This window comes from Nicotiana tabacum, chromosome 4 (assembly GCF_000715075.1).
Source record: "Nicotiana tabacum cultivar K326 chromosome 4, ASM71507v2, whole genome shotgun sequence".
Lineage (NCBI taxonomy): Eukaryota > Viridiplantae > Streptophyta > Magnoliopsida > Solanales > Solanaceae > Nicotiana > Nicotiana tabacum.
The window spans coordinates 80,883,059-80,999,944 of NC_134083.1; the positions used below are offsets into that span (position 1 = coordinate 80,883,059).

Genomic DNA, 116,886 nt, shown 5'->3' on the forward strand with positions numbered 1-116,886 from the left:
GAGGCCGAGAAGTTTGCTTAAGGAGATGGGTTTATCTAAGTAGGAGTGGCAGATCAGAGTATGGATTTTGTGGTAGGATAGCCACATGCTTTGAGGAAGTTTAGAGTGATTTGGGGATCATGATGGTCAACGACTAAGTCTATAAATTAAATTGGGACGGTAGCTACTGTACAGAGGAAGATTGAATATGACATAGAGGAGTTTTCTTGAAAGGATTAGGGTATGAAATGCTTGATTATCGTTTTTGGGTGTAACCTCACTTTGAGTTTGGAACGTACCCAGTGCAGTGTCGTTGGGAGATGTCGGTATGGAATTCTACAGATGGATTATCTCCTGTGAGCAGGTTAGCGGTTGCGTGATTTTGATGAAATTTCTACGAAGACTTATACTTACTACCTGGCAGAAGGTGGAATATGCGATTGTGGCAGATAATTCAAAATGTTTATGAAACGTTTAACAAGAAACTATGAGAAATTTGGCGGGTGGATGGTGCGAGATCATGGTAATTGAGAAGGAGGAATCTTTGTGGGTTCTATATTTATGTGATGGTAGCTTAAAGCTAAGTGGGGGAGCCTACCGTCTACGATTGGATCGCGTGGTTGTCTGCTTGTGCGGTTCCTGGTTATCGGTGCATTGATGGATTAATTATGACTAAAAAAAACATCGGGGTAATTCGAGCAAAGCACTTGATGAATGTGTGTTATATTTTGCCTTATCGATTCACGTACAAGTTTTGGGAAGACTCAAAGTTTATGCTTCTTGTGGAGTGTTCATGTGCTAACAAAGCGATGGAGTTTGATTATATCTGGGATCAGGTCGGAGTGGGTGACTCTCAATAGTGGTTCTAATGGGTTCAAGGATGTAAGTGTGGTGTCCAAGGATTTTGGGTTCGTTGTATGGCTGAAAAACGAGATTTTGCAGCAGAGTGTGAAGAATACTTGGGGAATTTTCTATGTCATCATCGGGTCTGCGGGGTAGTATTGGAGAAATGGGAGGAATAGCTTCGGATTCGCGGAAGTTCTTGCATAATAGGTGTACTGGCTGGAGATGCTATTATGCGTAGAGGTGGGTATGAGATGGTTTATGGGTATTAAGACGATGTGGTCTTGTGATTTGGGTCACTCAGGATTAGTGCTGATTGAGTTTCGTTATGTTTTTTAATGGAGCTAATATTATTTCTAAGGCAAGTCAATAGTAAATTGGAGGAAGTTGGGTTGGTTAGTAATGTTTTGAATCAGTATAATTGTGGCAATGATCAGTTCCTTCGGCGTGTTAAGTTATAAAGGTGGTTTGTGGTTGTACGTGCGGGCTTAACAACCACCATAATTTGATTGATTTAGGAGGTCTTTAAATCAAATGGCCATGTTATGTTTAAATGGATCCTGGAAGAGTTATGGCGGTTTAGACCACAACTCGAGGTTTGTATTTTCTACGGTTATGGGAGTTCAGTTGCGTGTAGAAATAGTTCTTCTGAAATGAGTTAAGTGAAAGGTTTCTAGCCAATGGAATGTTTATTCTACTAGTAGTTCAGGGGTTATGATGAATTCTTGTACTCTCACGTAGTGGCTTGATAGGTGCAATAAGCGGCATGGGAATTGGAAGTTGAGGATCAAGGTTGCGATTCGGTGTTGACAAGAATGTCATGAGCTCAGATGAGTAGGGAGGATTTCAGATGTTCAGAGTATACCGGTGCCATACTAGTGTCGCCTGATAATGGTATCATGTGTAAGAGACATTGTGTATTGATTTGTGGATTCTTGATTTGCTTTACAGAATTTGTATGATTGGTGGGGAAGGTCATGGGATCATACCCCACGGGAAAATTGTATAAGTGTGGCATGTTGGTCACTTGATTGTTAAGGATTGAAACCAAGTATGGAGATTCTGGTACTATCTCTAATGCGAGAGTTTATGCCTGAATTGCGCTCTATTCATTTAGTTGTGGACTGTGGGAGTTTGGTCCGTATTGGACGGCTTCTCGTGTGTGTCATCAATAGGGCCATTGTGGATCCTTGAAAGGTTGTTGGCCCAATATGGGATGATTAGAAGTAGCTTGGGGTCCGTTGGCGGGTCTAATGTGAATGTGTACTCTACATCAGTTCGGATATGTTCATTCGCCATAACATTGCTTATAGAGGAGTCTTGGTGTGTTGGATGTTATTCCCGTCGTCAGCTATTCCATGTAATACTCTATTGTGCCATGCGGGTTATGATACGGCTTGATTATTCGCATATGTGTTGTGATCACGCGTAGCTTGTGGTGTTATATGAGAAAGATGACTCTCGAAATGCTGGTCAGTTATTGCACCTTAGGCGTGCTTGGGTTTTGTAGTGTATGGCGCTATCCGTCTCCCCAGGGATTGTATTATGCACGTGGCTTATGGTCGATATTCGGGAATTTTGTAAGTATAAGCATTACGGATTGATGGGTGTTTCCTTATTGATTGTTAGGTGTGGATCGGGTGGCACGACACCACGTATATGTTGTTTAGATCGGGTGGCACACCACCACAGGTATGTTGTATGGATCGGGTTGCACGCCGCAACAGTGTTATAGTTGAATCGGGTTGCACGCCGCAACAGTGAGATGTTAAGCACGGTTCCTTATACTTATTTTGAGTACCTTGTTTCCCATATCTGAGATAGATCCATAACATCGATTTGGTCGTTTTATTCGTTACGTGGGTTGGATTGTTGTTAGCCAGAGTTTCTTCATCCCTATGGGTCACATTCGACTTCGGTCATTATTTTTATAAATGAACCCGGAATTGGGATTTGGACTTAGGAGCATGTTCGTAATTTTATTTGGAAGTCCGTAGTTAAATTGGGCTTGAAATGGCTAAAACAAGAATTTAAGTTTTGAAAGTTTGATCAGGGAGTTGACTTTTTGATATCGGGGTAGGAATCCAGTTCCGAAACTTTTCATAGCTCTATTATGTCATTTAAGACTTGCACGCAAAATTTGATATCATTCCGAGAAGTATAAGTATGATTCGGCGCGTTCGGGGGAAGTTAGAAGCTTGAAAATCATATTTTGATCCAATTCGGTTTTGGGGTGCGATTCTTTGTTTTGTTGTTGAATTTCATGTTTTGATAGTTCTAGCAAATCCGTGTTATATTTTCAGACTTGCTGGTGCATTTGGACGGGGTCCCTGGGGGCTCGGGTGAGTTTTGGACCACCCGGAGCTAAGTTGGAAAACCCAGAAATTTCCAGTTCTGGTTTCCTTCTTCGCGAACGCGGAAGGACCCTCGTGTTCGCGAAGAAGGAAAATGGGAGCTAGGCTATTGCCCTTCGCATTCGCGTAGGGGGTGACTCGTTCGCGAATCTCGGGAGTTTTGGCCCACGCGTTCGCGATGGTAGGCACGCATTCGCAAAAGAGGAATGGGACCGATATGGATTTTTCCCTACGCGTTCGCGAGGGAGATCACGCGTACGCGAAGGGCAGACCACTAAACCTTCGCGTTCTCGAGACCCCTATCGCGTTTGCGAAGGGTAATTTTGAGGCTGAGGAAAATGGCCTTCGCGAACGCGAAGCCTTGACCGCGTTCACGAAGAAGATATCATCAGTGCCGGGCAGAATGTCTTAAAAACGGGGTTTCACCATTTTTAACCCCATTTCTTCCATTCTTGGGAAATTTTAGAGCTTTTTGAGAGAGGATTTCAACTAGCAACTTGGAGGTAAGTTAATTCTACACACCTTGAGTTAAATAGATTATGGGTAGATTATAACCGGTAAATCTTAGAAACCAAAGGTTAGAAGAAAAGCCTAGTATTTTATAAAAATGTGTTTTTAACCACGAAAATTGTTATGGAATTGGATAGAAATTATATATTTGAGTTCTTGAGATTATGAGTAACGTTCTCTTCCGAAAATTTTCGAAATCTGGACAATTGGTCCTGGGGTGAATTTTAGGAATTTTACCATTATGGATAGGGTAATTTATTTAATAGATGAATTTCGAATTATTGAATATATATTAATTATTTTATGTAACGTTTAGATAGTTTCGTATTTTCGGCACCGAATTGAGGTTTTTACGCGATATTTTGACCGGAAAGCGGACTTTGAGATAAGGTATGTTTCTTGTCTAATCTTGTGAGGAAAAAATTATCCCATAGTTGATTAAACTAATAATTGTAGCTACTTGTGGGGGCTACGTACGCACGAGGTGATGAGAGTCCGTACGTAGCTACGATCTATGCTAAAGTTCGGGTAGTTTAGGACTCAAAGCATGAATTATGTGTGTAAATTGTATCCTTTATTTAAATAAATTATTTGAAATATATTGTGAATTGTTAGGTAAAGATAGTAAAAGATGAAAATCTTATATACTTAATTTTCTACATAAGTTAATTAATTGTTAAAAGAATTTGTTCATCCTCTCGAATTAATCTATAATAAATATACTCTCCTTCCGGAGGTACATAAGAAAATGTCATCCTTTCTTGTGGAGCGGGCCGAATGCCTCGGCAGTATAGATGCATCTATGGACCGCACTGTACGTCCCTCGGCAGTGTACACGACACTCTGTATCAGGTCGTACGACCTCGGTAGAAATCGTGCCTAATAATAATAATAATTACACATTGCCTTGATATTTTAATTGCAGTTTGTGAATTTAATTAATAGATTAGAAATTATTGCATTTGAAGGAATTTAATTATTTTTGCTGGTTAAATAAAATTATTGTTAACTCTGTGAATCATGTTGATTTAAATACTTCTAATTTTTATTTTATTTATTATTATTATTGACCCTTAGTGAATGTCAAAGTCGACCATCTCGTCTCTACCTCTTCGAGATTAGGCTTGATACTTACTGGGTACACGGTATTTACGTACTCATGCTACACTTGCTGCACTTTTTGTGCAGGACCTGATACAGGTACTATAGTTGGACCTATAGGCACGCACCCTCGATATCTAGAGTCTTAGTGGTGAGCTGCTCTTCTGAGCTATTCTGCAGCAACCAGTGCCTCTTCCTATATTTTTATTCTGTCTATTTTATTCCAGACAGTATTTATAATTTTTGTATAATCTACTAGAGGCTCATATACTTGCGACACCAGGTCTTGGCACACACGCTAGTAATTTTGTTTTTTGGACTTGATTATTTTTAATTTGCTAGAATCTTTTCATATAGTTCTAAATTCCTGCAATTAAAAAGAGTTCATCTACTCGGTTAATTTTAAAAGAATTGAATATGGGTTTAAATTACTAATTGGCTTGCCTAGCTGTAGTGTTGGGCGCCATTACAACCTATAGGTGAAATTGGATCGTGACAACATGGTATCAGAGCACTAGGTTCACTTAAATCTCACAAGTCATGAGCAGACCTAATAGAGTCTTGCGAATCGGTACGGAGATGTCTGTACTTATCTTCGAGAGGCTATAGGGTGTGAGGAAACTACCTTTCTTCATATTCCATCGTGCAATTGTTGTAGTACTAAATATCTCTCTCTTATTCTCTCACATATGGTAAGAGCGCGCTCTAATGAGGTACTACACCGGGGAAGAGCTACTCCCCTAGTTGCTAGAGGTAGAGGCCGAGAGAGGGCTCCAGCCTGTGGTAGGGGGCGAGGACATTTCAGGACTGTTCCAGTTATGCCGCCAGTGGGTCTAGCAGAGAATCCCATTATTGAGGAACAGGGTGAGGTTCCTGTGGCAGAGCCAACTCCGGTGGATTTCATATCTGCACCGGGATTTCAGGATGTCATAGGTCGTATGTTGCGGTTCATGGACACTATGACTCAGGCCGGTTTATTTCCTGCAGACCCAACCATATCTCAGGCGGGAGGTGGAGCACAGACTCCTACCGCAGAGGCTCATAGGCAGGCAGCTGCTGTATATTAGACCCAGGGTGCACTACCCGTGGGTGGAGCCCAGCCAGTGGCAGCAACTACACCTGAGCCCATGCCAGCTGGAGCCGCTGATTCGCAAAAACTATTGGACAGATGGACTAGACTACATCCTCCTGTCTTTAGGGGTGAGCGACATGAGGATCCCTAGGACTTCATTGATCGGTGCAGGGATAGACTGTACAACATGAGGATATTGGAGTCTTATGGGGTTGACTTTGCTACTTTTCAGCTAGAGGGCAGGGCCCATAGATGGTGGAAGTCTTATGTTCTTGGGAGACCAGTAGATTCTCCTCTCATGACTTGGGACAGGTTCACCAGTATCTTCCTCGATAGGTATATTCCACCCTCTCAGAGGGAAGAGTTGCGGTTCAGTTTGAGCAGCTCCAGCAGGATCATATGTCAGTGACCGATTATGAGGCGAGGTTCTCTGAGTTATCTCACCATGCACTTATGATACTCCCTACTGAGGCGGAGAGAGTGCGAAGGTTTGTTGCGGGTTTACATACTGGCATTCAGGACACTATGGCTCGAGAGGTTGAGATGGGTACTTCTTATGAGCTAATCGTGGAGATAGCCTGGTGGATTGAGGGTGTGCGTCAGCGTAACCGAGAACAGATTACTAGAGATAAGCGGTTTAGGTATTCAGGAGAGTTCATAGGTGCTCTATCTGGGGACAGATGTCAGTTCGTGAGAGGGTAGTCTAGCATGCCCCCATATCCAGCATCACCGCCTCCTCGGGGTCCTCCAGTGCGACCTTATTTCAATGTTATACTAGAGAGTTCTTATCTCCTACCAACTATTCAGGGTTCTTCCAGTGGGTATTCAGGTCACCAGGGAAAGATTCTTAGTCAACGACCCATTGTATCGAAGAGTTGTTACGAGTGCGGGGATCCCACTTACATACGGAGATTCTGACCAGGCTTCAGGGTAGACCAGTGTAGCAGGGTCAGTAGCCTATGATTACTACACCAGTTGCTCCACCAGTCGTCCAACCACCAAGAGGTGGAGGATAGGTGGGTAGGGGTCATCCTAGAGGTGGAGGTCAGCCAGGTGGCGCTCCAGCTCGGTTCTATGCTTTTCCGGCCATACCAGATACATAGGCCTTAGATGTTGTGATTACATGTATTATTTCTGTTTGCGGCAAAGATGCCTCCGTATTATTTGATCCAGGATCTATATATCCTTATGTGTCATCTCTATTTGCTCAATTTTTGGGTGTTTCTTGTGAGTACTTGAGTACTCCTATTTTTGTGTCCACTCCTGTGGACGATTCTGTTGTTATGAATTGGATCTACTAGTTCTGTATTATTATATTATGTGGTTATGAAACTAGAGCAGATATCCTATTGCTTGAGATGACTGATTTTGAAACTATCCTGGGCATGGACTGGTTATCTCCATATCATGCCATCCTAGATTATCATGCTAAGACTGTTACCTTGGCTATTCCAGCATTGCCTAGGCTGGAGTGGAAGAGTTCGTCTGTTAGTTCATTTAATCGGGTTATTTCTTTTATGAAGGCTCAACACATGGTTGACAAGGGTTGTTTAGATTATCTAGCCTATGTTCGGGATACTACTTCAGAGACTCCAGCTATTGATTCAGTTCCTATAGTTCGGGAGTTCTCCGATGTATTTCCTTCAAATCTTACAAGTATGCCACCTGATCGTGATATTGATTTTTGTATTGACTTGGCTCCATATACCCAGCCTATATTTATCCCACCGTATCGCATGGCTCCTAAAGAATTGAAAGAACAGATTGAGGAGTTACTAGCCAAGGGGTTCGTCAGACCGAGTGTATCGCCTTGGGACGCACAGGTGTTATTTGTAAAGAAGAAGGATGTAACGATGTGAATGTGTATTGATTATCGCCAATTGAATAAAGTCACTATTAAGAACAAGTACCTGTTATCGCGTATTGATGATCTATTTGACCACTTACAGGGTGCTAGGATATTCTCTAAGATCGACTTGAGGTCGGGGCATCATCAGTTAAAGATTCGGGATTCGGATGTTTCGAAGACTGCTTTTCGGACCAGATATGGTCATTATGAATTTCTAGTAATGTCCTTCGGTTTAACTAATGCCCCATCAGTGTTTATGGATTTGATAAACAGAGTATTTAGGCCATATATTGATTCGTTTGTCATTGTCTTCATTGATGACATCTTCATCTACTCGTGCAGTAAGGAGGAGCACGAGCAGCATATGAGAGTGGTACTTCAGACGCTGAGGGAACAAAAGCAATATGCTAAGTTCTCTAAATATGAGTTCTGGCTAGAGTCTGTAGCATTTTTGGGGCATATTGTATCAGGCGGGGGAATTAAGGTTGATCCCAAAAAGATTGAGGCAGTTCAGAATTGGCATCGTCCCACTTCGGCGACTGAGATCAGGAGTGCTCTGGGTTTAGCAGGTTATTATCGTCGGTTCGTGGAAGGTTTTTCATCTATTGAAACACCTTTAACCAAATTAACCTAGAAAGGTGCTATGTTCTGATGGTCTGATGATTGTGAAGCGAGCTTTCAGAAGCTCAAGACAGCATTGACTACAGCACCAGTGTTAGTGTTGCCTTCCGGTTCGGGAATGTATACAGTGTATTGTTATGCTTCACGTGTTGGCTTGGGTTGTGTATTGATGCAGGAAGGGCGAGTTATTGCACATGCTTCACGTTAGCTGAAGCCCCACGAGAAGAATTATCCAGTCCATGATTTGGAGCTAGCTGCTATTGTTCACACTCTTAAAATTTGGAGACATTATCTTTATGGGGTGTCTTGTGAGGTTTACAATGACCATCGTAGTTTGCAGCATTTGTTCAAGTAGAGTGACCTAAATTTGAGGCTGCATAGATGGCTGGAGTTACTGAAAGATTATGATATTACTATCCTATATCATCCGGGCAAAGCAAATGTGGTTGTAGACGCTTTGAGTAGAAAGGCGGAGAGTATGGGTAGTTTGGCTTTCATTTCAGCAGATGAGAGGCCATTAGCTTTGGATATTCAGTCCTTGGCCAATACACTTGTGCGGTTGGATATTTCAAAGCCCAGCCAAGTTCTTGCATGTGTTGTAGCTTAGTCTTCAATATTTGAGCATATCAAGGCTCGCTAGTATGATGATCCACACTTAATGGTTCTTCGAGAAACGGTACTACGGGGTGGTGCCAAGGAAGTTACTGTTGAAGCGGATGGTGTTCTGCGACTCCATGATCGTCTATGTGTTCCGAATGTGGATGGACTGAGGAAACAGATCCTAGAGAAAGCACACAGTTCTCGGTATTCTATTCAACCAGGTGCTATGAAGATGTATCATGACCTGAGGCAGCATTATTGGTGGCGATGAATGAAAAAGGACATAGCTGAGTATGTAGCTAGGCGTCTAAATTTCCAGCAAGTTAAATATGAACACCAGAGGCCAGGTGTCCCACTTCAGCAGATGACTATACCAAAGTAGAAATGGGAACGTATCACTATGGACTTTGTAGTTGGGTTGTCGTGGACCTTGCGGAAATTTGATGCAGTTTGGGTCATTGTCGACAGGTTGACCAATTCAGCACACTTTATTCATGTTGTGACTACATATACTTCAGAGAGGTTGGCCCAGATTTATATTCAGGAGATAGTTCGATTGCACGGTGTGTCAATTTCTATCATATCAGATAGAGGCCCTCAGTGTACTTAACATTTCTCGAAAGCAGTACATAGTGAATTGGGGACCCGTGTAGAGCTCAGCACAGCCTTTCGTCCGCAGGCCGACGGACAGTCAGAGCGGACAATTCAGATTTTGGAAGATATGCTCAGGGCATGTGTGATTGACTTTGGAGGTCAGTGGGATCGTTTCTTGCCTTTGGCCGAGCTTGCTTATAATAACAGTTACCAATCCAGTATCGAGATGGCTCCATTTGAGGCTTTATATGGTCGGCGATGTCGTTCGCCCGTCGGATGGTTTGAGACCGGTGAGGCTAAGTTATATGGTACTGATTTGGTGAAGGATACCTTGGAAAAGGTAAAGTTGATTCAGGAGCGACTTCGTACAGCACAGTCTAGACAGAAGAGCTACGCAGATCAGAAAGTGCGTGATTTATCATTTATGATGGGTGAAACAGTTCTCTTGAAAGTTTCGCCGATGAAGGAAATCATGAGATTTGGGAAAAAGGGGGAATTGAGCCCAAGGTTTATAGGCCCATTTGAGTTGTTTAGACGAATTGGGGAGGTTGCTTATGAGCTTGCATTGCCTCCTAGTCTATCGGGAGTTCATCTAGTTTTCCATGTATCTATGCTCTGGAAGTATCATGCCGACCTGTCACATGTGTTAGACTTCGGCACAATTCAGATAGATAATAGCTTGACTAATGAAGAAGAACCAATTTCCATTGTTGATAAACAGGTTTGCCAGTTAAGGTCTAAGAGGGTTACAGCAGTAAAAGTCCAGTGGAGGGGCCAACCAGTCGAGGAAGCGACTTGGGAGGCCGGGGTAGATATCCACACTTATTCAGCACTACAGGTATAATTCTAAACCCGTTCGAGGACAAACGTTTGCTTAAGAGGTGGAGAATGTAATGACCCAACCGGTCATTTTGACTTTTAGAACCCCGTTCCCCTAAATAAAAACTCCATGTATGTGCTTTTATTAATTAATGACTTGCAGGGATGGTGGCTCGGGATTTGGAAGTGTTCGAGTTGAAATCGGAACACTTGGTTCCTTAAGTTGGCCTTAAAATGCTAAGTTAGACTTCGGTCAACATTTTTAGAAAATGACTCCGGAATAGGGATTTGACGGCTCCAATAGCTCCGTATGGTGATTTTGGACTTAGGAGCGTGTTCGGAATTTTATTTGGAAGTCCGTAGTTAAATTAGGCTTGAAATGGCTAAAACAAGAATTTAAGTTTTGAAAGTTTGACCAGAGAGTTGACTTTTTGATATCGGGGTCGGAATTCAGTTCCGAAACTTTTCATAGCTCTGTTATGTCATTTAAGACTTGCACGCAAAATTTGGCGTCATTCCAAGTAGTATAAGTATGATTCGGCGTGTTCGGGGGAAGTTAGAAACTTGAAGTTCATATTTTGAACCAATTCGATTTTGGGGTGCGATTCTTAGTTTTGTTGTTGAATTTTGTGTTTTGATAGTTCTAGCAAGTCCGGGTTATATTTTCATACTTGTTGGTGCAATTGAACGGGGTCCCGGGGGTCTCGGGTGAGTTTTGGACCACCCGGAGCTAAGTTGGAAAAACCAGAAATTTCCAGTTCTGGTTTCCTTCTTCGCGAATGCGGAAGGACCCTCGCGCTCGCGAAGAAGGAAAATGGGAGCTAGGCTATTGTCCTTCGTGTTCGCGTGGAGGGTGACTCGTTCGCGAAGCTCGGTAGTTTTGGCCTACGCGTTTGCGAGGGAGATCACGCGTACACGAAAGGTAGGCCAGTAAGCCTTCGCGTTCGCGAGACCCCTGTCGCGTTTGCGAAGGGTAATTTTGAGGCTAAAGAAAATGTCCTTCGCGAACGCGAAGCCTTGACCGCATTCGCGAAGAAGATATCATCAGTGCTAGGCAGAATGTCTTAAAAACGGGGTTTCACCATTTTTAACCCCATTTCTTCCATTCTTGGGCGATTTTAGAGCTCTTTGAGAGGGGATTTCAACTAGAAACTTGGAGGTAAGTTAATTCTACACACCTTGAGTTAAATACATAGATTATGGATAGATTATAACCAGTAAATCTTAGAAATCAAAGGTTACAAGAAAAACCTAGATTTTTATAAAAATGAGTTTTTAACCACGAAAATGGTTATGGAATTGGATAGAAATTATATATTTTAGTTCTTGAGATTATGGGTAACGTTTTTCTCCGAAAATTTTCGAAATCCGGGCACGTGGGGCTGGGGTGAATTTTAGGAATTTTATCATTTTGGATAGGGTAATTTATTTAATAGATGAATTTCGAATTTTTGAACATATATTAATTATTTTATGTAATGTTTAGATAGTTTCGGATTTTTCGGCACCGAATTGAGGTTTTTACGTGACATTTTGACCGGAAAGCGGACTTTGAGACAAGGTATGTTTCTTGTCTAATCATGTGAGAAAAAAATTGTCCCATAGGTGATTAAACTAATAATTGTAGCTACTTGTGGGGGCTACGTACGCACGAGGTGACGAGAGTCCGTACGTAGCTACGATCTATGCTAAAGTCCGGGTAGTTTAGGACTCAAAGCATAAATTATGTGTGTAAATTATATTCTTTATTTAATTAAATTATTTGAAATATATTGTGAATTATTAGGTAAAGATAGTAAAAGATGAAAATCTTATATACTTAATTTTCTGCTTAAATTAAATTTTTTTAAAAAAGAATTTGTTCATCCTCTCGAATTAATCTATAATAAATATACTCTCCTTCCGGAGGTACATAAGAAAATGTCCTCCTTTCTTGTGGAGCGGGCCGAATGCCTCGGCAGTATAGATGCATCTATGGATCGCGCCGCACGTCCCTCGGCAGTGTACACGACACTCTGGATCGGTTCGTATGACCTCGGCAGAAATCGTGCCTAATAATAATAATAATTACACGATACCTTGATATTTTAATTGCAGCTTGTAAATTTAATTAATAGATTAGAAATTATTGCATTTGAAGAAATTTAATTATTTCTGCTGGTTAAATAAAATTATTGTTAACTCTGTGAATCATGTTGATTTAAATACTTCTAATTTTTATTTTATTTATTATTATTATTGACCCTTAGTGAGTGTCAAAGTCGACCATCTCGTCTCTACCTCTTCGAGATTAGGCTTGATACTTACTGGGTATACGGTGTTTACGTACTCATGCTACACTTGCTGCACTTTTTGTGCAGACCTGATACAGGTACTATAGTTGGACCTATCGGCACGCACCCTCGATATCCAGAGTCTTAGTGGTGAGCTGCTCTTCTGAGCCATTCTGCAGCAACCAGTGCCTCTTCCTAAATTTTTATTCTGTCTATTTTATTCCAGACAGTATTTATAATTTTTGTATAATCTACTAGATGCTCATATACTTGCGACACCAGGTTTTGGCACACACACTAGTAATTTTGTTTTTTGGACTTGATTATTTTTAATTTGCTAGAATCTTTTCATATAGTTTTAAATTCCTGCAATTAAAAAGAGTTCATCTACTCGGTTAATTTTAAAAGAATTGAATATGGGTTTAAATTACTAGTTGGCTTGCCTAGGTGTAGTGTTGGGCGCCATCACGACCTATAGGTAAAATTGGGTCGTGACAGATACACTTGAAAGGCAGAACTATTTTCAAAAGTCATGATTTAGCTGAACATTTATTCTTTAAGTTACTTCTTTTATTACTTGCTTTATGTTGTTATGAATTGTTGTTGATTATTGGAATAAGACTCTGACCTTGGTACAAGCTCGTCACTACTTTCAACCTAAGGTTATGTTTGTTACTTATTGAGTACATGGGGTCGGATGTACTTATACTACACTTCTGCACCTTGCGTGCAGATGTTGGCTGTTGATGTTGCTGTGTTCGTTGGGAGCTGGATCTGAAGATGTACCTGCATTCCAGTTGTAGCTGCCTCTTGTCCATGGTAGCCTTAGATTTATAAAACTTGTTTATGTACTTTTCAAACAAATGATATATTTATTTCATACCAACTTTGTACACTCTATTCTTAGAAGCTCATGATTTGTACTACCAGTTCTTGGGGAAGTGTATTAGTTTCATATATTTTCTTTTAATTAATTGCCTTATTTATTTTATTGGAATTGGATAGTTGATAATTGGCTTATCTAGCGGGATGGGTTAGGTGCCATCACGACTAGTTGGATTTTGGGTCGTGACGGCTTTGTTCTCCAGGTTGTACTACACAAATAAAAGAATACCACAATAAAGTAGACAGTTATTGATATAAAAACTCATATCATAATAAACTTAGAGTTTATTGATAATTGCACATATTATGGTATAAACCCGAAGTTTTTTAATATTGATAATTTATCCAGTTGGCATAATTGGTTTAGGCATGATAATTTAAGTATGATGTGCAAAAATAAAAGAGAATTCACATGGGTAAATATTAAAAAACTAGAAAAAATTTTACGAATTCTCTTATGTTGCTTGTTCTCATTAATTAATAGACCAACTAAAATTGGGATGAAATCCCATGAATACTTAAAATATCAAAGGTGAATATGGGCCCATTCACCTGCCATGCATCTATAAGATGGTTATATGTGCGATTATTATTAACGTGCAACATGGTGTTTGCGAGGTAACTTGCTCAATAATTTAATTTCGAGCATAATTTTCATATTTTCAATTCAAGACAGTTCATCTTGATAAGTTGGTTTACATCACAATTGGCTTAGAAAATAATTTATTGAGTACCTCCACTTAATAGCTAAACTATTGTTTATGAGAACAAAGTTATCTATATTAGTTTGATATATGTTATATACGAAAGTATATTACGTTCTCCCCTCACAAGTGATTCAGGGTCAGGAACCAAATTATTTTATTTTATTATTATTGATGTGCGGTATATAATTTGATTAACACCATAACTCACAAAGGTGAGTTTCCAAAGTTGAGGAAGCAAATTAGTTTTTCTAACATGAGGGGGAGACATGATAAACAATTGAAAAAACGTTACGTGGAATGAATTATCATTTCTACATGTAGATCCTCGAATACGATAATATGAACTTGAAGTTCATAAAAAGATAATTCACCTGCAATATATTGCAAAGCATGCTGGACGCATTTGCGGACCCAAAGAAAGTAACTATATTCTCACTCCAAATGCTCATACTAGAATAAGTCCTGGAAGGACAAAGTCTATGGTACGTTTAAAGCGTATAGACAAATCGGTTTCAAATAAAATTCTTGATAAAGAAGATGAGTAAATGATCAAAATGATCATAATAACGAGGCAAGTGATCTAGAAGATCACATGACATAACACTTCATAAAATCTCAAAAGAGGTTAAGGTACCTGAAAATATGAATGAAGAGATTTTTATATTATGTCTTTATGAAAAAATATTGCAACCGATATAAAATATTCGTCGACCACATTTATCATAGCGCTAAGTATAGATGAGGATCTTAAGTCTATCGAATACAGACACAATAATATTGGCCAAATTGAAGAGACACGGTTCTAATAAAATTGGTTTCATATGAAAGACATGTTGTTCAAACACTTGAAAGTATAAAGTCAATGGTGTGTGCAATTACTTTTATCTATCTTATATGTCTAACATGGCATGAAAACTTGATATGCGTCTAAAGTCGATTTGTGTGGCTTATATGACTTAATAAGCTTACATGAAAATCTCTGAAGAATTTATAAAGCATATACAATTCTTGGTTCTGAAGTACCATATCCTAAGTGTAATTTGTGCACATATATATCTTGCTATAACTATAAGCATGATAATGTGATAGCGAGAATTTTTACCTTTATAGAGATATTGAAAATACCATTCCACGACATTATATGAAGACATTACATATCTATCAAGAATGATGATTTCAAGATGCAACAAATTCATTCAAGTTAATATGATTGATTTGTTTATCAAATCTCTACCAACGATCTTTTGAAGATGATGCACAAGATTGGAATACGAAGGCTTAAAGATGGAATTGATGCTCTCATCAAGGGGAGTTAATACGCGTTGTATTTTTTTTTCCTTACAAGGTTTTGTCCCACTGGTTTTTCCTTGCAAAGTTTTTAACAAGGCTACCAAAAGGTATATTTCTAAACATGTGTACTCTTTTTCCTTCACTAGAATTTATTTCCACTGGATTTTATTTTAGTTAAGGTTTTAATGAGGCACATTATCTGTTGAATAAACATTCAAGGGGGAGTGTTATAAATTGAATTGTATTTAAGGTGAATGTATATATTTTAGAGTGATTTTAGGGTTTGTTACTTGGTGGATAAGTCATTTTTCCCTATAAATAGAGGGTTCTATTCCATTGTAATCCATCTCAAATCAATAAGAATTATCTCTTTACTTTTCTCTGCAATATTCTTCTTCTTTTATTATTTTATAACGCTTTTCTATATCTTGAGAAATCCTAGGGTATGTTCTCGGATATGAATATGGACATTAATTAAATAAATAATTTTTAAAATAAACCTTTGAAGAAATATTATTATATATTTAGGCAGGGCTTTAAGAGCTCTGTGGCAAGTGTTTTATACTCATTCTTATGACCCCTCATGATATTTTAGTGGAAGGAAGAGACTACTATTCCTCAAAATGTCCTTAGATATCCTAATTAAACAATCACATGTTCCAGGAATTTTCACAAAAAGAAAAAAGCATAAGCAAAAGTTCTATATCTTTTTATCTTATTAAAAAAACTGTAACTCGATTTGATCTGATTAGTTGAATACATATATTGATTATAAACTATTAGCTTAAAGAAATGTCTAAGATTAACAAGTACGGAACTTTGAGATATTGAATTTAGAGAATATTATGTGGTGATTAAGGAAAATGTTGAAACAGTTCATTTCAGATGAGACAAAGATATCTCGAATTGATAAGCCGAGGCTCGAGACCATTTCTTTAAATTATTTTTGATTTATCAATTTTAATTTTTTGTAAGTATTACGAGGACTTTCTGAATATAAGCAATGATTCTCTATACATTATAGTTTTATACTAGCTAATATTTTTATGTCCAATAAAGAGGAATGGTTGATCATCTCGAATTTGGATCGCCTATAACTTCAACAAACCATGGTTGCTCAAAGATGAGGCTAGTAATGCATTTGATTTATCCACCCAAAATTTTAAGGCCCCAAAAAGGAAGAATACATATTTTTACTTAGACAATATTGAAGTTTAAAGAAAAAAGTACAAAATTTACGTAAAAAAGAAAGAAACAACGAATGTCTCCTTTTTAACATTAGAAATATTTTATAGCTTTAAATTATACTACTCAAATATTTATAACTTAAATAAAGGTTTTTACAATAAGATCCAAGATAATATACTGCAAACATAGCTAACATCTTATTAACTTGAATTAACCCTTACTAATATAAATAATATTATTAAGTGAAGTTAAAAGTCTTATATCTTGTAAGAACACCACATCATAAATCTATATCTATATTATATTAAAAAGCATGAATGCCCTTAACGAAATGTCGTTCACCTTTTTTACCCTTTAAAAATATATTTTGCATTGGATAAAATTATAATTTTAATTAATTTCCTAATACTTAAAAATTTAGAATCAACTCAAATTTTATTTATTAGATCTTTCCTTATTAAACTAGGTAATTTATTAGCATTTTACCTTATATAAATTGTGCTAATTGAAAATAAATTCATATAAGTAATATTTAGATGCTTAACGTGATGATCATATTTTATTACATCATCACCAAAGAGAAAACATAAAAATACATTCATGGAAAGTACATGAAGCACGTAAAGTTGTTGAGAGCAAAGCAATTAAATATGCATTTTAAAATTCTTACTGTAGTTATACAAAATAATTAATTCATATACAATTAAGCCTAAAAAATAATTAATTCATGTACAATTAATCTTCGAATGAATTTGGGAATAACTTTTCAAAAATATCCTTAGAAAAACTCTTAAATCTTTAAGGGCTATATGTTCTTGCTGAAACTAAAAAGGAAATATGGTTCGGTTTGGGTCGGTTTTTTCTAAAAAGAAACCAAACCAAGTAAGTCGATTTTTCAAATATTGGAACCAAATCAAACCAATTAAGTCGGTTTTTTATCGATTCGGTTTTTGTCGGTTTTGTCAGTTTTATGGGTTTTTTGGTTATTCATCGATTTTTTTCTTAAATATCATACATACACTACCAAACGCATATTCCGGCGACTGCATTTTCAATGTAACGCTATCAAACCAATTGCTCTTTGAGAAATCTATCATTTACCAAGATATATTGATGATAATTTACTCAAATAGTGATGATTAATTTAAGTACTCAATTAAAAATTAATTTTTTTTAACATGAAATAAATTCTTGTACTTAGTAAAAGAAAACTACCAATCAAACTAGAAGGCAAAGAATTAGATTATTATAATAGCAAGAAACTAGACTAAAAATACAAATGACTAATATACACACACACACACACACACACACACACACACACACACACACACACACACACACACACACACACACACACACACACACACACATACCATAAAATTTTAGAAACTTTATATAAAAATATACATATATATATATAGGTGTAATAATAAATTTAAATAGCTACTTTTATAGTCGGTTTGGTTCGGTTCTTTTTAATTAAAACCAAAACCAAACCAAATTTGATCGGTTTTTAAAATTTAAAACCAAAACCAAACCAAACCTAAAAATATCGATTTTTTTGGTCGGTTTGGTTTGGTTTTCGGTTTGGTTCGGTTTTTCGGATTTTTATGAACACCCCTAGCTGCAGCCAGTGGCCCCGAACAGGCCAAAACTCGAGTAATTTGAGAGAAAATAAGAACAACAACAACCTAGTATAATCCTCACTAGTGGGGTTTGGGGAGGATAATGTGTACGCAAATCTTACTCCTATCCTGAAGTAGAGAAGTTGTTTCTTATAGACCCAAGTGGATGGTGCTCACCACTAAGCAACTCACTTTTGTCGAATTTGAGAGAAAAATAATTGTTTATTAAGTTAGTTATATAGGATCAATAATCATCAATCTTAGGAGCTTACATTTCTATTTTATAATTTAAACATAATTTTGAATAATATTTATGTAACTTTTTAATCAATATTACTCATTAAGATGAGGAATACGCGCAAAGCGCGTACACTAAAACTAGTAAATACGAAAAAATAGAAAAAAAATATTAAAATTTTTCATATATTTGTATAAGCATATAAAATTTGGATTCTTATTAAAATTTGATTTTAGACCACTAAATTTGTTAAGCGGCCTGGTCTTGACTAAAGTTGCCATTAACAAAGCAATCCGTAGAAATAGAATAAAACTCTTTCTTGATCAGAATTTTGAAAAAGAAAAGGCTTAGATATCTAACCTTCAAGTCGATATTTGTTCGATGCACAACTTTTAAAAAACAAGTATTTTTAATTTGAACCCACCTACATTACCAAAGATCCAGTGTGAGTAGGTATCAACTATCAAAGGAATTTTTGTCTTCATTCCCGGGCCGTCCAAATTCCTCTACAACTCGAACCAACGCTATTATTTCTTTTTTTGATAATGGCTTCCTTTCCTTATGTTGATGCACATGAACCTCAGGACTTCGACTAAAGCTTGATCAACTGGTTGATCAGGATTTGTGGCCTCCTTTTCCCACACTGATTCATAGAAAAATTTGTAACTTCAATTAATGCTATTGATCAGCTGGGTGATCAAGATTTGTAGCCTTCAAACTTGCCTACAATTAAATATTAATGCAACAAACTGTAATATAATAAATTAACTCAAGAAATTTAAATAGAAAACTCACAGAGAGACGCAGGGGAGGTCCCTCTCACTCACATCACAAAATATACTTTCTCTCCCTTTCTCTCATTGGCGTATATAAAAAAAAAATGTACAAGCACAACCCTATAGTAGCAGTTGCAAAATGCCATATGAAAACCGAAAAAATAGTTAGGACATATAATTTTGAAGGACCAACAAGTGGTGTAGCTATTGCTCATCACCAAAAGATCCGTCCAAAACTAGTTCCACGCTCGCTCTATCCACAAATCCATCTTCGAATTTAAACCTACAAATAGAAAGTAAATAGTTAATTGCGATAGCAAGAGGAAAAACACTAGAGAAAACTAAAAAATATTATCATTGCAATGCTACAGACTCTCCATCAACAGGGTGTCATAGAAAGGTAAAATAGTGGCTATCAAAAGTACCTAGACTGTGAGCAACTACATTATATAGGCAAATAAAGATGTTGAACTTCATCTACCTCACCCGAAGAATAAGCGCCAAGACTACAATGTAATGGATACTCGAATCTATCATAAATTATTTCATCATATAAAAGAAATGATGTTTTTCGTCCGCATGAGGGGATCAAGATGTCAGTTGGCTATACATTGACTGTAATACCCTTTAGAGTTCGAATCTTTTCAACTGAACCTAAAGCACGAGAGGAAGCAAGCTATAGAGACAAGAGACTCATTCAAATCATGACACCCCAAAACATGAAGGGAAAAAGACTAATGTTAAATGATAGGAGTATTTAACTTTCACTATAAAAAATTAAAAGTAAAACTAGCATTTCTACAAATATCATAAAAATCTTCTTCTCTTGGTGATGGCGCTGAAGATGATTCCTTGTCTATTCGTTTTTTTTATGAGACTTAAGTCCCCCAAAGCAGCTCATGTACTTCACGCATCTCCTCTCTAAGCTTCTCCGATTCAAATTCTTCTATATCATGCCTGATGCAACCTTTTTCATCCAAAAGAAATTGAGAATTCTCGTGTCATCCAAAAGTTATTTTAGTTTTAATATTAGTCAATGACGGATTCAGAATTTAAATTTAATGGGTATTTGACTGTTTTTAATTTTGGTAAACACAAAATATAAAACTTAAAACGAGATAATTTTAATTAATATTATCAGTACAAAAGAAACAAAAGGTTATTTGGACAATGAAAGCATACTTCATCAATCGTCACACCCAAAATTTCTTATGTGTTTGTTTTTTAAAATTTTGATATCTTTTAGTAAAATTTCTGACTCAGTTACCGATCACATCCACTTTGTTGAATAATCTTTTTAATTTTCGGAAACTTATTATAATATTGATGTAATTTTTTAAATTTTGATATTCATTAGTCACAACTCGTGTACACTGAGACTCTAGTCCTAAAAAATGTACCACCAAAATTATACTACATGAAATTTTCGTATACATCTACAAACCCAAGTTCTGCATGAAAACAAAAAAAAACGGGGGGGGGGGATACAGAAAGTTGCATGAAAGTCAACTGCGAGCCTTCCTCTCCTCCTTCCTACCAACTCCCACTTCTCCTATTTTGTTTATAAATTGACGCAAAATAAATTTACAACCATAGGAGTATATAGAGAGATCACCATTTTCAGTATTTATTTTATATAAATAAAAATTTCATGGTTTGTTGCTTTTCTAATTGGAAAAAATAATGATGCTTGTTAACTGTTCCAATTGCCACACACCTTTAGAATTGCCACCGGGAGCAAAGTCCATACGTTGCGCAATCTGCCGAGCCGTCACTCTAATCGCCGATCCTCGCGCTGCCCCGCCACCGCCACCACCACCACCAGCTTCCGCCTATAACAACCACTACTATCCTCGATCCCCTGCCCCATCTCCTTATAATTATTACCACTCAACTACTAGTCAAACTCCCTCGCCGTCGTCACATGGCGGCCGCAAAAGAGCTGTGATTGTCGGAATTTCGTATAAGAATACCCGGAATGAACTGAAAGGCTGCATCAATGATGCTAAATGTATGAGGCACTTGCTGACTAATCGCTTCAAATTTCCTCAAGACTCCATTCTCATGCTTACTGGTAAAATTCTACTTTCTTCTATTCCAAATTGATCTATTTGACTGCATTTTACCTTTCTTGTTGAACTATATAGTATATTACTTCTTCCTCATTACCGTCGGGTAATTTTGAAACTATTTTTAAATGCGGTAGGTCCCTATGTTTTAATCACCTCATGAGCTCTAGCTATAAGGAGGATACGAAAAATCTCAGCTTGTTAATTGAATTTCGAAAACAGGGGTTAATAACCAATTTTTTTAAAGTCCAGAAGGGAAACAAACTAGTAGCAATTGGAAGAAAATCAATGAATGAATAGTTTACCTTTCTTAACTACTTATTTTGTACCAAATTCTTGTTGGTTTTGTAGCATCTGTAGTGTCTCATTGGATAATTATAGAAACTCAAAGTATTGGGTCCGAACAAGCATACTAGGTTCTCGATTAGTTATTTTGTAGAACTACAATGTTTTATAAATCTCATAACCAACTGATACTGTTGATCGCTAGAAAGGTAAGAGCAAGTGCTCAGAACTATAGGAGAAGTGTTTTTTTAACACTTCATTTACAGGAAAGATAGACCACTTTTTGTGTAACCTTTTCACTTAGTTCTTCTCATGTGAACATTTTGTAAAAGCAGTGCTTCATTGTCATTTTTGCCTTTAGTTTGGTTCTTTGATAATCTCTTACTACATTTGTAGACGAATATTGCCACTGCTATTACTAACCAAAATCTTGGGTTGTCAGTTCCCACTATTCAGCAGAAACTAGTGTAGTAATAATTTGAGATTATGTTATTTTAAAAGGCCAGTAATGTCTATATCTTATTTCTCTTGATCGTTCTGGGTTTTTTTTTTTTTTTTTTTTTTTTTTGGTAATAAAAGATTTCATTCAAACACAAACATGCTAAGAACTATTACAACGAGAGGTCAGTCTAGGTAACATAGTGCCTAGTCTGTCTCTTTCTAGTACATGGGATACAAAGGCGGGAGGGGAAGCATAAGTAAGCAAACACCCAAAAACGTCCAGATTACATTCATTTTTAGCTAATAGATCCGCAACTCCATTAGCTTCTCTAAAAACATGCTTTAATGGTGGATAGATCATTCACCGTCCTCAATAGGCACCTGCAATCATCGATCAAGTTTTGATAGAGACAATTGTTAGAGATAAGAAGGTTGGTTAGTTCCAAGCAATCAGTCTCAATTACTATTGGAAGAAGATTCTTTTCTAGTGCAATTTTGACCCCATGAAGGAGGGCCAATATTTCCATGTATAAGGCACTTTACAGTTTTTTAATGTTTATCCTATTTATTCCTCGGTCCCAATTTATGTACTAGTAACTATCTTTCTTTTCTGGGAAGTTGCAAAATACTCTTCAATAGTTTCAAGAATTCAAACTTGTTTAACAAATCGTATTAAACAATAATGTGGTGTTTTCTCTATCAACTAAACTTTAGCTACAATTTAGCAATAGATAAGTCAGATAACTTCTAAAACTGTGTTTAGTCAATTGTATTACATAAGAGGAGACAGAGGGAATATCATGAGGAGACAGAGGGAACAACATTTAATAAAAAGATATATACTTAAGATGCCCGTTATTTTCTTCTTCACACACAATCACACATCTTTCTCCCAAAGAGTGTGCTGATGTAATCCCTGGAAGTGAGATGTCAATGCTGGAACAAGCGGCTGATCTCTCATATCCTTAACTACTATGCATAACTCAATAATCAATGTTAAAATAACCTTATTTAACATTTGCTACTTAGCGTCGTGACTTAACCATCTGATAGCAGTTCACAGGCTTCCCTAGAACAGTAAAAAAAAAGAAACTACAATTGACCCAAATCAGAATGTATTGTTTGAGGATTTAATTCCATGTTGAATCTTGAGGTCAGGTCCAGACTAATCAATGGAACATATAGGTTAGAAGTTCTCTGGTATATCAAGAACGGCCTTGACATAGAAGTCACGTGTCTAGCCATCTTTTAAAATCATGACTTGGTGCATTCTTGTAGTATTCTGTTCTGTGTTTCTCATGTTTGGTGTCTTGGTAATAATCGAATTCATAAAGGCTATGTCATTTTCCCTATACATTTTGGTTCCATGTTAATTTTTAGGAAAGATGTGATGGGGAATGAGGATCTAGGTATCTGTTTGAATTATACAATTGCACATTCCCGTAATTATATAATATATTAGTCCGGATAAACTCATTATAACTAGTCCTAACTACGAACCATTTTCCTGTGGAAGTATACTTTCAGAAGAAGAGAGGGATCCATACAGAATTCCAACTAAACATAATATAAGAATGGCAATGCACTGGCTTGTGCAAGGATGTCAAGCAGGGGATTCTCTGGTGTTTCATTATTCAGGTCATGGTTCACAACAAAGGAACTACACTGGAGATGAAGTTGATGGGTTTGACGAAACACTTTGCCCTTTGGATTTTGAAACTCAGGGAATGATTGTTGATGATGAAATTAATGCAACACTTGTTAGGCCTGTACCACGTGGAGCTAAGCTTCATGCTATTATAGATGCTTGTCACAGTGGTACCATGCTAGATCTACCGTTTCTTTGTAGGATGGACAGGTCTGTAACAATGCGTACTTTTTCTGCTTAATGCCAAATTGTGTAATAGGCTAGGTGTGAGGATGAGAATAGAATAGATATTATTTTGCTCAATGCGCAAATGTCTAATAGTCCGTAGGTTCTAAAACTAGAATATAATAGATGGCTCTCAGTCTAAAACCTATTCAGAAATATTTAGTATACCTGTTATCTCATATTTGATTCCCTTTGAATGTAGAACTGGACGATATGTATGGGAAGATCATCGTCCTCGATCAGGAGCATGGAAAGGAACAAGTGGCGGAGAAGTTATATCCTTCAGTGGTTGTGATGATGATCAAAGCTCAGCTGATACGGATGTAAAATTCCTTTATCCTCTTAAGTTCTGAATTCTGGATATGGATGTTAATCGATTCAATGTAATGGGAGACAATTGAATGACCTTTTGATTGATGACAGAGTTTGTCCAAGGTCACTACAACTGGTGCAATGACCTTTTCCTTCATCCAAGCAATTGAGCACGGACAAGGAACTACATATGGGGGCATTCTAAATGCAATGAGATCTTCCATTCGCAGTTCTGATAATGGTATAGGGGGTGGCATTGTCACATCTCTTCTAACAATGCTGATTACTGGAGGAAGTGTTGGTATTGGAATGAGACAGGTATTTTTTGCTAAAATAATATGTTTGTGTGCTTGATTTAAATGTTTAAATCATAGTTCTAGCAGAAAATTTTAAGAAGATTTTTAGGACTGGATATGAAATTGGTTCATTTTTAACCAATTGCTAATGGTACATAGAATTGCATGATTGATAGCTTTTACCCATTTTTTTCTTCTCAAGAAACGTGTTTTTTTTTTCAAATGATAGGTACTCTTTTCTTTCTTCTTATCAGTATCAGCCCAATCATAAACATTGAAACATAAATATCTAGTTATATGGAACTGATATTTGAATGTCAAACTTGTCGTTGTCCTCTTTGGTTGCAGGAGCCACAGTTGACAGCCAATGAACTATTTGATGTTTACACCAAGCCATTTTCATTATAGCATCTTATCAAGCAACACTACCAACCCAGGTCTCAACTTTTCATATTGTTTTGGGTGTAGAGTTCCTGTACAGTTAGTCAGTTACTAAGAAGGTACTTGCAAAGTATTAAGATTTCGAAGTTCTACAATTTCATACAAGCTATTCATGTAAAATTGTTATTGTTGTAGTAGGAATTTTATCTGTATTGGAGTATTAAGATTATGAAGTTCTTCAATTTCATACAAGTTATTCATGTAAAGCTGTGATTGTTGTATTAGGAATTTCATCTGTATTGGAATATTAAGATTCTAAAGCTCTTCAATTTCATAGTACTAGTTATTCATGTAAAACCGTGACTGTTGTAGTAGGCAGTTCATCTATATTGCTGGAGTATAAATCCATATCTCTGTGCTTTCCCAATTTCACATTCTTCTTCTCTAGGCTTACCCCCGGGGAAATCAATAGACCATCTAATAAAAGCTTAAGTGTAACTTGAGATAATTTAAGTTTAATGAGCACAAAGACGCCCAAAGAAAAAATAGAACAGATAATCAAACATTCATTCCAAAAGAAAGTTTAAGGACTCCCCTAGATCAACTGCCTTCTTTTCATCATGGGAGAGCTGAGACCATATTTTACTCAGTCTATTGCTTGTTTCTCCAACTGAACAAAGCTTGACTTTACTCCAAGTTGCCATCACAAAGAATGAGTATGAATTGCAGGACTTAACTGGAAAATTACACCGTTCAAGAACTCTAATTCCCACAAATCCCCTTTTCCTCCTTTTTCTGTTCCTCGAAACCAAAGTAAACCTCCTTGTGATAGAGAACTGTAAACTTGAATGGCTTCTCCACTCAAGAAACCGCTTAACTGGAGAGGAGTAACAGAGTTACATGGTGTTGAATCCATAAATTTGGACATTTTTACAAGGGGGTGTGTCTACAATTGAATCAGAATGGTTCAATCCAAGATATGCGCCATTTCGCGGTAGTTATTACTACAAGAAAATAACTGATGCGTCTTTCCAAACAGAGCAACTCCTCAGCCCTCGGTAGCTGTTTTTAAATCGACCTCCTGTAATTCTTTTTTCTTTTTTTTTTAAAATCCTTTTATATCGGCAGAGTCCATTACTCAAATGGTCACTCAATTATCCCAAATTATCTAACAAAGTCATTTTCCTTTTGTTTGTAACAACAAAGTCACTTAACTATGCATATAACACTTAGAAGGTCACTCAACTTAATTTTTCAAATTTTTTATTGTCAAATACATTTTTTACCCTCTAAAAAAAAGAAAAGTGACTTGTAATCATGAATTTTAAATTTCTTAAATTTGGCAACAATGAAAAATATACTTACGAGGTTGACCATTGAATTCACTCAACTCTCGTGGGTGATCCTGTACATAGAAAATGAAGAAAATATTTGTTCTTAATCAACCAAAATAAACATTTATCTGACGTCGAGATCAAAATATTTCTGCTTAGATCAGTCAAAATACTACACCAAGCTACCACCACAAAATTAAATAATATGTAGTTCGTCAAAAATAAAAATAAAATAGATAAAATTTGAAAAGAGAAGAAATAAAAGAAGTAAAGAACTAAAATTATGACTCTCGATAAGCGAAAGTACACTCATAAGCTGGAATGAAAAAAGTAATATACTCTCTTTTTTATAAGTGTTTACTCTTAAAAATGAATAAAAATTAAATTTGTACGCGATTTAAAAGACACGTGATTTAATTCAATACGAATAATCTAAGAACAACAAGTAATTAAATTAAAGAGAGAATAAACGATCAAACCAATCGCAATGCAACAATCAAGCCTGGTCTCAAGTTGAATACTAAAATTTTGCCTCGATCGAACCCTCGATATGGGCTCGGTTGCATTTAAAGAAAAAAAATAGCTAAAGAACACTTTGAATGATAGTTAGAAGACAAAAATGAATTTTTATTGCTTTGATAAGCGTGTCAACCATGTGTTAAAATGAGAAATTCTCCCCTTTATATAGTAGGAGAATTTCAATCCTCGTACAAGTCTAAATAAGGTAACAAGCTTCTTTTTCGAGTAAATGTCGATCCGCAGTTGATATCAGACGGAATTTGCATCGTAATATCCGGTCGAGGGCGAATATTACGGCTGCCCAACTTGTCATGCACAACCGCTTCTCTTTTTACCGTGGTCTCGAGACTTTAATCTGTCCGGGTTCGTTATTTTGCCATGTCCGATCCCGGATGCATCGTTCATTCCTTTCGAGTTCCGATACGAGGGATTTTTCGGCATTGCTCGTAGTTGCGTCGGATTGTGCTTCCCTCTCGTTTCCTTATTGGCAAATCAGGAAAAACGTTGCCCCCGATTTTACTGTATACAGATAGTGGCCTCGCTTTTCGGAAGGCAGATTTATCGAAGTGACGAGAAGCGATTAATTGACCCTGGTTCTTTTTTCCGTACGCTATAACCGGATCGCCGGGTCAGTGAAACGTCCCATCAGTCGAGTCATTCTAACATCGGTCGCCGATTGACCGTCCTCGAATGCGAAACATCACACATTAATTACCTCTTCTCTATAAAAGCTTCGGTTATTTTTTCACTTTTTTACTTTCCGATTCCAGAACTCCTTAATTTACCCCCGAACTTTTCACTTGTTCTTAACTCCTTCAAATCTTTATATATTGTTCTTCCCATCTTCAAAGCTTCATACTTCATCCTTAAATCTTCAAGTTTGACCTTCAAACCTTCATCCTCATCTTCAAATCTTCATATTTCCTAGAAGTCGATAGTGAAGACTTCGAAATATGTGCCCCAACAGACCGTCTCTTTAACTTCTAACCTAGCCATAGATGCTAAGGTGGTCGTTCCTGAAGTGGCCCCGAAACCTCCCCTGAAGAACTTCATCCCTAGAGGATGTTCTATAGAAAATAACTTCAAGGTCGAGAAAGCCTCCAGTCAACAAGATCGAGGTGAGGAGGTATGGAGGTATATATGCTCCATCACCGAGGACACGCTCCCTACGATTCGGGAGGACTGGAAATGGGAGGGCAAAGAAGTGGTCTTCCATGGTCCTGGTGAGGACATCACCACACATGTAGAGGGGTATCTAAGTGTTTACACATATATACCTCTTCACACTTGCCCCGGTGGATCCCATAGTCCATGATATTTGCAGAAGGTACGAGGTCTACCTTAGCCAGATTCACCCATCCTTTTGGAGGATCGTGATCCTCCTCCGCCACTTCGATAATAACACTGAGGCACCTCGGTTAACCATCAATCACTTGCTTCGTCTCTACAGTCTCCGAATCTTCCTAGGGGGACTAATCAAGCTCGTTCACCGGCCGAAGAAAGCTCTATTCTCGAGCATTGATGAAGATAGAGACTGAGGCTAGCAGAGGAGATTCGTTCGGGTAAAAATCGAGGATCTTATTCCTTCTGAGTTCATGTCGTTCCCTGAAAAGTGGAATCTAACCTATAAGTTCCTCCCCTTCTCGAGTATCTAGAATTTCTTGTAAATTTCTATTTTTGTTTTTCATTGACCGTTTCTATCATCATGCAGCGGTCGCTCGAGTCCCCAATGCAGTTCCCCGCTTGAAAGAGTAGGTCGAGGGGATCTGTACGCAGGTGTCATATTTCGAGCACAAATGGCGCAAGCTCTCGAAGAGCAAGTAGGAGGCCAAGCTTCTCGACCAAGCTTATTTACATATTCAGTTGTTTTTTTTCTAAATCCCTCTCTTTCTTTCACAGATTTGCCCAAGACCACTGAGCTTCAGGCATTGGACGAGGATGAGGCTTCGTCCCCACCCGATAAACCCTCCGCTTTGGGACAGTGTGAGGCTGCTGCGAAGAAGGAGGACAAAATGAGAAGAAAGAGAAAGTCTTCGGGTTCTCCGAACGCCGAGGCCAAGAAGAAAAGGGTTGCAGACCGGCCCCCAAATAGCAATAACAGAAGTACCCGGGCCAGGGTACCGGACACCAATTCCCTCCATCGGTTCAGGGACTATCCTGAAAATGATGATCTGGAGTTCATCACCCATGGGCCGACCATTGACGAAGTAGAGCGGGCGGCGACTGGGGGAAGCGACCGAGAGGTCAACCCATCTATGGCTCGGGAGCTCGAAAGAAAACCAGTGGTTATGGCTTCCCGAGAAGCTACTCCTGCTCCGATGGAAGCCACTCGTGTCATTGATATCATAGGATCGCGGTCCCAGATGGAGTCTTTATTCGACGATGCTCAGGCCATCAAGGAGAAACCAAATGAGATGTCGCGGGCAGCGAACGAGGCCTCAACCTATTTTATGAGGGTATGGACATGGGCGCATTGGAGGATTACTACGGGTTCGGTCACCTGGAGATCCCAGAAAAGGACGTACCATCGGAAGCAGGAGGGCCGAGCTTGAGCCCGAAGCTGGTGAAGCAGTTCCCTGCTTCGAGAGTGGACCCCAAACATAAAAGAATGATTATGTTTATGATCCCGGCGGATACCCGAGTACTGTCTGGACCAGTTGGCATGGCCAGTTATCTTCACTGCTTGGTGACCAAAGAGGATTAGGAGAAGATGTACGAGGTGAGCGTACCGAGCCTCTTCAACGAGGCACAACATGCATTGAACCCGGTACGCTTTTCTTTCCTTGTGACCTCCGCGTAGTTCATTTAACCTTAGAGTTTCTTTATGACCTCATTACTTTGTTTTTCAGGCGTTGGTGTTTCATCATGAAAGCTTTTTCCGATCTCGAATGGAAGTGAGGCAGCTTAAGTTCGAGCTCAAGGAGCAAGTACGGAAGAAGGACATGTACAAGGCTCTTAGCGAGCAAAAATGTAAGGCCATGAAGGACCTCCCCATTCTCCAAGCTGAGCTGGAAAAAGCTTAAAAAAAGGCTCCGTTCATGAAATGGGAGCTCTCTGTACGGGTCGAGAAGGTAAGGGTATTTGAACTTAAAATAAGAGGTTAAGCGTAATAGCTAATGACGCAACCTCGCAAGTCCAAGAGAAAATAGGCCTGATTGACCAGCTCCCTGCCGAGATCGTCGAGCTCAAAGCTTCGGCCGAGACGTTGAGAAGCAAGATGGACCTTCTGGTCTCAAAAAATAAGGCTACTAAAGAGGAGTTGGCATCGGTTAAGGACAAGCTCTGTGTGATGAAGGATGAGGCCGACAAGTGGTCTCGGCTAAATGACGAGCTCCGAACACAACTGGGTTCGGCCATTTTGGAACGGGATGACCTCGTCCTGGAGTATACCGCGTTGAAGTCCAAGTTAAAGGAAGCTTCGATCGATTCCTCTGAGGTCAAGGAGATGCTGGCCGAATACAAAAATGACATGGAAATAGTCGAGGCCAACTTAATAACAAAGGCTGAGTACGTAAAGTGGCTATCCCGGAGGGAGACCCTCGAGGAGATTCATGCCTGTGGATTTGATTTGTCGGCGGAGATTGAAGAGGCCAATAGGCTTGAGGCCGGGGCAAAAGAGCTATATGAGCCCGAGGGTTCCGGTACTGAATCGGGCCCCGGTGAAGATTAGGCGGAGATGCTTAGCTTATTTTTTGTTTTCTTTTGTACATTTCTTTTTGTTTGTTTTGAGGCCGTTTTATCGTGCATTTGTAAATATTTTTGGAATATATAAAATTTATCCTTCGCCTATATACTGTGTCTTTTACTTTTCAGCATCTATTTGTGTAACTTTTTATTTGAAGATTGTCATTAATGCCTAAGTATAAAATCGGACATAATCTAAAGTACTCGTTGCCCCGAAGCACGAATGCGACATGGTTTCAATAACAACTCTGAGTTTCTTAGGCTTCGAAATACTCGATAAAAAATGAAGACTTTGAGATGCTTAAATGTTTCAATCGTACCCGACGGTATTTTTCGAGGGCAACCTTTTAATAGGTTTTATTCATATGTAAGGACTTTACTTTTTTTAGTACGGACTTGGACGTCTCCGAGCCATTTTGAGTTGGCCGTAGCCTTGCATGTTTGGGCCCTGCCTAATAGGCTTAGTGCCTCCGAGACTCAATTTCCCGAGCTATCCGATCTCGTTATCGGACAACAGTCCCCGAATCAGAGCGGCCCGTAGGCTCTAGGATTTAGGATCCGTTATTTTTTCTAAGTAACTCAACGAATGTATCGATGGTGCAAATGCATTATGATAAAATATAGAGGGCAAATTTCTTTCATTACTTTGCATGTAGAGTACATTGCAAAGTACATAAACAGAGGCACATATGCTTTTTGCCATGGAAAGAATGAGCTACATGGGTAAGGTTCATTTGACCGTTTGACCCTTACAATGAATCCTAATCATCAAGCCTTGGATTTTAAAATTAAATAAGAACACCTTCTAAAGGTCCTAACTTAGGGCGTAATGCACCCCCCCTAAATATTTGAGATTGAGCTTGTGAGGGATCGAATACTATCAGTCCAGTATGGATGGTCAACAATTCTAGCTTCATGCCGGTCTTCGAAGCTAAGGTAGCACATTTTACTGTTGCCTCGTTAAACACTTTGTCGTAAAACCCACTTCAGGAAAAACTGGTTCAAGGAAAAAAGAGTACAATATGTGCTTTTAGACCTAGTTATCAAATTTATCCTCGACCAAACACCTACTAAGTTAGTCCAAAGCATAACAAATTTCAAAGGAAGTTGTGTTCGTACCTTAGCAGTAGTACCGCTTTAAGTGTGCCACGTTCCAGTTGTTCGGTAGTTGTACATCGTTCCCTGATTCGAGCTTATATGAACATTTCCCTATTATTCCGATGACTCTATACGGGACATCCCAATTCGGGCCTAGTTTCCCATCGTTTGGGTTCTTGGTGTGCAACGTAACTTTCCTTAATACCAAGTCCCTAACTTGGAAATGTCGAAGGTTAGCCCTTCGGTTGTAGTACCTCCCCATCTGTTGCTCTTTTACTTTGAATGTCTCGTTGACTTGGTTTACGACAAGGAGGGACTCACATTTGGCCTCGATCACTTCGGCCCCCAGGCTCTTAGCCAGTTCTAGACCTGCAATCATACCTTCATACCCGGCTTCATTGTTAGTCAATTTTACAATTCTAATAGACTGCCTAATTATGTTACATGTAAGTGGTTTTAATACGATACCAAGCCCGGACCCCTTCGCATTGGAAGCACCGTCCATGAATAGGGTCCAGATACTTGAGCTAATCCCTGAAGTGAGCAATATTTCCTTCTCGACCCCAGGGACCAAGGCCGACGTAAAGTCGGCCACAAAGTCTGCCAAAATCTGAGATTTTATGGCGGTCTGGGGTTTGTACTTGATATCATACCCGCTAATTTCTACGGCCCATTTGTCCCACTAGCTCGGGATCTCGGGCTTATGCATGACATTCCTCAGCGGGTACGAGGTCATTAAACATATGGGATGGCATTGAAAGTACGGTTTTAATTTCCTATAAGTGCTTAATAAAGAGAGCGCTAATTTTTCTAAGTATGGATACCTTGTTTCGGCATCGCCTAGGGCTCTACTAACATAATAAATAGGAAATTGTGTACCTTCTTCTTCACGGACCAGGACACCACTTACCGCCACCTCGAAAACTGCCAAGTAGAGGTATAGTTATTCATCCGTCTTCAGAGTGTGCAACAAGGGAGGTCTCGACAAGTATCGCTTGAGGTCTTCTAAAGCTTGTTGGCATTCCGGGGTCCAAGAGAAGTTGGTCTACTCTTTCAATAGTGAGAAAAACGGATGGCTATTGTCCGATGATCTCAAAATAAATCGGCCCAAAGCGGTTGCCCGCCCAGTTAGTCTTTGTACTGCTTTAACGTTGTCAATTACAATGATATCTTCGATGGCTTTTATTTTTTCCGGGTTGATCTCCATTCCCCGGTTAGATACCATGAACCCAAGGAACTTGCCTGAGCCGAAGTCACTTTTCTGGGTTTAGCTTCATGTTGTACTTCATTAATATGTCGATGGTTTCCTGCAAATATTTCAAATGTTCCTCTGCTCGCAGGGACTTAACCAATATATCGTCAATATAAACATCCATTAATTTCCCTATTTGTTCTTTGAACATCGGTTAATTAGGCGTTGGTACGTGGCACCAGCGTTCTTCAATCTGAAAGGCATTACGTTATAACAGTAGGTGCCAAATTTGGTTATGAAAGAAGTCTTTTCTTGATCACCTCGGTCCGTCCAAATTTGGTTGTACCCGAAATAAGCGTCGAGAAAGCTCATTATCTCGTGTCCGTCCGTCACATCGATCATTCGATCGATGTTAGGCAAAGGGGAAGAGTGCTTCGGACACGCCTTGTTTAGATCCTTATATTCTACACACATCCTAAGTTTGTTTCCTTTTTTAGGTATGACTACTACTGTCATGTCCTGAACCTGGGGGGTGAGACCAGCACCCAGTGCCTCACCTAACCTAGCGTACCAACTTGCGACTAAGGGACTCTAAACATATAATGTCATAATTTGGCCATGGGGCCACATTGCAAGACACTTTGCGAAGCAAAATATAAAACTGAATGGAAACTAGCGTTGACTAAACATCAATATAAAGCTGGGTCGACAAGGCCGTCATGACTACTACAGTTGACAAACCAACAAATTATACATACCAGGTCTACAACCCTAACATACTGCACTAGCTGACAGGATATGTTTACAAGCCTCTACTGATGGATGTATTGTGATCGGAATAGGGCCCCAACCTACCCATAACATATATACATACATACAGAAGATGTACACAAAACCCTAGACCCAGCAATTCCAAAGGACGTGGAGCTTCCCAATTAGGCTGAACTCGGGAAACACCTATTGAGGAGGTCTACCCGTCTGTCAATCTGAACTTGCACGCATGAAATGCAGTGTCCCTAGAAAAGGGACGTCAGTACGAAATAATGTACCGAGTATATAAGGCAATAACATAACTAAAAGCTGAAATTGAACTGATAATATAATAACTGAAAGTAACTGGGAGTTAAAGATGATCTGGAAATAAACTTACCTGTTGATACTGACTCAACTCCTTCAATATAGTAAGTAAAATAAATGTTCGGCCCTATAAGGCTCGGTACGTGTAACTGCTTGACTGTAGTAGGCTCGCTCATAGGCGCTCGGCCATACTAGGCTTTGTATCTCGACCATCCTGGGCTCGCTCATAGGCACTCGGCCAGAGTAGGCTCTGTATATAACTTACCATCTTATCAGAGGTTGCCCAATAAGGGCCTGCCCACCGATTATTGCTCGATGGTGGTAAAAATATTGTAATATTGTATATGTATAGACCCTCTGCTCTCTCGACTGGAAGAAGACAATTCTCAATTGAATATAAAGTCCCGATAAGGTAAAATACTGTAACTTATGAGACTAGGATAATGTATATAAATTCGGGAGTATGAACTTCTCTTTATGCCTCGTTATCAAACACATGTAGTTATGAGATCATGCCAAAATGAAGGAAAGGTTTATCCTTAACATACCTTATCACAATATTTCCAATCACCAAGTTTAACTCGCCTCTTCGCACCTTAATCTACAACAACGATAATAATACCATTATTAAGTTACGAAAGGTACAACTATCGCACAACTAACGACAAGCTTATTTTGTATTAAAACGGGCAGCATCTCCCCCACAATCTTTACTTCCTCCAAATTCAATATAACACCAACAACACCAAAAAACAACAATAACAACATATATACATTATTTTCCTACCTTATATACATCATAAAATACTACAAAACAGCCTAACACACCCCAATCTCTTCATACACAAAACGAGCAATGTAATAGTGTCAAAAAAACCCCAAAATATTACGTCAAACGACCAGCCCACCAACCTGCATTTATGTGGTGTTTATTCACACCATTACTCCTACAAAAATTCACAAAACAGTAGTAAAACACGCAGCCCAATAGCAACACAAAACAGTTCACAAAACAGTCAGCTACAAGTGAATAACTCGAACTCACGCTTTCGATCACCGTCCCGTGAGTTCTTACGAATATAGAACGACTTACTATGCATTTAAAGCAGAAAAAATGGATGAAATAGAGCATTAAACTTACCTTATTTGTTGGATAACTCAGCTCCTATCTTGGTTCTTCAAACTCTAAATTTTTACCTCCAATTAGAACATGAAAGGAAGAGAAAATCAATTGGGGTTTGTGGGAAATGTTTGGGAGGATTTTTGCAGAGCTTATGTATGGTTATTATGCCCTATTATCATTCTAATATATGAAGGAGATAGGCCTTTAAAAATTCCTCTTTGGATGACCCGAACTGGCCTATTTTTGGATTCTCGTTTAAGCAAGTAGGTGACAGTCTACGCAGTCTCGCAAAAAAACCCATATCTATCTACTCCGATATTGTATTGACAAACGGTTTAATGATTTAGAAAATAGACTCATATATATTTAATTTTATGGGTGGAACACCCCATAACTCTAAGTATATTGGGATAAAATTGCAGTTATATTTGACCCAAAGTTTCAGTAAAACTTATGAACGTAACATGTGATAACTTTCATCGACTTTTGTTCCACCACTCGCTTGACTTCAAAATATAATACACGACTATCATACGACTAACATAACTCATAACATAACCTCCTTATCATGTTAAAAACCCTGATCTCACCCCAAAAGTACATGTTATAACATTCTCAATTTATCGACTTTCGACGAAACATTATTTTCTTCAATTCCTTTAGCTTCTGAACCTTCTAACCCTCTTTGTACTTGTTGTTCATGATCTTCAATATTTGTAACCTCCGAGGTAACATGATTAATTTACTTTATATATTTTCAAAGATGATCTCATTTTTTGTCCTACATTAGTTTGCTCAAGACGCAGTTTTACGTATGAAAATATAGGGTGTAACATCATTCCCCCTTGGAAACATTCGCCCTCGAATGTTTACTCTTAGAAACTTTGGAAAATTTTTGCCAGAGTCTCCTCCATACACTAGACTAAAACCAACCTGCACGCAGCCAGAAAACATACTATACATGCCATACATGGCCAATATCTATAAATAACAACATTTTGCCTCACACAGTCGTAAATCATAATTAATGAAAGTCAGGAAATAAGAGCTTACATGATGACCTACTAGCCTGAATAGAGTTGTGCTGCAGCATCCCATATCGAGCCATATCTTCAGTTTGAAATAGGTGGGGGTATTTAGATTTCATTTCTTCCTCCGCTTCCCATGTCATCTATTCCACATTCTTGCTTCTCCATAAAACCTTCACGGAGGCTACCCCTTTATTTCATAGCTTGCGGATTTGTCGGTCTAGGATGGCAACTAGAATTTCTCTCATATGACAAGTCCTCTATAATATGTACATCATCCGTGGGCACCACTTTGGTAGGATCACCAATGCACTTCTGTAGCATAGATACGTGAAATATCGGATGGACTGACTCCAATTCTGAGGGCAATTCTAACTCATAAGATACTTGGCCCACTCTCTGAATGATCCTATAAGGCCCAATATACTGTGGGCTAAGCTTGCCTTTCTTGCCAAACCTCACCACGCCCTTCATAGGGGATACTTTTAAGAATACCCAGTCATTAACCTCGAACTCTAAGTCTCGTCGCCGCATGTCAGAATATGACTTCTGACGACTCTGAGATGTCAACAGTCGCTCCGGGATAATCTTTACTTTCTTTACGGCCTGCTGAACTAGGTCTGGCCCATGTAACCCAGATTCTCTAACATCAAACCACCCTATAGGAGATCTACACTTACGCCCATACAAAGCCTCGTACGGAGCCATCTGGATACTGGAGTGGTAATTATTATTATATGCAAACTCGACAAGAGGTAGATGTTTATCCCAACTTCTTTTTAAATCCAACACACATGCTCATAACATATCCTCGAGCGTCTAAATTGTGCGCTCGGCTTGTCCATCGGTCTGTGGATGAAAAGTTGTGCTGAGATTCACTTGAGTCCCTAGACTTCTCTGAAATAACCTCCAAAAATGTGATGTAAACTGGGCCCCACGGTCAGATATAATAGATATTGGTACTCCGTGTAGCCGCACTATCTCCTTAATATATAACTTTGCATAATCTTCTACTATATATGTAGATCTGACCAGTAGGAAATGAGCTAATTTCGTGAGCCTATCGACTATCACCCATATAGAATCGAACTTACGATGAGAACGAGGTAAACCCGTGACAAAGTCCATATTTATCGCCTCCCATTTCTATGTCGGGATATCTATAGTCTTCATTAGCCCTCCGGACTTCTGATGCTCTACCTTTACCTGATGGTAACTAGGACAATGGGCGACAAACTCAGCAATATTCTTCTTCATATCGTTCCACCAGTACACATCCTTAATGTCATGATACATCTTCATCGACCCAGGATAAATGGAGTACCACGAATAATGTGCCTCTGACATAATCCTGTCTCGTAGCCCTGCTACATCTAGAACACAAAGATGACCCATGTATCTGAGAACCCCATCTCCCTTGAGTTCTAACAACGGCTTCTTCTGCTGTGGAACTCGCTCTCTCAACTCGACCAACTCTGGGTCCTCGTACTGCATTTTCTTGACTTCAGCTATGAGAGATGATTTTATAGTGTTTTGGAGTACAACTGCACCATCAGCGAAATCTACTAACCGAACCCCCAAACAAGCCAATTGATGAATCTCTCTAGTTAATTGTCTTTTCTCGGCCTCTACATGTGCTAAGCTACCCATAGATCGGTGACTTAAGGCATCTGCTACAACATTAGCTTTCCTTGGATGGTAGAGAATGTTAACATCATAATCTTTCAATAACTCAAGCCATCACCTCCGTCGCAAATTCAACTCTTTTTGCTTCAAGATATATTGCAGGCTTTTATGATCTGTAAATACATCAACATGAACACCATATAAATAATGCCGTCATATCTTAAGTGCATGGGCAACCACAGCTAACTCGAGGCCGTGGGTTAGATAATTCTTCTCGTGCTTCCTTAACTGCCTTGAAGCATACGCAATTACCTTCCCATGTTGCATCAGGACACATCCTAACATGATACCTAAGGCATCACAATACACGGCATAACCCTCTGGACCCTATGGAAGTGATAGAACTGGCGCTGAGGTCAACATGTTCTTAAGCTCTTGGAAACTCCGCTCGCAAGCCTTCGTCCACTAAAACTTAGTTGCTTTCTACGTCAACTTCGTCAATGGTAACGAAAGGGAAGAAAAACCCTCTACGAACCTCCGGTAGTATCCTGTTAAGCCTAGAAAGCTACGAACCTTTGTCGGAGTGGTAGGTTTAGGCCAAGATTTCATGGCCTCGATCTTCTGGGTGTCTACCTTTATACCTTCACTGGATATAATATGCCCCAAGAATGCTACAGACTTGAACCAGAACTCACATTTAGAAAACTTAGCATACAACTTACGATCACAGAGGGTTTAGAGTACCACTCACAGGTAGTCCGCATGCTCATCCACTGAACTTGAATAAACCAGAATATCATCAAGAAATACTATCACAAACAGATCTAAAATGGTCAGAATAGGCTATTCATCGAGTCCATAAATACGGCGAGTTCATTCGTCAACCCATAGGACGTGACAAGGAACTCGAAGTGTCCATATCAGGTCCTGAAGGCTGTCTTCGAAATATCTTTCTCCCGAACTCTGACATGGTGGTATCTCGACCTCAAATCTACCTTTGAAAAGAATCTAGCCCCCTGCAACTGATCAAACAAATCATCGATCCTTGGAAGTGGATACTTATTCTTAATAGTTACCTTGTTCAGCTGCCTATAATCGATACACATCCTCAGCGAGCCATCTTTCTTCTGCACAAACAGTACCAGTGCACCCCAAGGTGAGGTACTGGGCCTGATGAAACCTTTCTCTAGCAAATCTTTTAGCTGCTCCTTCACTCCTTCAATTCAGTGTGCCATTCTATACAAAGGGATGGATATTGGTTGAGTTCCTGAAAATAGATCAATGCTAAAATCAATCTCTCGCTCTGGAGGAATACCTGGAAGCTCATCTGGAAACACATTTGCATACTCTTTGACTAAGGGAATAGACTGAAGTGTAGGTATCTCAGCATCTGCATCTCTAACTTTCACAATATGATAAATGCACCCTTTTGCGATCATTTTCCTCGCCTTTAGATAGGAAATAAACCTACCTCTGGGTATCGCTGTATTACCTACCCATTCAAGGACTGGCTCACCTGGAAAACAAAATTTGGCTGCCTTTGCTCGACAATCAACTGTGGCATAGCAAGATGCTAACTAGTCCATGCCCATGATAGCATCAAAATCCATCATCTCTAGCTCAACTAGGTCGGCTGAGGTCTGACAACTACAAACTATCACCGTACAACCTCGGTAAACCCGTCTAGCAATAATTGGATTCTCTGACCAGTGTAGATACCACAAAAGGATCACTTAGTATTTCAGGCACTATACCAACCTTACCTGCAACTAATGGGGTAATATATGATAAAGTAGATCCTGGGTCTATCAAGGCATAAGTATCGTGAGAGTAAATGGTCAATATACCTGTCACAAAGTCTGGTGAAGACTCCTGGCCCTGTCGACCCGCTAAAGCATAGATACGATACTGATTACCACCTGAACTAGAACCTCTACCTCTGCCTCGACCTCTACCAGCCGAAGACTAAGACTCCCGCCCTGAAGGATGCACAGGCATAGATGATCTTGTTGCTGAACTCGCTGGTTATGCCATACCCCCAAAATCTCTATTTGGGCAATCTCAAATCATATGCCCTGGACACCCACATGTATAACAAGCATCAGAACCTACTCGGCATTGGCCCAAGTGTCCTCTACCACAGATGTCTCACCGCGGTGGAAATGACCATGTTTTCCTTAAACCTCGTTATGGTTGCAAACCCGATGCCCGTGAGCTCTCACCTGGTCCTGACTGAGTATAGCGGTCATACCTGTAACCCTGTAACTGAGGTGGCGAAGGCCTAGTTGGCTTTCCTAAGTACTGGGGCCTATAACTACCATGTGACTGCTCTTGGGACCTGGGAAATCTTATCCTCTTACGTTGTCCTTGCTCAGTCCTCTATGTACCCTGCTGCCAATGCCTACCCTTTTATATATTCTGAGCGATGCCTGAATCCGAGAGATATCCATACTATCTTGCAATACAGCAGTGGCACATACCTCAGTCAACCCTGGGGCTAGCCCTGCTATAAATATGTGGATCCTGTCACGCATAGTGGCAATTATAGATGGTGCATATCTGGCTAATGAGTCAAAACGGAGACTATACTCTCGAACACTCATATTGCTCTGCTTGAGGGCTAGAAACTGATCGACCCGAGCCTGTCGGATCTCCCGTGATAAGTACTGGTCAAGGAAGGCATCTGAAAAAATCTCCCAACTATCTATAGGTGCATCACGTGCCTTGGACCTCTCCCATTCCTCGTACCAAAGGATGGCTATATCTCGGAGTCGAAAAGCTGCTAGCTCAACTACCTCTTTCTCTGTGGCATGCATAACCCGAAAGATCCTGTAAAGTTGATATATGAAATCCTGCGGGTCCTCCCTCTGATCTGTCCCCGTGAAGTTTGGGGGACTCAAAGCAATAAAATCTCGGACCCTTGAACTCCCAAACCCCTCAGAAGATCCTGCACTAGCTGATGCCCTAGCTTGTTGCTGGGTAGCTACTAACTGTGTCAACAAATGAATCGCACTCCTCAAGTCTTGATCTGATGGAAGTGGAGGGGGAACTGGGTGTGCGGTATCCCTAGGAAACTCCTCATGTGGTGGAGTAGCCGGTAATGGCTGAGTAGAGGTCTCGCCCTGGGCCTCAGACTGGGACCCATCTACTGAGGGTACCTTGCCGGTCCCCTCACCTACTACTGTATCTCTCCTCTGGCTAGCCGTAGTCTTCCTAGTCACCGTCATCTGTGCATGCAAACACCAACACATAAGTTTAATTCAAATTTCCTATAACTCAGTTCTATAGCACGATTTAGATTTCAAAGAAGTGTAACCAACTCCTAAATGCCCTGTAGTTCCTTGCTTATATAATGTGGTGCATAACACATCTATAAACAAGACCCTACTAGACACGGCTTGTAGACTCCCTAGGACAGAACTGCTCTGATACCAAGTTTGTCACGCCCCGAAACTTGGGGGGCGAGACCGGCACCCGATGCCTCACCTAACCTAGCATACCAAATTGCAAATAAGGGACTCTGAACATATAAAGTCATAATTTGGCCATGGGGCCACATTGCAAGACACTTTGCAAAGCAAAATATAAAACTGAGTGTAACTAGCACTCACTAAACATCAATATAAAGCTAGGCTGACAAGGCTGTCATGACTACTATAGCTGACAAACTAAGAAATTATACATACCAGGTCTACAAGCCCAACATACTGCACTAGCTGACAGGATATGTCTACAAGCCTCTACTGATAGATATATTGTGATCGGAACAGGGCCCCGACCTACCCATAACATATATATATACATACATAAAATGTACACAAAACCCTAGACTCGGCAACTCCGAAGGACGTGGAGCTTACCGATCAGGCTGAACTCGGGAAACGCCTACTGAGGAGGTCTACCTGTCTATCTATCTGAACATGCACACATGAAATGCAGCGTCCCCGAAAAAGGGACGTCAGTACAAAATAATGTACCGAGTATGTAAGGAAATAACATAATTGAAAGCTGAAACTGAACTGATAATATAATAACTAAAAGTAACTGGGAGTCAAAGATGATCTGGAGATATACTTACCTGTTGATACTGACTCAACTCCTTCAATATAGTAAGTAAAATAAATGTTCGGCCCTATAAGGCTCGGTACGTGTAACTGCTCAGCCGTAGTAGGCTCGTTCATAGGCGCTCGGCCATACTAGGCTTTATATCTCGACCATCCTGGGCTCACTCATAGGCACTCGGCCACAGTAGGCTCGGTATATAACTTACCATCTGATCAGAGGTTTCCTAATAAGGGCCTGCTCACCGATTATGGCTCGATGGTGGTAAAAATATTATAATATTGTATATGTATAGACCCTCTGCTCTCTCGACTGGAAGAAGACAATTCTCAATTGAATATAAAGTCCCGATAAGGTAGAATACTGTAACTTATGAGACTAGGATAATGTATATAAATTCGGGAGTATGAACTTCTCTTTATGCCTCGTTATCAAATACAAGTAGTTACGAGATCATGCCAAAATGAAGAAAAGTTTTATGCTTAACATACCTTATCACAATCTTTCCAATCACCAAGTTTAACTCGCCTCTTCGCACCTTAATATACAATAACTATAATAATACTATCATTGTGTTACGAAAGGTACAACTATCGCACAACGAACGACAAGCTTATTTTATATTAAAACGGGAAGCATCTTACCTATAATCCTTACTTTCTCCAAATTCAAGATAACACTAACAACACCAAAAAATAACAACAACAACAACAACATATATACATTATTTTCCAAACTTATATACACCACAAAATACTACAAAAAATCCCAACACACCCTAATCTCTTCATATACAAAACGACCACCGTAATAGTGTCAAACAATCCAAAAATATTATGACGAACGACCAGCCCACCAACCTATATTTATGTGGTGTTTATGCACACCCTTCCTCCTCCAAAACTCTACAAAACAGTAGTAAAATACGCAGCCCAATAGCACAACAGTAAAATACACAGCCCAATACTGTCCCGTGAGTTCTTACAAATATAAAACGACTTACTATGCATTTAAAGTAGAAAAAAATGGATGAAAGAGATCAATAAACTTACCTTAGTTTTGGACAACTCAGCTCCTATCTTGGTTCTTCAAACTCTAAGTTTTTACGTCTAATTAGAACGTGAAAGGGAGAAAAAATCAATTGGGGTTTGTGGGAAATGTTTGGGAGGATTTTTGAAGAGATTATGTCTGGTTATTATGCACTATTATCAGTATAATATATGAAGAATATAGGCCTTTAAAAAGGCCTCTTTGGACGACCCGAACTGGCCCATTTTGGGACAACCCGAACTGGCCCATTTTTGGATTCTCGTTTAAGCAAGTAGATGACAGTCTGCGCAGTCTTTCTAAAACATCCATATCTATCTAGTCCGATATTGTATTGACAAACGATTTAATGCGTTAGAAAATATACTCATAGATCTTTAATTTTATGGGTGGCCTTCTCTTCTGCTTAACAGGATGGAACTTTAGATCCAAGCTCAAATTGTGAGTTGTTACCTCCTGTGGGATCCCTTTCATATCAAGATGGGACCAGGAAAAACAATTGGCATTAACTTTAATAAATTCAATAAGTTTTTTCCTGAGCTCGGGGGTTAGTCCCGTGCCCAGATATACCTTATGATCTGGTAGGTGCTCGATCAGTATAACCTGCTCCAACTCCTCAATCGTCGACTTGGTGGCGTCGGTGTCATCGGGCGCTAAAAAATAGCTCAGGATGCCGCAATCATCCTCATCGTCTATTCCGTGCTCCTTCTTTTTTTTCTAGCCCGGTTAAGGCCGGGATTATTGATTGCTATTTAGTTTCTTTTTCTTAGGTCGGTTCCCTACTTTTTGATGTCGAAACCGCGGGCACTAAGATTACTTAATCGACAGAAAATATTTCCTTTGTGGCCGGCTATTCCTGGTAAACTGCTTTAACTCCTCTCGAAGTGGGAAATTTCAGCGCCTGATGTAAAGTCGAAGGCATCGCTCTCATATTGTGAACCCATAGCCTTCCGAACAAGGCGTTGTACATCATATCCCTTTCGATCACGTAGAAATTTATTTCTTAGGTGGTCCCAATAGTGTTTACTAGTAAAGTTATCTCACCCTTCATGGTCTCGCATGCCATGTTGAATCCTTTCAATACCCGGACCGCCGATACGATTTGGTCCAGCAATCCCAGTTGTTCTACGACCCTCGATCAGATGATGTTGGCTGAGCTACCTAGATCAATCAACACACATTTAACCCGAGATTTATTGATAAGTACGGATATTACCAGTGCATCATTGTGGGCTGGACGATGCCCTCGGCGTCTTCGTCGCTGAACGAGATGGCCCCTTCCGGGACGTAATTCCGGGTGCATTCTTCCCTCGTGATAGAAACTTTGGTGAGTTTTACCATTGGCCCTTGGGGGACATCCACTCCCCCAATGATCATGTTGATCACGTGCTGGGACTCCTCATGTTCGACATGTTTGTTGATGTCCCTGTTTCTAAAATAGTTTTTGGCCCGTTCGCTTAGGAATTCCCGAAGGTGCCCATTGTTGAACAATCGGGCCACTTCTTCTCTTAACTGTCAACAATCTTCGGTCCTATGACCATGAGTACCGCGGTACTTATACACCAAGCTATGATCCATCTAGACGGGATCGGACTGTAATGGCCTAGGTCACTTGGTCTCTTTGATGCGTCCTATGGCCGACACTAAAATTGTAGCATCTACATTGAAATTATACTCCGATAATCTTGGTGCTTCCCTATTCCCGAGCGACCTATCAAAATCTATTTTACTCATCAGGACCGGCTGCTCGGTCCTTCATCATTTCTCTTGTCGTTCCTTGCCGAGTGGTGCCCGGATCTTTTTCCCCTCCGATCCACACCGTATAGATGGTATCGATCTCGGACCGGCCTTGGCTTCTGATCTATGACTCTCTTAGATCTGTCATTAGTTCTATTGGGGTAAACAGATACCGAAGAGGCCCCGAGCTGGTCGTCCTCGACTCTGACCGCCGGGTATTATACCAAGTTTTTCTTTAATTGCTGAGAAGAAATGCCTGAACAGACCAATCATCTGCGATCGGGGGTAGATCCATCTGTTCCATCTGGAACCTCGATACGAACTGTAATGACTCGGTTGGTCGTTTCGAGAGTTATAGCTTTGTTTCCCCCATTTATGCTTCTTTTTGTGTTCTTCAGCTATATTGTGATATATCATGTTAGTTGGTTCGGGTCCGGAGTGATTTCGGAGTAATTGAGACACTTAGTCTCATTATTAGAAGCTTAAGTATAAAAAGTCAACTGGATATTGACTTATGTGTAAACGATCTCGGATTTGAGTTTTGGTGGTTCTGTTAGCTCCGTTAGGTGATTGTGGACTTAGGAGCGTGTCCGGAATGTGATTTGGAGGTCCGTAGGAGAATTAGGCTTGAATTGGTGAAAGTTAAAAATTTGGCGACTTTGGTCGGCAGTGGAAATTTTGATATCGGAGTCGGAATGGATTTTCGGAAATTGGAGTAGGTTCGTGGTGTCATTTGTGACGTGTGTGTACAATTTGAGGTCATTCGTACATAGTTTGATAGGTTTCGGTGTCGTTTGCGGAATTTGAAAGTTTAAAAGTTCTTAGGCTTGAATCTGAGGGAAATTTGGTGTTTTGATGTTGTTTTGAGTTATTCGAAGGTTCGACTAAGTTCGTATGATGTTATGGGACGTGTTGGTATGTTTGGTCGAGGTCTTGAGGGCCTCGGGGTGATTCCAGGTGGTTAACGGAAGGTTTGAAACTTGGAAAATGCAGCTAAAGTTGCTGGTTCTGGTGTTTCCGCACCTGCGGAGTAGGAACCACAGGTGCGAGGCCGCAGGAGCGAAGGAAGATCCGCAGGTGCAGCTAAGGGAGACCTAGGCTCAGACCACAGGTGCGATGGAAATCCCGCATATGCGGTGGTCGCAGAAGCGGTTTGGGGGGCGCAAATGAGCAGATGGATCGTAGGTGCGGCTTAGGTCCCGCATCTGCGATGACCGCAGATGCGGTCAAGTGATCACAGGAGCAGAGTCTGGATTTTAATGAATCTCCGTAGAAGCGAAGCCCGGTTCACAAATGCGGCTCTGTAGGTGCGAAACTAGGACTGCATGTGCGTTTTTGCTGGGCAGAAAACACCAGCTCGAGGTTTTGTCTTTCAATTTCAATTTTGGACTTAAAGAATTCGGGAGAGAGGCGATTTTTCGAAGGTTTTCAAGGAGCAACGTTGGGGTAAGTGATTGTAACCCATAATGGTATAAATTTCGTTAATCCATGGCTTTATTCATCATCTAATTAGGGATTTGAACTAGAAATTTAGGGGATTTAGGGCTTGAGAATTGGAGAGTGGATTTTGGGGATTTGAATGACTAAATGAGGTCGGATTTTGATAAATTTGGTATGGTTAGACTCATGAGAGAATAGGCTTTCGGTTATTGTGATTTTTGTTGGATTCTGAGACATGGGCCTGGGGTCCGGTTTTGAGCCGATTTCGGATTTTGGCTATAATTTGGTATTTTTCTTGTGGAATTGAGTCCTTTAGCAAATATTGACATTATTGTATTTCTTGTGGCTAGATTCGGGACGTTTGGAGGCCGATTTGAGAGGCAAGGGCATCACGGAGTAGGATTTTGCTTGGTTTGAGGTAAGTAACGCTTCTAAACTGGGTTCTGGGGGTTCGAAACCCCAAATTATATGTTATGTGATTGGTATTGAGGTGACGCACATGCCAAGTGATGGGCATGCGGGTGTAAACCGTGAGAATTGTATCCTGGGTGATTCCATGGCACCGTTTAGTGACTCTATTTTATTAATATCCATGGTTTCATCATGTGGTAAAGTAATTGAGTTGTAAATAATGCTAGATATCATGTTTAGGCTTTATGCTGGTATTGTTGGGATCCTTAGTGTTCTTTTCTTGCTGTCATCTCATTATTTTCATTAATATTCCGTACTCAGTCATGTTCATGTACTTTTATATCATATCTCAATCTCGATTAGTTATTGAGTCATCATATCATTGTTCCGGGTTTATTTTCATGACAATGTGAGCCCGTGGGTGAGATTGGAGAGGTTGATGACTGAGTGAGGCCGAGAGCCTGGTTATGAGTGACATTTATGGGATCGGACTGCACACTGCAGCGGTTATATTAATGATTATGATAGCGCTTGGGCTACAGGAGCCCCTCCGGAGTCTGTAACACACCCCCAGTGAGCGCGAATGATATTATTGAGGGATGGATTTCCCTAGACATGGATTTGTCCGAAGTACTTAATACCTGGAGATGGATTTCTCCACAGGGTTGGATTGCCCCTTTTTCCTCGGTACTAGTGACTTATAGTCAGTGTTGTAGATGTTCCGGGGTGGATTTCCCTGGGGCGGATGGCCATATGCAGTACCGAGTGGTTGAATACTTGAGAGTGGAGCACATGGTGCATTTCATACAGTCTGTGCATTGGCATGTAGAGATAGCTGAGTTGTATACCTTACACTATTTAGATCTGTATTTCCTTTACTGTTTGAGTTGTATATTTGACTTGAGAGCATGCCTACGTTTCTGCACATTTATTTCTGTTATACCTGTTGAGGTTGAGTTCGTCACTACCTTTCAGTCCAAAGTTTGGACTTGTTACTTACTGAGTTGGTGTACTCACATTACTCCCTGCTAAGGCTGTCCAACAGGACGGGCCGTCCCGTCCCGTCCCATCCCACTTAATTTTAAACGGGATGAGCCCATGTTAAACGGGACACGGGATGGGACGGGATGGCCATTTCGTCCCGTTTATCCCGTCCCATTTCGTCCCGTCCTGTCTCGTCCCACCCATCTTGTTTGTCCCGTCCCATCCCGCGTCCCTTTTTTTTAATTATAGCCGTTGGGCAACGGCTATAATTGCAAAAATAGTCGTTCCCAACGGCCAAAAACGGTCATATTTGGCCCCCACCCTCCCAAAACACCCCTACCCCCACAAACTTTTAATATAATCCCTAAGTTTATTAAATTATACTTTGGCCCTATTTTCTACTATAAATACCCCCATCCTTCTTTACTTTTTCCCACAAAAATAAATCATTCTCTCTCAAATCTCTTACATTCTATCTATATTATTCTCTCAATTTTTTCGCAATCAAGTGATAAGTTTCAAGTATTTGGGAAAATCTTTGGAGCAACTTTCAAGCTTCAAATTAATTCGTCAAGTATTTGGAGCAATATTTTGGATAATTTCTTCAAGTTTCAATATTTAATCACGGTACACTCGTTCCATCTCTTAATTTTAATATATAGTTTTTTCGCATTATTTTAGTGCTTAATTTTTCTGTTTACTTTACGTGTTCTATTTTCGTATTTCATTTGTGTTTTAATTTTTGTGTTCACTTTTTTAATTTAATTTTGTATTTGAATTATGGCACCTAAAAATATATTTGGTGTATTTAAAAATACTAGTAAAGGTGAAAGAAGTAGTAATCCTAATCCTAGTCCTAATCTTAGCCCTTCTCTTATAATTAGAAAATATATAGATGAAATGACTCATGTTGATGAAACTTCATTTTGCCAACCCCCCGCATGTTATAATATTAATTTCGGAGAACAACTAGATCGTGAAACTTTACAAAGATTATTTGGAAATGATATTTTTATTGAGGATGAAGAAAATGAGGATGAAGAAAATGAGGAAGCAGAATTAGATGAAACACCCACTAGTCCCGCAACACAAGCTCCAACTCAGAGTCAATCTCGGTCTAGAGCTTTACCCCTTGTACCTCCTGTAAGGGGTAAGCCTAAGGTTGAACGTCCCAAAACATCACTTGTATGAAAAAATTTTAAACATGATAAAGTCAATCAACGTGCTACATGTGAAATATGTAAGCAACGATTTGCGCACACCAAAAATGGTGGGACGGGGGGTTTATCTAGGCACTTAGCTAGGGACCACAAAGCTTTATGGATACAAGCTAAAATAGATGCCGGACAAATATCGGATCCTATCACCGGTACTAGCACTCCTAGTGGATCTGGCGGGGGTTCTAATTTTTTACAACAACAGCTTGACCCTGCTTCTGGTACTATTTTACGCCCTTTAACAAAGATAGAGATCGTGAGAACTTAGCAAAAATGGTGGTTGTCTGTGGCTTACCTTTTACTTTTCCTTCTCACCCTGCTTTTTTGCATTATATACTAGAAACTTATAATCCTGCTTTTCAAGGTTTTTCTAAGAATACAGTTAGAAATGATATTTTTAAATTTCAAACCGAATATCTTCAGTATATTCGTTATGTATTTTTTCACTTAGATTGTAAAGTGTCTATCACATCTGATATAGGTCGTAGTCCTAATGGTTGTGATGGTGGAGGGAGCGTGGGAAGGCTTTTCCAACACTTTTAATAATGGCCCGAGATATCCTTGCTATTCAAGCATCATCAGTAGCATCGGAGAGTGCTTTTAGCGCGGCAAGATTTCAAATCGGAGATCATAGACATTCATTAGCGGAGGACAGCCTAGAGATTTCCGTAATTCAGAGATTGGATTAATTCAGAAAGAAGAAATCTTGGCTTTGAAAAATTAACCACTAGGGAAGAAGAAGAATACAATGAGATACTTAGCACTGGGAGCGATGACGGCATGGAACTCATGGAACATCAATCAACATTACCAATTCCAGAATAATGTCTGAGAGAAATTATAGATAAGTTATAACGAAGTTATATAGGCGCTTATAAATATTAGTATTATAATTTGTAATTGGCTACTAAGAGGCCTAGTTCAAACAGAACCCTTCCTAGAAGGTGGCTGCGTAGATTAGGTGCTCTTCAAAAGAATTATATTTGTATGTGAGATTTGAAAGTTCTATTAATAAAATAAAAGGCTCTAAGCATTGAATTTTTTTATGAATTGTCTTACACTCTTACTTAGTTACCTAATGGCTTGAAATTATATTAAATAAATTATAACTCTATTATAAATTTATAATTACTAGAATATTTCATTACAAGTCTTTTGTTTTAATATTTTATAATTCTTTACATAGTTTTCTAATTTCCGTTTAATTTGTAAGTTTATTAAATAAGTCAAAAAACTAGATGTTGCAAACTTTAAAAACTTAGTCATTGTCAAAAGAATATCCGTTGCTAAACTCAATGCTTAAATAATTTTTTTTTATAACGGTACTTAAGGCCTATGAACCCGTCCCGACCCATCCTGTTTGTTAGCGGGACGGGATGGGTCTACCATCCGTTCCATCCCGTTTGTTAGCGGGACGGGATGGGCCTACCGTTTCGTCCCATTTGTCCCGTCCCGTTTCGTCCCGTCCCGGCTAAATGTCATCACATCCTGTCCCGTACCGTTAATTTTGTCCCATCCCGTTGGCCATACAGTCCCTGCACCTCATGTGCAGATCCAGGCAATACCGGTCGTAGCGGCGGTTGCTGATTGGGAATCCTAGAGTTTTGGAGACTATCAAAGTAGTTTCACTGCGTTGGCGGGCCTTGACTCTTCTTCTTTATCTTTGTCATACTTTCAGTTTATATCTCTAGACACTGTAGTAGACTGTATTTCTGATCTAGACGCTCATGTACTCAGTGACACCCTGGTTTTTGGGCTGGATTGTACCATTTTTGGATTTTCTTAAGTTTTAAATAGTTTTTCTTTAATGTTAAATGCTTCCATTAACGTTTTCAAACTCATTGTTATTGGTGTTGGGTTGTTGAGTTGAGGTTGGCCTAGTTCCACGATAGGCGCCATCACGACGGTTGATTTTGGGTCGTGACACGAACTCCCTAAGCATTTCGTTATCCCTTTGCTTGACTTTGAAAAGGTCTGACTTCCTTGTCTCGACCTTGATGGCACCGTCATGGGCATTTACAAAAGCATCTGCAAGCATAGCAAATGAGTCAATTGAATTTGGAGGCAAGTTGTGATACCATATTATTGCTCCTTTGAACAAGGTATTCCCAATTTTTTCAACAACACCGACTCGATCTCTTCATCTTCCAGGTCATTCCCCTTGATTGCGCATGTATATGAGGCTACATGCTCATTTGGATCTGTGGTCCCATTATACTTAGGAATGTCGAGTATTCGAAACCTCTTCGAGACCAACTTCGGTGCCGCGCTCGGGGGAAAAGGCTTCTGAAGGAACTTTTTGGAGTCCGACCCCTTCAATATCAGGGGTACTCCCGGGATCTGATCGACGCTAGAGTTGTAAGTTTTCACCTTCTTATCGTTTACCTCTATGTTTTTCTCACCAGACTCCACCCTCTTTGTCAATGCTTCGAGCATCTTTATCACCTCGAAAGTTTCCCCGGGCCCGAATTCATCTGATTCTGCAGCAACTTGTTCATCCCTTTGAGTATTTTCCCTGGTCCGCTCGGGCTCGACCCAGTTAGTGGCATGACTCTGGGTCTGCAACTGCGCTATTTCTGCCTGTTGATCTTGGAACATTTCAAAAATCAATCGCAAGCTCAGTTCATCACCTTCACCTTCGAGGGTTTCTCGAGTCGATGGTCGGGGTGCCCTGCGAACATTGTTTTCGAGGTCAGTTGGTAGATTGATATTGATGGAAACCTGTGAGTTAGCGTCGACCGGGTCGACGGCTGGGACACTATTATGGATCAACAGGGGGCACATCATTGCTAGGCACCACGTTATTGTTCTCGTCGTGGTGGCCTCACTAGACGTGAACGTTCAAGTGAGCAGACTGAGAATTTGACATCCTTAGGTTAACCTAAAATCAAAACTTCAAAGAACAAGTGTAAAACAGGGTGTGTTATGGAGATTCGTATCAAATCACCACTATTATCCTTTGCCCCACGGTGGGCGCCAAACTGTTTACTCTTAAAAATGAGTAACAATTAAATTTGTACGCGGTTTAAAGGACACGTGATTTAATTCAATATGAATGATCTAAGAACAATAAATAATTAAATTAAAGAGAGAATAAACGATCAAACCAATCAATGCAACAATCAAGTCGGGTCTCAAGTTGAACACTGAAATTTAGCCTCTATCGAACCCTTGATATGGGCTCGGTTGTAATTAAAGAAAAGAATAGTTGAAGAACACTTTGAACAATAGCTAGAAGATAAAAATAAACTTTTATTGCTTTGATATGCGTGTCAATCATGTGTTAAAATGAGAAAATTCTCCCCTTATATAGTAAGGGAGTTTCAATCCTAGTATAAGTCTAAATAAGATAACAATCTTCTTTTTCCGGTAAATGTCGATCTGCATTTGATATCGGACGGAATTTGCACTGTAATATCCGGTTGAGGGAGAATATTACTGCTCTCCACTTGTCATGCGCAACCGCTTCTCTTTTTCCGTGGTCTCGAGACTTTAATCGGTCTGGATCCGTTGTTTTGCCGTGTCCGATCCCGAATGCATCGTTCATTCCTTTCGAGTTCCGATACGAGGGATCCTTTGACCTTGCTCGTAGTTGTGTCGGATCGTGCTTCCCTCTCGTTTCCTTATTGGTAAATCGGGGAAAACGTTGCCCTCGTTTGACCCGTACACAATAAGTATAATGCAATTCGAGTGGAAAATAGGGATACAACTAGTACTGCAATTTGAATTGTGATATCTAAACCATTGAATTTTCCTTTCCAACTTTGGACTTGTATCTCACACCGAGAGAAAATTGCTTAAACTAGCCAAAAAGTATCAAGCAAAATATTGATATAATAAAATAATTCTACATCAACGAAGATCAATAAAAAGGGTTGGAGAAAAAAAGAAGAAAATAAAACAGAAAATCTGAGGTTGATCTCTGTGGATATAGGGCCTTTAAACAAGCTAATCGAGAAATCCTAAATCAAAAAGTAAGATCTAGGTGGGGCCTGCCCATTGCCATCTCTCCTGAACCGGATGCTAATTTTCATACCGACCGGATAAAACCAGTACCATATCCTCTCCCACCTCCAATAGTAAGAGCAGAGCAGTGAACTTTTCTCTCTCTCTCTATTATGGCTACTTTAACTCATCTTTGTTTCTCTCCACCAATTTCAGTTTCTTCTCTCCCTTCGCACCCAACCCAGAAAGTCGCTAACTTTCTTACTCCTTACCTACAGACCACCCAATCTCGAATTTGCACCAGAATTCATTGCAACGGGGGAGACCTATTGGGCGATTTTGGGGCGAGAGATCCATTCCCAGCTGAAATAGAGAGTAAATTCGGTGAAAAAGTTTTGGGTAATACTGACACGGAGCACAAAATTCTCATCCCAGCTGCTTCTGCTCTGTCCCTTGCTCAGCAAGACTGCATTGTCATCTCACCTGGTCAAACTCCTCTCTCGGAATATGAAGCTCGACAGCTCCTATTCAAGGTCAGCTATATGAATTATCCCCCCATGTTCTTTGCTTGCTTTGGAAATTCTGATTTATCTGAAGCTCATTTGCCGCTTGGATGAAATTGTTGGCCAGATAGAATAAATATTACTACTTCTCCCATTTTATTTGTTTGATTAGACAAAGATTTATGTATTACTAGTCTATTACATTTCTGATGGTGGAAAAAATATTTTCAAAGTTGTGGTTGGAAATTTAATTTGACAGTAAACGAGCTTTAAATTTTGACTGCTTATATGAATTTGAATTGTTGAAAGTTTTTAAAGTTGCCTGCCTACATAGAATAAAAATATTGCTGGATAACATCTTGGAACATTCAAAAAAGAAAAAAGAATCATATAAATTGAAACGATGGAGTTTCTTTTTGTTGACGTACTTAGGGGGAATGCATATGTTTCTGATGATTTCAAAAGGTTATACTCTCTTCAATCTGTGAGGATCAATTGAAAGAGCGGACTGTTAGTCTAGATATCTCTTCTTATTTCGGAACCTAGATTGGAGGAAAGCTGGAATTAAATAATGATTCTTGAGACGGTTTTCAAATTTGATTCATTTAGATGGTACCAGGGTACATTTCTCCTAGGAAAATCGAGAAATTTAAAAAAAAAAAATTAAAATGTGAGAAGCTAGAGCCCCTAGCTTCACCATTTTTCTTCTAACAGAATACACTTTAAAAAGACCTACATCGGACAGCAGGAATTTCAGAAGGTACTAATATATCAATGGCTGTTGATCGTTGGTTGAAAAAAACTATAATAGCATGTTGACTTGAATGAATTAAGTCTTGTACCTGGTTGTATCGGTGAGAACTGTGGTTTAATAAGTAAAACCTAAGATCTTTATTAGGTTGTATTGGATAACATACATTGTATAATGGATAACAAAAAGCATTCATGTTTTAATGTGCAATCTGTTCTTCAGGTTGTTGGCTGGAGACTGGCACATGAAGATGGGGTGCTCAAGCTACAATGTACATGGAAATTAAGAGACTTCGAATGTGGGGTTGAACTTATCAATCGAATAGGCAAAGTGGTGGAAGGCACTGGGCACGTTCCCACACTTCTTCACTTAGAGCAGTCCAATCAAGTTCGTGCTGAGCTATGGACTGCTTCCATCGGTTAGTACACTTTTTCAGTCGCTCCTCTCCTCCCTCCCCTTCTTTAGTCATCCCTATCCCTGGCATTGTTCACAGATTCATCTAATAGGGTGTTTTAAGTGTTGTCATTAATAACTTACGGCAGAAAAGGGTAAGAAAACTTATCAAATTAGGATTCTTGCCAAACTTGCTCCGCTAGGCATGAAAATGATAAGTTTCTTTATGAAACAGCTATAAGCATGTGTTCCTTTTAAGTAAAAGCCGTTTCAATAGAAATCTTAGGATAGGTGGTTAACGGGAGGAATGTTCAGTGTTTTCAAAATGCGCTAGTAGAAGATAACACTGGGAAATGGTGAAAAACTTCCAGAGAACAGTAGTGGTTGTGTGACTGTGATCAGTCAGATCTTTTGAAGATTGGATCATTCGCCTCAACAGGATCCGAATCCAAATGTGGAATTTTGAAATGATACTTTCCCAAATGTCAAATATTTGGGAAATCCTTTAATCTATTAATGTCTATAACCAGACATACTCTGGTTCCTAGCTTTATCACTTGCCAATACAATGTGGTTTTTTAATAATTTTTTCGCGCAATAATAATTTTCTCGTGGAAATAGCTTTAATCTGATTCCTCCTTCATAGTTAAAGAATGTTGTCTCATAGTGGTGTACTCTTATTGCAGGAGGTTTGAGCATAAACGATTTCATTGTAGCTGCTAAAATAGATCAGATAAAGACATCGGACCTTGTCCCAAGAAAAAGAGTTTGGGCATAATCAGATAGCTTTGCATTTTGCACCAAATCCAGCTTTCGCAATTATATTCGATTGTTTTTTTGATTGGACCTCTAAAACAGATAAGTGATAGTGGTAAAACCTTGTCTTAAGCAAATGGCAAGGATTATCGCAATGATTTTGTATTAACCTTTAGAAGCAATAAAATAGCTGCATATGTCGTGATTGATTCTAAACAAGTAACTGAGTCAGTAAAGATAATGGTTTGCCATAGTCTGATTCTCTGAGCCATAACAATTTTAAAACTTTCCAAATAAACATAAACGGGAAAGAAGAGAATAGAGTAGTTGTTCCGGTAACATATACTTTTGAAGTAATTGTTTAATATTTCTGGCAAAACAAATGAATGTCACCTTTGAAAAATACAATACTGTTCAGAAGAAGGTCTCACTTAATCTTAACTGTTTTATGTATACTTTCCTACAACAGAAATTAATTCGACATATATCTGCCCTATTTCATTTAATTACGAAAAAGTAATTTGAGACCTAATTTATTTTTGAATTATGATTAAATTTTTAAAATGTCAAGTTCATAATCTATTTCCATTTATAATCAAGTTTAAACCTCAAATTCAACAGTCGTGACTAAAATCATACACCTAAACTAAGGAAATAAACTTTTGTTTTTTAAAAAAAAATCATCTTTTATTTTGGAAAAAGACCTTTGACGTTTGGAAAAAAAAAACTTGGCTAAGCAGCAATGGCAATGATTTTCTAGCAATGACTTTTATTACTCTTTAAAAAATTCATATGTATTTTGAGCTTTGCATAACAAAGTGCATCAGAAGCTTTTTTGTAATTGTAAAGTAAATCAAATGAAATCAGGTAATTAAAATAGAAGTAATGGTCCACCATTAAAAAAAATAATCAAACTCCGAACCAATAACATAAATCCATAAAATATATTATTACATTCATCCAATAGTTGAGCAAAATAGAATCTTTAAGCCTCCAACAGCATAGCAGTAGCAAATAAACATTATTACATACCCCAAATGAATCTTTAAACCTCCAACAACATAGCAGTAGCAAATGGAGTAATAACTCCTTGATAGGAAACCGGAGGGACGAGACCATATTGAAGCCAACTTAAGGGATTATGACTTCGAAGCTATTAAACTTGGGAATGTTGCAAACAGGGCAGGCAGTCGCAGCAGCAGCACATTTTGCGCAGAGACAAACATGGCGACATGGCCATATCAGCATCGTAGCCTCTTCTTTGTCACAAGTCTTACACGGCCCAATCTTCCATGGTTCAGCTCTATGTGGATCAACGAAAGAGGACTCAGCGTCCTCTTGCAACGGCGCCTCAGGGCCGCCAACCCTGGCGCCTGCACCAGCATTGAGAGCGCCACGTAGTGTTGCATCTTGGAACGCTGCTCTCATTCCAGCATGCTGATTCTCTAAGGTTCGAACTCTGTTCTGTAGAAACTGTCCCTGATAAGTCAGTTGACCGACAACCGCTTCCAGTTCGGCTATCCTCATCTTTGCTTGCCTTAGTTCCTCTTCTTTCTCCTTCAGTTTCGTGCTTGCCTCCTCGTACGCACTGTTCATGATGTTCTTGTAGTGCCGCATCCAAACATCAAACAACATTTTCCTCACTTGGTCAGCCTGCATTAAAGTTTAAATTAGACGACGTACGAGAATAGAGGAATCATGCATGTGGAAAACAAAAAATAATGAAAAGACGTGCGTGGGCTTTGGTAGTCTGTTCAATTTGGTCCTGCACGCGACGGAGACTAGCAGGGCCATAATCTTCTTCTGCTTCAGTTAATAAAGCAGTATACGAAGTAAAAGGCCTAGTCAAAAATCTGTCAAAATTGACGGGTTCAGAAGGCTGGGAAGGAAGTTGTTGGTTAGGCGCAGCAATGTGGACTGGGAACAAATTCATGGGTACTGTTGTTGGCGGAGTCAATGCTGCAGGAGTAGGTTGATCCACCATCACTTCTTTCATCTTCCTCTTTGAATTCCTTGCATCCGAATAAGGAGCCGCTGCACCAAATTCCAAAAACAAAAAATGACATCAAAATTCCGGACAAATTAAAGAAGAAGAGTTTAGAATGTGAATGGGGGGAACTAACATCCGTGCTTGGGAGGCATTCTTGCAGTTTTCTCTGGTGGATGCGCTGAGATAATTCTGCATAATAAAGAAGAAAATTAAGTGAGATTTGCAAGGACGAAACCATGCATTCGAAGAAAGAAAAGAAATGGCGCGCAGTTTAAACCTGAAGATGGAGAAGAACAGGGATGAGGAGAAACATCCATAGGGGAATTGATATTTAAAGAGAATGAAATGAAAAGGTGGCAACTCTTCGCCAACAGCAACGATGGTTTAGATGTCTAAAGACGACAACTGCTACTGTCAATCGGTATGATCCCTTCTTTGAAACAGTGCTCTCTTTTTCTTGTTCGCTTAATTATTTATCTGAAACAACACCTGTGGTTTTTTTGTTTTGTTTTGTTTGAACAATAAAATTTATCTTCTTATATGCTATTTTCCTAGGCAGCCCAAAATAACACTTAACACAACTTCAAACAAAATTTCTTTTTACAATGTTAATTTCCTAAGTATCATATTACCAACCAAAAAAAAAATAAAATAAAATAAAAACCTAGGTAGCCCAAAATATACCAAACAGTAAGGCCTTAGAGGAAACAATGCATTTATCTCTATCGAAAAATGTGAAGACTAAAACTTCTTTTTTTCTTTGGTTTTATGAAAAATCAAACATATTATTCCGAGCAGATGAAAACTTACTACTATTGGCATCAAGAGACTAGAATAGTGAAGTAAGAAAACGTCTTAAAATGTTCGATTTTAGAATTACCATATATTGTCAGATCATATTAAAATGAAATACCAAATTTTAAAGAATCCATATGGTCTTGTAACTCATGTTTGCTCCCCCTTTTATTTTATCTGTTGCACGCTTCTGACTTATATATACTTGCTGTAGAACCAGCATGGTTTAGAAGAAGGCTGGTACAACTAATTATTTTCGTTGTAATTTGAAGAACTCTGATATTCTAGTAATGCCAAGTATAATTCAGCAATTTCGTGTAACATTAAGACGATATATTCACTAGCGAAATGGCTTTCGAATTTATCTATTTCCAAGAAAAATATTTTTACTGAATACATTGAAAACAAGGGTATATTACATATGAGTCCATATCATCCAACCATGTAAATATAGACAATTAATATGAAATTAAATTACTCAGTCATTTGGGTGCTGCATGTATTGCTCGTCATTATCATTGGTCCGTATATTTGCCTTGTCATAGGGAAATATATCTAGGGCAATATAGACCTGTTCCATGTAAGTTTTTTTTATTGTTTTCCTAATTAATTGTAATACCTAAGTAAACACTTCATTAGTTAATAAATTATCCCTCGTTTCTATTTTGATAATATATTTTTGAACTAATTTCCTAATAGTTGAAGCAAAACCATATGAAAATCGCCACTCATTTTTGTGTTCTTCGAAAAAATTAATATTACTGTATACGGGTAAATCGGGGATAGCTAGAGTCACTCCCGATTTTCCGTTGTGGAATAACGATCGACGTTATTTGCTACTGGCTCGAGTGAGACCGAAGGTACCCATAGATCGGAACCAGGGAAGGACAAACGATACAACGGGTCTCGAGCATGGCCGAACCAAGAAAGAATCGAGCTCGAGTGAGATGAAGAATCGAGGGTAAAGGTTGACGGTTAGAGAAGGCAAACGGGTAGCCGAAATATCCGCCATCAGCCGGATATTGCGGCGTGGATCACGCTCGGTATTGGCTGCAGATCATATTTTCATGGAAAAGAAGGAAGGAAAAGATTTTTACCTTATTTAGACTTGTATTAGGGTTAAAACTCCTCTATTATATAAAGAGGAGGTCCCTGCATTTTTTGACACTGTTTTGCATGCATATCAAGGCAATAAAATTTATTTTGACTCTCAGCAATTGTTCTAAGTGTTCTTTAATTGTTCATTATTTAGCTGGATCCGAGCTCTATCTCGAAGACTCGATTGAAACCGACTGTCAGCATTTAAGCCTGACGGAAGGCTTAATTACTTTGCCACATTGGATTGATCATTTTATCTCATTTCAATTCCATTATTTATTGTTCTTTGATCATTTGTGTTAAATTAAACCACATATCCTTTAAGCCGCGTACAAATTTAATTGTTATCCATTTTAAGGGTAAACAATTATATTGAAAAGGTAAAAGAGGGTCTCACATAATTACTTGAGTTTTATAAAATGTATTACTATGACCAAAAATTGTTTGATGGATAGATTCCCTCAACGTTAACCGGAGGTCCTGCGATGAAAAAAAAATTAAATAGGAAACGCTTTCCCCACTGAGCCTTACATGGTGTGAATCCGAATTAGTCAGGGGCATATATCGTTATCCATACCGAACTCCAAGTGGAAAACCAGAATTAAAAAATATACTTCATATTTCCTAAATAGGTGTCCTACTTCCAATTTTAAGTTGCTTACTATTGTGTTTATTTTCCTACAACAGAAATATCAAACCCTCTGCGAAGAAATATATATTTACTTTTTCTTTTTAAATAAAAGTAAACATAATATTATCTTAATATAGGAAACTTTGTAAAAGCAATATATATATATAACAAACACGTATAATAATATTTAAGTCACCAATTTCTTAAATATAGAACAACATTATAGAAGTTATTGACGATATGTAGTTAAAAAAGAATTTAAAAAATAATATATTTGAGATGTTTTAGAGTAATAAAACACTACAAATCGTAAAGTGTGCATAAATGTTTTTCATACATTAAAGACTTATCCTCGGACTCAACTCTTTTCCCCATAAGTAATAAGTAAAGCAGCGAAACCAATTTAGCAGACTCAATTAATTGTTTGGTTGCTCTTGCTCCTGATGATGGCCGCTACAGCTTCTACTACTCTCACCTCTGTATTTCTTCCTTTCCAAGGCTCGCCTCTTTTTCTTTCATTTTTCTTTATCCATTTCTCTGTATCTCACTCCAAAGCACCTTTCTTTCAGTATTTTTATGCTTTGTATTTGGTAATGTAGGATTTCGTGAGTCATGTCGAAGCCTAAATTGGAGAACCCACAAGGTATTTATGTTTTCCCTGACGTATTTTCGGTTATATTTGATATAATATAGCCAAATAAAGGTCTTTACTTTGACAGTAGTTGAAAGATATCTTTAGTACACATGGTTTTCGACGAAATGCTTCAGTTGTGGTTGTGTATAGTTTGCAACATTAAGAACGAATTCTGTAGGGGTCTGGCTTTACTTTTTACTTATTGCTGAGGAGTTTTTTGGTTGCAGAAACAGTTGGCTAGAAAAGCTGGTCCTGTTAAAGTTACAGCTAAATTTGAGCTGACGCCACCACCTTATCCCATGGTAATTGTTCCAATTTTCAAAACCAGAATATCTCGCTTATAACTTCTTCCCCCTCCTCTCTTGTTCTCCACTTGCCTGTTGACTTAGTGCTTCTCCTTCGATATGCTTTGGCATTTGACATGTGGATATCCTGATGTAGAATGCTCTGGAGCCACATATGAGCCATACTACATTCGAATACCACTGGGGGAAACATCACAGGGCTTATGTAGATAACTTAAACAAGCAAATAGATGGAACAAAACTGGATGGAATGACACTAGAGGACATAATACTTATTACATATAACAGAGGTGATCTCCTTCCACCATTCAACAATGCTGCACAGGTGAGAAACAGAGAACAATATCACTCCAAACTTCCTTTTCCCTCTTTAGAGCTCTCCAAGTGCAAGGCCTGTTTTGAGAAGCAGGGGCGAAGCTATGTGTGGCCAAGGGCGCCGAAAAATTATACTGTGTATAGGATAAAATATTACTTGTTATTGATCAAAGAATAGATTTTGAACACCCTTGCATAGCCCACTGGCAAAGGGTGTTCAAATTCTGAACACCCTTATTGAATTTTCTGGCTTCGCCATGGCTGAGAAGGGGTTTGGCTGAAAAACCATACTCTCTTATCATTGATATTCTTAATGTGTTTGGGCTGGTCAATGAATAGACGTTCTTCATCAGGGCTACATTTTTTGCTTCTCAATTGATCCAAGTGCATTGTAACTGAACCTTAGTTCAGATGGCTGTGATGTTGGTGATGCATATTTGCATAAAATCACAGTTATGTGGTGAGAATGCCACATAATTCAGGTGACTAGACCTGCTTTTGGTTGTTTTTGCCCCATCTAATTCCAATTCTTTTGTATCCTCTTTCTCTATATAGGCTTGGAATCATCAATTCTTCTGGGATTCTATGAAGCCTAGTGGAGGAGGAAAGCCATCTGGTGAACTATTAGAACTAATTAACAGAGACTTTGGTTCCTTTGAAGCATTTGTTAAAGAATTTAAGGCAGCCGCAGCAACACAATTTGGTTCTGGGTGGGCTTGGCTTGCGTGTGAGAAACTCTTTTGCCTTCTATCTGCATATCTACTTTTTCTTAATCCTATCTATAATCTTAATGCTTCTTTTACTCACTTTGTAGACAAAGCAAATAGACTTAATGTAGGAAACGCGTCAAATCCCCATCCTACCGATGAGGACAAAAAGCTTGTAGTGGTGAAAACTCCTAATGCTGTAAACCCTCTCGTGTGGGATTACTCAGTGAGTAAAATTGCATAATTCTCTACTGTTATGGTTCATAGAGGTTTCAACTTCCTAGATTGGTAGTTTAAAACATTAAGTGAATCTCACAATTGTGTGTTATTGGTTGCAGCCTCTCCTCACTATTGACGTTTGGGAGGTAAGCGGAGCATGTTATTTTGTCAATATACTTGATTTGTTTTTGTCCTTGTCTTTTTACTTTTTGGTGATTTTTATGGTTACTGGTACCACATCTAATTCTCTAAATCTCTTATTTGAAACTGCAGCATGCTTACTATCTCGACTTTCGGGTAAGCCTAGCTGATAAAATGCTTAAATTTCTGAGATTTTCCTGCGGAAAAAATTGTGTGGGTTTAACAGTTGCATTGCCATTTTTTTTTCTCTAGAATCGGCGCCCTGACTACATATCAATTTTTATGGAGAAGCTTGTATCATGGGAGGCGGTGAGTTCTAGGCTTGAAGTAGCAAAAGCTAAAGCCGCTGAACGGGAAGAAGAAGAGGAGAGGAAGAAAAGAGAGGAGGAAGAGGAATATAAAGCAGGTGGTGAAGTTAGAGAGATGTATGTGGAAAGTACAGATTCTGATGCGGAATAATGTGTGTTATCGATCTCAAGTTCGATAGTTTCGGAAATATGTATCAAGGCAAATTTTGAAAGTAGAAAGATGGTTAACTAGCATTTCAGTTGCTATAAATGTAAGGAGTGTAATAGCAAGATAAAACTGAGGTTTGGATGTTGGAAATGGGAACTACAATGTGAAAAGTCCATGTATAGCGGAATTCATCTGATTTTGATTCCTTACTGCTCTGGTGCCTATGGAAAGTAAAGGTCCATTTCTTTCCTAATAATTCTAAATAAAACCAACAATATCCTACTAATTTCCAATGATACAAACTTTTTCAGTATTGAAGGACAACTTACTTCACATTACAGAAACTCATTAATTACACTTTCTTTTTTCAAGCAGGCGAAAGGTAAATATGAAAGAAAGCTAGCCCGAGACTTCAATTCAAAGTAAATTAGGACTTTTACCAAAGCTTATAGTCTGGTGATACTGGTGGAAGTTTCGCACAGAAGACATTCAATTCTCGCTATCTCCCTTTTCCTCTTTCTTTTCCCTGATCCCCCAGTGTAATAATTTATTTTTGGTCAAAAAAATGTAATGCAAGACCTCGAAAGGGTATCACGTATGAAGGTTATAGGCTGCATAAAGCAATGTAACAACAATTAAAATGATGGAGCGAGAGAACTGGGGAGGAGACACTGCAGTCTGAACATTAGGTAGCATGAAATTCAGCTGCTACTGAAAAATTTCTTTGAAACAATATACTTCTCATCACTGCAGTACAGAGGTAAGGATGATATGACATCTAACCACATATACGTTAGGAAAGCTTGTCCCCTGCATTTATTCAAAGTGATGCAGGACTAAAAACAGGTAACACAATCAGTTTGTCCTAAAGGGTTTGCCGCTTCCAACAGATACAGAAGGAAAAGAAAATTGATCAGAGACGGAGACTGTGTCCACTAGCTTAACCGGTAAGAGCAGCATTAAGGGCGCTGTGTACATCAACTCCAATCTGGGCCTCAGCTTTCTCTACATCAGTTGATGCAGTGCTTAGCTTCTGCGTGAACTCTGTGAGGCCCTTTTGAACCAAATTGGGGTCGATTTGGTCAAGTGGTACAGCTTCAATAGCAATTATATCTGCAAAAGAATTCGTATGAACAAATGCAAACCCACCACTCACAAAGTACTTGGTCACATCATTGCCTTCATGAACTGATAGGAGACCGGGCTTCAGCTCTGCAATTGTTGCAACATGCCCAGGCAAAACACCCATCTGTCCTGTAGTTGCAGGGATGATAACCATGTCAACCTGCAATGCGAAAAAAAAAAAGAATATATAAGCTTGGACTCATATTTGCAGATAACATAATCCATGCACATTCTTCATAGAGCCAAGTCTTCTGGTATCACAATTCACATGAGACCAAATGAAACATCTAGCCACAAGATTGAAAATTGAACAGGATTTTAGTTTGTAACAGGCAATATTTCCAGTCTCTAATCCAAAACTTAATGTGCACCACAGTCAGATACTGGCATATGTTTACTTATGATTTCTGAAAATACCAACCTTAGAAAAATTGCCGAATTGAAGAGGAGCCTTGAAGCAACGGTAACGTTGTCTCCGTGTGACCTCATAAGTCACGGATTCAAGCCGTGAAATCATCCACTGACGCAAGCGTCAGAGTAGGCCGCCCACAACCCCCCATGGGGTGCACCCCTTTCCCAAGGATGTCTAAAAAGGAAATATTGCCACATAAATTGTAACAGGCATATTGCTATCATCCAACTTATCAGACATATTTTTAGCGGGAAAATATATATCTAATCAGTCAAATGATGGCAATATGCATTTGCGAAATAATAATTAGTTGATACAATCCATGTCTCGATTTAAAGATTGATGATACCCCCACCTCACCTTTTGATAAATCAAAACAACAAACAATATACACTACTCACAATAATCATATCAAGCTTAAGAGTATAAGTACACTTAATGGACTACAGAAGTTGTTTTATATAGTACAGTCAAACCTCTCTATAACATACTCGTTTGTTCCGAATATTTTTGGATGTTATAGGGAAGTGCTGTTATAGAGAGCATATATTATAACATAACATGAAAATTGGTTCCGGAAAAGCTTGGCTTTTATAGTGAAGTGTTGTTATATAAGGATGTTGTTATAGAGAGGTCTGACTATAGTATAAAAACACTTATCTCTACTTGGTCCATCTAGTATACACAAAACGTACTAGCACAAGAAGATGAAACTATACCATTCACATAATCAAGATAAATTACATTTAATCTTGTGCTACAATCATTCTGATAGAGTGTACAGTTTCCATTTTAGATTGTGAACTTGAACTTTATAATTTATAAATATTGATGATTTAATCTTTCGTATATAAGCTAAAACTCTATACATTGAATTATCTACTATATAAGTAAACGAACGCACGACATATATATGATGTATTTAAATCTTTACTAAAATTGAATAAACAATTGTTCTATAATAAATATTATGTATAAATATTAATAGTATATATCCCAAGAATCTCTAACTTAGACTTTTCACCAGAATAATTGTTAGAATAAATACTAGATCTAAACGCATGGCTAATAGTATATATGCCAACAATCCCCCGCTTAGATTTATAACCATGCATCTACAACTTTCAACCATTTTCGCCATAAGCTCTTTATAAAAGGATCTTTCCAAGTTGTTTTCTTATGCAATCTTGTCCAGTATTGCTCGGTATTAAGCTCTTCAAGGATCCTATCATAAAGCTCTCCCAGGAGTGTACATCAAACCAATTTTCGTTACTATTCTCCCATTACGACCAAATACTACTAGTATAGTCCGACCATCATGTTCTTGAGTCTCAATATTCTATTCATTACCTTGCGATATTGAAATATTAATGACTTCTTCATGTAATGTTCTTTTCTCAACATTACTCCTACTACTTTGAGGTAGTGGATTTCCTTATGTCTATTAATGTTTCTCCTACTAGTGGGGCTGTATTTTTGGAACGTCTGAATTTTCCAATGACTTATTTGTTATTTCTTTACTTAGTTCCTATAACGCTAGTTCCTTTTTAGGAACGTCGTTTTCTTTCTGCTACACCTTTCCGTTGTGGCATCCTTGATGTAGGCAATTTGGATGTGATTTTCTATTCTGATAAGTAACTGGTAAACCTCGCAAAGAGGTACTCGCCACCACGATTAGATCGCATTGACTTAATATATTTTCCATGATGCTTTTTCATTCTATCTTAAATTCCTTGAATATATCAAGCATTCAAACTTTAGATGCATCAAAAAAATATATTCATATTTTGAGTATCATTTATGAATGTCACAAAAACTCAAAAGCACATCTTGCATGTATGTTCGTTGGACTACACAAATCAGAATGGTTTAATTCTAACTTATCACTAGCCCTATTTCCTTTTAAGAGAAAATGCCTCTTAGTAAGTTTTCTCTGTAAACAAGATTTATAAATTAGTAATGCCTCCACTTTCAATGAATCTTAAGATCCATCCTCGACCAACTTAAAAATCCTATCAAGATTAATATGACTTAGACGCAAGTGCACATGTTTCATTCAATTCCGAAGAATGTTTTATCTTCTGCAATAGATTAGTATTGTTCAGCTCAAGAGAGATACAAATAAGAAAACAGACCATGCATCAATAGGCCACAAGGGATAAAAGGTTATCAAACTCAATAACACAAGAGTTACGGAAAAAATAAATTGAACATCCATCTCTTATATTAAATAGAAACAGAAGTCAAAATCCTTCTAACGGAAGGTACATACAATGCATTCCCTCTAAATTAGAGTCTTATCACTATAACAAAAAAATCAGTTAAAGGGTAGGATGAAGTCTTTGTGAACTTGAGATATAAACACTAAATAGATCATGATAAGTCAAAAAACATTGAATGACAAAATCTAGAACACATATATGCATCTTGAACAGTAACTTTCGATGAGAAAAATACTGCTCGAGCAATCAATATAAATAATGCATGATTTATACATCCACAAAGAAACATAATTAACTCAGATGGAGCGTATACCATACTTCTAGTCGATTGTATATAATCTTTGAACACTAGTTATATTGATCCAACATGTCAACCTCAGATGGAGATGGTATGTTAGCAATTTTTTTATCAAGAACTAATAGCAATTTTACCTAATGAGATAAATTTATTCGATATGGACGAGAACCTAAAGTCAACATATAAATTTATTATCTCACATGTAAATGGTAATTAACATTGGACCACATGAATTAATTTCAATCACCAGTTTATCATGTCTATGTAAAATTTCAAAATTGACCCAACATGTGAAACTAAGATGGAGAGTTAGTACATGTATCAATTACTAGGAATTTTACTTAGTGAACTTATAATAAAGAAGACTTAAAATCAACATGTAAATTTATTATCTCACAGACCAAGGATTTAATTCCTATCACCACTTAATCGCAGACAATCTACACATAATACTTTGGGAATATTCAATGACCGATAAATAGAGCGCTTGGTGGAAGCTCTTTGTTAATCATAATTCTCAATCAATGTATAACATAATCTCACATGTATAAATCTATAAAGAAATTCAATGGTTCCAAATAAACAAATCACCTTGGCAGTAACTATTTATTAATCTTAAATTCTTAATCCAAATATGATATCGTACATAGATTAAGAATTTATGATTAATAAATAGTTACCACCGACATGATTTATTTATTTGGTTGAAAATTCTTAATACTTTATGTTGCCCTAGTTTGAAGGTTTTCTAAGTCAAAATTAATTCAAGATTTTCAACATCCTTTCCTAAATTGGTTTTTGAATTGTAATCTTAATTTGTTAAGACTACGTTTAATGCTTTCCTAGGTAGTTAGAATTTTATTTTCTTTCTCCTAAGGTTGTCGGAATTCCTCCCCAAGAATGTTATGATTTCTTTCCAAATTGTTCTTTATTAGCTAGCTATTTCTTAGTTCATTTTTACTTTGTTTTTGTAACCAAATTTGGTTAGAATTTTAGCTTGCATTAGGCGCCACCCTACTCTATACAAAGGGGTTTCGTTTTCAATTTTAAGATTAAGATTATTAATGATATGGTGAAATTTGGACCTCCTTTCTTGGACTTTTTAAGTGCTGAAATTTTATCCCCTAATCTTCATCATGTAGACACCAATTTGGGCCTTGAATAGATTAATTATACCACTTGTTAAATTGATCTTCCATTGGCTTGAGCTCTTCTTCTAACACAAGACAAGTCTAATTTGCAATTGAATCCTAATTAGTTTGTCTTGAGTTCCTTTGTCTTGGATCTTGTCATAGGCCTTCTAGAAGCTTCGGAAGCTTGGTTTTTTGTCTTCAATAGACTTCTATGGATGCTATAACTCCAGATGCTCAAAAGGATCAATTAGAAAAAGGATGGACAGCGTATTGAGATAGAAAAAAGAAGGGTAGCTTGCCTATCGAAAGCAAATTCTCTACTATAGCTTCACAATTCCATTTGTTTGTTCAAGAGGGTTTTTCCTCTTTCCTATTTTTTGTGATAATGCATATTACTTGTACTTGATATGTTTGAAGGTACAAAATATTGATGGTAGAGGACTAGTATCATTAGACGTTTAAAGAAGCGTCAAACCAAAAAGATTGCGGAGCAGAAGCTCAACTCCGTGCTCTTTCTAATTCTGTAATCCATGCGTGCAGAAAGTTACTTTTGAACAATGTATGGTCAACATGACGGGGGATGGGGGCATATCACTTAAAAAAAAGTCAGTCAGCAAGAGAAGGAAGAAAGCAAGGCATAGTCCCTGCATCAAGCATTTGACTCCCTAATCTTCAATTCTGCATAAGTCTTAACACCACAACATTTGTAATCTACTTGACTAATACAATTCTCCAATGGAGTGAATTTGCCAGCATTGATTTCCATGTCATTCGTCCAAATTTGTGCAATAAAATTAAAGCTTATCTAGTGTAAGATTTCTTGAAAATACTCCTTAAGGATTTATTTACAACCTAACCGTTCCAAGCTATAACATGATAAAATTGACTAGCATGACATCTGCAAGTCATGAGCTACTTGATCTTCAATGTGTCTCGTGTGTTCTAAGACTTAAAGCAACAACATAAGGAAAATTAACGAATTTTTACAGTTGGTTCCGAGACTTGAAACTAAGCAAGCACCAAAACAATACTGCAGTTGGTTTCGATTATTGAAACTAAGCAACCACCAACAATTTAACTCAGTCATTAGAATGGGATAAGTTAGAAGTATATAAAATCATCCATAACACAAAAGATCATCTTAATAAATCAAAGGTTGTATGCATTTGTAATCCAACCGATTCTCATTTTTCTCTGCCCAGCTCGTTAATTGTCAACAGTCAGTTGAAAAGAAAGAAATCTTAACAATAAATAACTTCCTATGATGGCCTATGTAATTTGGAATCAAGGCGCAGTGATTGATCGATTTGATTGATCCGAGGTACAAAATTAAAGGTCATAAAATAGGGCAAACCAAATCGAATTCTTTCCATTTCAGACAAAAATTCTCTCCATTTCACAAATAACATTTAAAGACTCTAATTTTAAGAAGACCCCATCATGAATAAGAGCGAAATTTTAAAAATTAAAAAGAGAGAGAGAACTTTGAGGTGTAAAAAATCATACCTCTTTACCGGAGAGTTCAGAGGAATAAGGAAGGACAAAGTTGACGGTGAGCTTTGAAGGAATAGATGAGGGAGTTGCAGGCCTAGGGTCCATGAATGCAGAAGGAGTCTTAGGTGGTTCCGTGTTGGGTATTAATTTCTTCCACGCTTCTACGAATGTGGAATCTACGCGGGGCTCCGCTGGCAGGCCGGTTGAAAATGGGCGGCGCCACCTCATCGTGGTTGCTCTAGCTAGGAGCTGTCTTGAACCGTGTCGGAACATGATCGTTGGTCGTGGTTTAGGAGGCGGATATCGGCGGCGATTGTGCAATCTGATCGGAAGAGGGAGGATGAGCGCTCTGAGATCGAGTGAGGCAGGTTGCAGCTCGCTCTTGTTCGTAGTAGAGAGTCAAAATTGGGCTGTGCAAACAGGGTCTGGCTATTTGGATCAAATTACAGGCCCAAAATAGGGAATACTTAAATAAAAGATTTTTAAAAAGAGCATTAAACTAATAAAACTGAAATAAAATAATAAAAGAAAAGAAGAATATTGCAAAGAAAAGAGATAAAATTCTATTGATTTTAAGATGAATTACAATGAGATAAAACCTCTCTATTTATAGGGAAAAAATGACTTAGCCACAAAGTAACAAATTCCCTAAAAGATAGATATTTACCTAGAATACAATTCTATTTATAACATTCCCCCTTGAATGTCTATTCAACAAATAATATGCCTCGTTAAAACCTTAACTAAAATAAAACTCGGTGAAAAAAAATTTTAGTGAAGGAAAAAGAGTACACATTTTTAGAAACGCGTCTTTTGGTTGTCTCGTTAAAAACCTTGCAAGGAAAACCTAATGGGACAAAATCTAGTAAGAAAAAAAGAGTACAACGTGTATTAACTCCCCATGATGAGAGCATCAATTCACATCTTTGAGCCTTCGCATCCCAATCTTGTACACTAGCTTCTTGAAGGTTGACATCGGTAGAGATTTGGTAAACAAATCAGCCATATCACTTGAACGAATCTGTTGCACATTAATATCACTATTATTTTGAAGATCATGTGTGAAAAATAACTTGGGTGAAATGTACTTTGTCCTGTCTCCTTTTATGAATCCTTCATTCAATTGGGTTATGCATGCTACATTCTCTCCATACAAAATCGTGGGTAGCTTGTCACACTTCAAACTATATTTTTTTCGAATAAAATGTATTCTAGACCTCAACCACACACATTCTCGACGTGCTTCATGAATAACAATTATCTCAGCATGAATAGATAAAGTAGCCACGATTGATTGCTTAGTCAATCGCCAAGATATGACAGTGCTTCCATATGTAAACACATCGCTTGTTTGAGATCGATCATTGTGTGGGTCAGATAAATACCCAGTATCGGCATAACCAATAAGACCGGGACTGCAATCATTGCCATAAAATAATTCCATATTGATAGTCCCTTTTAGATACCGCAATATGTGTTTGATTCCATTCCAATATCTCTTTGTAGGAGCATAGCTATATCTTGTTAAGACATTAACTAAAAAAGTTATGTCAGACCTTGTAGTATTAGCAAGATACATTAGTGTAACAATTGCACTAAGATATAGTACTTCAGGACCAAGAAGCTCTTTATTTTTTTCTTTAGGTCGGAACGGATCCTTATTCGCATCAAGTGATCGAACAACCATCGGAGTACTTATTAGATGTGCTCTATTCATATAAAACCGTTTAAATACCTTTTATGTGTAAGCAGATTGATGAACAAAAATCTCATTTTACCAAATGCTCAATTTGCAAATCGAGACATAATTTTGTCTTTCCGAGATCTTTCATCCCGGATTTTTTCTTTAAATAATCAATTGCCTTTTGGAGTTTTGTAGGAGTTCCAATAAGGTTTATGTCATCAACATATACGGCAAGTACAACAAACTCCGATTTTGTTTTCTTTATAGAAACACATGGACAAATGGCATCATTTATATAACTTTCATTTAATAAATACTCACTAAGGCGGTTATACCACATTTATCCTGATTGCTTTAGACCATACAAAGATCTTTGCAATTTGATTAAAAAATATTTTTTGGGACTTTGAATTATGTGCGTTGGGCATTTTAAATCCTTCGAGAATTTTTATGTATATCTCATTATCAAGTGTGCCATAAAGGTAAGTTGTAACCGCATCCATTAAATGCATGTCAAGCTTTTCATGGACAGTAAAACTAATGAGATAATAAAATGTTATTGCATCCATAACATGTGAATGTGTCTCTTCATAATCGACATCAGGCCTTTGTGAAAATCCTTGTGCAACAAGGCGTGCCTTATATCTTTGTACCTCATTTTTCTCATCTCTCTTACGTATAAAGACCCATTTATAGCCAACATGCTTAACACCATTAGGTGTTTGGACTACAGGCCTTAAAACTTCACGTTTCGCAAGTGAATCCAACTCTGATTGGATTGCTTCTTGCCATTTTATCCAATCATGCCTTTGTCGATATTCTCTAACAAATTGAGGCTCAAGATCCTCACTATCTTGCATAATGCTTGATGCAACATTATATAAAAAAACATAATACACCACTATATCCGATCGATTCAAATTCATCTCAATATCGATTGGATTTGTTAATAGTTCCTTATTTTATTGAGTCTCAGGCTTAGTTATTTCCTCGTGAATCTCAAGATTGGTTATATCATGGATTTATTTATTAGATTCTTTCATAGTGTCATCTTGATCATTTCTTTTTCTTTTTCTAGGATTTCAATCATTAGAACCCAATGGTCTGCCACGCTTTAGGTGTGCTTTTGATTAGTTATGATACTAGAAGATTACCCAACAAGGACATAATACGGATTAGAACATTCGTTGCACGGATATGTGATTTCGTTATCCTTTTCAGATCCGTAAATGCGTCTGCATTTGGTTTTCTATTTTCTGCAAATAAATAATATTGCACATCTTTTTCACAAATAGGGCACGTGGATCAAAATGAGACAATGATGGATTTTTTTACAAAATTTCTCGTTTGATTTCACAATTTTCTCCCCCTAAATTTGAAAAAAATATCTCATCGAATTGACAATCTGCAAATCGAGCAGTGAATAAATCTCCCGTTAATGTTTCGAGGTAGCGAATAATGGAGGGCGATTCAAAACCAACATATATTCCTAACCTTCTTTGGGGACCCATCTTGGTGCGATATGGTTGTACTACAGGCACATATACTACGCATCCAAAAAAAACTTAATGGAATTTGTTAGGTTCATGACCCAAAACTAATAACAACGGTTCATGAACCTAAACAAACTAGCATTATTGCATGCAAAATGGCATGACCCCAAACGGAAGTGGGCAACCTCATTTTCATGAGTAATGGTCTTGCTATCAATTTCAGACGTTTAATTAAAGACTATGCAAGGCCATTTTGAGTGTGAACATGAGCTACAAGATATTCTACTTTTATTCCAATTAATAAGTAATAATCATTAAATACTTGGGATGAAAATTCATCAGCATTATCAAGTTGAATATACTTAATTGTATTATCCTAGAATTGTACCCGTAATCGAATTATTTGTGCCATTAATTTTACAAATTCTAGGTTGTGAGATGATAATAGGCACACATGAGACCATCTAGAAGATGCATCTATTAAGAAAGATCCACTAGATGGGTGAATAGGTCCACAAATATCCCTTTGTATATGTTCAAAAAACGCAGGGGACTCAATCCCAACCTTTGTTGGTGATGGTCTAATAATTAACTTGCCTTGATAACAATAAGTGCAAGAAAATCCATTATTTAAAAGAATCTTTAATTTCTTTAATGTATGCCTATTTGAGTTTTTTTTATAATTCGTCTCATTATAATTGATCCATGGTGTCCCAATTGATCATGCCAAAGTACAAAAGTATTGGAATCAATAACCTTTTGGTTTACGATAGAATGGCCTCAATTGCATTAAATCTTGTCCAATACAGGCCACAAGACAAAGATAGGAACTTCTCAATTACCTTTAATGCCAGAGACATCTTTGTAACAATGAGATATTCAAGATTATTGATGATAGGCTATAATTGTGTATTTTAGTCGCTTATTACACTCTAATTTACTGCACTTTAATTGAGTTTGAGCTTTAATCGCTAGTATTTTGCACTAATTGTGTGTTTTACGCCTTGTAGGAGTAATTCCGAGCTATATAAATGATATGAAATGAATTCAAGCGATTTGGAGCTTTGAAGTATGAGTAGAAGCCCAAGGAATTAAGCCGGGATCGTGTTTGGGGATCAACAAATGATAGTTAAGAACGAACGAAGAATCGAGTAGGCATATTGTGCACTGTCTAGTAAAATGAACATAACTTTTCTCTACAAACTCCATTTGGGCTCCACAATATATGGTTGGAAATTTAATTCAAAGAGATACAACTTTTATGTTTTACGTTTTACCAAATTCCAAATAGAACAGGGTGAAAAATGCGCGACAAATACGCGGCCGCGCACTTGTCGCGGATGTGAGGCAGAAACTGGCCAAAATTCGTGGCCAAATCCGCGGTTGAATCCGCGACCGCGGACGTACTGACCTGGAAAAGTGTCCTTTTTCGCGTGGAGAAGGTATAATTATTTGGGCCCGACCCTACTTGGTATATATACATGGAAAAAACGGTATTTTGAGGACTTTTTTTGACATACTTTTGACATAATTTAGACCTAAGGAGGCTAAGGAGACTGAGGATTCGACCTAAGGAGGCAAGAATACGCGAGAAGCAAGGAGGAAGATTCAACCACGATTTTTTCCCTTCTTCTTCTTACTTTTCATTATTGGTTATGACTTTTAGTATTGTAGATTTTACATACTATTATGAGTAACTAATTTGTTATCTAGGGTTTTGATGGAACCTCTTGGAGGATGAATTATTGTTATGTTTTAATATAATTTAGCTTTTGAATTTATCTATTTGTTCAACTCCATGTTTATTTCAGTTGATTGAATGGCCATCGATTGACTGTGCCTATTTTTAATGTGTTGCTTGAGAAAGGATACATATTTAGGTGGTTATTGAACAACGTCATTCCTAACGTTTGTGAGAAATCAATACAATGGGTTTAAAAGTAGGTTTAGAAATAACAAAACCTTGACGTGGTCATAATGAGCGGTTAGATAAAGCTAACTAGTGTAGTTCGAGAGAATATGCCTAGTAAATTGTTGTAGTTGCTCGAGAGAGAATTACGGCACCTAAAGTGCTCATGATCAGTAGAGAATACATAGGCGAAATTGCAGGGAACATAGCGGGAAGGATTCTGACAATTGGGGAAATCATAACTCTAGACCTCCTTAATTTAGTCTCCAACCCTTTGTCTCGTTAGTTGATAATTTTACCACTTTCTAGTATTTGCTAGTTAATTAGATAAAAATAAATATTATAATCTTTATAATTAGGAAATTATTTGGACTTGTGTTTCTTAGCAATATTGAACAATTATAGCTAAGCCTTAGTTCTATGTGGGATTCGACTCCGGACTCTTAGACCGGATTATATTTGCACCGACCGCTTATCCTTTTTAGGACTAGAGTTGGGCGTGATCAATTATTCTCATCTATCGTTTCAATATGATATCCATTTCGGCAAATATTTTTAAAACTCAACAAGTTCCTCTTGGACTTGGAGGAGAATATTGCATTATCTATGATAAGTATTGTTCCTCTAGGCAGAGTTATAGTAGCTCTTACATAGCCTTTAGTTAAATTACTACTTTCAAAAATTATAGTAACATCTGCCTTATACATATTTAAATGAGAAAAATATTTCTTCTCTTTGAATATCGTATGTGTCGTATATGAATCAATTAAATACATATTTTTACAATTGAACTTTGATCCAAGTTTGCTTTGAGAGATATCCATATTTGCGTAGTCTTCTCAAAGAGCTTCTTGAGATGATAGAGTCTCGTGTTGATAACGTAAAATAAAATAATAAAAGAAAAGAAGAATATTTCAAAGAAAATAGAGAGAATTCTATTGATTTTGAGATGAATTACAATGGGATAAAACTCCTCAATTTATAGGAGAAAAATGACTTAGCTACAAAATAAAACTCTTTATAAGATAGACATTCACGTAGAATACAATTCTATATATACTAAATTAAAATACATAATATTAGTAAAAAAATGTATTAGGGCAATGTGCAAAAATAGAAAATAACAAGGGAGAGTTACACATATAGTTGTTCGATAAAAAAGCATTTATCGTCACTAGTCATTATACACATATTATGGACTAATTATACATATTGTATATATCTTTCAGCTGTTTTTTTGGTCGAGCAGCTATTTAAGATAGTTTCTCAAAATAAAATCTAAATATATACTCGATTGTTGTCTTTGTACTCTTTTTGAATCATCTCGTAGGATATTTTTTTTTTTATCTTCTTGTATATGATGGTGTTTACTAGAATATTGATTTTAATTCATATAACAATCTTTTTGTTTTCATTTTATTAAGAATTCATTTATACAACATTCACAATTTAGATGATACTCTTTTTTCAACCATTAGTAAAATTAGTTTGAGATTTTTTTAATACAACCTACTTTTCAACAATAGTTTTACGTAATAATTTTTTCAGTATCCACTAATATAGTTAAATTGTATTTTATCAAACGTTAGTCATATAAAATGAGACAAATGCAATATATTATTAATAATAATAATTAATAAAGAAATAAAAAGTTATACAAAAAATATAATTTTGTTAATGAAATAATTTCTGAGTAACCTACCAAAATGGTAGGAGGGGTACCAAACTCGCCATTAGAACAATATTCTGGTGAAGAGTACTTTTCTTCCTCTTAATAGGTTGACCCTAGGTGTTCGCAGAAAACTAAAAAGTCGAATCAAATGGATAAAAAATCGATAATATTGCGATTTAACGTAGTTTTAGTTTTAAATTGAAATTTTAAAAATAGATCAAATTTGATTTGGTTTTGAGTTTTAGCAAAAATAAGGAAAAACTGAATCGAATCGAATCGAAAATTTGAATATGTCCCATTTGTCCATAATTTTTTTTTTCTTTTTTTCAAAAAAAAATTCAAATATATATTTGTCCTTGAAAATTTGCAACTTTTTAATTTTTTTCGAAAATAAGTTTTTCAAAAACAAAAAGTGATTTTGACCACTTTTTCAAAATTTTGGAATTTTTTTTCTCCTAACAAAAATACAACACATTTTCAAATGAAATGCATTTCAAAACTTAATTTCAAATTCTAAAATAGTATGGTTGTTAAACTTAACTCCAAATACTATACTGAGTTTAATTTGACTTTGATATTTGAAAAACCGTGAACACAATTTTTTTCTCACTTTTGTTCAATTAACCTGCAAACACAAGTGTCAAATGGCCTGAGCGGGATTTCATTTCATGGCGATTGCTCTTTTTTCGTCACTACTACCAGCAAAGTCCGCCATCTTCACAGCTCGTCATTTCCAACACATTTGTACTACTTCCACATTACTCCCATACCTTCTTTCATCTCACCCTCTCTCAACTCTTTCACAGCTTTTCACCAAACAAACCGCCAATCCCACCAAGACCAACAAACCCAAAAATGGTAAACAACTCAATAATCCTCCCAAGCCCAAATCATCATCTTCTTCTTCTAAATCCAAAACAGCTGCAAACATGGCCAATCTCATCAACACAAACACATGGTCATCTAATCTTGAATCTTCACTTTCCTCCCTCACTCAACCTTCTCTCTCACACACAACTGTTCTCCACACACTCCGCTTCATCAAGAAACCTTCTAAAGCTCTTCACTTCTTTAACTGGACCCAAAAATTGGGTTTTTCACACACCCATCAATCCTATTTCCTCATGTTGCAACTCCTTGGCAATGCCCGTAACCTAAATTCAGCAAGAAACTTCCTTTTCTCTATACCCACAAGGTCTAAGACTACTGTACCCCTTCAAGATAAATACTTTAATACCTTGATTCGAAGTTATGGTAAAGCTGGGCTTTTTCAAGAATCATTGAAGGTGTTTAAAACGATGAAGTCACTTGGAATTTCACCCTCTGTGGTTACGTTTAACAGTTTGTTTTCAATTTTGCTTAAGAGGGGTCGAACTGGAATGGTCTACGACTTGTTCGATGAAATGCTTAAGACGTATGGCGCGAAACCTGATTTGTATACTTTTAACATTTTGATCAGAGGGTTTTGTATGAATTCCATGGTTGATCAAGGGTTTAGGTTTTTTAAGGAAATGGAGAGGCATGAATGTGAACCGGATGTGATTACATACAATACGATTATTGACGGTTTGTGTAGGGCGGGGAAAGCGAGGATTGCACATAATGTGTTAAAGGGTATGGTCAAGAGGGGTCATCAATTGAGTCCCAATGTTGTAAGCTACACCACTTTGGTTAGAGGGTATTGTGAGAACCAAGAGGTTGAACATGCTCTTGATGTTTTTAAGGAAATGATTGATCTTGGTCTAAAACCGACAAGTATTACTTATAATACTCTTGTACAAGGTCTTTGTGAGGCTCAAAAGTTTGACAGAATAAAAGAGATCTTGGAGGGGACTCTAGGAGGTGGAGGATTTATTCCAGATACATGTACTTTTAACACATTGATTACCTGTCATTGCAACGCGGGAAATTTGGATGAAGCAATGAAAGTTTTTGAGAGTATGTCGGACTTAAAGGTTAAACCTGATTCAGCAACCTATAGCATCTTAATACGGAGCTTTTGTCAAAAGGGGTACTTTGATAGGGCACTGAAATTATTTGATGAACTAAAGAAAACAGACGTTTTGCTTTGTGATGATGGATGTAAACCAGTTGTTGCAGCATACAACCTCATGTTTGAGCATTTGTGTAAGATTGGCAAGACAAAGAAGGCCGAGAAAGTGTTCAGGCAGCTAATGAGAAGAGGAACTCAGGATCCTTTGGCTTATCGAATCTTGATTATGGGGCACTGTAGAGAAGGCACATTTAATGATGCACATGAACTCTTAGTTTTGATGTTGAGGAAAGATTATGTACCTGATATTGAAATTTATGAGTCCCTAATTAAAGGTCTGCTGCAAAAGAATGATCCTAAAGTTGCCTACGATACTCTGGAGAAGATGTTGAAAAGCTCCCATCTTCCGAGATCTTCAACTTTCCATCAAATCCTTACGGAACTCATCAAGAAGAATTGTGCTAGTGAATGTGCTTCCTTGGTGAAACTAATGTTAGATAACAAAGTTAGACAAAGCATTAGCCTTTCAACTGATACTGTGAGGATACTCTGCCAAACAGGATTAAGGGAGAGAGCTTTTGAGATTGTTAGGTGTCTTTACGAAAATGGATACATGGTAAATATGGAAGGCTTGGTTGTTTCCCTTTGCCAGTGTAGAAAGTTATTGGAGGCACGTGAACTATTGTTATTTAGCTTAAGTAAGGATCATATTCTGAACGTAGATACATGCAGTACTCTTTTATCTGCTCTATGCAAAGCGCGTAGAGCTTCAGAAGCATTTGAGATTTACTATGAGTTGTTCGAGAAAGGAGTCCAACAACCTTTAAAATGCTTAGAAGAGTTGGGACTTGTTCTTGAAACTGAAGGAAGGACTAAGGAAGCTGAATTTGTTAAGAAGAGAATCTTAGGCCAATCACAGTCAGATGGATTGGTTCAAACTTGTGCATCTGAAAGAGATCCTAGTAATCTGTAGTACATAAGAGTTCTACTGATTCTTCAATTATTATCTTAACCACATTTTGTTCTGAAGAATAATGGTTTGCATATGGTACATGGCGATGCTAGCTGGGGCTAGATGCCTCTGGAATGTGATTAAGAGTGCCCTGAGGTTCGTGCTTTCTGTTTCTCTTGGCAATGGAGAATGATCTGCGCAGCCTTGAAAAACATTAAAGACTAAAAGAAACTTAACAGTCCCTGAGGTCTCTGGTTCAACTTTCGGAGCAAATTTGCTGCTTGATAAATTTGGCCTTTCAGGCAGTTACTAAGAGAAATGACACAAGCCCAAGCGGAGGGGACAGGTTCAACACTTAGTGGAATACTGTTCTTTGAAATTTAGCCAACTTAAGCACCATAACAAGCGTTGTACATCTTAAGCAATCAAAATCTCCAGATTTCTCAGATGATTAATTTGACGCTGCCTTGCCAACTTTTATTTTGTTTGTTTCTTCAATATTCCGTTGTCACTGAGTCATCTGACCTTCTTCCAAGCAAGCAATATCGATGATTTTGGATACAATTGAAAAAAAAGAAGAGAAAAGCTTTTGCTTAGATACCCTGCCTGTTGCAGGACATTATTTCATTGAAGGGCCTGATAGGTTTTTACCTTAAATTTTATACATTTTTGTCTTTTGTAAGCAATCTCCCAAATATGAAGTTTCAATATTTTTTTGACTATAACATTCTCCAAGTATGCTTCTTATGGCGAGTGGTTGTTATTTCTGGAATTGAAGAAAATGTACTATAGCTCTTTTCTACGATAGGATAAAATTCTATCCAGGCATACAGACAATATTCACCACTAAAGCTCTATTTCTTATCATCTCAAAGTTCAAGCAACTAATTATCTCACTGCGGATGCCTTTAGAGACAAGAGATTATCCAAATCTGTATTGTTTCCACTGTCATCCTGCGGGGGCCCAAATATCTCCCAGAACCTAATAGTCTCATCTGCTCCACCTGATACCACAGTCAAACCATTCGGGCTCTGCATGAAAGGGAAATAATGTTACAGTCTCAAATTTTGAAAAAAACTATTATTCCTATAATGTTTGATGTCTAAAGTCTCACCTGGGTGAGATGCAGAACTCTTGATGAATTAGCATGACGCAATGGCTCTCCTATTCTAGCCATGGAAGGATAACTCCATAAGCACAACCTACAACCACGTTCAGTCGTTCCAAATCCATGGCCACTCAATATCTCTTTGTGATGTCTGTTCCATTGAATCCCACAAATCTGCCAATTTTCATTCACATTAACACCACATATATGAGGAAAACTTGTGTTAGTCAAAAGTGATGTTTAAACTTGCCTGAGATCCAGTTTCAGTGGTACTGATGCATGTCCCTTTCTTAGTGTTCCAGATCTTAAGACATCCATCATTTATTCCCCCTCCAGAGGCTAATACATCACTCTTATATGGACACCAAGCTATGGCTTTTACTGCAGCATTATGCTCATTGAACTTGTGCATATAATGCCTTGAGCTCATCTTGCAAAAATCCCATATGTACACAAAATTGTCATTGCCACCACTAGCAAGTACATTCGCCGTGCTAGACCACTTCACGCCACAAACTTCCCCTCTATGTGCTCTCGTAAGGGAGATCAAACTGTTTCTTGCTCTCACTGCCAAAAGACGCGCAAGTAAGATTAGCTGCTGTGTTATAAGAGAGAGATTTATTAACTATATCAGTATAAAAGAAAATTCTGCAGATATAGACTTAGTTACCATCATGATTAATAATAGCTTTGTCTTTACTCCCTGAGGTTAAAATATGACCATTCCATGCAACACAACCCACTCTACTCTGATGACCTTGCAGATCTCTCACCTAATAATGTGATTAAAGGAGTCGATTACTTAATCAAAACACGACCATATTTTTCTACCATAACATGAACAACATTAACTACTAGTACTTACAAGTATGGAAGTCTCAGCATCCCAAAGCTGCAGTTTGGAGGATATACACCCAACTGCTACTATTTTTGCATCATCAGACCAAGCTACACTAGTAGGATAATCGTGTTCGCGCTTCACTTCCGTCAGTACCCTTGCTTTTTTCACTTCATCATTCCAGATATATAGCTTTCTTCCTAGAACAACGGCAAGTAAGTTGGATTTTCCCCAATCCATGACATTTGAGTAATAGTCATCTGACAATAGAGGAGCATCTAGAATTCGAGTTTCTTTCTGCAAATTAATCTCCCAATACGTTAATACGTGCATCCCTTAAAACAGCACACTGAAACTAGCAATTATTTTCAAAAGCAACAACTACAACAAACTCAATATAATCACACATAGTGGGGTCTGGGGAGGGTAGTGTGTATGCAGCCTTACCCCTACCTTGTTGTGATAGAGAGGCTGTTTCCAATATACCCTAGGCTCAGGGAAGCATAAGCACTACATTAATGAAGAGAAAAACAAGAAGCGCGACAACAAAAAGCCATGTAAAAGCAGCATAAATACACTACTAGAAATTCGGCAAAAACCGACAAAAGTCGACCGACCAACTTTGGTCGGTAAAAAAAACCGACCAAAAAACCGACCAAAGTTGGTCGGTTTTTCAAAATATTTTTTTTTTTTTTTTTTTACGAAACCGACCAACTTTGGTCGGTTTTCTTTGGCGCAAAAATGCGGGAAACTATTTTTGAGTCCCGCGAAATTTATGTTTCAAGAAACCGACCAACTTTGGTCGGTTTTTCAATTAATATAAATAAAAATTAATATTAAAAAAACCGACCAAAATTGGTCGGTTAATTCGGCGGGTCATTTAAAAAAACCGACCAACTTTGGTCGGTTATTTTCGTGCGAAAATACAATTAAAGAGTATAAATCAAATAAAAGACAGTCTTAAAACAAAATGTACAAATGGTCTAGTGGTAGAATAGTATCCTGCCACAGTACAGACCCCGGTTCAATTCCCAGATGGTGAATTTTTTTTTACATAATTAAAATACCGACCAACTTTGGTCGGAAAAAACCGACCAACTTTGGTCGGTTTTTTTTGCAATATTTTTTTTTTGAATTTAATTGACCGACCAAAGTTGGTCGGTAATTTCCGACCAACTTTGGTCGGTATTCCTTTCCGACCACAAAAATACCGTCCACACGTAAATGGTCGCGTTTTGGTCGGTTTTTTGCCATTACCGACCAACGTTGGTCGGTTTTTTTGATCGGTTTTTACCGAATTTCTAGTAGTGATACAAGGTAACATGAAATTTTACCAAGGGAAACTTGTGATGTCGCCTATGGTCATGAGTTTGGAAGGGAATTTCTTCATCACTACGGCGCATTTCATCAATAAGACGGGTAGATTGTCTACTGGATTTGGGACTCCCTCTAAAAACCAACATTCTGAATGGTCTTCCTTCCACATCCAACTTTAGATTTTCCTCCATCTTCTTTCTATATTCATACTATATTCAAACAGGAACGATCAAGCAATCAACTAAGTAAATGTGGGATCAGAAATAGAAATAGAAGAAATGAAACTAACATTGAACTTGGGTTTTCCGAGAATATTCTTGGTTCTGTTGGTGAGTAAAGTGTGTGCTTGATCAAGATCCATCAGACTTCTATTGGGTATAAATCTATCTCCCTACATCACAAGACACTCAAAATCATATAGTATTCATTCAACAAATTACAGAACTAGTAGTAGTAATTAACAAAGGCAATAGGCTAAAACAATTTAAAGAAAAGGGAACTGGGAATTACAGGGAAGTCATAGTCCACAGGATTACTGAGAAGACGAGTTGGAGAGTACCAATCTGGTTCAAGTCTTCTTAGGGGGCTGTCATTAATCTCATTCATTATTGAACATTTCTTGAAAATCCCAGCAGCTTTTTTCTTTTCAATCTTCTTTGGTTAATTTTTCAGAGTTTCGGTTGCAGTTAAACAAAGAAGACAAGAGGAGGAAAGCTTCTTGAGAATGAGTTAATGGCTATTTCGCGCCAAATTAGTTTGTTTAACGGTTATGCTTAAGGAGACGTCGGTTCGTTTATTTTCCCCAATGGTAAGGTAGGCCATTTCTCTTCTTTTTATTTAAGATTTAAGACGAGGAAATATTAGGCAAGCCTTTTGTAATTTTGTTTTTTCTTTTTCCTATTTTTTCCATCAACAGAGAATCGTGAGTTTCTTCTCTTTTGTATAATTAACAGGGAATGAGGTCTAATTGGATTGTACAAATGAGACCGTTTCGGCCTCGTGATTTATAAAACAGTAATCTTCTGTTTAATAATTGCAAAAAGAAACTCTTACAAAACATTATTCAATGACAAATTACTGAATTTATCCCTCAGCAAGAAAAAGAAAAGAATAAAAAGTAAGGTTTGAGAAACAAAGAACGAGTATATGACAGTGCCAATTTCTTCGTCATATATTTAGATCTTCCTTGTTTCCCTATTTAAGCCATCTAATTTTGTTTTTCCTAGATTTTCAATTCCTCATTTATGTAGTTACCCTCGTATAATTATGAAAGAGTTCAATGCCCTTGGTTTGAAATATTATCCAACCTGCGCTATATTACACAACGTGGTGAATATTTTTCCAAATAAATTTTCATTTATACTGTAGTGTTAAGTGGCCTGTAGCGAAGGATATATTTAATATATTTAATCTTTCATTGTGGCTTTGATCAACAATAACATATTCATTGTAGTCCCACGAGTAGGTTCTGGAGAGGGTAGAGTGTACGCAAACCTTACCTCTACCTTTAAGAAGACAGAGAGGATGTTTTCGGTAGACCCTCGACTCAGGAAAGATAAAGAGAAAGGGCAATAACAAGCAAAATAATCCGACAACCGAAGCAAAAATACAAAACTAATACTAGGTCATTATGGTTTTAATCATTGTTCTATATCTTGAGTTAAATATTGACTCGGTGAAAACTTTACTAATAAGTAATAATAATAATAATCAAGTTTAATCATAAACTCAAGATATTTATCGCTAGTAGTGCGAGTCAGGTCAACTTAAAATTATATTATGTTCACATATCGCGCGTTAAACTTGTTTTTATTGCTCAAAATGATTGTTAAAAGCTTAAAATACTATTTGAGTTCTAATAGAAACATTATCTTATGTTTAAGAACTACAGTGAAGGCTCGTTTGTTTCGTGAGATAAAGGATAACTAATCCTGAAATTAAATTTGAGATGATTTTATCCCACGTTTGGTTGAAATAAAATCGCAGCATAACTAATCCCGCGATTAGTTATCACGGGATGCGGTGTTATTTTATCCCCATGGGAGGATGGAATAACTAATCTCAGGATAACATAATTTCCAACCAAATGACCCCTGAGAGTACAATTAATGAAGTTTTATTCTTTCTAGTCTTCCTTTTCTCGTAAGAAATAACACATCTTTTTAACACTTTGAGGGAGTTATTCTGCAGTGTTAGATTCGTCCAGAGGTTAGAATGATAAGGAACAATTTCCTTTTATATATATCTACACTTATATTTCAGGCAAATAAATAACTTTTTCCATTAAATTAATAAAGTTACAATTACCTCCCAGTTTAAATTTGTGTAGAAACTGACTTGATGTGAGTTATTGACTACAAATAAATAACCTGGTAGTGTTAAAATCACCGCTTAAGGGACTTCCACAACGCATTTCCTCTTGGAAATTATTTAGGAACTGCCCAAGGACAGTGAAGGCAATAAGATTGTACAGATTTGTAAAAGGTTCCAATAGAAGAACAATACAGAGAGGACAATACTCATCTACATTCAGCTAATGCAATAAGCGAAGAAAGAAAAATAGAAGTGCAACCTACAGATGCGCAAAGAACAAGAATGACATAGCTCAGTTGCTAATCAAGCATCCAACCATAGTATCCAAGGCACAACGCCACGCTCAGCAGACAAAAGTTTGAAATCCTACTGCCGCATATCACTGGTCTCTGGCTACTAACAACTAATACTTTACCCAAAAAGTATAAACTGGTAAGCTGATGGCAAGAAAATGCCAACTAGACAAACGAGGTCCGCCCCCATAATTGCTTATGCCCATGAAGGGCTGCTCTCATTTGCAATATCATACTTGATCCACTTCTGGATCCTTTTCACAACAAAGAAATACTGCCAAAGGTACAACAAAAGCGGGAGTTGTTAGCCGTACGACAAATCCAATAATTACTAATGCACAAAAAGTGTTTTCAGATTGAGAGCTCACTTGGAATGCTAATATAAAAGGAATTAGCACTTTGCCCCTATTGTTGGGGTTTGGACCTTCGATCAATTTTTGGTCAACCAAAATACCCTTGCTTCCACTTAAAACAACATCTGTAATGGTTTGGACTAAATTGGGTATCCATGCAGTTCCACTTGGAAGTATCTGTGAACAATACAGACCATTTTTAAAAGCTTAGTATACTGAAGAAAATTCACAAAAGGATGAAAATGAATTGAAGAATAAACCTACCTTTTCGTCACTTTCATTCTTGTTGCATCTCCCACTATTCTCAACCAAAACAACAGGAACTGCAGCAGCCTAACAGCAAAGACAGCAATATATCAAAGATGAAAGTGTAGTCGTGCAAAAAGCATCACAAGAGCAAACAACTTGCTATCGCTGGGAATCCATGTAAACTTGCAAGCAAGATGTCAGGTTCGCTAGCAAAACTCCTCTTCCACTTCCATTCTCTCGCTTCACAGAGCAGGAGATTGATTCTTTGCTATTGGTTTAGTTTTCAATATATTAAATTTAACTATCAAAAAGAAGGGTAAGACAGCCTTTAACTTTTGTGTCAGTCCCTCCCCAAGTTTCTGAACTGAAGTTCAAGTCACGTTTGTAAATGCAAGCACAACATATATGTGTATCAGAGAACCTTGACGCTCCCCCCCCTCCCCCAACTCTTTTTTTGATCAGTATCACAGACCCTGACCATTACAAGTATATATTCAAATTAGGGTCATTTTATACACTACAGTGACTGGCAGATAAACAGATTGTCTAACAAAGACAGGTACCAGAAACAAATTAACTTTTGCATAGAAGGTTAAGGAGCAAAGGCTCTCATTAGCTGATGTTGGGCGTGATGATTATAACTCTCACTCTCTCACATGCATGCATGTCATGCACACAAAAAAAAAGCATGTAGTAAGTATGTTTAGAGTCAAAGAAAGGGAGGAGTTATGAATACCGTCAGACAACAGTGTGGGAAGGTCAAGACCATGAACTAGACCAGAAGCTGCCATGTTGTAGAATGTAAATAAGCACATTAAGTGAATTTCAGGGAGAAGAGATGGTTGGTTATCCCTGTTTTCCAATGAACATAAGCAGGAAGACACTCGACATGGAAAGGAAGCAAGTGCGGAGGCTGAAGCGACTTCTTCCTAATAATGGTGACAAAGACAGGCCATCTTTGAGGTGAAGGACCTAAAGAGAGGCACTACCATGTATGTCCTAGAGTGTCAACAAGGAATACATGACTCAGGAGAGTACAACAAGGAAGGATCTACATTCAAATTGTGTGCAAGAATTTAGATTCAAGAGAACATGAATTGTAGAAGATTGTGATCCTACTGAAAATATACTTCGAGCAAGAAGAGGAAGTACACTACTGTGACCTAGCACCTACCTGAATCTCTTGTTTCCTAATTCGAGCCCCCATCCGAACAATTTTCAAAAGTGCCTCTGATCTTTGGGACGTGAATTCGTCATAAGTCAATCCATCAGGAGGAGAAAGTTGAGCATGACTGAGAACCACAATTCCTCGGCGCCATATTTCCTTGCCAAAACTTTCAGTAATAGCCTTTACAATCTGTTTGTCCAAGTTATCCACTCTATATGCATCCAGACGATCCACATAGAGCAAAACATCAATTGTCTTGTTCAAGAGGAACCTGTTTGAGGCCAATTACCAGAAGATCATTAGATGAGAATACAAGAAGTAAAAGAGCAGTCAAACTGGGGGAAAAAATACATGAACAAGATCAAGCACCTAAATATTTTCAACATGCTAGCACTTACTTCTTAATGAGATCAAGAGCCTGGTCATTGACGTATCCTCCTTCAACAAGCCCTGGGGTGTCAATTATGTTTAATGTAAACCCAGCTCGAGAACGCGAAACCATCACTGGTCTTGGTGTTTCTGACTGAAAATCAACAACTTTATTTCAGTATCCATAACAAGAAGAAAGGCCAGAAACCTTTCACTTATTCAATCCAATGCTGCCACAATAGATACCTGAAATGCGCTAACAGCAACTGCTCTTTCCCCGATAATTGAGTTCACTGTTGAAGATTTCCCAACACCACCTTTCCCCATTACTAGGATCGTCAGGGTACAGACATTCTATGACAAGTTAAATAAAGGGAGTTGCATCATATCAGATGTAAATTGTACTAGCAAGAAAACCAACCATTTTGCACTTATAATGCGCAAAACAAATGAATATTAACAGCAAAATACTAAAAATGGATAAACTAGCCCTATGTTCGGATGTCACTTTGGAAACATCCTGCAATATTTTCTTATGATTACCTAGTAGAGGGAGTACGCGGAATCGTTGGAAAAGGTTTACTTTCCTCTATGAGCTCAGTTTTACAGGGGCAATGAAGAGCTACACAAGAATCTGCAGACCATCTACCCTATCAACTAAGGGGAATGGGATGCCGATCACAAGGTAAGAGAAACCTATAACACGAGGACTAGTGACAGTTCTTCTAATAGATAACCTGGTCAGCGAAAGAAATCAATTATCAGCACCTATCCTGACCATTTGCTAGACCATTCAGATTTGAATGTAGAACATGAGCAACTGCAGAATTTGGTTTAACATAACTATGTGCCCTTTCAAACACCGTGATATAAAATGAAACAAACAATATAAATCAGCATGGCATGTAATGAGAATTCGTTAAAAGAGAGATGTGCACCTCCTGTTTCAGTTTCCCCAGTAATTCAAGCAACTTTGATTGAGTGGCAGCAGGAAACTGTTGTATTCCAGCCCATTCTCTAATTATTTGAGATGCCATTGATAGCTAACAGCCAAAACAACTCCACGTTAGAGCTAAAATCACATTAAAATTAGAAAATTTACAGGAAGTAGACACTTGAAGAAAAACCAAAGGAAATTAAAGGACTAAAATATAATACAAAACCTTAACCCTGGACTAATTCAGTACGTTTTGGCGAATAAGTATCTAAATTTAGGGTTTTGCACACAGTAACTAACCAAATCCATATAACAATATAACCAGAGAAATTTTAATGAAATCCAACATAAACCGTATAGCTTGGTCTCGTAGAGAAGAATTTTCGCGGGTACCAAGTAAACCAGTAAAGCAGAAAATTATGATGATTAAGAAGAATGATAAAGCATAAAATATTTGAGTGAATGTTTGGGAGAAAGCTTACCAAATGGGTAGAGAGAAACGCAGTTGATAGGGAGAATTATCCTTGCAAAATCTGCCACAGATGACAAATTGTGGGGGTGTTGAGGAAGAGGGAAAGGGTTTAAGGGGAAGCCTCTCTTCAGCTTTTTTAGCTTTGAAAATCTTTTTTCGGACCGCCTTATCGTCTTCGTATTTTGGTCCGCCCTCTCCCCCCTCTCTCTCTCTCTCGCCCCCTCTCGGCAAATATGATTTTAATCATTTTATACTATCTTCCATTTGACAAATTGTGACATTAAATAAACGGAAAATGGTCAAAATTGTCCCTAACGTATTTAAAATAGTTCACAAATAACTTTCATTAATATTTCGGTCCGCAAATACCTTTAACGTTTATTTTTAGACTCAAACTTACCCATATATCTAACAGAAAGGTCAACAATACCCCTAACGTATTGAAAATAGTTCAAAAATACTCTCCGTTAACCTTTTGGTCCGCAAATACCCCTAACGTTTGTTTTTGGGCTCAAACTTACCCCTATATCTAACAGAAGGGCCAACAATACAATATCCAACGACTCTGACCCGCTCCTATATATTTGGACGGTCGGCTAAAAATAATTACATTCGCTAGTTAAATATATAAAAAATATACATTGATTTTATATAAAATATGTATATTATACATTAATATTTTAATATATATTTTACATGATATTATTTTTAGGAGAAATTATACGGTGTAGTTTTTTCTATTAATTATGATCTATAACTCGAATTTATTAAGCAAATCTGACAATGGAACGACAGTTTTTGTTAATATTTTAGCTCTATTGTTATATATTAAAACACTATTAGGTCCCATTGAAAAGATCATGTGAAGTCCATTAATGTGCTAAGCAGTTGGATATGTATATAATTAAAGGTTTTAAATAACTTCCTTTCCATCTATTTCTTTGCTTCTCCTTTAAAATCATATAAATAGAACATTGTCATTTTTATGTTTGCAAATTAAAATTTATATTTGTTAAACTTGTTAAGATTTGCAAAATTTGAAGGAAAAACTACACTGTATAATTTCTCCTAAAAATAATATCATGTAAAATATATATTAAAATATTAATGTATAATATACATATTTTTATATATAATCAATGTACATTTTTTATATATTTAACTAGCGAATCTAATTATTTTTAGTCGACCGTCCAAATATATAGGAACGGGTCAAGGTCGTTGAATATTTTAAAAGATACAGGTGGGTTTATTTAATACAAATAATATACGTGGCAGATTAAGAAAATGTCACATGGCGAAGTTAAAGTCAAAAAATTGACTAGGTTAGTTCTATTAGATTGTGATGACTCAAAAGGGTCATCTTATGTTTTAGAACTCGAATTTGCGCTCTTAAGCCTTAAAATCTCATTTTTATCCTCCTCGATTTGCGTGCACAGTCCGCGCAGGTTTTCGGAAAGCTTTTATGTTTGAAAACTGATGAAAATAAGAATTTTTGCCTTAGAAGTTGATTTTAGTTGACTTCGATCAATATTTTTTGTAAAACGGGCCCGGATCCATACTTTGACGGTCTCGGTAGGTCCATATCGAATTATGGGACCTGGGCGTATGCCCGAAATCGAATTTGGAGGTCCCTAGCTCAAGTTATAAATTTTTGATGAAAATTAAAAAGTCTGAAAATTAATTATTTTTAAGAATTGATTGATGTTTGGCATTGTTAGTATCGGGTCCGTATTTTGGTTCCGAAGTTCGGTACAGGTTCATTATGATATTTAAGACATGTTTGTAAAATTTGGTGAGAAACGAAGTTGATTTGACGTAATTTAGACGTTCAGTTGAGAAAATAGAAATTTTAATGTGTTCTTGAGAATTTCATTTGATTTGGTACTAAATTTAGAGTTCTAGGTGTTATTTTGGCGATTTGATCGCGTGAGCAGGTCCGTATGATTTTTTTTAGACTTGCGCACATGTTTGATTTGGAACCCTGAGGGCTCGGGTGCCATTCGGGCGATGCGTGAGTTGAGTTCAAACCTCAACAAGGCTGTCGGTGCACCAAATCTAGTGTGCCCACAGGTGCGAGCCTTTGGTCGTAGGTGCGAGCGAAAGTCCCGCAGATGCGACCCAGGCTTGGACTTCGTTTTTCCGCAAGATACGAACTTTTCTCCGCAAGAGCGGGACCGCAGAAGCGGAACCCTGTCCGCAGGTGCGGCCCCAGTTGGCCCAGTCCTTTTCCGCAGAAGCGCACACCTCGTCCGCACATGCGGATGCGCAGGTGCGACCAAAGCACCGCAGGTGCGAAGGTCGCTGGGCAGTGAGCATTTAATTCGGACTGCAACCATTTTTTTCTTCTCGTTTTCAAAAGGAAAGGAGGCCTAGGGCAATTTTTTAAAGACATTTTCTTCCCCAAATCATAGGTAAGTGTTCCTTAACTCGTTTCTTTCAATTTTTTACTTCATTTCACTAGAATTTAACCTAGAAATCTAGAGTTTCATGGTAGAATTAGGGGTTAGGGTAGAAAATAGGGATTTCGAGAATTTGGGAATTTAGACCTCAATTTGAGGTCGGATTCCAAAACTAACTACATATTCGGGCTCGGGGGTGAATGTGTAAAAGGATTTTGGTCCGAACCTCGGGTTTTGACCAAGCGGGCCCGGGGTCGATTTTTTGACTTTTTGGAGGAAAATTTGGGAAATTTAATTTATGCAATATAATTGATTCTTTTAACAATATTTGATATTATTGAGTCATTTTTGAATAGATACGAGTGGTTTAGAGGTGAATTCCAAAGAAAAAGCTGTGATTGAGAATTAAGTGACCTTCGCAGCGAGGTAAGTATTGTATCTAACCCTAACTTGAGGGAATTAGGAACCTTAGATTATTTGCTAAGTGAAATTCATGTGAGCAGCTATATGTGAGGTGACGAGTACCTATGCGCCGCCAATTTACCTGTTTTTTCATGTTTCTCTATTTTTCTGATATTGTCTCATTCCTATGCCAAATTGCTACGTGTTATACTAGTGTTGTTCAAATTATCGTTCTTATCATGTTTACGGAATTTTCTGGTGATAATTGAGTTTTTATTTCAAAGTTAAGATTGATATTATGGAACCAAATGTTAAAGTAAGGTTTGTACTTGTTATTCTCTCTCTCTATTGTTATTTATGCATTGCATTATGGTAAGGGAGAGTGTTAATGCACGAAGGGTGATGTCGTGCCGTATTGTGAGTATTAATGTACGAAGGATGATGCCGTGCCATATTGTGAGTGTTAATGCACGAAGGGCATGCCATATTGTGAGTGTTAATGCACGAAGGGTGATGTCGTACCATGATATGAGAGTTAATGCACGAAGGGTGATGCCGTGCAGTTTCTATTAATTTTATGGTGAGATTGAGAGTAAAAGCACGAAGGGTGATGCCGTGCATTTTTCCTTACTGTATTCACTATTCCTGTTGATTCATGGTATATTGACTGCTCCGGTGATCATTCTGTTGTAGTTCTTTATCTTGTATTCCCCTCAGTATGTTTTCCCTCCCGACATTTCCTGTTTAGTTCTTCATTCCTGTTATTTGCGTATACACTGTTAAATTGTACATGTTGATTGTAGGTGCCTTGCCTTAGCCTCGTTACAACTTCATTGAGGTTAGGTTCGACACTTACCAGTACATGGGGTCGGTTGTATTGATGCTGCACTCTGCACTTTCTGTGCAGATTTTGATACCAGCTCAGGTTGATCGAGATTTGCTATTGGTTCGCTGTCCGGAGACTCAAGGTAGATCTGTCGGCGTTCACAGAACTTGAAGTACCCGTCTATCTTTTTATGTCCTACTATTTTCTTTCATTGAGACAGTTGTATTTCTTTCAGACTATTACTCGTAGTAAGTTCTAGAATGCTCGTGAATTATGACTCCATATTCGAGTGGTAGTAGTTAATAAAGATATATGATATTCCGCACTTGTTATATTTTATCGTAGTTAATTATTGCTAATTACTGAACGGAAATAAGGAATTGATAAATAATTCTCTAACGTTGGCTTGCCTAGTAAGTGAAATGTTAGGCGCCATCACGGTCCCGTCGGTGGTAAATTTTGGGTCGTGACAGTTGGTATCAGAGCACTAGGTTGCCTAGGTCTCACGATTCACGAGCAAGCTTAGTAGAGTTTGGAGGATCAGTACAGAGACGTATGTGCTTATCTTCCAGAGGCTATGAAGTTTGGGAACAAGTTTCACATCTTTTCTTCTCTGTCGTGTGATTTTGCTTTCTTAATGATGATTGAACTCTTCTACTCTTATTCTCTCGTAGATGGCGAGAACACGTACCGCTTCCTCAGCTGAGCAGCAGCTAGAGCCTCCAGTGGCAGCTCCTACGTGGGGCAGAGGTTGAGGCCGAGGCAGGGGCAGGGCGCAGCCTAGAGCCCGAGCAGCAGCCCCAGCAGTGAAGCCTCAGATAGAGCTTGACGAGGAGGTTCCAGCCCAGACTGTTCATGCCGGACCAACTCTGATTCCGGAGGGGTTCATTGCTACCCCAGTACTTTAGGACGCTTTGATCCGTTTGGTGGGCCTTATGGAGAGTGTGGCCCATACTGGCGCATTTACCATGGCACCAGCAGTCTCTCAGGCTGGAGGAGGAGCCCAGACTCCCACCACTCCTGCTCCGGAGCAGATAGTTCCCCAGTATCAGGCTCCAGCAGCTCAGCCAGTCGGATTAGTTAAGCCGGTTATTGCGACACAGGTCGGAGATGGGCCAGCTATGTCTTCTGAGGCTTTATGGAGATTGGACAGGTTTACCAAGCTCTTTCCTGTCCACTTTAGTGGTGCTCCTTCAGAGGATCCCCAGGAGTATCTTGACAGCTGTCACGAGGTTCTACGGAACATGGGTATAGTGGAGACCAATGGGGTCGATTTTGCTGCATTTCAGATGACTGGTTCCGCCAAGAAATGGTGGAGAGATTACTTGTTGACCAGACCAGCTGGGCCACCTGCTCTTACTTGGGACCAGTTCTCTCAGCTCTTCATAGAGAAGTTTTTGCCTATCATATTGAGAGAGGAGCGTCGCCGTCAGTTTGAGCGTCTCTAGCAGGGCGGTATGACTGTTACTCAATATGATACCCGTTTTGTGGATTTGGCCCGTCATGCCATTCTTCTGCTTCCCATCGAGAGAGAGAGAGAGAGAGAGAGGGTGATTCTTTTGCTTCCCACCGAGAGAGAGAGGGTGAGGAGGTTTATTGATGGACTTGCTCAGCCTATCAGATTGCAGATGGCTAAGGAGACTGGGAGTGAGATTTCTTTTCAGGCGGCTGCTAATATCGCCAGACGAGTCGAGATGGTTCTTACTCAGGGAGGTCAGGGGTCTAACAAGAGGCCTCGTCATTCCGGTGAGTTCATCGGTGCCTCATCTAGAGGCAGGAGTTCTTTTGGTAGAGGCCATACTCCCAAACTGTCTCATTCAGCACTCCAGGCATCCCATGGTGCCTCAGGTGGTCGTGGCCCTCAGATGCATTATTTCGACCAGCTAGCCTATAGTGCACCACCAGCTCCTATTAGTGCACCTCCACTCCAGAGTTATCAGGGTGGTCATTCAGGTCGACAGGGTCAGTTTCAGGGTCAGAAGTCACAGCAGCCGAGGCTATGTTATACTTGTGGTGATCCGAGGCACATTGCTAGATTTTGCCATCGGGCAACATGCAGCTCACAACATCAGAGTTCTCGTGCCATGGTTCCGGCACCAGTTGCTGCACCACCTGCTCAGCCAACCAGAGGCAGGGGTCAGGCAGACAGAGGTAGAGGCTAGACAGTTAGAGATGGAGGTCAAGCCGTTAGAGGTGGAGACCATCCAACTAGAGGCCGTCCCAGGGATATAGTTCAGGGTGGTAGGGCCCAGCCCCAGTGTTATGCTTTCCTAGCCAGGCCTGAGGCTGAGTCATCTAACGTTGTTATCATATGTACTGTTTCAGTTTGCAGTAGAGATGCTTCAATTCTATTTGATCCGGGATCTACTTACTCCTATGTGTCATCCTATTTTGCTTCCTATTTGGTTGTGCCCCGTGATTCTTTGAGTGCTCATGTGTATGTGTCCACACCAGTGGGAGATGCTATTATTGTAGATCGTGTTTATCATTCGTGTGTGGTCACCATTGGGAGTCTTGAGACTCGTGTAGATCTTCTACTTCTCGACATGTTTGCTTTTGATGTCATACTGGGTATGGATTGGCTGTCACCTTATCATGCTATATTAGATTGTCATGCCAAGTCGGTGACCTTAGCCTTGCAGGGGTTGCCTCGATTAGAATGGAGAGGGAATCTTGGTCATTCTGCCAGCAGGGTTATCTCTTATGTGAAGGCTCGGCATATGGTCGAGAAGGGGTGTCTAACTTATTTGGCTTATGTCCGCAATTCTAGTGCGGAGGTTCCTTCCATGGATTCAGTGCCGGTTGTTCGTGAGTTTCTAGAGGTGTTTCCTGCAGACCTGCTGGGGATGCCACCCGACAGGGATATTGATTTCTGCATTGATTTGGCTTCGGGAACTCAGCCCATTTCCATTCCGCCATACCGCATGGCCCCGCTAGAGTTGAAAGAATTGAAGGAGCAATTGCAAGATTTGCTTGATAAGGGCTTCATTAGACCTAGTGTCTCGCCCTGGGGTGCACCTGTGTTATTTGTGAAGAAGAAAAATGGATCGATGAGGATGTGTATAGACTATCGGCAGTTGAACAAAGTCACCGTCAAAGAACAAGTATCAATTGCCGAGGATTAATGATTTATTTTATCAGCTTCAGGGTGCCAAGGTATTTTCAGAGATTGATTTGAGATCTGGCTACCATCAGTTAAGGATTAGGGCATCTGATGTTCCTAAGACAGCTTTTCGGACTTGGTATGGGCATTATGAGTTTCTAGTGATGTCATTTGGGTTGACAAATGCCCCACCAACATTCATGGATTTGATGAACCGAGTGTTCAAACCCTACCTGGATTCCTTTATGGTTGTGTTTATTGATGATATCTTGATCTACTCCCACAGTCGAGAGGAGCATGAGCAGCACCTTCGGATCATTTTTCAGACTCTAAAAGACAGCCAGTTATATGTTAAGTTCTCAAAATGCGTTTTTGATTGAGTTCAGTTGCTTTTTTGGGTCACGTTGTATCAGTAGAGGGTATTGAGGTGGATCCTAAGAAGATTGAGGCAGTCCAGAACTAACCTAGACCCACATCAGCTACAGAGATCCGTAGTTTCCTGGGTTTGGCAGACTATTACCGTCGATTTGTGGAGGGGTTTTCATCCATAGCAGCCCCGTTGACCAGATTGATCCAGAAGGGTGTCCCGTTCAGGTGGTCAAACGAGTGTGAAGCGAGCTTTCAGAAGCTCAAGACAGCTTTGACTACGACATCGGTATTGGTGTTACCCACAGGTTTAGGATCTTATACAATATATTGTGATGCATCTCGTATTGGTTTGGGTGTGGTATTGATGCAGGATGGAAAGGTTATTGCATATTCTTCACGGCAGCTGAAGGTTCACGAGAAAAATTACCATGTTCATGATCTAGAGCTGGCAGCCATCGTTCACACGCTGAAGATTTGGAGGCACTATCTTTACGGCGTGCCATCTGAGGTATTCACTGATCATAGGAGCTTGCAGTATTTGTTCAAGCAGAAGGAACTCAATTTGAGGCAGAGGAGGTGGCTGGAGCTATTGAAAGACTATGATATCACCATATTGTATCATCCCGGGAAGGCCGATGCTTTGAGTAGAAAGTCAGTCAGCATGGGTAGCTTTGCATATACTCCAGTTGGTGAGAGACTGCTTGCATTGGATGTTCAGGCCTTGGACAACCAGTTCGTGAGGTTAGATATTTCTAAGCCCAGCCGTGTTCTAGCTTGTACAGTTGCTCTGTCTTCTTTATTTGAGCGCACCAGAGATCGGCAGGATGACGATCCTCATTTACTTGTCCTTAGAGGCACAGTGCGGCACGGTGGTGCCAAGCAGGTTACTGTTGGAGATGACAGAGTTTTGAGGATGTAGTGTAGTATTTGTGTGCCTAATGTGGATGGACTTCGTGAGTTGATCCTTGAGGAGTCCCACAGTTCCCGGTATTCTATACATTCGGGCGCCTCCAAGATGTATCAGGACTTGAGGCAGCATTATTGGTGGAGGCGAATGAAAAAGGACATAGTTGCCTATGTAGCTCGGTGCCTAAATTTCCAGCAGGTAAAGTGTGAGCATCAGAGACCTGGTGGTTTACTTCAGAGGTAAGATATTCCTGAGTGGAAGTGAGAGCGTATCACTATGGACTTTGTTGTTGGACTCCTACAGACTCAGAGGAAGTTCGATGCAGTTTGGGTCATTGTAGACAGGCTGATTAAGTCAGCGCATTTCATTCATGTGGCAGTTACTTATTCCTCGGAGCGGTTGGCAGAGATTTATATTTGTGAGATCGTCCGTATTCACGGTGTGCCCGTGTCTATCATTTCTGATCGAGGTACGCAGTTTACCTCGCACTTTTGGAGGGTAGTTCAGCGTGAGTTGGGTACGCGGGTTGAGTTGAGCATAACATTTCATTCTCAGACGGACGGGCAGTCCGAGTGTACTATTCAGATCTTGGAGGATATGCTTTGCGCCTGTGTTATTGACTTTGGAGGTTCTTGGGATCAGTTTTTGCCGTTAGCGTAGTTTGCCTACAATAACAGCTACCAGTCGAGCATTTAGATGGCTCCCTATGAGGCATTATATGGTAGACGGTACAGGTCGCCAGTTGGGTGGTTCAAGCCGGGGAAGGCTCGGTTATTGGGTACAGATTTAGTTCAGGAGGCCTTGGACAAGGTCAAGATTATTCAGGATCGACTTCGCACAGCTCAGTCTAGGCAAAAGAGTTATGCCGACTGTAAAGTTCGTGATATTGCATTCATGGTTGGAGAAAGAAGATTGCTTCGGGTATCACCCATGAAGGGTGTTATGAGATTTGGGAAGAAGGGCAAGTTAAGCCCTAGGTATATCGGGCCATTTGAGATCCTCGAGAGAGTGGGGGAGGTAGCTTATAGCCTTACGTTGCCTACAGGGTTATCCTTAGTTCATCCGGTATTCTATGTATCTATGCTCCGAAAATATCATGGTGACACGTCCCACGTGTTAGATTTCAGCTTTGTCCAGTTGGACAAGGATTTAACTTACGAGGAGGAGCTGGTGGCCATTCTAGACCGGCAGGTTCGTCAGTTGAGGTCAAAGAGTTACCCTTCAGTTCGAGTGAAGTGGAGAGGTCAGCCTATTGATACAGCTACTTGGGAGTCTGAGTCCGCTATGCGGAGTAGATATCCCCACCTTTTCACCAGCCCATGTTTTTTTCTATGTCCGTTGGAGGACGAACGGTTGTTTTAGAGGTGGAAAATGTGATGAACCAAAAGGGTCATCTTATATTTTAGAACTCGAATCTACGCTCGTAAGCCTTAAAAATCTCATTTTTACCCTCCTCGATTTACGTGTGCAGTTCGGGCAGGTTTTCAGAAAGCTTTTATGTTGAACACTGATGAAAATAAGAATTTTTGCTTTAAAAGTTAATTTTAGTTGACTTCGGTCAATATTTTTGGTAAAACGGGCTCGGATCCGTGCTTTGACGGTCTCGGTAGGTCCTTATCGAATTATGGGACCTGGGCGTATGCCCGGAATCGAATTCGGAGGTCCCTAGCTCAAGTTATAAATTTTTGATAAAAATTAAAAGTCTGAAAATTAATTATTTTTAAGAATTGATTGATGTTTGGCATTGTTAGTATCGGGTCCGTATTTTGGTTCCGGAGCCCTGTACAGGTTCATTATGATATTTAAGACATGTATGTGAAATTTGGTGAGAAACGGAGTTGATTTGACGTGATTCGGATGTCCAATTGAGAAAATAGAAATTTTAAAGTGTTCTTGAGAATTTCATTTGATTTGGTGCTAAATTTAGAGTTCTAGGTGTTATTATTTGATCGCGCGAGCAGGTTCGTATGATGTTTTAGACTTGCGTGCATGTTTTGTTTGGAACCCCGAGGGATCGGGTGCCATTCGGGCAATGCGCGAGTTGAGTTCAAACCTCAACAAGGCTGCTGGTGCACCAAATCTGGTGTGCCCGCACCTGCGAGCCTTTGGTCACAGGTGCGAGCTCACATGTGTGAGAGAAAGCCCCGCAGATGCGACCCAGGCCTGGACTTCATTTTTCCGCAGATGCGGACTTTTTCCCGCAGGAGCGGGACCGCAGAAGCAGAACCATGTCCGCAGGTGCAGGCCCAGTTAGTCCAGCCCTTTTCTGCAGAAGCGCACACCCCGTCCACACATGCGGATGCGTATGTGCGACCAAAGCATCGCAGGTGCGAAGGTCGCTGGGCACTGAGCATTTAATTCGGACTCCAGCCATTTTTTTCTTCTCATTTTCAAAAGGATAGGAGGCCTAAGGCGATTTTTCAAAGATATTTTCTTCCCCAAATCATAGGTAAGTGTTCCTTAACTCGTTTCTTTCAATCTTTTACTTCATTTCACTAGAATTCAACCTAGAAATCTAGAGTTTCATGGTAGAATTAGGGGATAGGGTAGAAAAATAGGGATTTCGGAAATTTGGGGATTTAGATCTCAATTTGAGGTCAGATTCCAAAACTAATTACATATTCGGGCTCGGGGGTGAATGGGTAAAAGGATTTTGGTTCGAACCTAGGGTTTTGACCAAGCGGGTCCGGGGACGATTTTTCGACTTTTTGGAGGAAAATTTAAAAAATTTAATTTATGCAATATAATTGATTCTCTAACAATATTTGATATTATTGAGTCATTTTTGAACAGATACGAGTGGTTTGGAGGTGAATTCCAAAGGAAAAGCTGTGATTGAGAATTAAGTGGCTTTCGGAGCGAGATAAGTGTTGTGTCTAACCCTGACTTGAGGGAATTAGGAACCTTAGATTATTTGCTAAGTGAAATTCACATGAGCAGTGTATATGTGAGGTGACGAGTGCCTATGCGCCACCAATTTACCTGTTTTTTCATGTTTCTCTATTTTTCTGATATTGTCTCATTGCTATGCCAAATTGCTACGTGTTATACTAGTGTTGTTCAAATTATCGTTCTTATCATGTTTACAGTATTTTCTGGTGATAATTGAGTTTTTTATTTCAAAGTTAAGATTGATATTATGGAACCAAATGTTGAAGTAAGGTTTGTACTTGTTATTCTCTCTCCCTGTTGTTATTTATGCATTACATTATAGTAAGGGAGAGTGTTAATGCACGAAGGGTGATGCCGTACCGTATTGTGAGTATTAGTGCACGAAGGGTGATGCCGTGCCATATTGTGAGTGTTAATGCACGAAGGGTGATGTCGTACCATATTGTGAGTGTTAATGCACGAAGGGTGATGTCGTGCCATATTGTGAGTGTTAATGTACGAAGGGTGATGTCGTGCCATGATATGAGAGTTAATGCACGAAGGGTGATGCCGTGCCGTTTCTATTAATTTTATGGTGAGATTGAGAGTAAAAGTACGAAGGGTGATGCCGTGCATTTTTCCTTACTGTATTCACTATTCCTGTTGATTCATGGTATATTGACTGCTCCGGTGATCATTCTGTTGTAGTTCTTTATCTTGTATTCCCCTCAGTATGTCTCCCCTCCCGACATTTCCTGTTTAGTTCTTCATTCCTGTTATTTGCGTATACACTGTTAAATTGTACAGGTTGATTGTAGGTGCCTTGCCTTAGCCTCGTCACTACTTTATCGAGGTTAGGCTCGACACTTACCAGTACATGGGGTCGGTTGTACTGATGGTGCACTCTGCACTTTCTGTGCAGATTTTGATACCGGCTCAGGTTGGTCGAGATTTGCTATTGGTCCGATGTCCGGAGACTCAAGGTAGATCTGTCGGCGTTCACAGACCTTGAAGTCCCCGTCTATCTTTTTATGTCTTAGTGTTTTCTTTCATTCAGATAGTTGTATTTCTTTTAGACTATTACTTGTAGTAAGTTCTAGAATGCTAGTGAATTGTGACTCCAGATCCGGGTGGTAGTAGTTAATACAGATTTATGATATTCCGCACTTGTTATATTTTATCGTAATTAATTATTGCTAATTACTGAACGGAAATAAGGAATTGGTAAATGATTCTCTAACATTGGTTTGCCTAGTAAGTGAAATGTTAGGCGCCATCACGGTCCCGTCGGTGGGAAATTTCGGGTCGTGACATAGATATAGGGATAAGTTTGAGTCCCAAAACAAATGTTAGGGGCATTTGCAGACCAAAGGTTAACAAATGATATTTCTGAGCCATTTTCAATACGTTAGGGGTATTGTTGGCCCTTCTGTTAGATATAGTGGTAAGTTTGAGCCCAAATATAAACGTTAGGGGCATTTGCGGACTGGAAGATTAACATGGGGTATTTTTGAGCCATTTTCAATACATTAGTGGTATTTTTGGCCCTTTTCCATTAAATTAAAAAGAATAGCTAAAAGAAGAGGAAAACCTTTTAGATTTAATTTAAGAACAATTTTTTTCAGTTCCATCAAATATACGAAATAAGTTTGTTAAATATTTGAGGGGATAAAAAGTGCTTACTTTTGGTAACCTTAAAGGGTAAAAAATTATCAAGAATATATATCAAGAAACCCCAGAATTTTGTGTCATGTGATTACTTTGAAGGTGACGCACATGCTATGTGACAGGCGTGTGGGCGCGCACCGAGGGGATTGTGACTTGGCGCGTCTTATGGAAACTGTATAGTTGAATAATTTATTATTTTAGCTATATGCTCTCTATGTGTTGAAGAAATTTGACTGTAAATCATGTTAGAAATCATGCTTAGGTTATGTTATAGTACTGTTGGGACCCGCAGAGGTAGCGTACTTATTGAATTATTTGCTAATTGTTGTCTTGTACTCAGTCATGATTTTTCTTGTATATTATACCTCAGTCTTTCTGGATATTTGTTGATATACTATGTTATCTTTGTCTGGGCTGATCTTTGTGATTTCTGAGAGCCCGAGAGGCTAGAGAGGTTGAGGACCGAGTAAGGCCGAGGGCATGTCAGTGAGGTAAGGATATTATTGCACGTGAGTTATCCGTGCAGAATATTATAGCTCCTGAGTTGTCCGTGCAGAATATTATAGCTCATGAGTTGTCCGTGTAGCACGTTAGTTGTCCATGCTGATTATAGCGCTTGGGCTGTAGGAGCCCCTCCGGAGTCTGTACACCCCAGTGAGCGCAGGTACCCATTGAGTGTGAGTGCTGAGGGCTGAAAGCCGAGTGGTTGAGCTGTTGTGACGAGTTGAGTGACTGTTACCCTGAGAGGATGTACTTGCTTTTCATTTGTTGTTGTATTTAGTTGCTATCTGTCATTGTTGTGAAATTCTCTGAAAGATTCTATATCCGGATTACATGAACATGAACTGTATAAAATTAATTTGACTTAAACTGCTGGATTTGAAAGCATATCTAATCTCTGTTGGAATTACTGAAAATGAACTATAACTGTGTAGCTCGTCACTATCTTCAATTCCATATTTATTATTGTTACTTGCTGAGTTAGTTGTACTCATACTACACCGTGCACTTCGTGTGCAGATCCAGGTACTTTCGGACATAGCGGGTGTTGATTTTCTCGCACAGTTGACTTTTCGGAGATTCAAAGGTAGTTGTCGTGCTTCGCAGACCTTATCTCTCCTTCTCTATCTCCTTGTTTACTGTATTTGGTCTTAGACTATTATAGACCGTTTTCTTTTGACTTGTATCCATATTAGATACTCATGTACTCAGTGACACCAGGTTTTGGGGAGTGTTTGTATTAGTATTTGTGGGATTCTATATTGTATTTAAATATTATATTTTCAAACTTAAGAGAAATTATCGTTTTATTGAGATCATCGACTTGCCTAATATCGAGATAGGCGCCATCAAGACCGGTTGGGATACCAAAATAGGTACTGTATACGTAACATATAACCAAGCAAACGATGATAAAGATATTAAAATATAAGCAAAAGGCTTAAATTAAATTACGCAAATTTGACCACTCCATATGTAAGTGATATTTACATCGCTACTGCCAAGAAGAAAAACCCACCACCTCAAGGATATAATCTACCTTATGATACTCAGAATGAACAAGATCTGACCACGGACATAAGAGTGTCGCCTTACATCGGAGATAAACACTGAAATAGAAATTAAATTCAATGTAAGTGCTCAAAATGACGGAGTCTCGTACTGATAACGTGTTATAAAATAAAGACTATAAAAGAAATAAATTGAAGACAAGTATAGAGGGAGATTGATATTTTATCCAACTTTCAAAGTTATGATCATAATGAACTGAAAACTCTTCTATTTATAGAAGAAAGGAAGCAACTGCGAGGCTTTTCAGGAAGCAGCTGCAAGGCTTTTCTTTAACTGCTAGTAAGTTGTCTGCATGAGCTGCTTGCAACCTGCATGTTTAATAAGAAGCTGTTGCAAATCATTTCATTGAGTTGCTTGCAACCTGCCTGCATCAGTTGCTTGTAAGCTGTCTGCATGAGCTGCTTGCAACCTGCCTGTTTAATAAGAAGTTGCTGCAAATCATTTCATTAAGTTGCTTGTAACCTGCCTACATCAGCTGCTTGTAGATAAATTTCAACAGAGTACTAAATGAATAATCTTTTTCAGAAAAATTATTTATAGCGGAGTAATGAATGGACATCCACAATATAATATTTTCATAACAAAAAGAACACTTTTGAGCAATAGTGTCAATAGCTAATCCAATAGAATATCCCATCTCATGGAATATATCCCACCATTGATCCAAATGACCATTTATTCTTTAATTTGACATAACAAAAATAGTAACCTTATGCAATCAATAAGTTATAAGTATTTAATTTTAACATTTGCATTTCACACATGAATTAGGACGTCTCTTTCCACTTTTTAGTTAATTGCTAACAATAGGGGTATTATTTATATTTTGCGCATAAAGTTTAGTTTAGATGTTAAGAGGACCATATTTAAAACTGTTTCTTACCTCAAGCCGTGAAATTCTTATTTTGCAATGTCATTTCCTCGTGAATTGGCCTCCAAACGCCTCGAATCTAGCCATAAATAATTTGTTTCACTCAATAAAATTCATTGGAATCAATTCCATAAAAAATGCTAGTTTTCCATAAAAATCCGAAATTTAGCTCAAAATTCGCTCGTAGGGCCCACGTCTCGGAACCCGACAAAAGTTACAAAATATGAATGCCCATTCAACCATAAGTCCAACCATATAAAGTTTACTCAAATCCGACATCAACTCGACCTTCAAATCTCCAAATTAAATCAAGACGGTTTTCAAACTTTTCCAACTTGATTCACCAATTAAATGATAAAAATAACCATGGATTCGGGTAATTTAATCAATATTGAGTTAAGAACACTTACCCAGTTGTTTTTCTTGAAAAACTCCCGAAAATTGCTTCTTCCCGAGCTCCAATATGTCAAAAACTGAAAATGGGACGAAGTCCCATTTTCAAAACTTAAACTCTCTCCCTAGACATTTACTCTACGCGATCGCGAACATTCCCACGCTATCGCGAAAAATAATTTTCCATCACCTAGATTTAACTATACGCGATCGCGGACTTTCCCACGTGATCGCGATGCACAACATCACAGACCTACGCGATCGCGGTCCAAACCACGCGATCGCGAAGCACAAATACGTGATTTTCATTTTTGCCCAATTTACTCTATGCGGACGCGGCCTTCTGCACGCGTTCGCGAATAAAAAAACTCACATAGCTACACGATCGCGTCCCGCTTCACGCGATCGCGAAGCACAAAATGTTACTGCCTCACATTAAACTTACGCGATCGCAGATATCCCCATGCGATCGCGTAGAACAAAACCCCCTACTTACGAACTAAGACTACGTGATCACAGACACATTCACGTGATCGCGTAGAAGGAAAACAACTTCAAATATCAGAAAATTCCAGCAGCTGTCCAAGTCTAAATTTTTGATCCGTTAACCATCCAAAACTTACCCGAGCCCCTCAGGGCCTCAACCAAATATACCAACAAGTCCTAAAATATTATACGAACTTAGTCGAACTCTAAAATAACCTCAACCAACGCTAAAACCGTGAATTACACCCCAATTCAAGCCTATTGAACTTTGAAATTTCTAATTTCTACAAATGACTCCGGAACCTATCAAATCACGTCCGATTGACCTCAAATTTTGCACACAAGTCATAAATGACATAATATAGGTGTTCAAATTTTCAGAATCGAATTCCAATCCCGATATCAAAAAGTCAAACCCCCCGGTCAAACTTCCCAAAAATTAAACTTTCGGCATTTCAAGCCTTATTCCGCCACGGACCTCCAAATAATTTTTCGGACACGCTCTTAAGTCCAAAATCACCATATAGAGCTATTGAAATCATAAAAATTCAAATCCAAGGCCGTTTACGCATAGGTCCATATCCGGTCCACTTTTCTAACTTAAAATTTTAATTATGAGACTAAGTGTCTCTTTTCACTCTGATTTTCTTCCGGACCCGAACCAACTAACTCGGTAAGTCATAAAATAACTATAGAGCATAAATTGACCAGTAAATAGGGAGAGGTTATAATACTCAAAACGACCGGCCGGGTCGTTATATTCTCCCCCTCTTAAACAAACGTTCGTCCTCGAACGGGCTTAGAATAATACCTGGAGTCTCAAAGAAGTGTGGATATTTGCTCCGCATCTCTTGCTCAATCTCCCAAGTAGCTTCTCCAGCTGGCTGCCTCTCCACTGCACCTTAACTGATGCTATGCTCTTTGACCTCAGCTTTCAAACATGCCGATCTAAAATAGCCACTAACTCCACATCATAAGTCAAATTACCGTTCAACTGTACTGTACTAAAATCTAGAATATGAGACGGATCCCAACATACTTTCGGAGCATGGATACATGGAACACTGGATGAACACCTGATAGACTAGGTGACAAAGCAAGTTCATAAGCCACCTCTCCAATTTTCTTAAGTATTTTAAAAGGCCCAACATACCGAGGGCTCAACTTGCCTTTCTTCCCGAACCTCAACACATCCTTCATTGGTGAAATCTTGAGCAGAACCTTCTCCCCAGCCATGTAAGCAACATCACAGACCTTCCTGTCGGCATAACTCTTCCGTCTATACTGCACCGTGCGAAGCCGTTCCTGAATCACTTTGACCTTCTCTAAAGCATCTTGAACCAAGTTAGTACCCAATATTCTAACCTCACCCGGCTCAAACCAACCCACGGGAGACCGACATCGTCTCCTATATAAAGATTCATACGGAGCCATATGAATGCTTGATTGGTATTATTGTAAGTAAACTCCGCGAGTTACAGAAATTGATCCCAAGAACCCCCAAAATCAATGACACAAGCGCGTAGCATATCCTCCAATATCTAAATAGTGCGCTTGGACTGTCCGTCCGTCTGAGGGTGAAATGTTGTACTCAACTGAACTTGTGTGCTCAATTCTCGTTGTACTGCTCTCCAAAACTGTGATGTAAACTGCGTGCCCCGATCTGAAATGATGGACACCGGCACACTGTGTAAGCGAACAATCTCGCGAATATAAATCCCAGCTAACCGCTCCGAAGAATAATTAGTAACAACTGGGATAAAATGTGCGGACTTGGTCAACCGATATACAATCACCCAAACATCATCAAACTTTCTCAAGGTCCGTGGGAGCCAAACTATAAAATCCATGGTAATACGCTCCCATTTTCACTCTAGAATTTCAAGTCTCTAAAGCAATCCTCCCGGCTTCTGATGTTCATACTTTACCTGTTGACAATTTAGACACCGAGCTACAAATCCACCTATATCTTTCTTCATCTGCCTCCACCAATAGTGTTGCCTCAAATCCTGACACATCTTCCCGGCACCCGGATAAATGGAGTACCACGAACTGTGAGCTTCCTAAAGAATCAACTCATGCAAACCATCTACATTAGGCACACATAGCCTGCCATGCATCCGTAATACAACGTCATCTACAATAGTGACTTTCTTGGCATCACTGTGCTGAACCGTGTCCTTAAGGACAAGCAGATGTGGATCATCATACTGGCGCTCTCTGATGCGATCATATAAAGAAGTCCGAGAAACCACATAGGCCAAAAATAGATTCGGCTCGGAAACATCCAATCTAACAAACTGGTTGGCCAAGGCCCGAACATCCAAGGCTAAAGGCCTCTCTGCTACCGGTAAGTATGCTAAGCTGCCCAAACTCTTCGCCTTATGACTCAAGGCACCGGCCACCACATTGGCCTTTCCGTGATGATAGAGAATGGTAATGTCATAATCCTTAAGCAACTCTAACCACCTCCGCTGCTGCAAATTAAGATCCTTTTGTTTAAATAAATGTTGTAGACTCAAATGGTCGGTATATACCTCACACTAGATACCGTACAAGTAATGCCGCCAAATTTTCAAGGCATGAACAATAGCTGCTAACTCAAGATCGTGGACTGGATAATTCTTCTCATGTACTTTTAACTGTCTAGACGTATAGGCGATCACCCTACCATCTTGCATCAACACTACGTTGAGATCAATACGTGATGTGTCGCAATACACAGTATAAGACTCTGAACCTGTAGGGAACACTAATACTGGAGCTGTAGTCAAAGCTGTTTTGAGCCTCTGAAAGCTCTCTTCACACTCATCCGACCACCTGAACGGAGCATCTTTCTGGGATAATTTAGTCCTAGGCGTCGTCATACGAGAATCCCTCCACAAAACGACGATAATAACCGGCCAAGCCGAGAAAACTCAGAATCTAAGTAACTGAAGATGGTATGGGCCAACTCTAAACTGCCTTTATTTTCTTTGAATCCACCTTAATTCCTTCACTGGACACTATATGTCCCATGAATGCCACCGAACTAAGCCAGAACTCACACTTAGAGAATTTGGCATAAAGTCTCTCATCTCTCAGCCTCTGTAATACAATACCCAAGTGTTGTGCATGCTCCTCCTGGCTACGTGTGTACACCAGAATATCATCAATAAATACTACTACAAATAAATTAAGATATGGCTGAAACACACTATTCATCAAATGCATAAATGTTGCTGGGGCATTGGTTAGCCCAAAAGACATCACAAGAAATTCGTAGTGGCCATAACGCAATCTGAATGCCGTCTTTAGAATATCCGAATCCTGAATTTTCAACTAGTGATACCCATATCTCAAATCAATTTTGGAGAACACCCTCGCTTCCTGAAACTAGTCAAATAAGTCATCAATACACGACAAAGGATATTTATTCTTGATTGTCACTTTGTTCAACTGCCTATAATCAATGCACATCCGCATAGTACCATCTTTATTTTTCATAAACAGAACTGGTGCACCCTAAGGTGACACACTAGGCCTAATAAACCCCTTTTCAAGGAGTTCCTGAAGTTGCTCTTTCAATTCTTTTAACTCAGATGGTGCCATATGATACAGAGGAATAGAAATGGGCTGAGTGCCCTGCACCAAGTCAATACCAAAATTAATATCCCTGTCGGGTGGCATACCCGACAGTTCTGCAGAAAATACATCCGAAAAGTCTCGCACGACCGGTACTAAATCAATAATAGAAGTATCAACATTAACATCTCTCACAAAGACCAAATATGACAAACATCCCTTTCCAACCATATGTTGGGCCTTCAAATAAGAAATTACCCTGCTAGGGACAAGATCTAGAGAACCCCTCAATTCAACCTTTGGCAACCCCGGCATCGTCAATGTCACAATTTTTGCGTGACAATCCAGAATAGCATGACATGGAGATAACAAATCCATACCCACGATTACATCGAAATCAACCATATCGAGTAATAAGAGATCAACTCTGGTCTCTAGTTTCCCAATAGTTACCACACACGACTGATACACACGATCCACAATAATAATATCGCCCACCGGTATAGATACACAAACAGGTGAAACTAAAGGACTCACATGGCATATCCAGATAATGAGCAAAATACGATGATACATATGAATAAGTGGAACCAGGGTCAAATAATATAGAAGCCTCCCTGTGGCACACTGAAACAATACCTATGATCACTGCATCTGAAGCAACAACATCTGGCCTGGTAGGAAAAGCATAGAACCGGGACTGACCTCCACCTAACCGGCCTCCCCCTTTTGGGCGATCCCTAGTTGCCTGACCCCCACCCCGAGCTGGTTGGGCGGGCAGTGTAACTGTTAGTGTTGGTGCCGTTGGTCGAGAACTCTGTTACAGATCCCCACTTAACAGCCAAGGGCAATCTCTCTTGAAATGGCCTAATTCTTTGCACTCGAAACAACCCCTCCTCTGACAGAACTGCTACTCCTGATAACCCGAAGAATTACCTGTAGAAGCCTGAGCGGACGAGACATGATGAGAACTCTACGCTGGTAATGCACTGAATAAAGACTGGCTTGAGTGAGCACTATAAGAACCGTGGCTAGCTGATGCACCACGATGAGCTGGATGACCCGTCTGAGTGTGTCTGTAAGAACAACCCCTACCACGGTAAAACTAAACCCCTAAAGGAACACCGCTGAAATCACCTGAACTACGAAGCCTCTTAGTCTCCCTCTCAACCCGCTCCTGGCTGCGAACCATCTCAATCTGACGAGCAATGTCGACCACCTCATCGAAAGTAGCACCAGACACTCTCTCTCTAGTCATAAGTAATCGTAGCTGAAAAGTGAGTCCATATATGAACCTCCTCATCCTTTCCCTTTCTGTGAGAATCAACCAGATAGGATGACGGGCCAATTCTGAAAATCTCATCTCATACTGTGTCACGGACATATCACCTTGACGAAGCTGCTCAAACTGCCTGCGCAGCTCCTCTCTACGGGACTGAGGCACGAACTTCTCGAGGAATAGACCGGAGAACTGTTGCAAGGTAAGGGGTGCTGCACCGACCGACCTACACCTCTCATAAGCCTCCCACCATTTGAAGGCATCCCCAAAAAACTGAAAAGTAGTGAATGAGACCCACTTGTCTCTAGAATACCCATTGTCCGAAGTATCCGTTGACACTTATCCAGAAAACCCTGAGCAACCTTTGACTCCGCACCGCTAAAAGATGGAGGTCGAAGCCTCTCAAATCTCTCAAGTCTCCTCTGCTCATCATCTGCCATAACAGGAACTACCGGGGCCTGAGCAGCTGCAGTCGGCTGGGCTGGTAGTGCCCCCGGTATGTGAAATCCATGTACTACCTGGTCTGGAGTACGTTCAATAGGGGTATGAGTACCTACCCCGGCCTAAGAAGTGGCAGGTGCGGCCTGAGCCAAAACCACCTGAGCCAGACCAGTACAACTGCCAATATATGGGCCAAAGTCTCCTGAAGGCCTGGAACCTCAATGGGCACAGCTGGTGCCTGAGCTGATCCTGTCGGCTCAGCTATATCTGGAATCTGCTCTTGAGCTGGAGCAACTGGTGGTACTACAGGTGCTGGTCAAACTGTGGTACAAGCTACACCTTGACCTTTACCTCAAACCCGGCCTCTACCACGGCCCCGACGTCTCGCGACCCTAACTGGTGGCACTAGTGGCTAACCGTCCAATCCGGTAGTACGTGTCCTCACCATGTGTGAGAGAATAAAATAACAGAAATTTAGTTTTTGGAATCAACAAATTCGCATGACAGAATACAAGAAAGTGAAGTTTTCCTAAGTGTTCTGCAGCCTCTCGAAGATAAGTACATACATCTATGTACCGATCCGCAAGACTCTACTAAACCTGCTCATGACTCGTGACTCGTGAGACCTATGTAACCTAGGCTCTGATACCAACTTGTCACGACCCAAAATCCCAACCTGTTGTGATGACGCTTATCTCGATTCTAGGCAAGCCAATAATCTCAATAAAACCACAATTTCTCTTAAGTTTGAAAATATAATATTTAAATACAATACAAAATCTCACAAATACTAATACAAACACACCCCAAAACCTGATGTCACTGAGTACATGAATATCTAATATGGATACAAGTCTAAAGAAAATAGTCTATAATAGTCTAAGACCAAATACAGTAAACAAGGAGATAGAGAAGGAGAGACAGGGTCTGCGAAGCACGGCAGCTACCTTTGAATCTCCAGAAAGTCAACTGTGCGAGAAAATCAATACCCGCTATATCCGGAAGCACCTGGATCTGCACACAAAGTGCAAGGTATAGTATGAGTACAACCAATTCAGTAAGTAACAATAATAAATAAGGAATTGAAGATAGTGACGAGCTACACAATTATAGTTCATTTTAAGTAATTCCAACAGACACTAGACATGATTTCAAATCCAGCAGTTTAAGTCAAATCAATTTTATACATTTCATGTTCATGTGATCCGGATATAGAGTCTTCAGAGAATTTCACAACAATGACAGATAGCAACTAAATGCAACAACAAATGAAAAGCAAGTACAACCTCTCAGGGCAACAGTCACTCAACTCGTCACAACAGCTCAACCACTCGGCTCTCAGCCCTTAGCACTCACACTCAATGGGTACCTGTGCTCACTGGGGTGTACAGACTCCGGAGGGGCTCCTATAGCCCAAGCGCCATAATCTGCATGGACAACTAACGTGCTGCACGGACAACTCATGAGCTATAATATTCTGCACGGACAACTCACGTGCCATAATATCCTTACCTCACTGACATGCCCTCGGCCTTACTCAGTCCTCAACCTCTCTAGTCTCTTGGGCTCTCAGAAATCACAAAGATCAGCCCAAACAAAGATAACATAGTGTATCAACAAATATCTAGAAATACTGAGGTATAATACGCAAGAAAAATCATGACTGGGTACAAGACAACAATTATCTAATAATTCAACAAGTACGCGACCTCTGCGGGTCCCAACAATATATAACATAACCTAAGCATGATTTATAGTAAAATTTTTCAACACATAGAGAGCATATAGCTAACAATAAATTATTCAACTATACAGTTTCCACGGGACGGACCAAGTCACAATTCCCTCGGTGCACGCACACACGCTCATCACCTAGCATGTGCGTCACTTCCAAAGTAATTACATGACACAAAATTCCGGGGTTTCATACCCTCATGACCAGATTTAAAATTGTTACTTACCTCAAGCCGTAAAATTCTTATTCTGCAATGTTCTTTCCTCGTGAATTGGCCTCCAAACGCCTCGAATCTAGCCATAAATAATTCTTCAATAAAATTCATTGGAATTAATTCCATAAGAAAATGCTAGTTTTCCATAATAATCCGAAATTTAGCTCAAAAATCGCCCATGGGGACCACGTCTCGGAACCCGACAAAAGTTATAAAATATGAATGCCCATTCAACCACGAGTCCAATCATACAAATTTTACTTAAACCCGACATCAACTCGACCCTCAAATCTCTAAATTAAATCAAGAGGGTTTTCAAACTTTTCCAACTTAATTCACCAATTAAATGATAAAAATAACCATGGATTCAGTTAATTTAACCAATATTAACTTAAGAACACTTACACCGTTATTTTCCTTGAAAAACTCCCGAAAATCACCTCTTCCCGAGTTCCAATCCGTCAAAAATCCCATTTTCAGAACTTAAACTCTCTGCCCAGACATTTGCTCAATGCTATCGCGAAGAACAATTTTCTATCATCCAGATTTAATTTTATGCGATCGCGGACTTTCCCATGCGATCACGATGCACAACATCAGACTTATGCTATCGCGGACCAAACCACGTGATCGCGAAGCACAAATGCGTGATTTCCATTTCTGCCCAATTTCCTCTACGCGAACGCGACCTTCTTCACGCGTTCACGAATAACAAACTCACATAGCTATGCGATCGCGAGGCACAAAATGTCACTGCCTCATATTAACCCTACGCGATCGCACATATCCCCACGCGATCGCATAGAACAAAACCCCCACTGACCAACTAAGCCCACGCAATCGTAGACGCATTCAAGCGATCACGTAGAAGGAAAACGACATCAGATATGAGAAAATTCCAGCAGTTGTCCAAGTCCAAATTTTTGATCCGTTAACCATCCAAAACTCACCCGAGCCCCTCAGGGCCTCAACCAAATATACCAACAAGTCCTAAAACATCATACGAACTTAGTCGAACCCTCAAATCACCTCACCCAATGCTAAAATCATGAATTACACCCCAATTCAAGCCTAATGAACTTTGAAATTTCTAATTTCTACAAATGACTCTGGAACCTATCAAATCACGTCCGATTGACCTCAAATTTTACACACAAGTCATAAATGACATAACGGAGGTGTTCAAATTTTCAGAATCGGATTCCGACCCCGATATCAAAAAGTCAACCCCCTGTCAAACTTCCCAAAAATTAAACTTTCGGCATTTCAAGCCTAATTCCACCATGGACCTCCAAATAATTTTTCGGACACGCTCCTAAATCCAAAATTATCATACGGAGCTATTGAAATCATAAAAATTCAAATTCGAGGTCGTTTACACATAAGTCCATATCCGGTCTACTTTTCTAACTTGAATTTTTAATTATGAGACTAAGTGTCTCTTTTCACTCCGAATTCCTTTCGGACCCGAACCAACTAACCCGGTAAGTCATAAAAATAACTATAGAGCATAAATTGAGCAGTAAATGGGGGAACGATGTTATAATACTCAAAACGACCGGCCGAGTCGTTGCATATATAGTACCTATTTTGGTATTTATTTCATCCTTATTATCTTAATAAAGGATTACAAAGTGTATAACATTGTTAGATCCACTTAAACTCCAGCAGAGTTTGCAAGAAATATACAACCACTAGAAGTGGTTATATTTCGTATATCTCATTGTAACTAAATTTTGTTAACCACCAGAAGTGGTATATGCTTATGACCACCAGAAGTGATAATTTAGGCTTTCTATGGTTACAATTAAAGATAAGCTAGAGAAATATTCTCTATATTACATGCACGCCTCGATTTTATCCTGAAGTAGTAAATATTTTAAAAGAGGTTGAAGCATCACAATTTGATGTGATTAATGTGTGTTCGGATAATTATGTTCGATTTCCTGAAGGATGAGAATTTTTGATAAATATTAATCTATTCTCTGAAGTGAATGTGATAATATTAATAAAGTCATAAATATGAACGCGCTCTTGTTGTAAATATATTACAATTCACATCCAGAAGAGTTAATATGATTGAGAGAATATATACTCAATATTTCGTATTTTAAATTTGCTCCTGAAGAAGTAACACAATTGAAATTTCCTCCCGAAGTAGGAAAATATTTTGAAGCAGTATCTTTATGTGCTTAAACAAAATAATGAGCTATTCAAAGTTATTTTTGAATCACATTTTCATTCCCTAGAGTGAATGAAGAAATACCACAACTCACCTCCTGAAGAGGTAAAGTAATAGAGGATATAAATATTATTTGTGTAGCATAAAGATCATTGCCACACGTACTTGTTATACGTAAAACATCTTGGATAATCTTATTAAGTATCATTCTAAGGCAAAAGTATTCTTGTAGAATGCTTTATACTACAACCACATTAATATATTATGGTTAGTTATTGAGTTCCCCGAAGGAAATAACAACTCGTGTATCTTTCCTTAAAAGATGCAATGACTATGTGGTTGTCGTATTGATACAAAATATTCAGATGTTAATGATATTTCTCCTTGAAGGAGATATTTGTCACAAAGTTAGTGGTAAAAATATTAAAATTCTTAATTTTCGTCATTTATATATTTAGAATTAGCTTTATATTGTTCATTTGATTATGATTTTCTCTCATGACACCAGAAGTGTCTGAGCAATATTTGGTAGTACAACAAAAGCTCATGAAGAGCTAACTGTTTGTCTAGAAGACACATGATACAAGTAGTGTCTGAATAATATTTGATTGTGGACAATAAATGGAAGGCTCCCAAAGAGCTTATTTGTCATTATTATGGTCAAAACATATGTTATGATAAACCGAAATTTACTAATACACATGACTATCATACTGAGACTGCAAATGATTGAATGATTGAAATTCTTCATGTTTCCACAATCATACAGGGTAAATATGTATATGAGAAGATACCTGCTTTATTCTTCAAATTTGTACTACATCATGTATCACAATATACCAGAAGTTTACTAATGCAAAAGCCGTCACAATAAATCAGAAATTTACTTATACAAAAGTAGCCACAGAAAATCAGAAGTTTACTGATGCAAAAGTTTATGCCATAGTAAACCAGAAGTTTACTTAGAGATAGCACATGCCATGATAAACTTGAAGTTTTCATTTGCGATTTTTAAATGAGCTATTTGAGAATTCAGATAAGCATATACTGAATAACTAGAAGATTCTTCAAGAATTCTCTTGTGTTGTTTGTTCTCATAATAACTTGATTATACCAGCTAAAGTTGTGACTAAAATTCCCGAATTTTGAAATATATAAAAGGTGAATATGGGCCCATTCACCTATCATGTGAACCACTTATAGATGCATATATAAGATGGTTACATGTATGTTTATTGTCAACCTGCAGTTTGGCATTTGAAATTGTCTTTCTCAATTAAGAGCATAATTTTCAGATTATGAAATCAAGATAGTTCATCTTGATGATGCTAGTTTATATCCAAGCTAGTTTAGCATTGAATACCTCCTATTAATGGCTAAAATATTGCTTATGAGAACAAAATCTCATGTGTTGGTCTAAGATTTTCTAAATTGCATACATCAACACTTGTATGCATCAGACCAACAAAATATGATAAGTCTTCCCCTCACAATTGGTTTAGGATCAAAAATCAAATATTTTTACTATCTAATAACTTTTGATGTGTGGCATATGATTAATTTCTCTACCACAATGCACAAAGATATATTTCCCAAAGAATATTGGGGATATGAGTTAGTTTTTCTAGCATTTGGGGGATGGAATAAAACAACTGAAAAATATGCTATATGAATCAAATTATCATTAATATGATCCTCACTTAGAAGATAATTCAAGTCAAATGCTAGAAGCATTTGCTGATCCAAAACTAAATATCATATTTCAGCTGCAAATGCTCTTATTAAAATTAAAGTCCCTGAAGGATAAAATTTATTATACGCATGAAGTGTGGTAAACCAATTGGTTCCAAAGGTAACAATCCTTGAAAAGAATAGGAGCAAATGATCAAAATGATCATAATAAAGAGGAAATAAGCTTTGGAAGAGCCTACGACATAATATTTCATGAAACTCCAGAAGAAGTTCAGGTACCTGAAAATAAAGAAAGTGATGAGATCTCAACAAGTTATGTCGCTTGTGAACTGATACGAAATGATCGTCGATGATATATTTGGCACAATATAATGCATAAATATTGTAAAAGATTGTGAGGATCGAACATGTAGTTCAGACACCTGAAGATGTCATGCCATTTAAATGTAAGTCATAACCTATATGACTCATTTGATTAACTCTGTATGAAGATCCCTGAAGGATATAAAATGACTGAAGCAAATTCAAAATCTCGAAAAATGTATTCAATCAGATTACAAAGATCTCTGTACGGTTTAAAGCAATCTGGGCGCATGTGGTATAATCGCCTTAATGAATATTTGTTGAAAGAAGGTTACATAAATGATGCTATTTGTCCATGTATTTTTATAAAGAAAATGACATCAGAATTTGTATATACTTGATGTTTATGTTGATGACATAAATCTTGTTGGAACTCCAGAAGAGCTCCAAAAGGCAATTGAATATTTTAAAAAAGAATTTGAGATGAAAGATCTTGGAAAGACAAAACTTTGTCTTGGTATGCAAATTCAATATTTAGTAGACGGGATCTTTATCCATCAATCTACCTATACATAAAGGGTCTTAAAACGCTTTTACATGGACAAAGCACACCCATTTAGTACACCAATGATTGTTCGATCACTTGAAGTGAATAAGGACCCGTTCCGACTTTCAGAAGAGGATGAGGAACTCCTTGGTCCTGAAACACCCTATCTCAGTGCAATTGGTGCACTTATGTATCTTGCTAATGCTACAAGGCCTGACATAGCATTTTCTGTTAATTTACTAGTAAGATATAACTCTTTTACTACATGGAAATATTGGAATGGGATTAAACGTATATTACGATATTTAAAGGGAACTCTTGATATGAGTTTGTTTTATGCTAACAAAGGTAGTGCATATCTTATTGGTTATGCAGATGCAGGTTATTTATCTCATCCCCATAAAGCTCGATCTCAAACCGGGTACATGTTTACATGTGGAGGTACTATCATATCATGGCGCTCCACAAAGTAATCTATTATTGCTACTTCTTTAAATCATGTTGAGATAATAATTATTAATGAAGCAAGTAGGGAATGTGTATGGTTGAGATCAGTGATTCATTTCATTCGAGAAAAATGTGGTTTGGAATGTGATAAAAGATTCACAATTTTATACGAAGACAATACTGCATGCATAGCCCAATGAAAGGGAGGATTTATAAAAGGAGATAGAACAGAGCACATTTCACCAAAATTATTCTACACACATGATCTTCAGAAAAATGGTGACATTGATGTGCAACAAATCCCTTTAAGTGACAATCCGGCATATTTGTTCACTAAGTCTTTGCCAACTTCAACTTTTGAGAAGATGGTAAACAAGATTGGAATGCTGAGACTCAAATATTTAAAATAAGGTTTTCATCAAGGGGAGTGAAATACGTACTATACTCTTTTTTCCTTGCTAAGGTTTTTCCCCATGGGTTTTTTCTTGTAAGGTTTTTAACCAGACAGCTAGAAATGCGTATTACTAAATATGTGTACTCTTTTTCCTTCACTATATTTTTTCCATTGGTTTTTTTCTAGTAAGGTTTTAACGAGGCACATTATC

General features: G+C 38.6%; 8 protein-coding genes across 9 annotated transcripts; 4 read left to right on the forward strand and 4 right to left on the reverse strand.

Moving 5' to 3' along the window:
- The first annotated feature begins 20,899 nt into the window (after nucleotides 1-20,899).
- LOC107832829 (metacaspase-1-like) lies at nucleotides 20,900-25,313 on the forward strand. Its single transcript, XM_016660723.2, has 5 exons — nucleotides 20,900-21,401; nucleotides 23,650-23,980; nucleotides 24,198-24,318; nucleotides 24,419-24,625; nucleotides 24,952-25,313. The coding sequence occupies exons 1-5, from the start codon at nucleotides 21,011-21,013 to the stop codon at nucleotides 25,009-25,011; spliced, it is 1,110 nt and encodes a 369-aa protein (XP_016516209.1). The 5' UTR covers nucleotides 20,900-21,010; the 3' UTR covers nucleotides 25,012-25,313.
- A 27,209-nt stretch (nucleotides 25,314-52,522) lies between these two features.
- On the forward strand, nucleotides 52,523-55,162 carry LOC107832828 (putative pterin-4-alpha-carbinolamine dehydratase, chloroplastic). Its single transcript, XM_016660722.2, has 3 exons — nucleotides 52,523-53,041; nucleotides 53,985-54,180; nucleotides 54,842-55,162. The coding sequence occupies exons 1-3, from the start codon at nucleotides 52,682-52,684 to the stop codon at nucleotides 54,931-54,933; spliced, it is 648 nt and encodes a 215-aa protein (XP_016516208.1). The 5' UTR covers nucleotides 52,523-52,681; the 3' UTR covers nucleotides 54,934-55,162.
- Nucleotides 55,163-56,042: 880 nt separating this feature from the next.
- LOC107832826 (uncharacterized) lies at nucleotides 56,043-58,209 on the reverse strand. Its single transcript, XM_075250919.1, has 4 exons — nucleotides 58,175-58,209; nucleotides 57,035-57,090; nucleotides 56,683-56,945; nucleotides 56,043-56,564 (listed from the first exon to the last, which is right to left on the reverse strand). The coding sequence occupies exons 1-4, from the start codon at nucleotides 58,207-58,209 to the stop codon at nucleotides 56,043-56,045; spliced, it is 876 nt and encodes a 291-aa protein (XP_075107020.1).
- A 1,537-nt stretch (nucleotides 58,210-59,746) lies between these two features.
- On the forward strand, nucleotides 59,747-62,411 carry LOC107832827 (superoxide dismutase [Fe], chloroplastic). 2 transcript variants are annotated; one of them, XM_016660719.2, is made up of 9 exons: nucleotides 59,747-59,923; nucleotides 60,025-60,068; nucleotides 60,287-60,361; nucleotides 60,501-60,689; nucleotides 61,235-61,406; nucleotides 61,494-61,612; nucleotides 61,725-61,751; nucleotides 61,879-61,902; nucleotides 61,999-62,411. In XM_016660719.2, the coding sequence occupies exons 1-9, from the start codon at nucleotides 59,869-59,871 to the stop codon at nucleotides 62,203-62,205; spliced, it is 912 nt and encodes a 303-aa protein (XP_016516205.1). In that variant the 5' UTR covers nucleotides 59,747-59,868; the 3' UTR covers nucleotides 62,206-62,411. The 2 variants fall into 2 exon arrangements, with proteins under 2 accessions (XP_016516205.1, XP_016516207.1); XM_016660721.2 differs by having other exon boundaries at nucleotides 59,753-59,904.
- Nucleotides 62,412-62,860: 449 nt separating this feature from the next.
- LOC107832825 (ATP synthase subunit delta', mitochondrial) lies at nucleotides 62,861-69,306 on the reverse strand. The gene is made up of 2 exons (XM_016660717.2): nucleotides 68,899-69,306; nucleotides 62,861-63,487 (listed from the first exon to the last, which is right to left on the reverse strand). Exons 1-2 carry the CDS (start codon nucleotides 69,157-69,159, stop codon nucleotides 63,143-63,145), a joined length of 606 nt encoding a protein of 201 aa, XP_016516203.2. The 5' UTR covers nucleotides 69,160-69,306; the 3' UTR covers nucleotides 62,861-63,142.
- Nucleotides 69,307-76,240: 6,934 nt separating this feature from the next.
- Nucleotides 76,241-79,309, forward strand: LOC107780483 (pentatricopeptide repeat-containing protein At1g02060, chloroplastic-like). Its single transcript, XM_016601033.2, has one exon. The coding sequence runs from the start codon at nucleotides 76,313-76,315 to the stop codon at nucleotides 78,608-78,610; it is 2,298 nt and encodes a 765-aa protein (XP_016456519.1). The 5' UTR covers nucleotides 76,241-76,312; the 3' UTR covers nucleotides 78,611-79,309.
- A 1,236-nt stretch (nucleotides 79,310-80,545) lies between these two features.
- Nucleotides 80,546-82,459, reverse strand: LOC107780484 (cell division cycle 20.3, cofactor of APC complex-like). Its single transcript, XM_016601034.2, has 4 exons — nucleotides 82,364-82,459; nucleotides 82,143-82,244; nucleotides 81,871-82,062; nucleotides 80,546-80,833 (listed from the first exon to the last, which is right to left on the reverse strand). The coding sequence occupies exons 1-4, from the start codon at nucleotides 82,457-82,459 to the stop codon at nucleotides 80,546-80,548; spliced, it is 678 nt and encodes a 225-aa protein (XP_016456520.2).
- A 1,806-nt stretch (nucleotides 82,460-84,265) lies between these two features.
- On the reverse strand, nucleotides 84,266-88,236 carry LOC107780482 (translocase of chloroplast 34). Its single transcript, XM_016601032.2, has 8 exons — nucleotides 88,018-88,236; nucleotides 87,537-87,641; nucleotides 86,845-86,952; nucleotides 86,628-86,752; nucleotides 86,236-86,500; nucleotides 85,077-85,145; nucleotides 84,828-84,989; nucleotides 84,266-84,733 (listed from the first exon to the last, which is right to left on the reverse strand). The coding sequence occupies exons 2-8, from the start codon at nucleotides 87,633-87,635 to the stop codon at nucleotides 84,656-84,658; spliced, it is 906 nt and encodes a 301-aa protein (XP_016456518.1). The 5' UTR covers nucleotides 87,636-87,641; nucleotides 88,018-88,236; the 3' UTR covers nucleotides 84,266-84,655.
- Nucleotides 88,237-116,886: the final 28,650 nt, after the last annotated feature.

Bases quoted from the DNA above. Each gene is read 5' to 3' on its own strand.
- LOC107832829 (XM_016660723.2), top strand. From the start codon at position 21,011: ATGATGCTTGTTAACTGTTCCAATTGCCACACACCTTTAGAATTGCCA. The intron at 21,402-23,649 runs GTAAAATTCTAC...GTATACTTTCAG, and splicing joins CTCCATTCTCATGCTTACTG to AAGAAGAGAGGGATCCATAC. The intron at 24,626-24,951 runs GTATTTTTTGCT...CTTTGGTTGCAG, and splicing joins TTGGTATTGGAATGAGACAG to GAGCCACAGTTGACAGCCAA.
- LOC107832828 (XM_016660722.2), top strand. From the start codon at position 52,682: ATGGCTACTTTAACTCATCTTTGTTTCTCTCCACCAATTTCAGTTTCT. The intron at 53,042-53,984 runs GTCAGCTATATG...TCTGTTCTTCAG, and splicing joins CTCGACAGCTCCTATTCAAG to GTTGTTGGCTGGAGACTGGC. The intron at 54,181-54,841 runs GTTAGTACACTT...CTCTTATTGCAG, and splicing joins GCTATGGACTGCTTCCATCG to GAGGTTTGAGCATAAACGAT.
- LOC107832826 (XM_075250919.1), bottom strand. From the start codon at position 58,209: ATGACGAGCAATACATGCAGCACCCAAATGACTGA. The intron at 57,091-58,174 runs GTAATTTAATTT...TTTATTATGCAG, and splicing joins TGCAGCACCCAAATGACTGA to AATTATCTCAGCGCATCCAC. The intron at 56,565-56,682 runs GTGCAGGACCAA...ACTTTAATGCAG, and splicing joins GCCCTGCTAGTCTCCGTCGC to GCTGACCAAGTGAGGAAAAT.
- LOC107832827 (XM_016660719.2), top strand. From the start codon at position 59,869: ATGATGGCCGCTACAGCTTCTACTACTCTCACCTCTGTATTTCTTCCT. The intron at 60,362-60,500 runs GTAATTGTTCCA...ATCCTGATGTAG, and splicing joins CGCCACCACCTTATCCCATG to AATGCTCTGGAGCCACATAT. The intron at 61,752-61,878 runs GTAAGCGGAGCA...TTGAAACTGCAG, and splicing joins TCACTATTGACGTTTGGGAG to CATGCTTACTATCTCGACTT.
- LOC107832825 (XM_016660717.2), bottom strand. From the start codon at position 69,159: ATGTTCCGACACGGTTCAAGACAGCTCCTAGCTAGAGCAACCACGATG. The intron at 63,488-68,898 runs GTATGATTTTTT...TTCGCATTGCAG, and splicing joins CTGAACTCTCCGGTAAAGAG to GTTGACATGGTTATCATCCC.
- LOC107780483 (XM_016601033.2), top strand. From the start codon at position 76,313: ATGGCGATTGCTCTTTTTTCGTCACTACTACCAGCAAAGTCCGCCATC.
- LOC107780484 (XM_016601034.2), bottom strand. From the start codon at position 82,459: ATGAATGAGATTAATGACAGCCCCCTAAGAAGACTTGAACCAGATTGG. The intron at 82,063-82,142 runs GTTAGTTTCATT...GTTTGAATATAG, and splicing joins TCGGAAAACCCAAGTTCAAT to TATGAATATAGAAAGAAGAT. The intron at 80,834-81,870 runs GTAAAATTTCAT...ATTAATTTGCAG, and splicing joins GACATCACAAGTTTCCCTTG to AAAGAAACTCGAATTCTAGA.
- LOC107780482 (XM_016601032.2), bottom strand. From the start codon at position 87,635: ATGGCATCTCAAATAATTAGAGAATGGGCTGGAATACAACAGTTTCCT. The intron at 86,953-87,536 runs GTGCACATCTCT...AACTTGTCATAG, and splicing joins TGGGGAAACTGAAACAGGAG to AATGTCTGTACCCTGACGAT. The intron at 85,146-86,235 runs GTAGGTGCTAGG...CTTTGCTGTTAG, and splicing joins TTAGGAAACAAGAGATTCAG to GCTGCTGCAGTTCCTGTTGT.